Here is a 144,179-nt window from a genome sequence, read left to right as displayed (position 1 = left end):
TTTTCTTAAACTTAAATTTAATATAGTAATTAAAATTTTTTAAAAATTGAGTTAAGTCGATTAAATTAAGTTAAAATTAAAAAAAAATAATAATCCTTAACTACGTCGAAATAGGTTAACCTATTTTTATTCCACGAGAGAGTTTAGCTCACGTTGATAGTTACTACTTCAATTTTAATTTTATATTTTTTGTCTGTTTCCGCCAAGTCTTCAAAACTCATCATATGTTTCGAAGCATGTATATTTTGATGAAGCATCACAATTTCCTTTTATTATATTTCAGGGGATATCATACAAATAATTTCTGTGTTAACAATCACTTGCTTGCTTCCTCTCTGTTTTTTTTCCTTTTAACGTTTAAGTTTTTGTAAAAAAATTAAGAAAACAAATAGTATTTTAATTTTATATAAAATTATTGTTAATTATTTATTATATTTCTCATTTATTATAACATTTTGAAAAGGAAAAATATATTTATTCATTAATCTTATAAAATGACAGTATTTTTAAAATATCAAAGAGAAAATAGGGAATATTAAAAGAACTAAAATTATATATTAACTATTTAGATCCCTAAGCTTTAAAGCTCTCTTTTTTGTTAACTAGTTAGTACAATAATCTTGTCTCTTTTGGAAGCATTATTATCTTCTCTTCCTTTATTTTTAATTTAATTGCAACATGCTGATCTTCACGTGTCCTGCATTTAGATTTGTGCTGATATATGAAAGACAAATCTTTCACTCTTTCTCTTTAAAAAAGACATGAAGAGGGGTCACATGGCGATGGAGAAAGATCATGTGATGCAATATACATTCCCATGTTTACTCTGTATACTTGAACCAGAGAAAGGTGGTGATATTAATTTGGAATAGAATCTTCTGATTATTGAATATTTATTTGGACCCTTCCTATTGCATAGCAGTGATGCAGGTTTTAGAGGTTCCTATAGACTTTGACCAACAAACATAGTGCAACAAAATGAAGAGAGGTTGTTGAATGTGTATCATCATAAATAGAACTATATAATGCATATCACTTTCCACTTAATTTTCAAGATAAAAGTTAAATACCCCAAATAGAGAGAAAGAAAGATAATATAAAGTGATGAATGAGACCCCTCCAACAATGGAATCTAGAGCTAGAAAGGGGTGCATGATATTATTTTCTTTTTTCAGTTCATGTATGTAGGCAACTTTGAGAATTGAAATCTATACCTTATCTATCCTAATGACAGAAGGTTCACTTATAATTATGAACTATAAATGTACATTATTCCATCACTGAAGACTAGAAGGAGATAATTCTTTTATCATCTCTAGGTCACGGGCATGCTTCGAATTGTACAAAAATGAATAAAGGTAAGAATGTTCCATCCTTGTAAGTTGTAAATACTAATTAAATTAAGCATTTATGTTTATATAACCCCCACTATTTTGTGGCTACTTTTATGTGAACACAAGGCATTATTGAACATATAAAAGATTAAAAAAATGTTGATCCTCGCGATCAGAACCCCATAATGATGGATTGACTAAAAATCCCATTTATAGTTGTTCATTAACATAATGAATTTCTATGAATTAAGTGAACTTCTCACAATGATCGCTTGTGAATAAATGATATGTAGTCTTATTTGATGTGATTATATGATAAAATAGTATGTAGCCTTTGAAGATGAAGAAAATATGTAGAGGAGCTTAAATGATTATAATTCAGTATCAAGCAAACAAGGGCTAATTAACAAGTTAAATTTATGTTACAGTGGCCAAAAATCAAGAAATATAAGAATGTAGGCTTTATCTTGGTTCTATTTTCCAGGCAAAGACAGAGTAAAGAGGAGGGACCAACAAATTGAACAATATCTGACATTGATAATATAGTGGGCCAAGGCACATGCATAAAAGCTTAAACTTTCTCATTTCTATGGAGGAAATCACAACCTTCCAAGTTTCAGTTCCACATGAAAGATTAAAAAAATAAAAAAGATAGAAAACAAGTCGCTTGCAGGATAAAACAAATCTGAAACAGTGTCTTTCAATTTGATTATTAGTCTAGGAATTAGAGAGATCTATAAGCCTCTAATTACTCAATTGTGCAGTTACATTTATTTTAAAACTCAAATTGCTTAATAAATTTCCTTTCTTCAGGGATGTCATGATAGAAAAAGCTGCTTTATATAGCCATTTTGCCAAGAACATAAAAAGCATTGAGTAGGGACAAAATGGGGATTACATCCATAGGAGATCAATGGAAAAGAAAGAAAGAAAAAAAAAAAAGTAGCTCCTCTTTCAAGAGGCATCAACTCACCAACACTACTGCCAAGAGAACAATCAACAGTAAATTAATACTTCATTATATCTTATTATAGTAATTCTAGAAAAAACTAATTATTTTTACTGACATGGTCATATGCTTCTTAAAATTAGTAAACTAGTGAGACCAGAGACATTAGATGGAGGCAAATAACAGTTATTTTTACTTATGCAAAAACATAGAAACACATACTCATGGTCTACAATTTTTTCCAATATATAAGAAGGAAATTTTAGTAGATCAGTCTTTGGAGCATTATTTAAAACAAGATTAAACATCTAATAATAATAAATTTTTATTAAAACATTATTATATTTTTAATATAATATTACTACATTTAAATACTTAAACTCAATTGAAGATAACAAAATACACACACACACGTATATATATATATATATATATATATATATATATATATATAAAAGCTATTTTTACGTATTGAACCCTGATTGTTTTACATTTCCTCTTTATATATCTACTTTTATACCCATTAATAAAGATTTTTCTTTACTCTCCTTTCTAAGTCTAATGATTTGACATTTATGGTTATATATTTCTGTTTCATAAAGTTATATAATTATAAATTTATAATATGTGTGAGAGAGAGAGGTGAGTGTGTGTTGGGGGGCTTTAAAAGTTGCAAATGTATTAGTGAAGGAAGAAGAGTGTAACAAGAATCAAATTAGAATTGACACACACTTTGATTTCAGGATAATGTCTTTCACACTAGACAAGTGTGAGGAGAATATGGTGTTCACTTTTGAGTCTCAGAAGTCAGTGCCAGCACCCTTCTTGACAAAGACATACCAACTTGTTGATGACCCCAGAACTGACCACATTGTGTCTTGGGGTGAAGATGAAACTACATTTGTTGTGTGGAGGCCACCAGAGTTTGCCAGAGATCTTCTTCCCAACTATTTCAAACATAACAACTTCTCAAGCTTTGTTAGGCAACTCAACACCTATGTAAGAATCTTAATTATCTTGTTATATAGTACTTCTTTATTCTCTACTACTCATCTTTGCTTCATTTCACTTTATTGAGTTTAATTAGAAGTTAAACATGTTTCCACGTAAACAAATTTACCTAATACTTCTTAGAAGTTAAAGCTGATGGGATTTTAAAGTTTTTAGCATATAACTAGTGGTCTAATATTCTTTCTTTTTTTCCAGTACTTTTAACCATAAGACGAACTCGGTGTGTGTCTGGTGCTACTGCAACACAGCTTTACAAGCTCTAAACGGGATTTGAAGCATTTTAATACATGTTTAAAAACCAACAGTTATGTAACTTTTGTTTTAGGTTGAGAATTTTATGCTAAGTTTCACTATAAATGTGCTTTCAATACAAAACTTTCCAAACATAATCACTTCACATTAAACTCAACTTAATTTGAACAAAAAAACAGTTCTATAAAATTAAGATAATTCAAAATCAAGTCTGCAAAATCGCACCCAAAGCACACAATGATTAGCTAGCAATGTTATTGGATCATAATGTTCTCTAATATTGCTACTTTAGCTTCATGATTAACTTTGAATAGTAAAATAGCAACATAAGTATTTTTCCCCTTCTCTTGCAGGGTTTCAAGAAGGTAGTTGCCGATAGGTGGGAATTTGCAAATGAGTACTTCAGAAAAGGAGCTAAGAACCTATTATGTGAAATCCACAGGAGAAGAACCTCTCAGCAACATAACCAACTCTACCATGATCAACCACCATCACAGATTCCTCATCAAGATGAAAGTTTCTGTTGGCTTGACACTCCATTACCATCTCCAAAACAAAGCACAGATATTCTTACTGCACTTTCTGAAGACAACCAAAGACTAAGGAGAAAGAACTTTATGCTCTTATCTGAACTCAGTCACATGAAGAGTTTGTACAATGACATTATATATTTCATCCAAAACCATGTAAAACCAGCATCCTTTGAACAAAGAAGCATCTGTGCTATTCCAAAACTGGTGGAATTGGATTCATTGCCTGAATCACAAAATGACATTGGGTTACTCAGAACTGTCAAAAGTAGTATTATTGATAAGTCTTTGATAACTTCTGAGGAATCAAACAATTTTGTGAAGCTTTTTGGGGTCCCTCTAAGTGGCAAAAAGAGGTTGCACCCAGATAGCATTAATTGATGAATGAACAACATTACATTGAAAAGGTGTGTCCAATGATGGTTAGCTTGCATTGGGTGGCCCTGAATGTTTTGATTGAGATTGTAGAATTTCTGTAGTCATGTATAGAACTGGCTCATGTTCACAATGTTAGATTTCGGTACTCCCTTGAGAATTTTCCATTGATTGATATCTAAATGAAAGAAAGCATGTTTTTTAATTTTATCGACCCCTTATTGTTAAGTTGGAATCGCACATTATATTAGTTTGTAAATCTTAATAGTTTTACATTTTTGTCTTTTCTTTAATTGTATGTCTCTCTTTCTTTCTAATATACTGTTTTCTAATTATTGACAATGAATTCTAAAATAAGTCATGGAAAGCATGTCTCGTAGGTTATGGCTTTTAGTTTATATATATATAAAGAGACACTTTAGGTGTTCCCTCAGTGATTAACAAAACATTTTCGCTTCATTATTGAACACACCCTTTCATCAAAAACAGGAAACAAATTCCAAAGCAATTTTGGTTGCACCTGCTTACTTAAAAAGTGGTCAACAATCCTTTTTAGTTTGTACAGCATGCATATAATCATAAAACCTCCACTTCAGAGCTTCTCAAAATCTTGGTCTCAGAAAAACTCCCAAGATCCTGTATTTTCTGATATGTAACTATGAAACTCAAATTTTAATGGATTTTTATTTTTTTATTACCATTTAAAATAATAAATAAATAAATAAGATAATTAATATATTAAATAAAGAGTATAATAATAACACTTCATGTAATAACTTTTTAGAAAATCTTAAATACTTTTTTTTTTTAATTTCTCTAGAACATATAAAAGAAAAAAGACTAGAGGTAGTAATAGTTATCATTTATCAATTCAATTAAAATGCATTTAATTCCCCGCCATAACCATCATGTAAGTAAACAAATCATGCAAAGATAAAATGAGAGAATTAAGAGATGAGTGGAATAGGCATAGTAAACACAATATGAGTCATATTAAAGGTGCAGGATGTGATTGAGCAATCATTTCATGCATTTTGTTTGACGAATCCATTATAGATATGGAATCTTATGCATATATTTTACTTTCGGTTTTCTCTAAAAAGAATAAGAAAAGAAAACCATTAAAAAGAAGGCCTAAAAAGGGGAGAGGGATAAAGAATGTTTTTACAAAAGAAAAGTTATCGGGATTGTAAAATCAACATGTCATGCATTTCTCTTTCATATAGCTTTTTCTTTCTCTTTAATATGGTATGTATTATTTAAATATTAAATAATTTATATCATATTTAGTAATGATATAATCATTTTAAATTTGTCTTTAATTCATATCCTTAAAAAATAATAAAATAAAACTTGTCTCATTTTAATTATAAAAAAAAAAAATTAACATATTACTGTTATTCGATATTCCAGCAGACAAGTTGTGAAAGCAACACAAAGTACGAAAAGATCAAATCCAAAATGGAATCCCATATATTAAACTGAACAAATATGTTATATACATTATTTTCTGTACCAAGAACATAGTGAAAGATGAATCTAACAAGATACATGTAAAAAAGTAATGTTAATTATTGCTGAAAGTCTAACATTTTCATACTTACATTATTTTATATTTATTTTTCATCTTACTTTGTTTTCCCTCTCCCATAATCTCTCCATATATTGATATAAAAATCTTGAAAGTGAACAATCTATAAATATCTTTATAAACATTTTTTAAGCGTTAAAGTATGTTCTTATCCTACTGATCTATTGAAACTCCAGTTATTTAAACTTTTTCTATGGCTAAAAGAAGATAAGCAATATTTTCACTTTGTTGCATCAACAGTAGAAAGATTTCAAATAATTTATTTCAACTATGCAACTTTTTTATATGTTTTATTGTTGTAGTTTGAATCTGTCATCTTAGAAACACCCCAACGAATGTGTTGTAATCTTCAGCACTGTGACAGAACCACACAGACCATATAATTACCTCCTTCATCTTTATAAAATCACTTTTCTCTTTGGTTCATTTTCGATGGTACAAATTTACGTACACAAATAAAAATTAGACGCAACCACAAATCTTAAAACAACTTCAAAGTTGCTAGACCCATTTTGCAGTAACAATACACACAGATTCAAGATTGTAAGATTAAGTTAATGATTTATATATTAAAAAGTTTTATTAATTAAGGTTTATAGTTCCCTTAGATATCTTTTAGTTTATTTTTAACTTTGTTATCTAACACACACTCCATAACAATGATTCCACAAGGATATATTTATACTATTTTTTTCTCCAATGATGATAGCATACAATAAGATTCTAGGACAATCATTTTTCAAACCAAAATACGAACACATTAAAGGCCTTAATTGGCGATAACTTTGAAGGCATTGGATGCGCACTTCAAGCGTTTGTGGCTCTCTCACTAAAATTGCATTGATCAAATGGTGCTCCTAGAAAGAGGCTTTGTTTGGAGATATCTTTGCAATTTCTCAATTTGGTGGAGTAAATAGTAAAAATGGTATTATAATTAAGTTTAATCTTAAATTTTACATGTCATTATCAGTGTACATAACTTTTTCTTACGTATAGAAATTGCAACCCTGCTTTGAGCTTGTTTTTAAAGTGTATAATTGTTTTTTAATCTCATTTTGAGCAGGTTTAATTTTTTATAAGTTCATGATTGTTGGAATTATTCAATTAAATAAAACTTTTTGTGGGAAAAATCACAATTGGACCAAAATCAAAAGGAAATTGAAGTGAATTGATGTATAAACTAACTCTAGCCTGTTTGACCAAGGCTTTTTAGTTCTTCTCAACTTTTATAAAATGGGGCTTGTACTCTAATATGGACTTCTTAATTTTAACCCATATAAATTGGTGTTAAATAGTTTGAAGTTATTTTATGTGCACTTTTTAGGATTCCTTAATTTTCTCTCTCTCTCTCTCTCTCTTCAAGTATGGTCATCCTTTTCAATTAGTAGTAGTACTTGAGGGAGCTTTTACAAAATGGGGACTTCCTTTTTTATAGAAGCTTTCTCTTTTCATTTTTTTGAGAGTCCTTTACTTATATTTGGTGGGGTTTTTTTTTCCTCTTTATTGAAAGTTTTTTGTTTCTGCATTTTGTTTATATTGCTACCTTCATTTTCTTTTTATTCGCCTTCGTATCCTCTCAAATCATTTACTTCTCAGAAATTGACGTTATATATAAAAATTGACGTTAACACCATTCTTTTATTTTATTTTTGTCAACAATAATAATACGAGTTTTTTTTTTTCTATCAGAATTGTCTTTTTTTTTCATAGATTCATTGATGAAAAGTCTAAATTTATAATAAAAAAATAAATAATGTTAAATAATAAAAACCACATATAAATTGAAAAGAATCAAGTATGTATTCTTAAAAAAAAAAAAACAATCTTGTGAACTTCAAACACAATAAAATGAAAAACAAATCACTCTTCCCTAACAAAGAACCCAATTGCTAAAAGGCTTTTCCTTTTTCTTTTCTTCTACGTTAGCAAAAATCTATTAGCAAGCTAGTTCAACAAGCATTGAAATAACATTAATCTTCAACATTTTATTAATGCTTGAATAATTTGAGATGATGACGATGGATTGATGCTATAGTGTGGTAGAGTTCCAACCTACATATGACAGCATTAACATTATTTATTTTTTTAATTATAAATTTAGACTTTTCATCAATGAATCTATGAAAAAAAAAAAAAGACAATTCTAATAGAAAAAAAAAACTCGTATTATTATTGTTGACAAAAATAAAATAAAAGAATGGTGTTAACGTCAATTTATATATATATAGTTGAGTTTAAGGTAAACTTTTAGTGAAAAGAATATAAATTTTATATTAAAATTATAGAAGTGCGATAGGTACTTCTTTTTATTATAAAAATTTATTAATTTTGAGTGTTAAAATTTGAACCTAAAAGTTGATATTAATATTTTTAAAAACAAAGTCACCTTGTTATATATTTTTAAATAAGTTGTAAGTTGGGTCAAACTTAAAATCAATAGATTCATTAAATATAGTTTTATTTTTATTTTTATGAGATTTGAAGCCATCTTCGTTGTTTTTATTTGAACCTAAGAGTTGTAGCTGTAGAGGCTAAGAAACAAATGTGGTTAAACTTTCCGAAGTACACAAGAAAAATAGAGTATTGAGTTATTAGCATTGGGAAAAGTCTCTATGATCGAAACATAGAATTAGAGATGAGAAACCAACATAATGAAAATCAAAAGATCAAAGCGAAAAAGTGAGGATTGAAGGTCAGAGATTGAATATTCAAGTAAAATTAAACACATATACAGATAGATATGGGATTCACTGACACAAAGGGCTACTTCAATACCAATTAATTCATAGTTTCATACCAACAACAGGTCTTTTCGTTTAATATTTAAAAAACAAGTAATTTTAAAATTATATAAAATTTCATTCACATTCAAAAAGAAAAAAAAAAATTGAAATGAGACTTTTTCATTTCTTGTCAACAAGTGAAACAAAAATATTCTACCAAAGAAGCCAAGTATTGGGCTTAAGCAATTAGGGAAAATTTTTCTGGATCAATTACTCCGTCCGTTGGGGTCTTCTATATTTGGGCTTGGGCCCAGTGCTTCTTTTGTTACTTTTCCATTATAAAAAACCTATTTCATGAAAATTGTTTAAACTGGTTACAGTACAAATATGTTACGATGAAATTTTATGATTAAAAAAAATACTTAATTATATATTTTTTTGTTCTTATAAGTGTTGACCGTGCAGTTGACTCTTTTCTGTTAGGTGTTGAATTGTTTAAAGTTTTCACGTAATATTATATTATTTGTTTGTTTTATTTTTTATTATTTAAAATTAATATTTATAAATAAATTTTTAAATATATTTTACATAATTATATAATTTATTTTTAAGATTTTATTGTATTTTCTCTTTTCAATCATAACTATTTTTTTAAAACTTGAAAAATTCATCAAATCACAGGCAGTATTAGCTCACGATTTTGTAGTTTAAACATGGTGCACCAGTATGTGTGTGGATACTAAATGTTTTATCCATAATTGAGATGAATAAGTCATTTACAATTATAAAAGAAATAATTTTAATATTTTATTTTAAAAGGGGCAAAGGAAGACGAGATAAAAAAGAAAAAATAAATATAAATAAAAAAAGTGTTAAGAATTGAATGTAACCTTGAAGTGGTCGAAAGGTGAAGGGATATAAATATTTTGGGTGTTCTTCTTAACTCTTCTCAATCATTAATTTTATATATATATATAAGGTTTAGTTAGAATAGTAGCAATTTGAAGTTTAGTTCCAACCAAATTTAGTTATTATATATTTTTTTAATTATTTCTAATAAAATAGTGTTTCATATCAATATATTTCAATCTAGAATGTTCCACAAAGACTATTAGCAAAGAACTAAGATTATTAAATCCTTAGGTACTTAGCAAAACGATCACAGAAATGATTATCGATACAAACAAGTTGAAGGAAAATAAAAGAAGGGGTGAAGATAATCTCAAAATAAACAAACACATGCAAACAAAAGTTCACGTATGGATAGACCTAGGGCGTCTATCTTCACATATGTGACCTCCAAATTCAGCCATTTTGAGGGTCTTTCCATCATCAGATACAGGACTACAAGAATGACATTCTATGGTCATAACATGGTCAATTTAAGCCTTGATTGCATGGGACTAAGGCCAAATTTTTCTAAATGGCCCTATCTATTTAGTGATGCTTAGAAGTCACTTAAGTCCAAAATAGGGTTAAGTTAGGAATTTTTGTGGGGAGGGAAAAGCAAAATTTTATTGTTTTTGCTTTTGCATGCTTCTGTTTCTAGTTTTATTTTCCGTTATTAAAGTCTGCAAAAGGAAAACATTTTATGTATTTTATATTTGAAGTGTATTTTTAGGAAGTAAGTGAGAGATAAAAAATAATAATATTCAGTATCATATATTATGTCAAATTTTATTGATTCAAATAATGAAAGTTTGACATAAAAACTTTGATAAATTCACTAGATTAGTGGATTTCACATAAAGATCTTAACATAATGATTCTGCTTTTCTTTTCTTTTTTTCCTTTTTTTGGTGAATTGTAATTCATAATCTTTGTTACTTATATTTCCTTTGGTCGAACTAACTATATGAATTATGTGAAATTCATGTATCACATGCTACATGACTTCAAGTTTCACACGTTAAAATGCAATTAATATTCTAAGAATTAGTATTTAGGAAGTCTCATTCATTTATTCTCAACCTTGGAAATAGTACATATTAGTCTACATAATGTCTATATATGTGGGTGGTTTGCATAATGGAAGTACTGAGTAGGAAACTGATTTGGTTAATCTTTGATGTATTATTCTGCAAGCTGACGAATAAACCAGTGCTGGTATCTCAAGAACGATGAGATGTACTTGGAAAGGGACTCGTCAAGCTTGGTAATACCAATAGAGAAGTGATATATGAAAGTGTGTGTACCTAGAGGCGTTGGTACAAGAGGGTTAACCTATGTGCTATGATCACCAGTTACACATGTATGGAGTGTACGGTGTTGTGGGTTGAGGCGCTTAATTAGACCTTAGATAGCATGTTAATTAGACCTAGTTAAGGTGTGAATCATTTAGGACTTCAAGGTGATAACCATTATCTGGATTTTCTGATATGATATGTTTGGATGCATAGAAAATAGTAGAAAGAAAACAAGTAGGAAATAGACATGGTGAGAAAAAAATATATGTAAAATGAAATAGTAAAAATGTGTTGTTTAAATGAACAGAAATAAAAGAGAGCGGTTATGAAAAAATGAAAAATAAAAAAAATAGATATTTTATTTTAATAATATTTTTAATAAAATATAAAAAAAAATCCTTTCACTTTTTTCACACAAAACCTTTTGCAAGTAAAGATTTTTGTGGGTTCCATGAAAAATAATCTTTTTCACTCAAAACAAAACATCCAAATACACAAAAACTTTCTTTTCCTGCACCTTTTCATCCCTACATGATCTTTTTCCTTAAAACAAATAAAGGGTGTAATCCAAAATAGAACATATTTTCATTATTTAAAATCTCTCTAAAATATCTCCCTTATTTAATTTAGCAACTTTGTCATAGATCTACCCCAAATTCAACAACAACAATGCTAGGGAGTAAGATCAGAAATGGGAGGCAATTCTTGCTTTGTTAAAAAAGAATGCCAAATTTTACTTTATATTTTTCTTTATGAGTCAACTTCAAAGATCTAAAATACAAGAAATCATATTAATAAAAGAAGCGTAACTCGTTATGCATTTATTAAGAAGAAAGGTCTCTTCAGGGATTGCTTCATGTTGGGTGAAATATAGTATGAAAGTAGAAATTTAAATTCGATAAAGCTCAAGTTTGGATCAAGCCAGAAAATCGTGAACTAAGTAGAAAAAGTATCATATACATGAGATTGATCAAAGAGACAAAAATATATAGAAATTGATAACTCAGTTTAATATAATAATAATTAGAGGCCACATATATATATAATAGAAACACAAGCAATAAAAAGTTTGACACTTTCTTGTATCATTTAGTGATTTGGAAATATTGTGAACAAAGCATCCATTTGGATTCAAAGATGAAAAGAATTAACAAGCTCACAATAACTACTATGCTATGGTAAAAAAACTACACACAGATTTTGGCAATGTGTCAGGAATTTATGGAGCCATAATATACTTTAACAAATGCTTATTAAAAACTTAATACCCACCCTTCAACAAATTCATCTATGTAGAAAAAAGTTAGTAGTGCACAAGGCATGTAACCTACTACAAGTTTCACATATTTCCTTTTTATCCTTGTAACTTATTTTGCCATGGAGTTCTTTTAAAAATTTATTTGCAAAGAGGTCCTCATAACAATCGTAATTTCCTCATTTTCTCCCATGGCTTCCAACTCCAGCAGTCTCTCACTAACCTTGCCTCACCAACTAACATAGATCAAACCTAACAACAACAAACACCAGCTTTGTCTAAGCCAACCTACCATAGCAAAAGTTTCAAATATTTAATATATCCTTACCATTCAATTTTTATGAGTATATAGAATGGTCATTTATAATTGTGCATTGGTGCACAAAATATTTTTTTAACACACCTTAAGTACCGTCCACACTTCAGGGGAGAAGCACCAAAGTTTTATGCCCTAGTTCAAATCTCAAAGTGACAAAAGATAAAATATGCCTAATATGTTTACTATTTATATTTCATAATCAAGATGAGGAAATTAAACAATACAACCTGATTGACAACCTGATTGGTGCCATTTGTGCTCCACAACCCATGGAGAAAAGAACAAAGAAAATAAAAAACAAAAAAGTACTTGCTCAGAAAGATGATGTGCCGGTGCCCAATGACGTTGTGAATAATCAAATTGGCCTTTTGCCCAACAATCCATATGCATTTAGATAAGATTCCCTGTGTTCACTTACAAATGTGAAATGTAATGATGCTCAAATGGCAACATCTCCAACCCAAATTATTATCCTTCTCTATATGAATAGTGATTGACTAGTTCAAGTTCTGATCCAATATCATTACTATACATGTATATGTGACCACCCACCCAACTCCTCTCCTTTTAAAAATGGACACATTATATCCTAAGTGTGGTAAGTGATCCCCCCATTGATGGGGCCTTTCTTCCACAAGGAGCCACGTTTCCCACTAAACAGACCAAAGAAAAAGTGTCTATTTTCATCAAAGTGTCAATCTTGAAAGACTTCCCCTTTTGTGATATAACATATTAGGTGGGCTTATCCAGTATCCACCACTGAAGTTCAACCGATAATAGGCTTTTCCCTTCAACCCCATTATTGACCACTTTCAAAGGACAGCAACTAAATAGATTTTATCACAAACAAAAAGAAAAGAGGGGGAAATAAAGTAACTAGTGTTTTCAAAATGTTCAGAAATTTTCCAATGCAACTTAAGTTATTTTATTTCTCTTTTGTAATTCCTTGCGTCACTTTGTCCCCCTTTAGTTTATGGCTTAGCTTTAGGAAGTTGATTGATCATTTGCTGCCACCATATGTTGAACGTACTATTAATGGCATTGGTCATAAAGCCATGATGGCCCAATAGTGGCATTTAGTTTCATATTAATTTTGAGAAAATAGTGATTTAATATATATATATATATATATATATATATGAGCAGATTAATAATTATCTTTTCTCTAAAATAAGTTATGATTATCTAAATAGCATTAATACTACCTCTTGTAATATTTATAAGAATCAATTAATTCGTCAAAACTGATAAAACATAGTATAAATATTATTGTTATTTTAAAAATGCACAACATATTAAATGATTAAGATAGTGACTCACATGAAAAAGTAGGTGAGTTCTTAATTAACATAACTTTATAATAAATTAAGGATATAAAAGAATTTAAAAATTAATACATTTGAAAATAAGCCTTTATTTCTTATAATCAAGAAAAAATTTGACAATTATTTTTTATAAATATGACCAAAAGTAGTAATATTTCATTTCTCATTTCAATTTAATTGTAGAACAAAGAAATTTTTGTGTTGAAGAGATCTAGTGGTTTTTAGTTTTGAAAAGAAAACATAAGGTACCAAATTTTTTTTCAACATATCAAAAGATTAAAATTCAATAACAGAACACAAAATTGAATACATATTATTCATATCATATATAAATATACCATGCATGTTTAAACACAAAAATATCTGTGTAGGTCCAAGACATTATGGCTTTCAAAAACCATCGTAACTCTAAAATCTAGATTAGTGGTATTTATTTTTTTGGAAAGATATGTATATTATGAATAATAAATTTCTTATAATTTAAATAATATATTCAATATAAATATACATAACCCATTATGAATAAAAATTTTATTATGAATAATTGAAATTCATAATTTTTAGTTTATGTATCTTTACTGTCAAGTTTTTTATTGATGATTAAATTGATAATATTCAATTTTTAAAAAAATATTATTAAGTAGCCTGCAGATAATAATACATATAAAGATTTATTTTTCTTTTAAATTTTGAGTCTTCCTCATGATTAAGAACTATATTTGATGGATTGAGTTGGTTTCGTAGTCAGGTGTGTTAAAAAAAAAATTGATAAATTAACCCATCATCCAACCTAATTTGACAGTTCATTGGGTGATTCAACACAACCCATACTGAAAGATAATGAACTTGCAATAGTGTCATGTCTCCTTTCCCGAAAAAAAAATTACATTTATGATTTATATACATTTCATTAAAAGAACTCTAACAACTCACTTTCTAACATATTTTTAATATTAATTAAATTTTATTAAAACTATAAAATTCATATAAATTTTACTCTTTTTCATCCGTATTTTTTTAATTTTAAATAAATTTTAGTTAATAATTATATAAATATATATATATATGTTAAATGTTTATCACTCCATTTAATACTCACTTGTTATTACCATTTTAAATAAAATACACTTAATTTAACATTTTTTTATCTTTTTAAAATAAAACAAAATATTTTAATAGAAGAAGTACATCAATATCAAACAAATTTTCGGACCAATTGTACATGAGCAGTGTTGTGCCTACATCTTGTCAGATTTGAATTCTCTCCAATTTGCATAAGAATTGAATGTGTAGTTCTTTTTTAATTTAAACAATTTTAGGTTTGCTTAAGTAAATTTTGAAACTTTTACTTAAGTGAAAAATTATTTAGCTTAAGTGCAAGTTAGTGTTGGCGTAAGCAAATTTATATACCACTAAACTTTAAAACAAGCAAAATTTGTTTAAGTACAAAACTACTTAAGCAAAATATGCACTTAGTGAAACTTAAAAACTTAAAAGCAAAAATTCAACAGAGTCTACGGTTTGAGGAATAATGATTTTAACTTAAGCAAGAATATATAGGTTCACTTTGTAACATCTTATTTAAGCGAAATAGTATATGTTTATTGTTTCTTAAATAGGTGCGTATAATTTAATAAAAATATACAATTTGAACTGAATCTGGAAGTGTCTGACTTTTGACATGACTTGTTTAAATGTATGATAAGAAATGAATGGTAGAAAATGTATTATTAGCAAATATGATTATGAAAGGAATTAGTATAGATAATTAGAGATACATTAGGAGTATAGAAAATAGAGATAATTTTAAAAATTTGTGAAAAATATAGAGTGGTGAATATTATTCATGGTTGCACATAATTTAATGAAAGTGAAAGTATCATATGGCCTCACACTTATTTTCCAAGTAAACTCATGACTGTACTTTTACTAAAATTCCCAGATATTATATACGTTGTATTCATGAGCATAATTAACTGACAACTATTCACCTACATGTGTAAGATCTCATGAAATACAAGAGATAATGATTAACTGTGATCAAGAAAGTGATATATATATATATGAGAGAATGACATATTGTATTATATGTTTATAGCACGTGTGTTATGACATTATTGATATATTTATTATTGTGTTTGTTATCATAAAATTCCAAATTGATTATTTTGGTCATCTTTCAATGGTATGGTGAGAAAACTCATCCTTACTTATATTTTTACGAAATAAAATGACCACCCCTTATAGACTAGTTAGGCTGATTGAGTGAAGTTTTGAGAATAGATTAAATATTACATTTAGGAAATGACAGAATTTAACTGTAAATTTGTTATATTTAGTGAAAGTGGATTCTAAAAAAGTTTTTACTATAAAGATCATAAGAGGGTATGATATCTCTTTTGATTATCGTACTAGCAGTGGGATCCATTACACTTCTGCTTATATATATATATATATACTGTTAGGATGCCAGTTGCAATGAATTATGTATAGACCTTCCATGACATCGACTACCTGGGAAGACCGGTTAAATTTACTTGAAAGCAAATAATCAGTATAGAGGTCATAGTAGACAATAGAAACTATTATGATGAAGACCTGACATAAGAAAAAATGGAAAAAATAGAGGGCTAGTTTGATGAAAACTGAACCATACTAGGATCATAGTCTTGGGATTTTTCTTTTTTAGTAGGAATGATCTGCTCATTAAAATTTGATATATTTTAATTTTGTAATTATTTAATTTAAATCTTAATGTATTTTAGTTTTGACCTAAAAATACTAAACTCATGTAATTGTGTAATATTAAATATATTAATAATATTAAATATATTAATAATTACTATTCAAATTTTATTTTATATAGCAAATTATGCTACATTAGGAAATATCTAATTATATGTTGAATTCTGTTATTTCAAGTATTATTAAAAATTTTATGGATCAAATGGCGAGAAATAAAAGTTTTAAAATTTTACTAAGTTTCTTGTATCATGATGGAAAAAGAGTTAATTAATAATTTAATTAGAATTATAAATTCTTTATAAATTATGAAAAATGATTTATTAATTAAGAGCGTTACAAGCTTAAATAAAAATAGATTTGTTTAAATGAAATTTAAATTTATTAAGTAAAAATTAGATAGAGAGCATACCTTCTGAGGCAATTCAACTCACTTAAGTAAAGATTAAATAACTTTAGTGAAGTGTGATCCTTGTTAAATTTTTGCTCTAAATTTTTGTGTGTCACTCTAGGGCTTAGTTGCTTATAAATTTGCTTAAGCTAAACAATCTCTCATTTAAGAGAAAATTTCAAATTTCACTTAAGCGAGCATAAAATCAGTTAAGTAAAAAAAAATAAAAATTAAACATCCTGATCTTATGAAAACTAAAGTATACATTCATATTAATTTAACTTAACAATGGAAATATATATTAATTGTCACTCACTTATTTCTATTATTTTTATTTAAGTAATTTTTGTTTACAATATTTATATTTTCAATATAGTTATAAGAGAAAAATATTTAAAAAAACATTTAATAAAGATAATAATAAACATATGAAAATTACAACATCATTTCGCTTTAATTTCTTATTCAACTCATCTGTGAATTCTTTGGTGGATTTATTTTGAGATAAACGTTAAGGTTTAATATGCAGACGTGCATCCATAAAAATGATTGATAGTCAAACATCAGTAATTTATTCAAAAATATACACAAACCCTAAAATCAATGGTTTAGATTTTTTTTCACTAAAAAAAAAACACTTTAGGTTCTTTTCCTTTTTTAATAATAAATAGAAAAAATAGATAAAAATAGATCAACTTAATAAGTTCAAATAATTAATCTCGCACATAGTGATAGTCAAGCTTTATGTGCTTATGCATTCTTGAAATGTAGGAGAAGTTGATGAGTTGTGTCAAGGTCTTGATATGGTCTAATATAATAAATGACAATTAAGTCATCTATACATCCTTTGGTCTAATAGAAGGGGTACTATCTAACAACGTAAGTTTTAAATTTTAAATTTTGTTCCATTAGTGTGATAGATGTGACATCTTCCTTTTATAATATTGTATAATTATTTTATTTGTTATATTTACTGCATTTCTTTTTAATTGACAATAATTTTAAAATTATGGAAGTTGTAGAGAGTTTCGTTCAAGTGAGACAGAGTTTTCTTTATTAGCCGTTTTAGAGTATTCTCACTCAGGTGAATTGAATCTCACCCAGGCAAGAAGGGACAATGTCATCCTAATTGTCATCTAGCCCAAGTGAGAAGACACAGGGTGAATGATGAGCTCTTTGAACCCTTTATCGCTCAAGTAAGAATACCACTTGCTCAGGCGAGAATATCAGAAAACAAGGAAAAAAACCTTGTTCTAATTTTTTCACTTAGGCAACAAGGTACTCACCCAAGCAAGAATAATTTCGCTCAAGGGAAAGCTTGCTTACTCAAGCAAGAATTCGCGAGTTTTGATGGATATTTAATAGAATTTCATTCTAAAACTTGCATTACAATCCAAGAAAACTCTCACTCACTTTTCTCTTGATTTTTTTATTTCCTTTCTCCGAGAAACCTCTCTTAAACTTCAAGCTTTCTTCGAATCCGGACTTGGACTCTAGTTCCGATCAAATCCAAGTAAGTTCTTCGGAACTCGGTTCTCTAATCTTTATTCTATTCTCTCTATTTTCTATGTTGTCAAAAGTACTCTCACTTGTGATATCTAGAAATAACTTATTCTTTTGAATGATATCCTTCACACTGTTAAAACATTTAACATATTTGTACTCATATAATGTGATATTATGTGTATTTTGACTCATGAATATATGTTGAATGAAAGTTTTGTCGTTTATTATGCTTGGTAATGTATGCTTGGCTGTTCATGTGGGATGATTGAAATATCTATTTTGAAATAAGTCTGGATGTGCTCGACTTTAGGCATGATATATTTAGTTGAGTAATGAGAATGAATAAAGGAAAGTATGCTGTAAATGGTGGTGATGAAAGAGATCAGTGTAACTGATTATAGAAATACACTAAGAGTATGAAAGATGAAATTGGAGATCTTGGGGCAATACAGAGTGGTGAATGTTATTCGTGGCTGCGTGTAATTTAGTGAGAACGAAATGTCCGGTATTGTATACTTTGTATCTGTGTACATGGATTTTCTAGTGACCATTTGCCTACATGTGTATAAGACCTCATGAAATATTGAAAGCAACGGTTAACTGTGATCATAGTACATGAGAGAGTGCATATATGAAAAAGAAATAGAACTTATCATAATTACAGTACATGAGTTGTGATATTCTTTGCATGTGTTGTACTATATTTGCCATTATTAGATTTGTTGTTGTGATGTTTTATGCTTGTAACTTTATTATATATTATTAGTGACGAGAGAACTCATCCTTACAAACAAATTTTCAAGGACCAAGAGTGATCACTCCACTAAGAATCATTAGGATATTAGAGTTTTGTATAGAAAGTAAGTTCAATTATATATTTAGAGAATGACAAAGGTTCTGCCACTGTAAATTTATTGTACTTAATGACAATGAATTTGATGATGTATATATAATAGAATTTGTAACATCCTCTTTTTTACTAAACAATTAATTTATTAATATAGTTTTAAGTTAAAGTATAGTTCTTAATTTTTTTAAAAAAAATTGAGATAGAATTAACATGAAATGCTTTAGATAAAATTGTTAGGTATATTTTTAAGAAATTTTTGATAGTTTTTAATTTTAAAATTTTTAAGTTTCAAAAAGTATCCATTTGTACTGGTTAAATTGTTGTATAAAGCTAAAAATAATATTTTATTTTAAAAATAATAAAAAATATATATAAAAAGTTATATTTTATTTATAAATATTATTTGAAATATAAAAATAATTTTTTTTGTAATTATTGAGCATTTTTTGATTTTCTAGTTAATTTTAAGTAAATTAGTTATATGCTCAAGTAGAAATTGCGTGTAAAAATTTTGGATACCAACTAAAGGATCAATAGTGTCAAAAAATATTTTATAATTATGTTTAATATATTTCATGATTATTTTTAAATTTTAGGACTTTTATCTAATTATTTCAATTAATTAAAAATTAATGAAAATTCTAATATTATATTATTATTTTTACTATTTAAGATAAAAATTTGTCTCTTATGCTTCCAACTTCCTCCCTTCACTTATGTTAAGCCCCAATTTCTTTCTCTCAAGGAACTTTGATAGTCTTTGGTCTTAATATTTCGCCTATTTTTATCATTCTGAACACTTTAAACCGATTAAACTTTTTATTTTCTCCCTCTTTTTGGGTGCTGGAATAGTGGCATGAGGGTGGGATTTTGTCCAAAACTTTTGTTTCTAAATTATGTTTTAGTTAGTTTAATCTTTCTATGTTTTATAATAAATAATTTTAGTGCTTTTTGTTTTGTTAAAAATGCATTTGGGGGTTCAAAACCCTTGGTCTAAAGGTGCTGTCCCAAGAGTTTTATGAGGAAAAAATAATTATTTTTAATCACCTTTAGGCTTATAGTATTTCATTTATATCGTAGAAAACAATTGTAAAACCCGTAAGCCATTTTTACGAAGATTAGAAAATGATAGTTTCAACTCACTAGTAGAGGGTTAGATGATTAATGTCTCTTAACATTAATAATGATTATGTGTGATTATTTGGTTAGAATTGTGATTTGAGAAGTGGTAGAAAGAAGACGTTGGTGAGAAAAATCGGTATACACTTCAAGGTAAATGGGGACATATATATTTTCAAGGGTATAATAGAAAAAAAGTTGGAAGATGGGCTATTTTATTTCTTACTATGTATGTATAAATTATTTGAAGGAATTTATAATTATTTTCATACTTAGTGTACAATTGTTTGATATTCCTTTTTGAGATTGATTTTATTTGTGATGATGCTTCTATGATAATTGTTTTGTTGAATTCAGTATAAATAATTGATTTTCTAAAATACTTGAGGAATGAATTATCATTCATGTGGAGTGAGCATATAGAAGGTATGTTGAAAGTTAAAAAGAATTGGAGACTTGTGAAATAAAGATATTTAAAAAAAAGGGAAGATTTGAGATCAAATTTGATGGGTTTTGAAAAGTATTTTAGAAATTGAGAAATGAAATTGTGGTTAATTTTCTTCTTGAGAAAATGATTTTTTAAATTTTTTTTTTAATTTCAAGTGGTTTGATCAAAATTTATTTAATAGTTTTTATATATTTAAAGTATACCTATATACATATTTAAATAATTTAAAGGATTTTAATTCATTTTAAAGTATTGTTTTAAATGAGTATTTTGAAATATGGTGATAATTGGAAAAGGTATTTGAGAGCCATTGAAATGGTTGAAAAGTTATGAAATATGGTGGTGGTGAGTCTCTGCTTAAAATTAGAAGTGTATTAGAATTTTATGGCTGTTTTGCAGAGAGAAGAAAATTTAGAAATATCTGAATTATAGAAGAAACTTTGCTGGATTGTTGGTGAAATTTTAAAACAGATGTTGTTGTTGATTGAAAAGAAATGTTTAGTACCTAATTAAAAGACTGAAATTAGGTTCATGCATCATAAGCATGTCATGATGATGGTGTTGGATGGGAAGTATACGAAGTCTAAGGGAGACTCCAGATTAGTCTTGGGGATAGTCGGGTGTGATTAAGACGAGCAAAGGCTAGGGTTCGCAACCCAACTAGACTATCATGACATAACCCAATGGATTCTTAGAATCAGTTGAGCTATACCTTTGAAACTATCTGATGAGATGGTTATGACCAAGAATGGTTAGTGGCAGTGAACTCTTGATCCTTCCTAGAAAGAAAGAAAGAAAGAAGGAAAAAAATGGTTTGAGCCCACATGCATATGTTAGTATAGCAATTAACTAGGTGATGCACAGAATCATACATGGCATGTACATTGTGTGTTGAGTTGTTTTCTATTTGCTATGACGATTGCAAATATCTTGACGTGTTTTCTATTGTACTTTGGTTGAAATGTGTTTGTCTCACCCTTTTAGTTGCTATGTGTGTTATATGTGAATATGTTTAGTAGGTGAGGACACAGATGGCTCAACCACTGTACTAGTTCAGCGTCACAGTCAGATATGACCCTGAAGGAATATGGGCGCATGATTGGGAGCAACAATAGTTCATCCATACTGGCACTATTATCTTTTTATTAGATAGAAATGGGTCAAGCCCATGGACATACCCCATCCCCATCAGGGTACCATGAGACTTAGTTTTCCATTTCCTTCTGGAGTACAGTTTATGAGACCCATGTCCCACCCCCTGTCCTGTATTATTGCTCCCAATATTACTCCTGAATTTTCTTAGATCTTTAGGACCTTATGTACCACCTGTTGTACGACCTAATATAGCGAACATACCTCTACCCAGACACATCTCCATCTCATCCACTTCTAATTCGACTTCCTCTAGTTCTTCTGACTCTGTGGATTCCTCTCATTGCTCAAACACCCTTATTGCTAATGGAAGGAAGAAGACTGCTTCTCATGCCAGACTTCCTCCTAGTTTTGACTCATTTGAGTAGGAACCTAGTAGGAAAGGAGAGTAGGCTAGGGCTGAGTAAAGTATAACTTGTACATATATGTAGGTATAATTTCTAATGACTGAGAGAATGGGTAAATGGAAATCCTTAACCGTTGTTAACTTTTGGAGGAAATGGTATTTTTTATGATTATGGGTCTAGGAGAAAAGTCTGTGAAGTCATTTTTTTGTTGTTGTTGTTGTCTCTGATATCGTGACTCCACTTTATTTTGTATGTAATTCAGTTATGTGCATATGTTTATATGATTGGATGACTGTATATTTTGACAGATGATATGTATATATGTATTTGGATAACTGGTGCATATGGTGTATTTAGTTTCTATTTATGTGAACAGACGTAAACTCATACATGTAACTTTCTTACTGCTTGGATTATTTTAATATTATATTTATATTGATGGCATAATAAGTAGTAAGGGTGTCACATAATTCATCATAAGAAATAATGCCTCTTTTGATTCTCATGCTAGCAGCAGAATATACCACACTTCAACTATGTTATCCACTTCAAAATTTTCTTCTACTACTTGTTCTCCACTACCCATCTCCCCAACTTGAACTCTATCAACATTCATGGGATATTCAAGTAATGGAACATCCATACATATCTCAGTTTGTGAAACTGCAGGTACTACATATAACTCCACTTTTGCATAATACTTCGACACTGTAGCCATCTCCATAACTCATTTAGCATCTTTTAGTTCCTTCAATCCAACATCAAGACATTTTCCACCAATCTTGTACCATATTCTATCAACTACATCATATCCCAATTCACATACCCCATCTAAAACTCAAAATAACTCCAGAAATCTTCTTCACAGTCCCAAATACTGGTTTGACCTCCAACATACTTACTCTTTCATGACTTTTCAAACTTTCCACCATGGTGAACTTCTACATAGAATTTATCCATCCATCATGGTGACCCAAAAAAGGTAATAACAACAAAATCTAAATTTTAAAAAGATCAAATCTTTCAAATATTCAACAATGTCCTAACTCTTATAACCTCACAAAACACAAACAAAATAATATACCTAATACATGCAGAGAATAAATTTCATAAATAGAAACATACCTTATAACCTTGATGTTCGATTCCATTTCAAAATTTCAAACTTTTTCTAATAAGAAAGTCTAATAATCCTGGATAGCTTTTCAATATTTTGCTTTGCAAACTGATCTTTCGATTTCAATATCTCAAATTCCCTCTATAACACAGTGATTGTTTTCCTTCTTCCTGAAGTGTATTTCACGTAACTACAATCTCCACATGGAATGACTCTCAATTCAGGCTTCCTCTACAAGTCTAGGTAGGATAACATACATGATGTTAGTATCACATAGGATGCTTCTGTTACGTTCTCTAACGATGTCATGGAAAGGACTAAAGTGAAAAAGAAAAAAAAATCAAAACTTAGAGGACTAAATTGGACACACAAGTAAATTAGGAAACTAAAATAAATTTTATCCTAAAGTTAATTGATGAAAAGTGTAATTTTGTTAAAATGATATATCTCTTGATATGAAAATATTCTTCTTAAAAAGATGATATAATTTGTATCATTTGTGATCTAAAAAATAACTCATAAAAATAACTAATATGATTTTAGAACATGTGTCTTATAAACAATAATATTAATGCATAATACAAACATTCAAAAACCTAAATTGTGAAATAATTTGACTATTTTTTTTATCTAATAAAAAAATGTGATCTATCATACAATAACAGAAAGAGTAATTTATTAATGATATATTTAAAAGTTAAATATTTAACAACATTTAAAAATGTTAGTGTTGTCTCTTAACGATGAAAAGTTAATAGATTTCTTTACTAATTTAGATAATATAAATATTTTAAATAGATAAAAATATATTATTGAAATAATAGTTAATATTATTTTAAAATTCTATGATAACAAATAAATAAAACTAAAATAATTTTTTTAATTTATGGTATATAATAATAATTTATTATAATAACTTTGGTTAAAATTATACTATATAATTTTTAATAAAAATTATTATTTTATTAGTTTTTTATTATATATATTGACAGATTAAAAAAGTGAAAATAAATTTATTTTTGTCTCTAAACAAAAAAAATTTAGAAAGGAGTATTTTATAGTTATGTGAAAAATGAAATTACAAGAAAGTATAACAAAGAGAAGTTAGGTACACATTCAGTTCACGTGTGGGTTGCCGATGAAACCTCTTTGCTTCTGTTCTATTGGTGGATCTTCTGTTTCCACCGCCAATTCTCTGTTCCCGAATCTACTTTACTCCCTCTTCCAACCAATCATGGCACGCGCTTTTAGGCAGCCATTTCGTCGCAGATCTGCCTTCACAACGCGCCATTCCGTTTTTTCCTTTGCACGTTTCCTTTTAACTGGTTCGTGTCGTACACGCTCCCCTTCAGAATAAAAACTCCCCCATTTAGCATCTCCGTAGAAGGTTGCAATCTTCTGCGGTAGGTCATACGAAAATAATATAGGAACGGTTTCGTGATAAGTAATATAGAGTAACCTAACTTATATTTACATGGATATAAGTTATAGCCTTTTACATTAACAAGAAATTTCATTTCTTTATAAAGCTAAATGTGTAAGTCAACAAACTTACCAAAGTCTATACACACATATGATAATTTTTATTAGATATAGGTATTACGGTATTCTGAAAAATGAGAGTATTTTATGTTTTTTTTTATATATGTGAAATAATTATAATTATTAATTTTAATGATAGAATTAATGATATATTTTGAAAAAATATAAATATTTTTTAATATCTTAGTATAATTGAGAAAAAGTATTTAATACACTTTCAAATTTAGGAATACCTTATCAAACACCTATTTTATAACTTATACATTCATTTTAACTATTTTTTTTTTATAAAAAATTTTAGATATTGAAATATTTCTTGTAATTTATGGAAGCATCATAAATTACTATATGAATGCTCACATTAAGATATGTTATGAATTAAAACGGTCTTCGACACTTTAATACATATCAATATTTATACTTACATAATATATTTATAACTAATTTATTATTTTTTAAATATATTTTTAATTAAACTAAATAATTTTAGTTGTAATGCATTTATAATTAAAAAATTGCATTATTTTTATTGTTTTCTATTAATTTACATGTTTTAACATTAATCACTTATATTTTTATTAACTTTTCATAATTAGCATTTACATTATACAATTTGTAAGTGTTCTTGAAAATTCTCCCCTCCATTCTGTTTCAGCATTTTTCTTTTGCTAATATATTTTGGTATTCTTTTATTCTCTAATATTCAGTAATAATATTTTTATCTCTACTTTGGTACTTTTCATCTTTTCGGTACATGATAATTTTATAATTTTAGAAAATTATAAAGAGAAGTAGATATAAAAGATTATGGGCTGAAAATAGGTTGGATATATGAATCAAGCATGTCAAAATAGTTTGAGATATTTTAAAATATAATGAATCACATTAATGTTTAAAATATACACACACAATATACGCTAAAATACTGAAAACAGCCAATTTGCACAAAATGAGCCTCTGTTTATATTATTTTTTAAGGAGTCGATACATAATTAACGTGATGATATCGTGTTATAAAAGAATAAAAAATAATTATGATCAAATTCATAATTATTTAAATAAATTCATTAAATACTCGTTTGTGGGTGATACTCAATTACTAATTATTGTGATTTATAATTAGAATACATGTTACAAATGATTAATAATATTTATATAATTTTTCAAACAATAAAAAAGTAAAAACGTTAAGGTTTTAAAAGTATTTCTTTTTATAATGTTGAAAGATATTTTTTCTAATTTTTAAAAAATATATATTATAAATGTTTTCAAAATTTAAATAGATACACCTTAATTTATATATGTAATATGATATTGTTATATTGATTTATTTTAACTTCTAATTTATCTAGTTAAGTAAGTGCACAATTTTGACCTTATAATTTTTTTAAAACTAATTTAGTCTCCTTAATTTGAAAATATAGCAAAGCTAGTTCTATTGTTAAAAAAAATCTTCAAGATAAAACCCTCTAATTTAAATTTTTTATTTAAATTTTTTTAAATTTAAATTAATTGAATTATTTTAATCTTTGGTTGACTCAAAATTCACCAATTAAAACATCAAATTCAGCAACAATAAGAAAGATCTTAAATTTTTCTCTCTTTAAATCCAAATATCATATCTTATAAAATTGTTCAAATTTATTAAATTTTCACAAATTTCTAGCTTTTATACTTTTAAAATTATTTCATTCATTATAAACTCGCTTGTATTTTGATTTAAAAAAAATACCTTGAGAGTTTAAAGTAAAAAAATGTTGATAAAACTAAATTTGATTAATTTTGAAAGTAGAGATACTTAATTGATTCATAAAAAATTTCAAGAGACCAAAATCACATGCAATCTAAACTAAAATAAGCTAAATGCGTAATTAAATTTATTATATTAATGCATAAAAAATGTTTATGGTTGAGGTAAATTTTATTTTCTACATCTAATATAATTTTTTGCTCTATTATTTAGATAAAAACTATATATTTGATACTTATATAAAAGTATATTTATGAATCTATCCTTGCTATTTGAAGAATTTGTAATATATAATGACATTATATTTCAACCTTATAGGATTATTTTTTGTTCAAAAACAAACAATTTATTTTATATTTTACATTAAAAATTGAGTCTTTTAAAAGAAATAGATGACTTTAAAGGATAAAGTACCTTTATAATAATTGATTATAAAGATAATCAACTGTTATTATTAGATACAAATCCATGTATGACAAACTCTAACGTAATTAAATATCAACTATTGACTTTTTTTTTTAATCAATTGGTATAAATTTATTATATTTTCTAAAACTTATATTTTTTTACAGTCATATTTGATTTTAGAAACTCTATAGATACACATCTTAATCTGTTTAGTTTGGATTGCATGTGATTATCGTTTTTAATTATTTTTTAACCTAATTAATTTTTTATATTATTCGATTTTTTATATTCAAAATTATTAACTTGTTATTTTTATACAAATATTTAAAAGTTTGAAATTTAATAGAAACCCAATAGCATTTGAAGAATTTCAAAAAATATAAGATTAAGATTTGAAGATATTTTTTTGAATATTTTATTTTTAATAAAACTTAACTAAAATGAGTTTTGAATAAAAGATTTAAGAACATAACAGTCTTAAAAAAATTAACAACAAACTAGATTTAATTAATAAATATACAATTTTATACAATAAAAAGATGATTTAAATAGTTAAAGAAAATATTAAAAATCAAAATTACACAATATAAATTAGATTGGTAAAAAACACAGTTAAGGAATGATAAGATGTTCCTACAAGAAAGGTGAGTGGTATGTGATGTATATAGATTGAAATTATAGTAGACATGGTTGCAGTGAAGCAATCCTTGACGGCTAGCCACCATATTCTGATTTAATGTTAACTGTTCCCTACGTTATCCAAAGACGGCTGTCTTTTTTCCTCCAACTTGCAAGAGAGAGAGAGAGAAATTATTATTATTAAAATACAATTTTAATAAATAAACTAACATTATTCTTCCTTAATTCGTTCTATATATGTTTATATTTGGATAATTGATTGGATCACAGAATCTAGAGGTAGAAATGTGTGTTGACATCCACGAAATTCTTGGTTTAACCGTAGCCGCCCATTTGTTTTGTTACATAACATAAATGACTATTTTTTCTTTTCTATTTTTCATTCATTACCCATCAACTGTTTGCTAAATTGCCTCAGACAAAGCTGGGAGTTCTTTGAATAGAGAGCACAATTTTGGTGTGTTGAATGGTGAAGAATTTCTTGGGTAAGGAGGTGGAGAAGAGGACCTACCCACCTACCCACCACCCTTCAACATTCATCACCATCACCGATCCCTTTTAATTTTCTTCTTCTGTTTATGAGCACACCACCCCAAGAATTGCTGTGTTGTCTTTGGCTTTGGTTTGTTTTTCCTTTGCTTTAAGCCCTTCTTGGGGTGTGTGTGGACCTAATAGTAGTGCCTCAATTGCAACTACCACAGATTTGTTATAGGAACAAAATATTCCCATAACAAGATTTATTATTCATTTTACCCAAGAGATTCTTGAGATATGGGTCTTTGCATCTAGACTTATCTTCATCCCCCTCCTTTTTTTTTTATCTTGTTGTCTTGCCAAATCCCATTTTCCATGTGTCACAAAACCTGATACAGATCTTGGTGCCCCCACTTTTATTAGCTTCCTGGGTTCAACTCCTTCATAGGACCCATTACTACAGGTTCAATCTTTCATTGAATGACAGCTGTTGACATTGTCTGTACGGTTCTGCTCCTTTTTGTCGTAGGAAGCCAATAAGAGGGAGAAAGCTGTTTCGAAGGCTTGTTTAATTATCATTTTCTTTGTTACTATTATACATAGTAACATAAGAGTGGTTGTTGAAGCTTTCAAGTCAAGGCAATTTCCACCCCAGTTCGTCGGTGTGGTTGTGTCCTTGTTCAAACTTTGGCGTGAGGAGGCCCACCATTGGGTTTTGGTGGGCTTTCTTTGAACCAATAAAAAACCCATCTTTAAAAGGTGTTTGAAGATTCCAAATTTGCTTCAGTTTGGGTTAAATAGGGAGGTTTCATGATCTAAGTTATTGCCTTTCCACCATTGGTTTCTCCACTGACTTATAGTCTAGTCTAACCTCTCTTTCTCTCTCTTATCACATATGCCAAATTCAATTTTGACCCGTAAAAGAATTCCCTTATTCTAATGCTACTTTACTTCATTACTTGTATCTCCTTCTTCCTGTTTTTAAAGTCCCTCCTTCTCAAACCACTCCCTTCATGGGCAACTGAGATGAGGTTGCTTTCCCTTTTATTTTGTCAAGAGTTGTCTGTGAAAACAGTGTCCCAGTTGTTCAGGAACCGCTTTTGGCTTGGTCTTCTTTGTCAAATTCCTCAGAGGATGTCTTTGGTGAGGAAGAGTCTGAGTTCAAGAGTAGAGAATGTTGAGGACAGCCATGACATGTCAGTGTTAGACTTGCCTGAGCTGGTCTTGGATTGCATTCTTGAAAGGCTTCCTCCCCCTGCACTGTGTCAAATGGCTGGTGTTTGCCGTTCCTTGAGGGAGAGGTGTGTGAGTGATCACCTTTGGGAGACGCACATGAATCAAAAATGGGGTAGAGTTATTGGTCCTGCTGCTTATAGGGAGTGGAAATGGCATGTTGCTTCAAAAAGGAATGTTGGGGGTCTTAAACATGGCAGGCAAAGGGGCTTGATGAGATTCATGTCTCTTCGTTGGCCTTTTTCATTGATGAGATCGAAGGTTGATGCCAATAGTATCACCAAGCAAAGGAGTTCTATGCCTGTTGGTTTTATCATGAACTGGTATCTTGCTCTTGAATCTGGCAAGTTCTGGTTCCCTGCTCAGGTCTACAACCGTGAGGTATATTTTAAGTATTAACCCTTTTGTTCTTTTCCATTGAAAATTTATATCTGCCATGATAGCTACAAATATAAAAATAGTTGCTTGAATTTCAATGGAATTTAGTGGGTTGTGTTTTCTCACAAGTTACATTTTTGCTGTTGGTGGTGTAGAATGGTCATGTTGGATTCATGTTATCTTGCTATGATGCTGAGCTTAGCTATGATCCACGAACAGATACCTTCCAAGCCAGGTATTTGGCATGATTGTTGGTGATCATATATTTACTGTGTCAATTCATTGGGAGTCTATCTATATTTGTGTTTACATTGGTTATAGTCTGATAAATTTGACTAGCAAGTTTGAAGAGCTTTTAAGGAAAGCATAGGAGGAAAATAAAATGAAATTTAGATCTGATGGCCTAATTATTGATTTCTTGTTGTATAATACAGATATCCTCCGCATGGAAGAAGAGCAGATGCTAGAGAGTGTGGCATCCCATGGGAAAGGCTAAGAGCACCTCCTGTTGATACTTCTCCACACGATCTTCATATCTCTGAATGTTTAAATGATTTGCATCCAGGTGATCACATAGAGATTCAGTGGAGGAGAAACAAAGAATTTCCTTATGGTTTGTTCCTTTTTCCAGTATCTTGTTCTATATTTTTTTTTTAATTTGTAGTTTTTTTTCCATTCAAAAGGTCGACCCAAAAGAGCCATTTAAGTTTTTAACAAAAATAACCGACAATGGCTGCATACTGTAGGACCATATCTAAATCTCTTAAAAGAGTAAAAAGAAGGCAGTTGGATCTACTTTAGGTCTTCCACAGAAATTTGATTACCCTTCTCTTAATCTCCATTTCTTTTATACCCTTGTGGAAAGATTTTGATGATTGAAAACCCATTTTTGTATAGTGTTGACATTCTTCTAGGCTCTACCCTTTATGTATTATTCCTTGATTGATAAAAGAGCATTTCTGGAGTTCATATTATAAGTATATGATTGGAATTATATTAAGGTAAAATGAATTGCTGCATGACGAAATGCACCTTTATGGCAGGTTGGTGGTATGGTGTTGTAGGTCACTTGGACTCATGCGATGGGAATGAAAATTATTGCCGTTGTCATAGTAGTGGTGAGTTAATTTTAACTTCCTTTTGGATAATTGTTAATATCAATCATTATTTTTTTCTTGTTCTTTTTCTCCCCTCATAGCAGAATAGAATTATATTCTGGCCCTGGGTATGATTGTCTAGTTAAAGTTTGAAAGGACAACTTCAGAATTTGTTGAAAAATGGTTGTGGGATTAGGATGAATTCTGTTTCTTAGATACAACTTAATATAAAGATACAAAATGGGATGCTAAAGAAATATGATGCTTAGAAATGTCGATGAAAGAAATTAAGTCAAGCTTACAGTTTGCTGTTTTATTGATTGAATATATTAAAGTTATAATAATAATAATAATAATTATTATTATTATTATTATTATTATTATTATTATTGTGGATGTTACGCATGTGTAGTTAGTTTACTTCGACAGACCAGACCAGACCACAAGTTTGGGTAGGTCTCTTTCTGGATTCTAATATATCTAAACGTGGACCACCTGCTATGCTATTTGGCTGGTCCCCAAGGCATATCATGGTCAGTGTGTCATCATTTCCACCAACACATTGATAAGTTGTGTCTCAGTGGATACATTTATGGCCAACTATGCTAAAGTACTTGATTCCTTTTGTAGGCTGTTTCATTTCTAGTAGGAATCTTTTGCTTTGTTGGACTAACATGATTATTTTAATTTTCCAAAACACTTCCATTTTTTCTGATCTTCTTAATTAGACTCAATGACCCATGATATCCTTCTAAGTTATCCCCATCCCCTGTGACATTTTATTTCACATTTCCTTCATCTCAATAAAAATAATAACAAAAGTAGGAATAGTAAATAAAATAGCACCAATTTTAAAACTATGCCTCAGTAAACAAAATCAAGTGCTTATTAAATACTGGATTAATTGCCTTATGTTGAGAAGGCAGTTTTGTTTGCTATGAATTTTGAGGGATGAAATTTGACAAACTTGTGCTCTTGGATAAAATTTTGTTCTTTAGATGTCTTCAAATTATCAATATATCATTCTTATAAGAAAAATTTACATTTATAAAGGCGGAAAACGTAAAAACATACAACATTACTAAACTACTAAAATGATGCTGACCGACTGCTCAGTTTTACTGCAAGATTCATGGCATTGTCATAGTTATTTTATAGCCAATCCCTGAGTTATTTCTTGAGATCCAAACATAGTTTATTTGATGCTAAATTTGTTGGTTGCAGATACTGTGGTGCTAGAGTTCAATCATTACACTCCTGGCTCAAGATGGAGGCAGACCACTGTTAGTAGGAAAGACCATAGGGAAGAGGGAAACGAGGCTGATGGCTTTTATGGTGGAATAAGAAAGATTAAGAGCGAGGCTGAGATTTCCATTTGGAAACGTCTTTGGCCTTCTGAAGTCTTGGATTAGTAGGCACTGGATCTTATCTAATTCTTCTCCACTTAGCATGATTTCAAAATAGAGGCTTTAACTGAAGCATTGACTGGTTCTACAATCTGCATTACACATGGAAATATACAACATTAAGTCGACTTCAGATATTTAGGCCAACCTGATTTCTTTTCTGCCTTTTAATTGTCACATTTTTTCGTAAGAGAATTTATGCATATTCATGTGGCTTCAATCATTGTAAATTACTCCTCATTTACGCACAAATGATGTAGAATATTCATTCCACTATATATAGAATCTAGCTGACGATCACAAATTTGTAGCTTCGAACTCACATAGCATTAAAGCTTTCTTCCCAATGAATGAAGATGTAGTTCAGGCATTATTTATGCGCAAACAGTGTATTGCTATGTGCATTAAGTATTTTCCCTCTCTTTGACAACCGAATTTTCTTCTTGCTCTGAGTTTTGATCCAGTGCCATTTTAGTATTATCCATTTTCTATGTCATTTAATGTTAGCCCTATTAGCTTTTGTTATTTTAAGAAAGTCTTAAACGGACAACAATGGCCTAAAAAGGTGATGTGGCTAACATTAAATGGAAGTTATATGTTTTACAAAGTTGACACGGCTTATTATATAGGCGCTGTTGTTACTGGGAGAGTGCCTGAGAATCTGATGCGGGTATTGTCATACATCTGATAGTTCTCTTCTGGTCCAAGGGAGAATAGAAATTGTTCCCATGCACATCTCAAAACAAAGGTACATACCAGAGAGAATCAATTTCTAAATACATTGGTATAATAATCTTACAATCAGAAAGTGGACAGAGCAATAATGTAAATGAATCTAACTGCTTATTCTAGCATGAAGTGGTGGCTCGATCACTTCATCTTCCTTCCCTCATAGCCCAAGCAGAGAAAGAACCTTGGCTCGTAAAATGCCAAAGTGATTTTGGTCATATCACTGGTTTTTTTCATCTCTATATAAATGAGATGATAGCATCAGTGCCCCGAGTTTCAAAGTCTCCTCAGGAATGCTGGCTTCTTCAATACTGCTAACTTATGCTTAGCACTTGCTTTACCATTGCTTATATTCCTGAAGTGAAACGTCATTATTTGCACTCTCTTCCTTTTCCTGGTGCAAAAATTAACTCTTTCAAACTCATCTTTCTTTCTCTCCATAGCAAGCTAGGTAGATGAGGTTGCTTTGGCTCAAAAGGCTCATTATTGATCGGATTAGGATCCTCTCATGTGGAAACTTTACTGTAGAAGGGTGCAGTGTTAAATCCAGCTGTTCAAATTTATTAAAATATATTATTTAATAAAATCTTATATCATAAGAATATATATTTGATGGTTGAGATTTAACGCAGTGATAGTGTCACTGTAAAGGATCTCTTTCGTGATTGACCACTCTCACCTCTTTTGGAAAAACCAACCATTTGGGTTCAAATAGAGTATGTGGGCATCTTGAATGGATTAAAATAATTGTTCCTCAAACTATGACTTGAAAAGGTTAAGTCTAGATACCAATCCTTGGGACCTTGATGGAGATGCAGTTAAGCTATTTTCATCCTCATATGTGCTTGGAGTTGTTGCTCTGTCTGGAAATCACAGTGCACCATAGAAACACTCCTCAAGGCTGCAGCTGCTTGCACTATGGACGCATCCATGTAGGAAAATTCTTATGAAAAGGAGATGCCCATCTGGTTTGACTGAAAAACCTTGGACGACCAAAGGCTCATTACTGAAGGAATATCAAAGATTTATAGAATATAATGACAGGAAAGCTTAGAAAAGAGTTGGTGTGTTAGGCGCTATTTGGCCTCAGTAAATGTTTTCTATTTGCAAAGATTTGTACGGAAAACCCTCAAAAAAACTTTTTTTGGTTCATGAGTTTTACTTCACGAAAAATTGGCTTCATAAATCACACCATATCATTCAGCGGACGATTAAAGTTAAATTTTTAAAAATCTAATTAATTAAAAGATTTTTTTAATGACTATATTTAAAGTTTTTTTTTTTAGATCTTTATCTACTTCCTTTTTTTTATTTACCTTTGAAATGAAGGGAATTTGGATTTGTATTAGAAAAATATTTCTTCAACAGTTATTAAGAATAGGGGCACGATATACTAATATAAATCTAAAATTTCTTACATTTGATTTGAACTTTTCATTTAATTTACATTTAACGGGTTATGTAACACCTTCAATTTTGTGATCCTTGTACAGAAGAAAATAGGAATTTTAATGTAGGGTATCTTACTGTAGTGAGAAAGAACGTTTAGAATCAAGCTTTTTGATACTCTCTCGCTGTAGTTAGAATTCTGTCATTACAGCAGCGAGCTCTTCACTGTAGCTAGAATGACAGACAGTAAAGAAAAATTTTGTTCGGTTTTTTCGCTGCAGTAAGAGAAGAGCTTGCTGTAACGAGAATATTACGAGTTAAGGAGTATTTAAGGGTCTCCAACCTAGAAAATTGAATCACAATCCAAAAGTCTTGACCTCTCATTTGTTCTCTCTAATTTCTCACCCTTTCTTCTCAGAAATCTTTCTCTAAAACTTAATCTTCCTTTGAATTCAGGCTTGGAAACTCAACCATTCAGACCCAAGGAACCTTCACCCTTAAGCCGATATCCTTTATTGGAACTTTGTGTCTCTCTCTTGGATCTCTAGGAAAACTCGATCTAAGAGACTCATTTTCAAGTAAGGGGACTTGATCCCAAACCCTAACTCATTAATATTTTAGTTTGAAAATACTAAGTTTTCTATTTGGACCCTATAATACTAAGGTTTTCTTAAAAATCTAATGTGTAAAAATAGAGAGTTTGACATGAAAATCCCATGCTTATTTTCAAAATCAATTAAATACAATTTGTAATGAAAGCTCTAGACAAAACTATTTCTTTTACCAGTAAATCTTGTTAAAAGGTAATTTAAGATTTACACATTTGATATTTTTGAAATAATAGATAAACTATAAATATTGGATGATGCCAGACTTTAGGATAGATGACTTTATTGTTACTGAGAAAGTGTGTGTATTGGATTGTACGATTAGGCTAAGTTCAGAGGCGTTCGACCTTCGACACATTGTTTTGGTTTGTGGTATGAAATTATTTGATGGTATTTCTGTGTCAGATGATATAATGAATATGGATATTGTATGATAGTTGGATATGCTAAAATTGATAGATTTATATTATTTATGAAAAATGTGGGAATGTTCTCATATGAAGAAAGAGTTTTATGTATGAAATAGAATGATATGACTTGATAGTGGAATTATGAGAAATATGATTATAATACGTGAGCTAGAATAGATTAATGGATGTGATTATGATACAGGTATTATGATACATCGAAAGGTGTACTCATAATACATGTATTGTAATACATTAAGTTATATGATCAAGACTCATGCATTATGACAAGTTGACCTATGAGAAGGATATGGAAAAGAATGAGAATAGTCAAAAAAATGTTGAGAATAAGTATAGATAATTACAAAGATATATTTGGGGTATAGAGTACAGAGAAGATTTGAGAAATCTTGAGGAAATGAGGGTGGTGAATGCGAATTGTAAATAGGTGCACAATGATTTGCTGAAAGTAAAAGTATTCACAGGCCACACATTTATTTCCTGACAAGACTCATGATTATACTTTTGTTAAAAGGGGTTAGATCAGTACACGTGTATCCGTGTTGCTACAGCTAACCAGCAGCTATCTATGCTATGAAATACTCAAAGGATCCTAAGGGCAATGAATGTGAAAATGTAATGAATATGAAGTAGTATAGAAATTGTACAATCATAATATATGCATTATAACATATCGATTGATGTTGTTATTATATATGTGTTATAATACATCGACAGGTACGATTAGGACACATGTATTATGACATGTTGATTGATATACTATAATACATAAATTACTGTGAAATTATATATCATAAATGATTGTAAAGATGATTGATTTGTTGGGTGTGTGTGCTTCATTATGACAATGATTTATATGCTCTGAATGTTATTGTTGATCAAATACATATATATTAGATAATATTTTCAATATTATGTTTATATTTTCTTCTGTTGAATAAGAGATTTAGTGGAGTGAGAGATACTCACTCCTTACTAATATTTTTCAGGTAATGAAAGTGAATAGATAAAGATGGTTGATCCGTTCTAAGTTCATAATCTAGTGACATTGTGAAAGAAGATTGCTCTGTAGGATTTAGAATAATTTGAAGAAGTGTAATATTTTATTAGATTTATATTTTAAATTGACAAGGTTCTATAAAATACTTTAAATGTTAGTTTTAGAATTTTAAATTACCTTGATAAATTTTTGTTGCAATTAATAATTTTGAAGTTTCATTATATCTTAAAATTATGCGTATACATTGTGAACCAATATTTGCTAGACAAAAATTTATGTTTTATTTATCACTTTAAAGTCTTGAAATTATTCTTTTGAAAGTTTTAAAATTTGCATAAGAAAAATATGAATTTTTCTTTTATTCAATTCTTAAATCTATAAAATAGAACAAAATTCTCCTATTTTTTCCTTTTTGTCATAAAAATTTATTTATTTTTAAATAAAAAAATGAGGATGTTATAATGAGAATAACCTTTCTTCATGATTTGGTAAATAGTCAAGATATTTTTTGAGGTTGGCAACTAGTAGGACATTAGTAATAAGTTTTGTACATTTTTTTTGTCTCTTCCATAACGATGTCTTTGCATGTGATTCAAAGATAATATTGTTCCTCATTCAAACTTTCACTTTGATGGATTGGTCGATATTCTTGAAGGTGCTTACATATTTGGCCTACGATTGCTACAACCGCTATCCAAGTACCAAATTTCACTCTTTTCATTACTAGGATCTTGTGTAGCATAGAAAAAAATGTTGTTTTCAATCATATTCTTCAACAAAATCTATTTGATACTTGTTTTATTACGATGATACTTTTTCACGTGTCCAAATTTCTTGTAATGTTGACATTGTAGTTTTTCATGATACTGACATTCTTCTTCTGCATGATTTATCCTCTTATAACTATTGCATAGATGATATTTATCTTTGATTGTTTTTAGAGAAATTTCTAAAATTCTCTTTATTTTGAGAAGTTTCTCCATTAATTTTTTTTCATTCCCTTTATTTTGAGCCTAGAATTTGAGCTTTGATTAAAAGACATTTTCAACTAAGTCTTCATCATGCATTTTAATCATTTGGATCATATTTATGGGGAATAATGATTAGTATTTTTTTTAACAATTTTCTTATGAAGAAATATTTTCTCACAAACTCTCATTTGATTGAATATTTTTTTATTTTAAAAAAATAATCTTTTACGTTCTTAGACTCTTTCATTTTTAATAATTCAAACTTTTATCGTAGAGTTTGAAGTTTTACATGTACCTTTTCGCTTACTTCAAACTCTTCTTATAACGTAGTCCATGCTTCTTTGACTATTGTAACACTCATTATTCTTAAAAAAATTGTATCAGTAACAACTTGTTGTAGAGTAAATAAGGTCTTCAAATTTATTTTTTTTTGCTTATTTTCTTTTAATTCTTTTCTTTGAGTTGTAGTAAAAATGAGATGTTTGTTAAAGTATTGAATTATTGTTTTACAATATCCTACAAATTTTGGGAAGTGAAATATGTTTTCATTTTTGTACTCCAAAAATCATAATCTTTACCATTGAAAATTGGGACCAAGAGAGATGATGGTTGAATAGTTTTAGCCATGGGTTAGAACAATTTTAGAAATGGTTTATTATTACTTTTTGTTGGGAATAATATGGTTATATTTTTATGCTCAGTACTGAACGTAGCTCCAATGCCATTAATGATTTTTGGTGTAAGTGATGAGTAAAATTGTTGAAATATATTAGTTGAATAGTTAAAAAATTGATAATTGAAGAAGTTTAGGTAAGACATTCAAGGAAAAAAGAATTAATAACTTGCTTGGTTTATACATTTACAATGTCATATCATGTCTATTAATAGACATCCTACACCATTATATTTGGATGATTTAATAATATTCATAATGAAGTATCTACTTCTAGGCCTGACCATCATGAATCCCAAACTACTTGCAGCGATATTTCTTGTAACACCTCAAATTTTGTAATAATATTTATTGATTAGTATATATATATATATATATATATATATATATATGTATATGTATATGTATATGTATATGTATTTAGATGTGAGTGTAAATGTGACAGGATGTTGGAATCTGCATTAAGTGCGTAATGATGATGTTGTGGGTATAATGTATGTGGATGCGTATATATAATTGGATTGGATTGATTGGGCTGAAAACAGGCTAAGTGTAGATGTTGCTGTAGGGCATTCTTGCCGTAGCGAGAGGCTCCTAGGCGTGAGGCATAAAACTGTGCCTTTATCGCTGTAGCGGCAAAGCCACAGTTCAGGTTGCATTTCTGGGTGCAATCTAGCTGTAGCGAGAGGTTCTCCCTGTAGTGACATTCTGCAGAAATCAGGGTGTAATTTTGTCTGAGTTTTTCCCTGTAGCGAGGGAGGGAGTCGCTGCAGCAAGAGTGTCGCTACCAGAGAGGATTTAAAGGGGGTTAGGGTTCAAGAAAGATTATTTCTCACCTTCCCTTTGAAATTTCTTCTATTCTCTCGATCTAAAACTTTATCCCACCGATTAAATTGCCTCCAAATCCGTTCGGGGAGCATGATTGAAGGTTGGATTCGTGTTGGGAACACTTGAAGGACAGAATCCGTGTGGGGGAGCGCTTCTTGGTGAATTTAGCGTGTGGATCTTCGATCCGAGATAACGGAGACTCTACCCTATCTGAATGTGTTGTGATTCTTGTGTATTTTGTTGATTATTGTAATATGGCTGAGATAGGGGATAAGGATTGTGTGTTTGATGAAATTTGATGTGCAATGTGATGTGTGTTGGAATAGTTAGACCTCATGGGGGTGATTGTGTGTGATGGAATGCCATTGATTGGTGAATTAATGTTATTGTGAATAAATGAGGGCTATGTGCCGTGTATGGTGGATAACATGTGGGCTATGTGCTGTGTAATATGAATGAGTATTGTAATGTGTATGAATAAGGCATGATTAACGCTAGTGTAATGTGCTGTGAATGGTTCAGTGATACACTAGGGTGTGGAAGATGAGGACAGTAGGAATACTTTGGAGAAAAAAAGTGGTGGTGACACCGACAGTGAGAGTGGGTGTACTACGGGCTACACACTCTCTTCCTGACTAAACCTATGATCACTACCTTTGCTGAGTGACTCATGACTGCCCACGTTGTATCAGTGAGGTGGGGGTAACTTGCGACCATTTATAGTGAAAATTTGTAATCACAATGTCACCGTGAGCGTGGCAGTGTGGTGTGAGCGCGCGAATGTATATAAATGTTTGGTGCCATGAGTGCATCGATGATAAATTGAAATAAAACGTGTGAAAATGCTGTTTATATTTATATTGTGTGAAGTATATGCAAGGTGAGACTCTATGCTTGTTGTATTTTAAATAGTGTAGAGTACTCACCCTTACATTCTTTTTACAAGTAATTAAGACAATCAGCACCGGATTCAGTGAAGGGACGGATGAACTACTATAGGACTTAAGTTTTATTTTGAAAATGTTGTATTGAATTAGTTTTGTAGCAGTTATTTGATATTAACTTGTAACCCTTCCCTTATTTCAAAATACTTTATGAAACTTTTATTATTACGAATTTGCGAAATTATTATTTATTTGAAATTAAATTTAAGGTGTTATATTTCTACTTTTGGGTCTGACTATCATAAAGCTCAAACTACTTGCAACAATATTTCTACTTCTGGGCCTGACTATCATGAAGTCCAAACTACTTGCAACAATATTTCTATTCATCCTATGACTCCTACCATATGGGATCTTTAGTTAGTGTTTGTTTTGGTTGATGTATTTTCTACAGTTGTTCTTCCCACGCTCTTATTTTTTTCTTTCAATATAAAATCAGATCTCTAGATCTAGTTTAGATATGGATTTATATTTTCTCATCAATAGAAATTTTGTTTTCTCTTAATTTTCAAATACTTTTATGGTATCAGTTGTTTTTTGGTTAGATCCTTAAGCATCTACTTCTGCTGTTCTTCGTTTTTTGTCATGCTTCCACGACTAGCCCCTCAAGTTCGTCCTCCGATTAATCCTGCTGCAGATCAATTGAGTGTTTACTATGTGCATCCTAGAGAGAATCCATGTCAAGCTTTAGTTTCTCTTCTTCTTTTGAGCAAAAATTATCATGCTTGGGCGCATTTGATAACACGTGCTCTCATCTCTAAGAATAAGTTCAAGTTTGTTAATGAAAATCTTCCTAAGCCTAGTGATGATTTTGATCCATCTCGAGGCATGGGAACGATGTAATAACCTTGTTCTTTCATGGATCTTAAATTCTGTTAAACCACTGATTGCTCAAAGCATTGGTTATGTGAATTTAGCTTTTCGGGCTTGGAAAATCTTGAAAGATAGGTTTTCACAAGTTGATCGTGTTTGAATCTTTGAATTATGATGAGTCTATAACTCATCTAGAAAATTAGAGATTTTTGGCATATTTCATTGGATTTAAATCATAAGTTAATTCAATTAATTGGAAAATTCAATGGTATGTTACAAGTACTAGAAAATTTGTATAGATCATTCATATTCTGATGTTGGTAATTGAAATTTTGAAGGAATTTAGACAAAAAGTGGCAATTGGGCTAAAGGACGAAAGTTAAGTGTTGCAGGATACACTTTGTGGGGACACGATGCTGACTGATGCATATAAAAGCAAAAAAATTTTGAAAAGGCGGCATCTTTTATCTTTCTTTTTTTAGAACATTCTGGAGCACGGTTTTCTAAGTTTTCATACAGTTTTACGTAGAATAGGGTAACTAGGGTATTTTCTTGACATCTTGGTAGAAGGATTCTCATGGGAACTTGAATTTCCTTTCCATTTTCTCTGATTTTTGTAATAGAACAGTAACACTTTCATTCTATCCTTTTGCTGTAAGCTTTTCTATAACTATGAATTTCATTTCTGCAATATATCTCAGTTTTAATTCATTTCCTTTCATAATGTCTAGCTAAATCTCTTTGGGGTTGAGTAAAGATGAACTTATACCTTTACCCATTGCAATGAACTAAGCATTGTATGTGACTCAAGATGGAAGTTTTAATCTAACTTTTTAATTCTGAACTTAATGCCTCGCTTTTCTACGTGAATGAGGTTGATGAAAATGAGTTCATTGCTGGAAAGTTGTGAACTTTCTTGGACTGGAGTTAAAATGCTTATTATGAATTGTTTAGGAATTGAAATTTATGATAATGTGGTCATATGGGTTTTATCCTTAATGCTGAACGTTTTTTGTTTACCTAAGGGATTAGGAGATTAAAAGTCGTTTTAAAACCAATTACCAAGGGATTGGAGTTGAATAATTGAGACAACCTAACCATTAGATTGACTATATTTTGAGTTACAAGTATATTTTAAGTAAGGGGAAAGGGATAAGAGATTCTAAACTCAACCCATTTATTAATCTTTGCAAAAACCTATTTTCTTTACTTGAGTTATTTACATTCTGCAATTTTTTTACTTATTTTCTGTATTAAATTTTACTTTTCTCCATTTATTAATTATAATTCCAGCACCTTTACTTTCAGTTTTAAAATTCTGCTGTGTTAAATTTCGTGTTACTATATATACTCTGTTTTGGTGACCCAACTAGTAATATTCTTGTGGTTTGATACTTAACACTTATCCCAGTGGACGATAATCTTTGTAACTTCAGCGATTTGGTGCACTTGTCAAAAAGTTTTATCAAATTACAACAAGAAATTTTGAATTTCAAACAAGGTACTTATACTGTTACTGATTACTTCACTCAGTTGAGTACTCTTTGGGAAGAGGTTAATAGCTTTCATCCTTTTCCTAATTTTTCTTGTTCGGTACGTTGTGTTTGTGTAACAAGTACTTGTGAAAAACTTTATCGTAGTGAAGATTATGTCATGAAATTTCTTGCTGGTTTAAATGATGAACTCGATGTTGTCAAAACTCAAATACTTATGATAGATCCATTTCCTACTTTGGATCGTGTTTTTTCTCTAGTTTTACAACAAGAAAGGCGAATTTCTCCGAATATTATGGATGATTCTCACGCTTTTGTGAATGCTTCAGATTCTAGGAACAAAAATTATGGTAATTCCAAAGAGAAAAATTATCGTTATTGTGATCATTGCAAGCGTCCTAGTCATACCAAGGATTTTTGTTACAAATTACATGGTCCATCTTCTGATCTTCTGAGAAAATATTTTCGTTCTTTGAACAATATTGTTGGAGAATCTTCTGCTGTTAATGATGATGATCAGACTTCTGTTAAGGCAGGTTCAGAAGCTTCATTCTCTTTGTCAGCTGAAGAATACAAAGTTGTTATTTCTTTGTTACAACAAGCAAATTTGACTGGTAATGTTCCTCAATCACAAGTTGCTGCTCTAACCACTAGAGATATTGATCCCATTCACAATTCAGGTAATACATTTGTTTGTACTTTCCAGAGCAACAATGCTAGCACTTGGATCATAGATTCTGGGGCAATAGATCATATCTATTTTGACAAATCTTTATTTTTTATTTTTCGTTCTTTATCTTTTCCTATTTCTGTCAAACTTCCTAATGGTAGTTATGCTATTGCTACTCATTCAGGAAATGTTCCTATTACTTCATATCTCACACTTTTAGATGTTTTATTCTTACTTGAATTTTCTGTCAACCTTATTTCTGCTCCTAAATTAGCCAAACATCAATATTGTGCCATTATCTTACTTTCAGATATTTGTATTATGCAGGATCTGAAAAGGTTGAAGAAGATTGGTTCTGTTGATCTTGTGTGTGGATTATATACTATTCACAGTAGTCCATCAATCATACATTCTCAACCTTCTATCAATAATACTGTTTCTGATTGTTCTAGTCTGAAATGTACTTTACCAGTTTATTTTCCTCCTTCTACCTTGTAGCATTTTAGACTTGGACACGTGTTCTCCTCTAGGATGAAACTTTTGTCTTCCATATATCCATATATTAGTAATAAAAATCAATTTCATGTTTGTGATATCTGTCATTAAGTAAGAAACCAAGGAGTATTTGCTTTATGATCTTCAAAGCAAAGCTCTTCAGGTTAGTAGGAATGTTCATTTTTTTAAAAATATTTTTCCTTATCATTACCTTCAATCTAATTTGCATCTAATCTGTATTACCATTCCTACTTCAGATGTTCCCCATTTATCTAACACTTCTTTACCTACCTTTACTGATCTTATAGATCTTTCTTCTTCTCTCTTACCCACTCAACCCATACCAACCAATGATTCGTTTATTTTACCTCTTCTGATGTTTACAATTCACCTGTTCCAGTTATTGTGTCTGAACTTCCACATGAAATTTCACCTCCCGCTCCTACTGATTCTACATCTCCTCCTGTAGTTTCAGAGGTCACTCTTCAAAAATTCACTCGTGTTTCCTCTTGACCCTCTAACTTGATCAATATGTTTAAAATATAATCACCACGAGCTCTTAGACACAATCTTCTTCAGGAACTTCTTCAAGTACTCCCTATCCTTTTAGCTCTTTTCTTTCTTATTCTTCTCTTTCTTCCTCACCTGCTGCTTTTAGTATCTCTATTGGTCTAGAGTAGGAACCTAGAACTTATACAGAGGCCAACAAATTTGATTGTTGGAAACAGGCTATGGCACTTAAATTGGCAGCTTTGGAAGGGAATGGAACTTGGTCTCTTGTTACTCTTCCTACTGATGTCAAACCCATTGGCTGCAAATGGGTTTACAAGATCAAGAGAAAATTAGAAGGCATTATAGAAAGGTACAAGGCAAGTTTAGTAGCTAAAATCAAATTGAAAGCTTAGATTTCCTCGATACTTTCTTTCCTGTTGCTAAAGTCACTACTATCAGAGTTGTTTTGGCATTGGCTGCTTCTCAGAATTACTTCTCCTAATTAGGTTTGCAAATTGGAGAAATCTTTGTATGGCCTCAAATAGGCTAGCCGACAGTGGTATCAAAAGTTGTCTCAGTTCTTACGTTATCACAGTTTTATTCAAGCTTCATATGATCATTCCTTTTTTCTCAAATATATTTCTTCTTCTTTCTTGGATATCCTTGTGTATGTTGATGAAATCCTCTTGTTTGATACTTTTACCACTGACTTATGTTCTATTAACTCTCATTTACATACTACTTTTGGCATCAAGGACTTAGGAATTTTGAAGTATTTTCTTGGTTTGGAAGTTGCCCACACTATTTCTGCTATTTTAGTGTCCCAAAAAAAGTACTATCTTGATTTACTTAAAGATACTGCTTTAACTAATTGCAAACCTGCTACTACTCCTCTGGATCCAGCTCTTAAACTCTATCAAGATAAGGTAGAGTTATTTCTTGATGTTTCTTCCTATCGAAGACTAGTTGGTCACCTTTTGTACCTCAATTTCGCACGCCTTGATATTACTTTTGCCACTCAGCAAGTCAGCCAGTTTATGGCAACCCCTACTATGACACACTATCGAGCTGCCCTTCGTATTGCTCGTTATCTTAAACAGGCACCAAGTTTGGGTCTTTTCTTTCCCAGAAAATCCTTTACTTAGCTAGTTGGTTTTTCAGATGCAGATTGGGGTCGTTGTCTTGATACTCGACGATCTATTAATAACTATTATTTCTTTCTTGGTAATTCCCTTGTAAGTTGGCATTCCAAGAAGCAAACAATAGTTGCTCGTTCTTCTACAGAAGCTGAATATCGTGCTCTTAGCTTTACTGTTTGTGAGCTTCAATGGCTTGACTATCTTTTTCGGGATCTTCATATTCAATATCACAAGCCTCTTGTTTTGTTTTATGATAACCAGAGTGCCATCTACATCACTCAAAATCCTGTTTTCCATGAGCGCACCAAGCATCTTGAGATTGATTGCCATTTGGTTCGTGAGAAGCTACTTGCTCGTCTGTTCCGTTTACTTCTTGTTTCTACTCATAATCAAATTGCAGAATTTTTCCCAAGCCTCTCTTTGCAACTATGTTTCATTCCTTTTTATCTAAGCTAGGTGTTCTCGACATCTTCGCACCCTCTAACTTGCGGGGGGATAATGAAGTATCTACTTCTGGGCCTGACCATCATGAAGCCCAAACTACTTGCAGCAATATTTTTACTTCTGGGCCTAACTATCATGAAACCCAATCTATTTGCAGCAATATTTCTATTCATCCTACAGCTCCTACCATATAGGATCTTTAGTTAGTGTTTGTTTTAGTTGTTGTATTTTCTACAATCGTTCTTCCCGTGCTCTTATTTTTTTTAAATATAAATTCAGATCTCTGGATCTAGTTTAGATATGGATTTATATTTTCTCATCAATGGAAATTTTGTTTTCTCTTAATTTTCAAATTCTTTTAATTTATAATATTCTTAAACTATCTTATAACTAAATATAAATAGATTTTCTTAAATTATTTCTAATATTTTTCTAAACTATTTTAAAAATTTGTATCATGTTCTAACAGTTCATGATGAAATTTTTGGTTGCATAAGCAAATTAGATTTTTTTTGCCTTTACATTTAACTAAATTCCTTTTTTAATTAAAATTTGCATGTAGCGCATTTATCAATCTAACAATGTGATTAAACTTATTTGTGATAATGAAAGTTTCTCGTGCTAGAATTATGGGTTTGATTAATCTTAACTTCATGGTTGAGGTTAAGCTTGTTTTGTATATGCAATGCGAAGATAGTAGTTGTGAAATGTGAAAATAATCACATCATTAGAGAAACATCTTACAGAAACTAGTATTTGCCATGTGCCACCAATTCTCGTGACATAACCCAATAAATTACTATTTTAGTACAATGCATTTTTCCAACTACTATTATTATGCTCATACTCATACTTGCTCGAAATCACACGGAAGACGTATACATTAAAAAAAGTTGAAATGCAAAGTGGGTGGTTCGGAGGTCACTTTTAATGAAATAATATAATAGTGTTTGTCATTGATTATTGCAAAAAAAAAATTCCCTTTCTCTCAGCCGGGTTCTCTTATAAGAAAGGAAAAAATCCATCCTTTTTTTTCTTTCTTTCCTAACAACTTTTAAATATAACTTTGTTATAAGTTAAATGAAAGAGTTAGATCAAATGTAAAAATTTCTAAATTTATATAGGTGAAAAAAAAATCTTATATATTTATATTTATATATATTAATTATAGAGTTAAAAAAGAAAAAAAAAAACCTCATGACATAAACTATTTATTCTCTTAATTCAAAACAGAAAAGGCAAATTTTAATGGAAGATAAGATCTTACGATCACTGGAGGAAAATTTTAATTACAAGTTGTAAGTATGATACATCACAATCTAAGTTGAATAAACTAGGTACAACGCATTCTTGTGAAAGCAGAGAACCAAAATTTCTTAGCACCATAATCCTAGAATTTCAAGAATTAGATAACATTTGCATTTTTAAAAGTTAAAAAATAAAATTATCCAGAAAAATCATTAGCAAACCGCTGAGAAAAAAAATTAACGAACAACACAAACTCACTTTTGTTTTCACAATTGTGATTTCTAACATTTTCATTATTGTTTGGTGGGTAAATGTAACATAGGTTTCTTAAATTAAGCTCATGAAATTATCGTCTCATAAATATTGCTTATAATTATTAAAAATTTCATAATTTAATTGCTTGAGTTCAAAAGATACAAAATTAAATAAAAAATATAAATTTAATTATAAAATCAATTATTATAAAAGTGAGTAGCATAATACACGTCTTATTTAAACTTATAAAAGAGGAACTTAAGTCATATAAATTTTTTCATTCAATCTTTTATTTTATTTTTTTATTTAACTTTAAATTTGATTTTTCTATAATTATTAATCATTCATATAATTACTGTTAGTACTAATGGTCATGCAATATTAACACTTACAATAATCATACAAAATATTAATTCAAGAAAGTACAAAGTATATATGAAACCAAAATTTTTTTTACTAGAATTCAGCACTATCATACCTTAAATTTTCACCACCACATATGTGTATCTCATTCAACAGTTAGTAAAAGATTTAGAATTGGCCATGGCTTTGGTAGGAGAGGCACTAATATCTGCTTCTGTGGAGATCTTGTTAGATAGAATAACTTCTACAGAGTTTCGAGATTTCTTTGCCAGCAAGAGGTTCAATGTTTCTTTGTTGGGTGGGCAAATATACATGTAAAAAAGTAATATAGAGTTTTTAAATGAAGTTTCTAAAATTATTAAGAATTTTATAATCTAATTGTTTGAGTTTAAAAGATGCAAAATTAAATAAAAATAAAAATTCAATTATAAAATTAATAATGAATAAAAGTAAGTAACAATGTATTAATTGAACTTATAAAAAATGAATTTAGGGTATATGAATTTCCTCAGACAATCATTTATGTTATTTCTCATAAAAAGGGATTCGTGCTTGGATGTCGAGATCAGGGGACTTTATCCAATCCATGCGGCGAAATCGATTTGTGGTGGAACAAACTCAATAAAAAAGATATATGTTTGTTTGCTTCGATACAAGAGATCGGCCCCGAAGCAAGCAAGGTATGGTGGGTGCCAGCAACTTTCACTTGTTAGGAGTAGGGGCTGAAAAGAGCTCTTTGTATAGGTTGGGTTTGCTGGGCTTTGATGCTTACCTTATTTTTATGAAAAGGGGAAGGTTTGATAAAGGAGCTTTTAAGCCCTTTTGCTGGATTGTTGGTCTGCAGCCCCGCCCTATAGTATAGAATGAATCATGTTTAATTTTAAATCTGATTTCATTGTAATTACTAATCATTCATGCAATTAATGTCAATATCCAGTGGTCATGAAATATTAACATTCTTTTCTTTAAATTAACATACACAATGGTCATATAAGATATTAATTCTGAAAGCATAAAGTACCTATGAACTTGTTAATTTAATAATGATTCGGAGAGAAATATTGGTTTGGTCTACCTAATCTTTTGTCTTGTTTTATCCTATAGATCTATTAACAAATCTAAGTACAGTCGCCTGACGATATAATTAATAAAGGTTATACAATTATCTACAATAGGATAAATATTAATCACAAATAGAAATCAAACTTATATTCAAACTTCAAAATCCCATAAATTCATAAATAAGAATTCTAGTAGCCCTAACTAAGGACTTAGTTATTCATGCCAAAGAAAAGAATTAAAACAATCATAAACAAATTCATAATCAAAAGAAATAGAAAAATAGAAATGAGATGAGTTCCTAGTCTTTAAGTATGGCTGCTTTAAGCTCCAAGTTTAGCTAAAAGTGTGCCAAAGGATCGTAGAGAGATGAGAGGTGTATATCAAATCAAGGACAATGTGTCAAATTGGATGTTTGAGGTATCTTTTTAGTAGGGTTTGAAAATCATAAAAGTTCTTCATAATTGTTTGTCACAAATGAGCACGTCGTGCAAGGTCATAAGTACAGCCATATATTGTCTTGAAGCATTTCGTTCTTGCTTCTAAGATCTAAGCTTATTGACTGCTGCAAAGCTCTATTTTGTAATTAATTTGAGCCTAAAATGGGTCTTAAACCCAATTATAGTCTTCTTATACTAAATTGTAAAATTAATATATAAATAAATACAAAATTTAAATAAAATAAATGTCAAACATAAATATATAGCTATAGAAGCAAGTCAAAATATGGACATATCAATTATGAATGTTTGTTTTTCAATAATCACTCTTATTGACATCATATCTCTATTTACTCATTATGTATCAATTGACCATGAGATTATCTAAGGTTTATCTAAGTAGTTTCGTTATTTAAGAAGACTTCTAAAAATTGAGAATATGATATGGATCGTGGAACACCTGAATAGATTACTAAACTGAAGCCTCTAATGACTTAACTTTATCCTGACTGTGATATTTGTTCAATTTAAAATTAATAAATCTATATAAACTGTATAATTAACTTTTATTTATGTAAATTTAAACAGCGTGTCAGAACCTTTTTTTTTTTTTCTGATTTTTGCCTATATTAGTTGAATTTTGATATTGCCGAATGCCACCAATTCTCGTGATATAACCCAGTAAATAGCATTAACATTTTAGTACGATGTATTTTTCCAACTACTGTTATGCTCTATACTCACTGGAATCCATATGGTAGAGGTTGAAATGCAAAGTGGGTGGTTAGGTGGTCACTTTTAACAAAATAACAATGTTTGCTATTGATTATAGCAAAAGAATCCCTTTCTTAAATTGAGTCTTCAACTTCTGTATTTTGCTTAATTAGTTCGTACAACCAAAAGCAAATAAAAATAGTAGCATTATTGAGGCATCTAAAAATATTTAATGTTATATTTAAATGATAGAGTAAAGAAACACAGAAGGAAGGAGGCATTATTTTTGGAATTAGAACAAACAAAAAACTTTTATTAGGCAAAAGCATAACATATATTACCTACGTGATGGGTCGTGTATTAACTAAACCGTAATACTAAAATCAAGACTTAACTACTGTTTGAATTAGCTTACATTATAAAAATTTTAAAATGAAAATATTTAGAAAGTTTTGTTAGAAATATAGTTGTTAAGCAAATAAAAAAATACACATGCACTTAGACTACAAATACAACGGTTACCATAGTTGGTCAGTCAACTTTTATGAAAAAAACAAAGATGTTCAAATGCTTAAAATATTATATGTGAAACCAAAACATTGTTGACTAGACTTCAGCACTGTAATACCTCAAATTTTCACCACCACGTATGTGTATCTCGTTCAGCAGTTAGTAAGAGATTTAGAGTTGTGATACAGTTTGCAAAACAAGAGAAGAAATGGCCTTAGCTCTGGTAGGAGAGGCACTAATCTCTGCTTCTGTGGAGATCTTGTTAGATAGAATAACTTCTACGGAGTTTCGAGATTTCTTTACCGGCAGGAGGCTCAATGTTTCTATGTTGGATGAGTTGAAGATAAAGCTTGGGGCACTTAATGCTGTGCTCAATGATGCTGAGGAGAAGCAGATCACTGATGTTGCTGTGAAGACATGGCTTGATGACTTGAAAGATGCTGTCTTGGATGCAGAAGATGTGTTGGATGAAATCAACACTGAATCTTTGAGATACAAGGTGGAGGGAGAAACTAAAAGCTTTACCCAGGTGAGATCATTATTTTCTTCTCCCTTTAAAACACTGAATTCCAAACTTGAAGCAATATCTGGAAGGCTAGAACATTTTGTGAAACAGAAAGATATTCTTTGTTTGCAAAGTGTTTATAGGAGAGTCTCTTATAGCAAAAGTACGGATTCGTTGGTTGAACCTGTTGTGGTCGCTAGAGAGGCTGACAAAGACAAGTTACTGAAGATGCTTCTATCTGATGTTGATGCCAAGTCTAATAATATAGAAGTGATCTCAATCCTAGGCATGGGAGGTCTGGGCAAAACAACCCTTGCTCAATGCCTTTATAATGATAGTGAAGTGCAGAAACATTTTGATTTGAAAGCTTGGGTGTGGGTATCGGACGTTTATGATGTTTTCAAGATAACAAAACAAATTGTTGAGTCTGTCTCATCCAAAGATTGTAACAGCACCAATCCAGATGTTCTTCGGGTTGAATTAAAAAATAGCTTGAAAGATAAAAAAATTTTGCTTGTGCTTGATGACCTTTGGAACGAAGAGTATAATGAATGGAATCAATTGATAATTCCTTTTACTAGTGGGAAAAAGGGAAGTAGGATCATTGTGACAACCCGACAACGAGAAGTTGCAAAGTTTACCCATACATTTCCCACTTATGAGCTGAAATCTCTGTCAGAGGAAAATTGTTGGAGGATACTCGCAAATCATGCATTTGGAAACGAAGGTCATGACAAATATCCAAGTCTAGAAAAAATTGGTCGGCAAATTGCAAGAAAATGTGATGGTCTACCATTAGCTGCTAAAACATTGGGAGGTCTTTTGCGATCAGATGTTGATGAAAAGGAATGGAAAAGAGTTCTAAACAGCAAGTTGTGGGCACACAATGATGTCGAAGCTGTTGCAGAGGACAAGTTCCGAATGCATGATCTCATCTATGATTTAGCTACACTTGTATCAGGAAAAAGATCTCACTACCTGGAATGCAGTGAAATTCCAAACAATGTACGCCATCTATCTTTTTCTAGAAAACGTTATGATGTCTCAAAAAAATTTGACGGCTTCTATGAGCTCAAGTGTTTGCGGACATTTCTACCATTGGATAGATGGTACTGTAACATAACCAGAAAAGTGCCACAAGATTTGTTGCCAAAACTAAAATGCCTAAGAGTGCTATCATTGTCAAAATATAATAATATCGTTGAGCTACCTGATTCAATAGGCATCTTGGTGCTTCTGCGGTATCTTGACCTTTCCTATACTTCCATCAAAAAGTTGCCTGATGCGACTTTCAAGCTTTACAATTTGCAGACCTTGAAATTATCGAACTGTGCATGTCTTACTGAGCTACCAGAGCAGATAGGAAATTTGGTCAATTTACGCCACCTTGATATCAGTGACACAAATTTGATGGAGATGCCAACACAGATATGTAGACTGCAAGATCTCCGTACATTGACTTCCTTCATTGTAGGCAAAAAAGATGGATTAAGCATAAGGGAATTAAGAAAATTTCCTTATCTGCAGGGTAAGCTTTCCATTTTCAAGCTACAAAAAGTTGTTGATCCTAGCGATGCATTCCAAGCCAACTTAAAGAACAAAGAGCAGATTGAGGAGCTTGTGCTGGGGTGGGGAAGCGACCCACAAGGTTCACAAACTGAGAAAGATGTACTTGACAACCTGCAACCATCTACCATGTTGAAGAAACTAAGCATCAGATACTACAACGGCACGAGTTTCCCAAAATGGCTGGGTGATTCTTCCTATTGCAATGTTAGGGTCATGCGTATCAATGACTGCAATTATTGCCTGTCACTTCCACCATTTGGACAATTACCTTCTCTTAAAGAGCTTGTCATTGTAAGGATGAAAATGGTGAAGACAGTTGGTAAGGAGTTCTATGGCAGCAATGCAAGTGCCCAATCCTTTCAGCCATTTCCATTGTTGGAAAGTCTCGAGTTTGTAGAGATGTTAGAGTGGGAGGAGTGGCTACCATTTGAAGGTGAACGTAGCAATTTTCCTTTTTCTTGTCTGAAGCGTTTGTGTTTATTCAAGTGCCCCATGTTGAGAGGAAACTTGCCCAACCATCTACCTTCGTTGAAAGAGGTTCTTATCAAAGAGTGCAACCAACTGGAGGCAAAATCATGCGATCTGCAGTGGAATGAATCAATTGAAGAAATGAGTGTTAAAGAGGGGGGAGAGGGGTTGTTGTCTTTGCTTGACAACTTGTCTTGTCGTCAACTATCAATTGAAAAATGTGACAGCTTGCAGTGTTTGCCAAGAATGATACTGAATGCCAACTGCCTTCAACTCTTGACTCTTACAAATATCAAGTCTTTAATTTCCCTCCCAACTGATGGTTTGCCCACGTCATTGCAATTACTTCGAATTGATGGCTGTGAGAAGTTAGAATTTGTGTGTGATGAAAGATGGCACAAATACACATCACTTGTGTACCTGGATATCTGGAGGAGTTGTGATTCGCTCGTGTTCTTTCCGATAGATTGCTTCCCAGCACTTCGATGCCTCAGTGTGAAAAATTGTCCCAACTTGGAAGCAATTAGTAATAAAGGTGGAAGGGCCTCTCCTAATTTATTAAATCGTTTTACTGTCCGTGATTGTAAGAAACTTAGGTCACTTCCAGAAGAGATGGATCTTCTTGCTCTTCAATGCTTGTACCTTTGTGAACTTCCAGCTGGTTGCCTTCCAAGCTGGTTGCCTTCCAGCTTACAAACACTTACTGTTGATGCTGGAATACTATCATGTATGTCTAAAGAAGAGTTAGTTTGCCAATTCCAACGCCTCACTTCTCTTTCAACTCTTTATCTTCGTGGTTTGGGGGATGAAGATGTGGTCAACACCTTGCTGAGGGAGCCATCACTGCCCACTTCTCTCGAGTTTCTGAGGCTATACAATTCTGATAGTTTAAAGTGGTTGGAAGGGAAAGGGCTTCAACATCTCACTTCTCTTACAGAGCTTGGCTTCTACGAATGTGGAAAGCTTGAGTCATTGCCAGAGGATCAACTGCCATCGTCCCTTGAATTACTATGGATGGTGAGGTGTCGATTACTGGAAGAAAGGTATGGAAATGAGAAAGGGAACCACTTCTCAAAGATTGCTCACATTCCTGCCATACGCATAAACGATCAATTCATAATATGAGCGCCTCATCCAAAGGGAATATAAATCAGCAATTTCTAACGTAATATAAATAAATCAGCAATGTGACTAAGTCCCAAGAAAATAACATTCAATGCAGTCATGCTATCATATTGTTCTTTCAACACAGAAGCTTTCATTTGAAGCAGCTGAACCCTTTCTATGTTATGAAGTTTAACAAAACTAATGATTTCTTAAGGTTAATATCATGTATTGAATTATTATTTGATGTGTAAGATGCGATAATTTTTTGTTATGAGAGTCAATATCCTTTAATATATTGATATTTATATGCTAAATTCAAGAATATGAAAAATAAATATTAATTTATGTGATCATGATATTGTTAGGGTTAAATTCAATATATTAAGGGAATAACTAGGTAAAATTCTAATTCAAATGCAAAGGAAAGATTATTTCCTTTTAAATTATTTTAATTTTTTTTCCTGGTTGTATTAATACGTTAGATTCTAATTTCTTCTATTTTAAACTAACATAAGAGAGTTTTACACTTTCGTCCAAAGTTTCGTAAGCCCTGAAAAAATCATGACTAATGAAATACTTTTGTAATTTATTCTACCTTTTTTTATCACTTTTTTTTTTCCGAGTATGCTGTGTATTTTGATATTAATTAATATATTTCCTTATATAGGTAGAAACTCAAAATAATAAAGTAAATTTATAATTCGATATTCTAAAATTTAGGATGATATTGCTTTTAATTTTTTGTAAAACAAGTTGTTAAATTTATATTGTTAAAATGTATTTATTATAATTTTTTTAACTTATTTTACTACAATTGTTTTAAAAATACAAAATTGTTAGCAAAATTGGTTTATGCAAAAAATTAAGGTGATGATAAAAAAAATTAGTGATAATTTTTTATCTTTAAAAGATTATTTTGATAAAAACTAACAAGTAATTGACCACTCAATAATTATGACCTAAAGAAAATGCAAATTTTTAATAGATTATTTGGTTTAAGGAAATATAGTCACAAAAAGGAAAATGCAAATTTTGATAAAAACTATTTTAGCCGTAATATTTTGTCTTCTAAAAAGATTATAAGGAATTCATGAACAGCAGAACACATCAACCATCTGTGTATTTAACGCTTGTTTCATGTTGATTTAGCTTCCTTTGTTTTCATGTTGTACCAGATTTGAAACTCTTCTCCTCAAAGGAAAAATTTCTTGTGCCTTTTACATTGAGAATGGAAAAATGATAAGACACACAGAACCCCAAAGCCACAATTCTTTATAAGACATCAACATCATGTTCTACTCTATTTACTCATTGTGTATCTATTGACTATGAGTTTATTGAACGATCTCAGTCATTTTAGTACTTAATAAGAAGACTTCTCAAAACTGAGATGAAATGGATTACGGAGCAACTAATTAAACTAATAAATTAATATTTGTTCAGTTTAACTACGAATTTAATTTTTTCTTGATTATAATATTTGTTCAATTTAAAATTCATAAATCTATATAAATTGATTTGTACAGAAAGGTCAGGTTGGTGACACAAAATTCATAAATCTATATTAAAATTCACTAGGGTGATTCAAATCTCTTCAAAGATTCCAATAAGGCCATAAAATTGTATACTTGGGCAAAGAAATGTTCTCTTTATATAAATATTGGTATATTTATTTAACACATTTGACATTGTAATTGTCAATATACAAAAATACGTTTCGTATATATACAATGAGTCATGTCACAGTATAGAGTGTAGATAAATTTATGCGATGATTAGGTTGTTTCAATTGAAACAAAAATATAGTTAAATATCTTACTCTACATCGTTAATTAGTGTTACTAATTAGAAGTTTTTTTTTTTTTTTTAATATAGCAATTGTATCACAAACAGAAATCTTGTTGTTTTAGGGTAATTTTTTCTTTATATTACTATTAAATAGTTAATTATATATTGTTGTATTCAGTCAATTTCCTTCAAAACATTGATGTGATAATTTGTAAAAATTTTAATTTGATATAAATCAAAATAAAACTTCTATAAATGTAAAATTATTAATTCAATGTTTAAATTTTCAATTGATGCGAATTTGTGATGCTATCTACATGAGTTAGTAGATTATGTGATGTGTACACAGTTAGAGATATTCCAAAAATTATAGGTTTGTGAAGTTTTTAATTTTGCTTTTAAGTCTTCAAAATATTTTGGACTCACAAACTCTTAAAAATTCATATTTACAAATATATCCTTGATTTATAAAATAACATATCACACTATTTAAATCCTTAACTTCAATACTAATGGTAAGATCTCTCTGGACATTTTGCTTTGCCTATAGCAATTCTCTCTTTTTTACTTTTACCAGTGGGTGAGACATTTGTTTTCATTTTTTTTCTTAATTTTATAGCCAATCATTTTTATTATTTGTAAGGAATATTTCAAACAAAACACGTCAACTGTGAGGCTTCAGTTATTTCAATCATCAGATTGGAGACATCTATCTGCACAAAGTTATTGCATGCCTGTGTATAATTTAAGTTCCGACGAAGCATCAACCATCCACTGCTGCCATTTGAAAAATGATCAATTATATACTCCTCAAGTGTACATTGAGTTTTACATGTACTGAGATAGAAATACATCTTATTATATTTACTCATTATGTATCCATTGATCATGGATTTATCTAATATTGATCTCAGTCATTTTAATACTTAAGAAGACTTCTAAAAATTGAGAATATGATATAGATTGTGGAGCACCTAACTAGACTATTAAATTGAAGTCTCTAACAACTTAACTTTGGGGAATTGTGATATCTGTTCAATTTCAAATTCATAAATCTATAAAAACTATCTAATTAACTTTGGAGCACCTGTCTGAGCTTTTTTTCTGATTTTTGCCTATATTAGTTGAATTTTGATATTGCCATGTGCCACCAATTCTCGTGATATAACCCAACAAATAGCTTTACCACGATGCATTTTTCCAACTACTGTTATGCTTTGTACTTACTAGAAATCACACGGTAGATGGATACATTAAAAGGTTGAAATGCAAAGTGGGTGGTCACTTTCAAGGAAATAATAGTGTTTGCTATTGATTATAGCAAAAAAGTCCCTTTCTTAAATTGAGTCTTCAACTTCGGTATTTTGCTTAGTTTGTACAACCAACGCAAATAAAAATAATAGCATTATTGAGGCATCTAAAAATATTTAATGTTATATTTAAATGATAGAATAAAAGGCATTATTTTCGGAATTAGAACAAGGAAAATAAGTTTTTATTAGAGAAAAGGATAACATAGATTACCTACACGATGGATCGTGTATTAACTAAGAACCGTAGTATTAAAATCAAGACTGCTATTTTAATTAGCTTACATTACGTTAAAGAAAAATTTAAAATAAAAATATTCATTGAAGAAAGTTTTGTTAGAAATGTAGTTATTAAGTAAATAGAAAATACACATGCACTTTACTGCAAATACAACGATCACCATAGTTTTTGGTCAGTCAACGTTTAGAAAAACAAATGGAAAAAAACAAAGATGTTCACGCGCTTAAAACAGTGAGTGTGAAACCAGAACATTGTTGACTAGACTTCAGCACTATAATACCTCAAATTTTCACCACCTCGTGTATCTCGTTCAGCATTTAGCAAGAGATCTAGAGTTGTGATACAGTTTGGAAAACAAGAGAAGAAATGGCCTTGGCTTTGGTGGGAGAGGCATTAATCTCTGCTTCTGTGGACATCTTGTTAGATAGAATAACTTCTACAGAGTTTCGAGATTTCTTTGCCAGCAGGAGGCTCAATGTTTCTCTGTTAGATGAGCTGAGGATAAAGCTGCTTGCACTTAATGCTGTGCTCAATGATGCTGAGGAGAAGCAGATCACTGATCTTGCTGTGAAGGCATGGCTTGATGAGTTGAAAGATGCTGTCTTGGATGCAGAAGATGTGTTGGATGAAATCAACACTGAATCTTTGAGATGCAAGGTGGAGGGAGAATCTAAAAGCTTTACTACCCAGGTGAGATCATTACTTTATTCCCCCTTTAATCAATTTTATAGGAGCATGAATTCCAAGCTTGAAGCAATATCGGGAAGGCTAGAACATTTTGTGAAACAGAAAGATATTCTTTGTTTGCAAAGTGTTTCTAGGAGAGTCTCTTATACCAAAATTACAGATTCGTTGGTTGAACCTGTTGTGGTTGCTAGAGAGGATGACAAAGACAAGTTACTGAACATGCTTCTATCTGGTGACGATGATGAGAGCTATAATAATATAGAAGTGATAGCAATATGGGGCATGGGGGGTCTGGGCAAAACAACCCTTGCTCAATACGTTTACAATGACAGCAAAGTGCGTGAATATTTTGATTTGAAAGCTTGGGCGTGGGTGTCTGATGATTTTGATGTTTCAAGGGTAACGAAGAAAATTATTGAGTCTGTCACATCTGAAGATTGTAATATTACTAATCTAGATGTTCTTCGTGTTGAACTAGAGAACAACTTAAAAGATAAGAAGTTTTTGCTTGTGCTTGATGACCTTTGGAATGACAAGTATAATGACTGGCATCACCTAACAGCTCCTTTCAGCAGTGGAAAAAAGGGAAGTAAGATCATTGTGACAACCAGACAACAGAGAGTTGCACAGATCACACATACACTTCACATTCATGAGCTGAAGAATCTAACGGATGAAAATTGTTGGCACATACTGGCAACTCATGCATTCGGAAAAGAAGGTTATGACAAATATCCGTACCTTGAAGAAATTGGTAGAAAAATTGCAAGAAAATGCAATGGCCTACCATTAGCTGCTAAAACTTTGGGAGGTCTTCTGCGGTCTAAAGTTGATGCAGAGGAATGGAACAGAATTGAGAACAGTAACTTATGGGCACATGACGATGTTTTACCAGCTTTACGCATAAGTTATCTTCATCTTCCAGCTCAATTGAAAAGATGTTTTGCCTATTGTTCAATTTTTCCAAAACAGTATTTGTTGGATAGGAAGGAGTTAATCTTGTTATGGATGGGTGAAGGCTTTCTGCAACGATCCAAAGGAGGTCAAGCAATGGAATCTATAGGTGCAGAATGCTTTAATGAATTATTATTGAGATCCTTAATTGAAAAGGTCAAAGCTGAAACAGAGGAAAAGTTTCGAATGCATGACCTCATTTATGATTTAGCTAGACTTGTGTCTGGAACAAGTTCTTGCTACATTGAAGACGGTGAAATCCCAAGAACTGGTCGCCATTTATCATTTCTTAGAGAGTGGTACGATGTCTCTAAAAGATTTCAGGGCTTGAACGAGCTAAAGTGTTTGCGCACCTTTCTACCACAATCTCTATACATTATTAGGACATATTACTTGACCAAGTCAGTGTTGCATGGTTGGTTGCCAAAACTAAGTTGTTTGCGAATTTTATCATTGTCCATGTACAAAAATATCACTGACCTACCTGAGTCAATTGGCATCTTGGTGCTTCTGCGGTATCTTGACCTTTCCTACACTTCCATCAAAAGGCTGCCTGATGCAACCTTCAAGCTTTACAATCTGCAGACTTTGAAATTATCAAACTGTAAATCTCTTGTTGAGCTACCAGCACAGATAGGAAATTTGGTCAATCTGCGCCACCTTGATATCAGTGACACAAATTTGATGGAGATGCCAATAGAGATATGCAGATTACAAGATCTCTGTTCATTGTCTTCCTTCATTGTAGGCAAAGAAGATGGATTAAGGATCAGTGAATTAAGAAAATTTCCTCATCTACAGGGTAAGCTTTCCATTTTGAATCTGTACAATGTTTCTGACCCCAGCGATGCATTTCAAGCAAATTTAAAGAATAAAGAGCAGATCGAGGAGCTTATGCTAGAGTGGAGCAGCGACCCACAAGATTCACAAACTGAGAAATATGTACTTGACAACTTGCAACCTTCAATGATGTTAAAGAAACTGGGCATCAAATACTATAATGGGACAAGTTTCCCAAATTGGCTGAGTGATTCTTCGTATTGTAATGTTCGAGTCCTGTGGATCAGTGACTGCAACTACTGCCTGTCACTTCCGCCATTTGGACAATTACCTTCTCTCAAGGAGCTTGTCATTAAAAGGATGAAAATGGTGAAGACAGTTGGTCAGGAGTTCTATTGCAGCAACGCAAGTTCCCAATCCTTTCAGCCATTCCCATTGTTGGAAAGTCTCGAGTTTGAAGAGATGTCAGAGTGGGAGGAGTGGGTACCATTTGAAGGTAGCAACTTTCCTTTTCCTTGTCTGAAGAGTTTGTGTTTATCCAAATGTCCCTTGTTGAGAGGAAACTTGCCCAACCGCCTACCTTCATTGATACAGGTTCTTATGGAAGAGTGCAACCAATTAGATGGGTTCGTATCAATTGAAAAGTGTGACAGCTTGCAGTGTTTGCCAAGAATGATACTCAATGCCAACTGCCTTCGAGACTTGACTCTCAGAAATATCAAGTCTTCGATTTCCCTCCCAACTGATGGTTTGCCCACGTCATTGCAATCACTTGACATTGGTGGCTGTGAGAGGTTAGAATTTATGTGTGATGAAAGATGGCACAAATACACATCACTTGAATACCTGAGAATCTCTAAGAAGAGTTGTGATTCACTCATGTCCTTTCCATTAGATTGTTTCCCAGCTCTTCTATTCCTTGGTATCCATAACTGTCCCAACTTGGAAGCAATTACTAATAAAAGTGGAAGGGTCTCTCATAATTTTTTAAATTATTTTTTTGTCACTGATTGTAAAAAACTTAGGTCACTTCCAGAAGAGATGAATCTCCCTGCCCTTGAATACTTGAACCTTAAAGACCTTCCAGAGTTAGCGTCATTGTCCCCAGAGTGGTTGCCTTCCAGTTTACGACGTCTTTTTGTTGATGTTGGAATAGTATCATTATCATGTATGTCTAAACAAGAGTTAGTTTGCCGATTCCAACGCCTCACTTCTTTGTCAGAGCTTTTTCTATATGGTTTGGGGGGTGAAGAAGTGGTAAACACCTTGCTGAGGGAGCCATCACTGCCCACTTCTCTCACGTATCTACGGCTATCCTATTTTGATGGTTTAAAGCGGTTGGAAGGGAAAGGGCTTCAACATCTCACTTCTCTGAAAACACTTTACATCTTCGAATGTGGAAGCCTCGAGTCATTGCCAGAGGATCAACTGCCATCGTCTCTTGAATTACTGTGTATAATCTCTTGTCCATTGCTAGAAGAAAGGTATGGAAATGAGAAAGGGAAACACTTCACAAAGATTGCTCACATTCCTGCCATTCAAATAAACGATCAAGTCATAATATGATTACATGAGCGCCTCATCCAAAGGTAAACCCTTCAAATATTTTTATTAAAAACAATTTCTAACGTAATATAAATAAATCAGCAGTGGGGCTAAGTCCCAAAAAATAAACAACTTAACCGTGAAAAATGGTTTGCGGATCGACCTTTTTGTGTTAAATCATATTTTGAGACCTGTAATTAATTTGTTAAAATTAGTTTTTATGGTTAATAGCAAAAAAATTAGTTCTTATGGTTAATATTAAATAACTGAATATCATTTTTTTTATTTAAAAAATACTATATTTATTAACTTATTATCCTCTTGCTTTAAAGAAAAAACAATATTTACAAACAAAATCTAATGATTTATTTACAAACTCATACAATTTGATTCAATTAAATGAATTGTTATTTTTTGCAAAATTCTGAAAAAAAAAATTATGACAAATTGGTGTTTATTGTCTTGTTTTTGGACTAATTTATTGATGATATTTCTTTGTTTCTTGATCAATACAGTTGGTAAATAAGCTGTGGAACGTGTGTTTATTGATATTTTCTAGCTCTGATGGTGCACTTCATAACATTCAGTGCAATCATGCTATCATATTGTTCTTTCAACACAGAAGCTTTCATTTGAAGGAGCTGAACCCTTTCTATGTTATAAAGTTTAACAAAACTAATGATTTCTTAAGGTTAATATCATGTATTGAATTATTTTTTGATGTGTAAGATGCGATAATTTTTTATCATGAGAGTCAATATCCTTTAATATATTGATATTTATATGCTAAATAAAAGAATATAAAAAATGAAAATTAATTTATGTGATCATGATATTATTAGGGTTAAATTCAATATATTAAGGGAATAACTAGGTAGAATGCTAATTCAAATGCAAAGGAAAGATTATTTCGTCTTAAATTACTTTAATTTTTTTCCTGCTTGTATAATATGTTAGGTTCTAAATTTTTTCTGTTTTAAACTAACATAAGAGAGTTTTACACTTCTCGTACAAAGCTTCATGAATAATGAAATACATTTGTAACTTACCTTTTTCATCACTTTTTTAGAGTATGCTGTGTATTTTGATATTATTTGATTATATTGCCTTATATGGGTAGAAACTCAAAATAATAAAGTAAATTTATAATTTGATATTCTAAAATTTAGGATGATATTGCTTTTAACTTTTTTTGTAAAAAAAGTTAAATTTATAATGTGAAAATGTATTTATTATAATTTTTTTAACTTATTTTACTACAATTGTTCTAAAAATACAAAATTGTTGGCAAATTGGTTTTTGCAAATAATTAAGGTGATGATAAAAAAAAATTAGTCATAATTTTTTATCTTTAAAAGATTATTTTGATAAAAAAAGAAAACAAATAATTGACCACTCAATGATTATGACCTAAAGAAAAATGCAAATTTTTAATAGATTATTTGGTTTAAGAAAATATAGTCACAAAAAAGAAGTTAACATGTACTTGTTTGACCACAATCTTAAGTGATGATTGAAAAAAGGGATAAAAAGAATTGTTTCAAGTACAATTGATGATTTTACTGCATGTCTTTGTGTGAAATCCTTATATTCTACTCTATCGAAATATAACTTTTGAAACTTATAAGTTCACTTCTATCAATTTATTTTGTTGTAAATAATCACTAGAATAATACGGGGAAAAAAATAGCTATCAAGACTTCTTTTCATGTTACAGCTTATGCAAAATAAAGTTGATAATTTTAGTCATTCTAATCATCAAAGACACAAATCAAAAAATTACTAACAATACTTGAGAAGTTGTATGTAAAATAGAGGAAAATAATTTGATGTCTCAAAATCATGATCCATTAATGAATATCAGCATTACAATTAGTACCAACTGGGTTAAAAATGTGAAAAATATGGCTTCTCTTTTATCCTTGCTTGACTTCATCTTGAATCTAAGGCTCTCTTATGGCATAAAATTGGAAAAAATAAATTCAAATGAATAGTGGTATTAGAAGTTTGATATCCTTACAAAATTTTTGTTTTATAGAGATAAATCATGATAGACTAGAACTTATTAAAGAGTTAGGAAAGTTGAAATAGTTAAAGTTATTATGGTTGAATCTTCTTAGGAAAGAATATAAAAGTGTTATTTGTGTCTCGGTGGATGATAGACATAACTTGATGACTTAATAAAATAAATTATATCAACTGCTTACTTTGGTGAATAAAACAACACTAATTAAGTCCAATTGCACTTACATAACATGTTTAACTTCAACTTAACCATATCACTTACACAGGAAGCTACTACTAGACGGGATTATAAAGTTATTTGTATACTGTGAGTCTAAATATCTTTCTTACATATAAAAGTGATTACTATTAAAAAAAATAGTACAAGCTAATTTGTTAATTCTTAAAATTAATGCTTTGACAAAAAGTTAATGTGCATTGCAATACAACAATACATGATTTCAACTTTCAACCTGTCTATTTTATAAAAACTTTTTAAAATTATTTGTGGTCCTTTAATATAAGGCCTTTTACAAAAACTTCAAAGCATTTACCATAGAAAAGTTGACTTTATCTAGAAAAAAAACTTGAAATATTATAATTAATTTTTCAAAAATCAATGTATTAACTACTAAGAACTTTTTTAATGTGTAATTTAGTTGAAAGATTCTTATTATAAAAAATATTGGAAATTGTGTAAAATTAATACAAATCATACTTTTTCAAAATAGAAACTTTGAATTTATTTGTAACGTACCTTTTTGGGAAAAACACAAATTAAAAAGTATGAAGTTATAATTATTGGATGTCCCTTACTAATGAATGTTTCTAACAGTTGACTGAACAATTAGTGGAGTAATTATGGAGTAGAATCAAAATTTTGAAGAATAAATATTGGCATGGAATATTGATTACAATAGTATTTGGAACAATCACAATTGGTAGTCAAATTTTTCAGAAGGGAGAGAAAAAATGTAGGGATTGGAGCTAAACAACTTTCAAGTTTTAAATTTGTCAAAGATGGAGTCGCAAGGTTCCAAGCCATTGATTTGGTCTTGGCCATATGCAGCAATTAGTAAAGCTTCTGCCCTTCCTGAAATATGAGAAATTTATGAAAAATCAAAGCACATTCAAAGGTGGATAATAGCAAACAAGAAAAAGAATCACCACGGATACAAAAAGGATTCTTGACTTGGGTAATATAGCATGTGTAGAGAAACTCTCAAGTTCAATGATAAAAAAGGAGTCACTCACATTCCGATACTCCTTTCAACACTCTTTCTATTATTGGATGAAAATATCATGTTGGGTTCACTGAACAACCTGAGCTGATTCAATATTAGTGAGGTCAACATGAAATTTTACCTTATATTATGCATATGGAAAAGATTCTCCATTCATTAACTTAAGCTGCTGGTTAAGCGGGAACTTTCCAAATTTTTAGTAAACTTATAAATTTGTTGACATTAATGGCTAGGAAAGATCAAAGGTCATTGCTTATGGACAGGGAGTGACTATTAACATTAATAGAATATACAACAAGTGAACAAACTATGACTTTTTGGGGTTTCTGGTCAATGCAAATTACCAATAAAATATAAATTTGCATCCACCTCTCCCTGAAAAAAAAGGAAAGGGGGAGAGGAGGAACCAACCAGAAGCTGCAATAAGACCCACATTAACATGGCAGTGGGAGGACCTTCTCAGTGATGTAATATATCAGAAAGTGCTGGAATATAAGGCAATTTAATAAATTGTATCTTTAAAATTTCAGCAGCAGAATTTTGTGATGAATAAAAGCAATGTATGATTTCAAGGACTTGGGTTAGTTCCATTAGCAGTCTCGTTCTATACATTTTGAAAACACTTTATGATCATCCACCAGCTTTGTAGTTAATATAGGACTAAATGAGAGAAGTACCATGATCTTTTTTCCTACTTAACATGGAAGTCACCGAAGGAAATAATGTGGAAGCAACTCTCCTGCTATCATCCTGCAGTATAAAATTTCCAACAGCTATTAGTAACCAATGTCAACAATATTTAGGAAACATTCATGTAGAACACATATTGCAGAATATACAGTGAATGGTGAAATATCAAAATCATGTTACATAAATTTCCTTCAAGGAAGCTAAGACCCACAATAGATTAAAATGAGTTTGTTTCCCATCAAACTAAAGTCAACTAAAGAGAAAATTAAGGAAAATAATTCTGTAGTAGTACCATAGTAGTCAATCCTGAATAGTGACCAAGAGCAGCCAACCTCAAAAACACTATAGCGGAATTGCAAACAGAGGTTCTCAGAAGTCAAACCAAAACAGAGAAGAAAAATACAACAAAACAAAGTAGTCCACTAGAACAAGCCCTCAACACAGGTGATCTTGCTGAAAAATGTGTGGGTATTGTTAGAAACATAGTACTCAATCCTGGATAGCAGTGCAAAGCGGCTAAACCCAAAAGTATTATAGCAAGATAGCAAATAGTGGAATGACTGTTATTCTAAAGTTTTAATATACCTAATATAAATAAAGTTACACTTGTATAAAATAAAAAACAGAGAAGGAAAATAGAGAACAGAGAATGGTCAGTCACCGAAAAATGTTTAGGTTCATCGAAAGTTTCACCAAAGATGAAGTTGACTAGCAAATGTCTAGGTCATGGCGGAAGCTTCGCTGGAGTTGAAGAAAATGATTGGAAATGAAGATGGCCAGAAAATTTTTAGGTCACGTTGGAAGCTTCGCTAGAGATGAAAGACACTAGAAACAGGAGGATGTTGCAAAGAACAAAGATGAACGAAAACGAGAGGAGAACTAAGAGAGCTTAGGGTTAGCTGGATGAGGGAGAAGAAGATATCAGAATGTAAAAAGGAGCAAAATCCCAAGATTGACCTCATTAAAAGTCACCCAACGTTCAAAAAGAGAGGATAAATTAGGGATTTGACCTAGGATGAAATAGCAACCGCAATGGTTGCGATTTTCTCTGTTTTCTGCCCAATCCGCGGTGCAACGATTGCTACAATGAAATGCAACACCAATGGGATAGTGGCATCCTGCTGCTCTTCTCCTCAGTGATAGCAGCCACTATTGACTACTATGGTTGGAAATGAAGAAAATCACTATAACTTAACTGAATATAGTGAACAAAGATAGATTTTAGTTAAGAAGTAACCCCTAACGCAAATGGGTCACGTTAGAAATGAGTAGGTCTCACCGGAGATGAAGATAACCCGAATTTAGCCAGAAAAAGACTTTGGCTACTGTGAAGCTTGTTGGACAAAGCAAAAGTTGCCGAAGATGGTCAATGGGAGCACTTAGGATTCAAGAGTAGAGTTTGAATCATACAACATGTAAAAATTGACAATGACAAGGGGGAGAATAGTAGTACATAATTATATTTATGCATAATAACTATTCTATTATGAATGATTAGTGATCAATTATTCTATAGATGGTTGTTTGGCAGCATGTATTCTCTTTCTCAAGCAAGGTAATTGTTAGGGTCCAATTGCAAGGTACGGGACTTGAGTAACACATTGGAAGTGGAGTTATAAGGCTTTAAGCTCTCCAACTACAACATTATGATGTGATTCTCCCAACGTTCTCATCAATTGGCATTATGTCTTCCAACTGCAAATGAGCAACACAGGTGATGACACCAACATTGCAGTGTTCATAATGGACTAGTCAAAGGAACTAGTGCACAGCCAGCTCGCATGAGAGTCAGGCTACGAAGCATGGTGGGATGCTAGGATTCAATTGCAAGGAATGGGACCTGAATCTCACATTGGAAGTATGGGACTCAGCATGATGGAATGTTAGGATCCAATTGCAGGGTATAAAACTTGACTCTCACATTGCAAGTACGGGATTCCAATGTGGGGGGGTTTATAAAGCCTTGGACTCTCCAATTACAACTAGCTTTTGTGGTGTGGTTCTCTTAAGGTTCATATCAATAGTCAACAATCAACACAAGCATAATTTTACATCAAATGCAAGTATCTTAACCACAACAAGTGAACTCCAAAAGGTCAACATCAAACATCACCTGTGAACATCACATATGCACATTTGTTATTCAAAATCAACTAATTAGGAAGTATTTGAAGAGATTTAGGCAGTTTTAGGAAACAAAACATAACATTTGTTCTCTTAGGCAACTGCAAAATCACAATTATGAAGTTGGAGACAAGACAGGCTACATAAATAAATAGCTAAACTCAAAAAATTCTTAATAGTCTGCCATTTGTTTACCATCTATTACATACTTCAAAATGTGTACCTTCTCCAAAGACACATTAAATTTATTATGATTCATAAGATGCACCAGGGAATCCATTGATCTGCCAAGATACACTTTCAAATTCAATTAAAATTCCAGTGGAAGCAGACACACAAGACAAACTATGTATCACTTATTCTCAGGTCCAACAGCATAGAAGATATGACATTGATATCTACAATGCGAGCCAACAGCTGCATTTATAGTCATTAAAAATAGCCCCTAGTTAAATTACTTTCAATCTGAAAGTTGCACAGAATAAAAGATGTTATGGTAATGTGATGTTAGCTTCATGAATGATATCAGCATAAACATCAAAAGAGAAACCACAAAGGGCTAAAATTTAATGGAGTAGCAGAAGAAACCAATGGATGCTACCTTTTTATGTTTCTAGGGGGAATAAAAATTGCCATGTCTGCATTCTTTTTCTATTTTGAATTTGAATTAAAAGTCATTTCATGAATTATTCACCATCCTTTTGATCAGCAATACCCAGGGGAAATCAGAGTAGGTTTGTTTCCTCTCCATTTTTGCACTCCCCTTTGCCAACGACTCAAGCTCATTTCCCAACCCATTTGTCTCTACATAATCATCTCAGAATATGCAAAATGTTAAGTATTTCCTTAATTATTATTAGTTCCAACTAACATAACATTTTTTTTCTTTCTTTGATAGGAAAACAAACTTCATATTTGCCTGTAGTACTAACTATTGGAAATAATAAAGAAAGAAAGTGTAGTTAGGACCAAGCCAACCTTTGCAGTCCTGCTTCCAGAGAGTTCAAATTTTGCTTTCCAAGTAAAAGATGGCACTGGAATAACAGAAAAACCTGAGGCAACTAAGATGCCAATCCACAGCCCATACCCAAATCCTCCACTCCACCAGCCCTTGAATGCATGAGATGGATAAAAAATGTTAATCTGAAGTAAATAAATAAATAAAATGCATTTTTCAAAATATTAATACAATCAAACTAAGGACACAATCGAATGATTACAATTTACTACTGAAAATAGATTATAGAACAAAGCAAACTACATCCATGTCGTCAAAGACAAATCACCAAAAGTAACAAATTTAAATATTAAACACTCATCATTGCCAATTTCTAGATCTCACTTCCAGTCATTATTATCATATAATACATCGCTTAAACTTGATTGGGACCAATCTTCGCAAGAAGTTCCAAGTCCCCAACAAATATGTTAACTAGGAAAAGGCTGGTCTTGTTAAAAATGAGTTTCTTTCAGAGAAGCAATATTCATCTTAATCAGTACATGGTATTAGCAGTGAATACTTTCAACAGCCAATATCCCAGCCCATCCAACATATATCAACCTCATACATTGCCTTAAAAAGCTCACACTAAACAACACAACCATCACACTCATTTGATTATAGTGAAGATTTGAGCGGTAGAATAAATTTTGTTGCCACTCAAGGAAAATGTTTTACTCAAGCTTGAAAGGAAAAGCAATTTATACACTGAAATTCTTTATACAGAACACTTCAAAATATCTTCTAGTTTGAGTAAGCATACAAACCTGCTTTCCATCTTGTGGATAAGGGAGCGACTGCTCTATATATGCTGTGGTTCCTAATGAAATCAAGAGTCAATTTGCAAATAGCCAACCATAAACAGTGTCAACCTTCAAAAGAAATATTAAAAACCAAAATAATACTTTAAATATTACTGTAGCAAGCTGAATAATTACCATGATAGTATAAATTACACTGCCAAAGAATGAAAAGAATACACCCCATTGATCACAGAAATGCTATCAAACCAGCAGATTGAGAAATGTGATAGGAAAAGCAAAGGAAGTATGAAATACCATCAATTTATACTTCATCCAATTGTATTTTACACAACTACACATGAAAAAGGTTATTAATCTTTCTGCTTAGCAAACATATAACATAAAAGGGTAAAATCAATTTAACTTTTTAAACGTAAGATATAAATTTGTGACTTAGACCTACCAAAACTTATGCACTGTCAAGTGGAGAGTAGTAAATATAACCATTGTTGTTAAAATCAGGAGTTGAATCATAAAATCATGCGATTTTACAATTTTGGAAGGTAGAATGATTCAGATTGCAGCAAAAATCATTCCCAGGCAAAATCAAGATTTAAAATGTAAAATTGGTAAAATCAAGATTTCTCACCAATTTCATGAAATGCCGGGTTTGGATCCAGATATTGGCCCAATTCGTTCATAACTCAATGGATATGGCCCAATTTTGAATGACCCAACAGGCCAACATATATTTTTGCTCAAACCTATGTCCCAACCTCCTAAACTTAATCATGCCTCCTTTTCTTTCTTCCTCGAACCCTAGACAACACAATCGACAATGTGCAACCTGGTTTGCAGCCGACCATTACTGTCTTCTTCACAACTTTTTCAAAGTTTCCTCAGCTCCAATCTTGCTCTGTTTTTCTTATCATGTTTGAGTCTGAAAATGGGTTCAAACACAGGTGCTGGTCAAAGCTCAGGTGGTGGCAGTTCTGGCTCTGTCCCAACTGCGACTAACAGCTCCACTGCTGCTGGCTCTTCAAGTTTATTTAAGTGCTTTTAGTGATTAAATTTTTTTTTTAATTTATGCTATTTTATATGCATGATATGAATTTATATGCTTGTGCATATGATTTTTGTAAAAATTTATGATTCAATTTACAATTTTTAGTCCCATTTGTGATTTGAAGTAAAATACCAATTTTAACTACCTTAAATACAACAATAAGCTTTAGAATACTAAGATAAGATCATACAATGATTCCAAACACTATCTATACCGCTGATTGGGTATATTTACTTAAACTACTTTCTGTCTATTGATCCTATAACTCCAGTCCACATTTTTGCATTCCAGAAAATCATCAATAAAATATTAAGCGTACACAAGTTGACAAAGATTCTCACAAGAAATCAAATTAGTAGGCTTGGCTCTACATCAGTCACAATATCAACATAATAAGATTCTTACAAGATTCTAATATCAGCCTCAACACATGATAGTAATCTTAGATGGTAAAAAAATAGAGAAGACCAAAAGTCAAGACTTTAGCATCACAGGAAGACTAACAACTGTAACAAAATGTCAAAACAGATAATCAAACCAAATTTTTCATATTAGTATAAATAGAAGCAAATAATTAGTTGAAGCACAGCCATAAACAGAAGCCTAGGAAAAGGTCTGCACATTTATGTAGAGATAAAAATAGAGATCATAGTATACCGATTGGAGCTTCAAAACTACGAACCAACTGAACAACAGATTTGGTATCTAAGCGTCTTCGAGTTCTTTTGTTCTTCCCAACAAGTATTTTCACATGAGGAGAGTCAAATACCTGCATTTGTTGCACTAAAATGATATAACATCCTTCACAAAAATGGAGATAAATTTCTGATCAGAATCTACAGCATCTGTTTAAAAATGAATCATGGGACCTAGATCTAGATGATCTAATGCCAAACCAATTTAAAACATTTGACAGGACTATAGCATACTTTTAATAAATGCCTTTTCTTTCTTTACGTATTAAAAAGGTCAACTCCTTTATTATAGCATGTAAACAACTTATGACTAAGAGAAAAGGAAGCAAAACCTATAAACTGAAGCTCCTTAACCTTATTGTAGATGACGAGTTCATGTTTTGTTTCATCCCATCTCAAGAGTTTTGTTTCCTTTTATCTTCTTTGTTTGTTGAGAAAGTTGATTGTATACACCTATGAAGAAATACCGTGAGGTATTTGGGTTTATTTGGGATTCAGGTTTTGAGTGAAGTGTATTGTCCCCTATGTATTTTCCACCATATTCATTTGACTTGCAGAAGAAAATGGAGGACTAAAGTCTAGACCATATAAAATTATAGTTCTGTTTTTTATTTTAAAAATGGTCATGGAGTAGCACAAAAGAGGATAAAATCACAAAAAGTGAAAATTTGTGATAAACTAAGGGAAAAAAATTTTGTCCCATGCAGAACATTACTATGAAGACAAAAATACCCAACCCACTCCCATTCCCATATCAAAACTATCACCACAACTGTCACCACCACCACTATTGTTGTCACCTCTACCATTGTTGTCGCAGCTGCCACCACCACCATTGTATATGTCAAAGGAAATTGTAGGGAATTTTGCATTGTTCTGTCTAATACCTATACTTATGCATATCAAACACCATACATCACAAAATCACGTGAGTTATGCGTCAACCACCAAACAATAAACAAAACAAAGGTTGTGTTATGACTCAATTACTAATTGTACCATATTTTTATGCTTCTGTGTCTTTTAATATGCATCAAACTCACCCTAAAGAGTAACATTGTACATTGCATCAGTCATCCATCCATCGACCTAACTTGAATTGTGGAAAGTCTGTATGATGGCTGTCTTAACACAACAAAATTTGAAAATAACAATTTCTGAAAAGAAGATTGCTACAATGAATGATACTAATTGTGATGAAATTGACACAAAGGATATTTCTACTATTCAAATGTGCATAATTGACAATGTATTATGGGTAGTTGTACCAGGGAAAACAGCGGCAGCTTAGTGAACCAAATTGGAGTCTCTTTATATGAAAAAGACAGTGGTCAACTATCTTAATTTATTGCAAAGTTTGTATACACTTTGTATGGAATCCATACTATGTATTAAAAGAAGTCTATAGAGTTCACTTCACTCAATATGGAATTAAAAAATACGAAAGAGGCATTCTCTAATGAGTAACAAGTAATGATGTTGCTTTCCTCTCTACCTTCCTTTAGGGAGACACTTGCATATGGACATGAAAGTGTAAATATTGATGAGTTAAATCCTCTCTATTGAGTTGAGAAGATAGAGCATGATAATGGTAGTCGTGATAACCCAACAGCTGGCTTGTTTGCTAAAGAAAGATCTAGAAAGGTTGGCTCAAGTAGCTCAAGTAGAAGCATGTCTAAATCAAAATTTAGATATGGTAAAGAAAGTGCAGATACTGCAAGAAAGGGCATTGGAAAGCTAAATGTCCTAGACTTAAATAAAAGAATGAGGTTAGTACAAGTACTCTAGATTCTAGAAGGCATAGTTGAACTTGAAAGTGCCAAAAATATTCTCTTTGTATCAATTCGTTTAGTTGGTGATGCATAAATTATTAATTCTTCTTGCTCTTACCACATGTCTAAGTACTTCCCTATAGGCATAGATTTATATCAAGGCTCTGTCTTCAGTCCTTACTTATTTAACCTAGTTTTAGATGTGCTTACATATTACATAAATAAAATTATCCCTAAGTGTATGTTATTTTGAGGTGACATAGTATTAGTTGGAAAATTAAAAAAAAAGATTAGTATTAAACTTGAGTTATGGAAAGATACTTTGGATCTAAGAATGTTTACTTGAATAGAAGTAAGATAAAGTATATGTATTACATTTTTAACAAAAAACAAGATATCATGCTTTAAAAGTTAAAATTAAAAATCATATTATCCCATAAGTCTTCAAGTTTGGGTACTTGGAATTGATTCTATAGAATGATAGAGAAATTAATAAAAAAGTTACTTATAGAATAAGTTGGATGGTTAAAGTAGAGAATCGCATCAGGAGTTATTTGTGACCATAAAGTATTTATCAAGCTAAAAGATAAGTTTAACTGTATTGCAATATGATCAACTATCCTATATGATAGTGAATGTTAGATCTTAAAAGAACAATACAAAAAAAAAAAGTAAAAGTAACATAAATGAAAATGTTAAAGTGGATGAGTAATCATATGAGAAACAACAAGATAAAATATAATTGTATATGCGAGAATAGTATAGTAGCACCTATAGTTGAAAATATAACTAGAAGTCGTCTACAATGATTTAATCACGTGCAAAGAAAACAACTAGAAGCACCAATAAGAAGAGTAGATAGCATAACTTTTAATTTGGTAAAAAGAGGAAGAAGACCCAAAAGAACTTTAAAAGAAGTTATTAAAACAAATCTATCAATAAATAATATTTTTGAGAATTTGATTTTGAATCGAACTTAATACCATTGTATGACTCAAATGGCTAATTTCATCGAATAGGATAAGGCTAAGTTTTTGTTATTGTTGTTTTGATTCATAAGGGTATAAGTATTCTGCTAAAAATAGAATTATTATAATCTCTAAAGCTGCTCTTATTGTTATAAATGAAAATTAGTCAATGGTCTATGCTTATTCAAAGGTAGCACAATTGTTAGGAATATAGCCTTTCCATGATTTAGATTATAATACTGCTCATTTGTGTCAAGGCTGGAATGTCTACTTTAAGTAGTAAATATGACTTATTAGGTAATAATAAAATTGAGAAGCTTGATTTTCAAGAACATAATGTCTACGGAAAGCAAACCAAACTCAAGTTTAACACCGCCATTCGCAAGACTAAGGGCACAACTGATTACATTCCCACCGATTTGTGGGGCTGTACACCTGTTTCGTCAAAGGGTAGTGTCAAATGCTTGTTAACTTTTATTCATAATTTTTTAAGAAAAGTTTTCAGTATATTTTCATAAGCATAAGAATGATATTTTTTAACTTTTAAAAAATGAAAAGTGCTTATAGAAAATTAAAACAAGAAAATTAAGTGTTTTTGAACAAACAATAGTTTGGAGTTCTATGAAGGACAATTTAAAGTATTTTGCAAGAATAAAGACATAATAAAAGTGCAAATGACACCACAACAAAATAGAGTGGCAGAAGATATGAACACAACACTTTTGGAGATGACACGTTGCATGCTCTCTAATGCTCAGTTATCAAAAGAAGTTTGGGTTGAAAGTAAGCTTGAGCAAAGGGTACAAAAATACATATTTCTTGGTTATGCATATGATGTGAAAGGTTACAGATTGTGGTGTACTGATAAAAAGCCACCAAAAATTCATAATTAGCAAAGATGTTAGGTTCAATAAATCAATCATGCTTCATCTGACAAATGAAATTGAAAATACAGGAAAAGAATATGATATTAGCAAGCAAGTGAAGGGTTTGAACCACCAGAGGAAATATAGAAAATTACTATAGATCAGCTTATTCATGAAGTAGACACTTCTTATCATCCTAGTCAAAAGGAAGAGCAATGAATTGTGGAAGAACATGAAGTTTCATAGCAGTCTCCTCAACAATGGTAGAAAAGGTTTCATAATTTCATGTTAAGTCATAGTTATTTTAGAAGTGACTATGACTGTTGTTTATACCAAAAAAAAGCTCTTAAATGGGTCATTTATTTATTTGTTACTCTATTATGATGAAAAGCAAATTAGAAATCAAGTTGAAAACTTAACTCAATGGTATTTTTTAAATGAAAGAATTGGGTGCAGCTAAAAAAAATCTTCGGCATGGAAATTAATAGAGATCGCCATGCTGGCAAGTTACACTCATCTCAAAAGAAGTACATTGAGAAAGAATTGAAATGCTTTACAATGTCGAATGCAAAACCTGAGAGCACTCCATTGGCTATCCATTTCAGATTGTCAACTACAATGTCACGACTCACCACAGTATGCTAAAAAGGAGAAACAAACATCACATGTTCTTTATGCAAATATAGTTGGAAGCATAATGCATGCTGTAGTTTGCAATCATCGAGATATTTCATGTTAATATTGTTAGCAGAAGGATGGGACATCCTGACAAGATACATTGACATCCTCATAGTAGTCAATCCTAGATAGCGGCGCGGAGCGGCCGACCTAAAAAACGCTATAGCGGCATAGCGGATAGCAGGATGGCCACTATTTTAGGTATTATAAATATACTCATAAATTAAATTACACACATATATATATGCTTAGATGTCAATAACAATTAACAATAAAATATAAGAAGAATCAAAACAAAGAAGAAAAAAAAAGAGAAAAATACAGGAAAAAACAATTGTTCCGTCACCGGAAAGTTTGTTGGAAGTCTGCAGGAGTTGGAGAAGATGACTGGAAAGTATTTCAGTGATGTCGAAAGTTGTGTTGACCTTGAAGAAGATAACAAGAGATGAAGAAAATGACTCAAAATAATTTAGGTCACCTTAGAAGCTCGCTGGAGACGAAGAAGATGACCAGAAAATCAAAGTAGAAGCATCGCCGAAAAAACAGAGGAGAGAAAACAGGGGAGAGCTGTGGAGAGAACAGAGGAGAGCGAGTTAAGAGCTGACTTGAGCAAGGCTAGGATTTTGCGTAAGGAAGAAGAGATTCAGAAATAAAAGGAGGGGTCGAAATTCTAAGATTGTCTCCCCTTAAAAGGCCCCAATGGTAAAAGACAAAGGGCACAAACGGAAATGTGAGAGGATGGAATAGCGGCTGCTCCAGCCGCTATTTTCAAAGTTTTCTGCCGCTATTCACAGCGCTACGGCCGCTACTGTGAAACGAGACGCTACAGGGTCGCGATTGCAGCCACTATTACCGCTATTGACTACTATGGACATCCTATGAAATAGATACTTCAATATCTTCAAAGAGAATGTTGGCTTGATTTACAACAGGAGTCATACCAATGCTAGTAGTATTATTAGTTATGTTGACTTTGATTATCTTAGAAGTGTTAATAAGAGAAGATCCATGACAGATTATGCTTTCATGTTTTCAGGTAGTACAATTAGTTAGAAAACATATTTACAATTTTATGCCATTATCTACTATAAAAGCAAAATATATTATTGCAGAAAAAGTAATGAAGGAAGTTATCTGGATTGGAAGTTTAGTTAACAATTTGAATTTAAAACAAAATAGTACAATAGGTTACTATAGTCAAAGTGTCATACATTTGACTGAAGAAATCAAATGTGAAAGAATTAAACATATAGATGTCAAATATTACTTTATACAGGAAATCGTCTGACAAGGTGCCATTGTTAGTAAAAGGTTAGCACTTCAAACAATCCAACAAATATGAGGATGAATCCAATTACAATTTCTAAGTTCAAGTATTATTTTGACTTAATTAGAGTTTGTTCTGAGTTAGATCCAATGAGCATTTTGGTAAAGGTGGCATGAAAAAAGTTCAAGCCAAGGTGGAGATTTGTTAATAAACGGCATTCTTTTCTTCACATATTTTGGAAAAAATCAAAAGAGCAAATCATTCACTTTTGCATGCAAACAATTTATGGTTGAAAGAAAACTAATATTCTTTGTACACTAATGGATGATAGACACACAGAACAAAAACCTATATATTGGAACTTCTGAACATTGTAGACAACTTCAATTTTTGTTTTATGCCATCACAAGCATCATCTCTCAAGAAATTATGTTTCCTTTTTTCTTCTCTTTACTTTTTGAGAGTTGAGTGTATATACCAATGAGGAAATACTGACAGGTATTGGATATATTTGTGCTTTGGAATTTGAATGAAGTGTGCTTTTCCAATTGTTTTCTCTACCATATTTGCTTAGGGTAGTCATAGATAGTTGCATGTGGACATAAGCTTTAAGATAAGGCAGTTCATAAAGCAAGGATTACCTTAAATTTTATAAGCTCTACATTGGTCATATTTGTAATCAATGTGAGATCTCAACACACACTACTCATGCCTAAAACTAGACATCTAGAGCATAGAAATTATAGGACTTATATATATCACACTAAGAAAGCCGTAGGGCCAGGTTATTTTTTATAGTCAAAGATAGCCTAATATTGAATCTATGATAGACTTTGGATAACATCTTGAATTTGGCTTAAACCTAACTCAACCCCAAAAATTAGTTCATAAGGTGAGGATTGTTTTGGCCTTTTGAAGCTCTACTTTGACCATATATCTAGTCAATATGGATCTCAACAATCATTAAACAATCGTTCCCCATAATTGGTAAGACACTCATTTAAGAAATAGGTAGACAGTAGACGATAATTTCTTTTAGAACAAGTATGGACTTTTTAGTATATCATTACACTAGTATGATATTGTCCACTTTGAGCCTAAGCCCTCATGGTTTTGTTTTTGGAAATCATCCAAAAGGCCTCATACTAATAGAGATCTACCATACTTGTATGCTCTTGATCCTCTCCAATTCTAGTCAATGTGAGACTTTGTTCGCACATCCCAACAATCTCTCCCTCGAACGAAGTCCTCTAACACCGAGCCCCTAACACCAGAGCCCACCTTGGAGGCACTATCTGAGACCATGCATACTCACATCCACATCCATGTGGTACCACTTAGGGATCCGAGCTCTGATACCACTTGTTAAAACAAGTATAGACTTTTTAGTTTATTTCCACACTAGTATAATATTATCCACTTTGGGCTTAAACCTTCATGGTTTTGTTTTTGGACATCATCCAAAAGGCCTCATACTAATGAAAATCTAACATACTTATATGCCCTTGATCCTCCCCGATTCTAGTCAATGTGGAACTTTGTTCGTACATCCCAACAATCTCCTCCTCGAACGAAGTCCTCTAACACTAGAGCCCACTCTGGAGGGACCCTTGCCCTCTCCTGGCTCTCAAGGCACCCTCGCTCTCTCTTGGAGGTCCACCTGCATACCTGAGGTTCACCGTGCACACCCACATCCACGTTCACATGGCACTACCTAGAGATCCGAACTCTGATACCACTTGTTAGAACAAGTATGGACTTTTTAGTATATCTTCACACTAGTATAATATTGTCTACTTTGGGCCTAAGCCCTCATGGTTTTATTTTTGAACATCATCCAAAAGGCCTCATACTAATGGAGATCTACCATACTTATATGCCCTTGATCCTCCCCAATTCTAGTTAACGTGAGACTTTGTTCACACATTCCAACAATTAGTTCATAAGGTGAGGATTGTTTTGGCCTTTTGAAGCTCTACTTTGACCATGTATCTAGTCAATATGGATCTCAACAATCATTAATCAATCGTTCTCCATAATTGGTAAGACACTCATTTAAGAAATAGGTAGGCAGTAGACGATAATTTCATGTTTCTTTTTCATTAGAATCATTGCAAAAGATAACCCATTTTGGCTCCTCCTGTGATTGTGAAAAAATGATTTTCATTCTCAATAGAAAAGATATAAGATTTTATGCACTGTCGCACTTACCACCTTAATACAAAACATCCTCTCATAATTTTAATAGAAAGCAGCAGTTCTTCTACAATTAGTATTCTCCCTTCTTCATAACTACCATTTTCTTTTGCTGTCTCTAGATCATCAGACATGCATATGTGCATGCTCAAAACAGTGCAAGCCTTAAAATACATACTCACAAATCCCTAATCCAGAATTCCAATCCAAGCTTCATACCTACCCCAAGCATCTAGAATCCTACAGAAAACATTTCAGCAAAACTATGCCTATACAAATATCTACAATGGATCTTGCTTATTTCCTTTAAATGAACATGTTCTTCCTCAATGGAACTTGTAGTCATCTACAAGCAGAGTTATTTCATTTAAATGCAACTGTCTACTAGTCAATAATTCAACAAGCTACATACTACCAGCATCAAAAGAGGTACACATCATATAAATTCTAGATGATATCCTCAAACATTGCTACTACTCCACAATATTCCATGCAATGTCATAAAAACAGTACTTATAGTTGACCAAAATCAACTAAACCACAATCCTTCTACTTATATGCCAAAGCAACCAAGTCCATAGCATAACCATATCCATACAACACAGCCCCTTCATGTCCATTAAAACCCATTCACTCAAAACCCTGAAACCCCATCTCAGTACATTCTATACCACACCCCACCCTAACAAATCTTCAGGCAAAAAGCCCTTTAAAGTTTCATTTTTTTTATTTCCCACCTAATTGGAACACACGTAGCACTTCAAACTTTCATTTTTGATAGAGTCACGCATGTAGCACCTCAAAGTTTCATTTTTTTATTTCCAACATAATCTTTCTTACTACTGATAAAGTCACACTATCTAACCACACAGCCACAATTAAAAAGAAAAAAGAACGAACTTTATCCAACAGAGACAAGCCCGTTACCTGAGCTGAACAAACAGAACCATGTGTTTTCAACAGCGCCACGGCACCAGATACATCCGGGTCGATACCAAGTACCCATTTGGACCCGTCATCGATGCGGGTTGGGTCATTGAAAAGATGGGTCTTTTCTGGAAAAGGGTATGAGAGTGAGTCCAACCAATTCTCTTTGAGTTGAGCATCAGAAGCCTTAACCCTACGCCTTCTCTCAGGAACTATGATTTGAGGCTGATTCAGATTCTGGGTTTGGGTTGAAGAAGAAGAAGAACAGAAGGGTCTGATGTCAACGGAGGAAGTGAAGGAAAGGGAGGGTATGAGTTTGGAAGAGAATTTGTTCATGAAATGCAATTGGGTTTGGTGGAAGTGTGGTGGTGTGAATTGTAGGGATTCCATGAAAAAACATGGTACCAAATGACTCAGCTGATTGAATCGGAAGAATGGAGGGAACAAAAAGGACCAAGACAAAATCAAATTCAATATCCTATCTTCTCTTTTTCACTTCTTATCTGGCTTAGTTTAATTTTAGGAAAATATTTTTTGTACCTGTGGAAAATTATGTTTTAGGTTTTTTTTTTTTTATTCAAAACAGGTGTATTTTACTGTGGATAATGTATTAAAAAGTAATTAAAAATTTAAAAAAAAACACAATTGTATATTTTTAATATTACACTTTTAAGAATTTAATTTAAATACATTAACAATATGAAAATTTATTATAAAATTACTTAATCATAAATTTTTATATTTACCATACTCGTTAATTTTTATAATAATTAATTTTAAAATTATATTTAATAAGTAAATAATTTCTATAAATATATTTTCTTTTAAAATTAGTCTTTATAAAAAATTTGTTAGAGTTAATCTTGCAAAACAAATTTAAAAATAAGTATTACCATTTACTGAGAGCTTAGCAATGATTAGGGAAATACTAGGTCACATTATATCTGTCATGTGAAATACTACTTTAGAAATGGCAAAGTTTAAATAAGTAAGTAGTTCCTAAAAAATATATTTATTAATAATTAGTCCTATTAAATTTTTGTTTTGATTTTGATCTTTAAAATTTTAAAATTTTTTTAAATATCATTTTCTAATAGAATTTTTAAGAAGAAAATTATAAGTTGTAATGTGTATGGTAGAAAAACTTGTTTTGATGTGTTACACATATTTCTATTTTAGATAATGCAGAAGTTCTTTATTGTGTGTAAACAAAAAAAAAACTTACTTTAATTATATTCAATTTTATTTTAAACAATAAAAGTATAGATTTTTTTTCTAACAATAATAGTAGAAGAAGTAAGAAACTTTGAAATCTTTGTATATTGAATGTAATAATAGAAAATTATCTTATTTAAAAGTTTGCAAGACTAAAAAAAAATTAAAAGGATTAATTCTAAAAAATTATATTTTTACAAGATTAAAATTAAAACAAAAATTTAACAGAGATTAATTTTAAAAAATATATTTGTTAAGAACTAATTACTCATTCAAACTTTGTCATATTTAAAACTAACATTTCATATGATAAGTATGATATGTAAGGCCATTTGCTTATTCATCACTTGACTTGATAACTCTCGTTTAATACAGACTGTTTTGGAATAAAAATAAAAAATCATAAGAGCTAATTCCATAAAATAGTATATTTTTAAAGACAATTTATTATTTATTTATTTATTATATTTTTTTTCACAACAAATTCTAATTATACTCATTAATTTTTATAATTAAAAAATTATAAAAATATCAAATATAAATAATTAAAATTGTATAAATTAAAATCATGTGAATATTAGAATGTAAAAATGAAAATGTAATTAATATTTTTTAACTAAATGTTGCGCTGATAAAATTGTCAACCATATTAGTTAATTATTGGATTTCTGTGTAAATTATTGGATCTTAAACTTATATGTTAAAATCTAATTCTTAATTTTATTTATAAGAAATGTTTAAATATATTCTTAGTTTTATATTTTTTTTAAGATTTTGATTTTAATCTTTAAAAAATATAAATATAGTTCTTACATTTTGTCAAATTATTATGTTCTTCTCAATTACGTGACTTTAAAAAAATTAATATATGGTAACTTTTAAATTAGTCATATTATCATTTAATAATCATTAAAATTGAAGGTATTAAATTTTAAAATTAACGAACTTGAAAAAAAAAATAAAAACTAAAATTAATATTTGACAAAAATAAGAAAAACATACATTTCATTAATTAGAAAAAAAATATTTTTTATATTCGTGTTAAAAGTAAGAGATACTAATTAGATCATTTACTATATTTCAATTAAATAAAACTCTCTTAATATATATTCATTTTTTACAATTTTTTTGACAAAAATCAACAATTTTATTTTTACACTAAAAGTAATTGTGATAAATTAATAAAAAAAAAATTAAATGTGTGCCAAAATAAACATTAAAATTTTTACGTTTATGTCAATTCAAAAATTATTTTAAGATCTTTGAAATCTTATTTATAAAAATAACAAATGTGTATATACTGAAACAGAATATACAATAAATATGTATATAGTAATGTTACACATGTGATTGTAAGTGTCAAAAGGAATCATGTTGTAAATTCTTATATATAGACTCAAACGCATTCTCACAATTTTTATGTAAATAAGTACCCTAATCTAGATTCATATGCATGTGATGAGTAGAACTTTGTGTAATTTTTATGAATATACATTGAACTTATATTTAATTAATATCCCTTAGTCGACATATGTTAAAGTCTTCTTTTGGTGGTGTATATAGTTATCTTTGAATCAATTAAAAGGGATGAAATGAAGGTAGTAAAATTGAATGATATCAGTTACATTATTTTTAATCTTCACTTTATTTTGGCAGTGTAGGGTTTTAATATTTCAATAGTTTTGAAGTAAATATATAAATTACTTTTTGTTCCCAGAAAATATCATTTTGTACAATTTAAATTTTAAAAATGTTAACTTAGCCATATTTTAATCCTTTATTCACAAAAATATAAGTGAAATGTGAGAAAAATTAACATCAAACCATACATCTTGACCCTTTCAAGGACCAATTAATTCTGAGTAAGTTAATACATTCAAGGATCAAATTTTATAAAGCAAACTTAAGAGAACAAAAGTAAACAAAGTATCACTTTCTCGGACTAATTTATGTATTAACTCTAATTTTATTATTTAAATTTAATCTTATTAATTTTTTTAATTGTTTCAATTTTTTACATGAAATTGTTCTGTCTAAAACTCTCAAAATCATCTCAACAAACTATATAACATGATGTTGAGTCTTAAAAAGCATCTCAATGTTGAATGATCACACTCTTAACGTAATTTTCTTAATTTTACATTTTAAAAAAATAATGAAAATTCTTTATTTAATACACGAGAAATTTATATATTAAAGTTATAACTTAGTAGACAACTTTTTGCCACTAATAATGATCTAACATAATTGAAAGCATATTAGATAATTTCTAATATAATAATATATATAATAGTAGATAAAGAAATAAAGTAGAAACGCGTAAAAAAAAATAACTTTTCAACTGTTAAATTATTTGATTTGTACAATTGGAATTTTGTGTAAGTTTTTTAGACTTACACCTAGTGTCAATGGATCCTATTCCTATATTATATATATAATAGCAGATAAAGAAAAGTAGGTTTAGATTTGTGCACCCGTGAACTTTTGTTAGCTTGTTAAAGGATAAATATTTTAAATTATTAGACTATTAACAACTTTGATTAGAAATTTTGTAGTCCAATACTAATTTCAATATTATGCTATGTTACAACTTTGAATAGATTTTCCATTTTAGCCAAAGCATTTAATAAAAAAAATCTTATTTGTAACAACATTTTCAACAGGGCATGATCTTTTCTTACATAAGTATAAGTCTAAAAATTTTTCTTGTCTTTCATTTAACTTACATCTTACAGTTTATAATTTACTATTTCATTGACCATTAGATGTAAGTTAAATGAAAAGTTTAGATTTGAATGTAAGAGTTTTTAAACTTACATTAATGTGAGAAGATTCTTCCCCTTTTCAACATTTTCAATCTAATAATAAATTTTCTTTTTATGTTGTAAACAAGAGTAATTCTTCATGAGTTGCGGTAATAGTTGTTTACACCATTTAGTTTAATAGCAGATTAGTAATTTAAATAATAATTATAATTAAAGTAACATGTCATGTGATAAACATACTTGAATTATATATATATATATATATTATTTAATTTATATCTTGATATTTTCTTTCTTTCAACTACACAAAGGGTAAGTATTGCTTCACTCTTTACCCAAGACAATGACCATGACTCACTCATATCACTCAATAGTTGTTCTTAATTTTGTTGGGACGCTTCGTTCTTTATTACTAATAATAATAATACTCAACTAACGTAAATAATTTTACATAATTTGAGAAATTACTACAATCTTGAAAATAAAATATTCATTCAAAGAATAGACTTGTTAAAATGCAAATATTTTTTTTATTCTATTTCAAAAAATACAGCACAATTTTTCATTCTAATATATTTGAGAAATTAATGTTGAATGTCAATATTTTTATCATTTTTTGGTAATTTCAATATAAATTACCTTATATCAATTTAAACTTTCTTTCTAGCAACCAACAAAGGTTGGTTCAAGTAATACAAGTTTTATTCCCCTTAAGCAAGATCTCATATTTGAACCTCGTGTATGAAAAATATTCCCACTAAGACAGCAGCTCCACCACCTATGGATGTTTTCTGATCGATAAGATTACCAAAGAATATTTATAGTCAAGACCAAGAAAAAACCTTTTTTCTAGCTCATAGGACAAAAATATTGGTTGCACTGAGACAAATTAATTGTTTCGTTGAAAAAATAAGGCTGAAAATGTGTGATAACATTTTGTTAAAACAACATGAATTCCTCATTCCTCCTCCTAAACTCTCAAAGTTCTCAAGCAGATTGTCTTGAAAATCTTCTGTGATTGGTTATGTATCCCTTCAAATAGAGAATTATGTTTTGGAAGATACAGTCTACAAGATAGGCTTTCTTTCTTGCATGTTCTTTTCTTTATCTTCACCATATCAAGTCCATGGGATTTCTGATAGACCATGCTGGCTGCAGAGGAGAGTAGCTTTGAGTTGGAATAGAAATACCATGCATTGCTAAATCTTCAACATATCAGAGTCACCTGCGATGTTTGTTTCTGAAAATTCAAACTATGTTAGTGCTGCTACTCAAGACTAACTTCAAAGATGACTCCTTCAAGGTTCTGAATAATTCTCCGAGTTCCAGGCACTTCTTTCATCTGCAACTGAAGCTTAGAAGCTTCGGTAATAATCATTGAATCCATGCTGCAGGGAGAGAAAAATTAATTGAGAACAATGCTTATACTTTTGACCAAATCAAATCAAAAGCTACACAGACTGAATAAGCTCTCTCTAACAATCAGATAATGGAACACTTATAGTGAATAAAATAATTAATTGGATTTGAGATATAAGGAAAAGAAGGAGAAAGCAAAGGAAGCTGCAATTCACAATTGAGATCATAAAGGAGACAAGAGAACAACTAAAACCCAAACATTATAAAAGAAATGCCATATTCAGAAAAAGTTCGTCAAACTTGTTTACACAAGGGTATTCTGAAGTCGGAATAGAAACCTAACCTAATAATAGCAAAAGGTCACATGATAGTTTTTACTTTTTAAGAGAAAGGCAGACCAAATCCCATCCTAAGACTGAGTTGGACATGAAGACAAGTTTTAAAGCTCACAAATGCAGCAAAACTGTTTTCAAAATCTGATATGCTTCTTTACATATCAGGTTCTATAAAATTGTAGCACCAAGGCTAATGCTAACCAGTCAAATTTTGAAAAGAACAAATTTTTATTTAACTAGTATCACTACCAAGTCACCAAACGTTACTAAACAGTACATACAATGAAAATAGTACCCATTTTAGACATGTAAAATGTAAAAGGCAAAATTGAATGAAGTCAATCTTAGATTAGCATGTTGCAATCAAACTAAAGAGGCAAAGAATATTCAGTAAAAAAATAATTCACTGAACAACAATTACTCAGCCTTATCCTACTAGTTGAGGTCAACTACATGGATTATACAATGCCATTGAGTTTGGTAAAAAACTAAATTTTCAAAAATATTATTAATCAAAAGGTTTTTTTAATAACTTTCTATAAAGTTCTTTCAAGTCTCCCTCTATCCCCTTTTACCGAACTAAAAGTCATATCAATTCACTCTCCTCGCTAGTGCATCAAAAAGTTTTCTTTAGATGTAACCAAATCATCTTAGACGATTTTCAATCATTTTTTTCATATAAGTGCTACTCTAATATTCTCACATGTAAGTATAACAATCATTTCTTATCATCTCCTTTTTCATGTGACCACTCATCTACCTTTACATTTACATTTTGTTACTCTCACTTTTTCTTGTATTGTTTTTTAAAGCTTAACATTCATTATAATATAGGATGTAGAATTGATTTCCAAGTATCTGAACTTAAAAATTTATGGTATACTATCAACTCAAATTTTAACTACCAAGGCATGGCCACGTTCTTATTTTTCGCTAAAATTGCAATGTATGTATTTTGTCTTACTTATATAACAACAACAATCAAGCCTTATCTCGCTAAATGAGATCGGCTACATAGATCACACAATGTCATTGAATTCGGACAAAAATCAATTTTTCATAACTGGTTAATTAAAAGGTCTCTTAATAACTTCATCTAAGATTTTTTTGGTCCTCCTCGACTCCTTTTTACCAGACTAAAAGTCATGTAATCCACTCTCCTTATTTCTATTCAAGTAAACTAAAAACCCTTAGAATATCAGAAATTTTAGACACATCCTTAATTTGCTAAACACACCCTATCATCTATTCCCAAGGCTATCTGATACTAAACATTTTAGACACAATAAATGTAAACGGAAAAACTGAATCCAATCAATCTCTTAAATGAGCATGTTGTCAATCAAACAATAAAGTAGAAAAGAATATTCACTAAACTAATAAAATAAAGATAAAATAGGATAATAACAAGCTTGGTTACATACGTCTTCGCTCGGGATACATAGGCTAGAATGAATTTGCATTTTCTGCCCTCTCTAACCTGCAGGAGCTGTTTAACAGTATCAAAAAGCATAGGTATGCTTGACTGCTGAAAACTTATGAATTGTCAAGGTTTCTGAAATAAATTTTTCAGTGAAAGTCAAATATTTTTTACATAAAATCTAAATGAAATGCAGGGATTTTAACTTCAAGCATCACAGAAATTCTACAAAGTCTGTCATTTGATTCGCTTATTCATTTCAGTAAATACCTGGAATCAGTCTTCATAAGAGAATATAGTTGTGTCTTTTGACATTTGATACAAGTAAACCATGGAGATTTGAGCAAGAAATCACAATAGTAAAAGATTATTATTATGATGAAGGTGAAGAAGAATGTAAAGAGGTCAAAATAATGCCTTCAAAGGCTTTGAAAGTGATAGTCAAAGTGTGAACAGCTTGAAACAGATGCATGTTCGGTAATGAATACAACATTATGGCCCTTGTATTGTTATAGTTATGAAGAAAAAATTCCATAGGTAGCCCTTCCCAATGCCCAAGGCCTCAACTTCTGTCCTTATTTATAGGCAACATCCCATATTTCTCTAATGATCCCATACCCCAACTAACTAATTACACCTCTAACTAACTATTTATTCTAACCAACTTAGGGCTACCTATAACTGGAACACCTATTAATGTAAGTCCTCACAAGATGACAGATTTTGAAGATAACCTTCTAATCTAATCTCATAGTCATAATGACCATAAGAAACTACAAAGATGGTTCAGTCGTTGTCTTGGGTAAGAAATATGAATATCATCTCAGTAGATATCTGTGTTTATCTTTATCTTGTGCCTCCAGTTCTTCTGGCATTTATGCATGACTAAAGTACGATTACAGTGGGAAAAAATACATAAGGATATAAATATCAGCTCCAAGTATGAAGTCAAAACCTCCAGGATGTTTTTGTAATATTTCATTTATCTGATCAATGTTCCCCCATTCGAGTTTCTCTGCAACTAATCCTGCAGGTATATTAATGTAAAATTCAGTGGATCAGACAAGTGTCTTCCATTCTTCTTTAAGAAGGTTTTTTACTCACCATGAGAAGTAGAACTAATATTTTCAGGACGTGAATGTAGCTCTATATTTTTCTTTAAGATCTGAGAGGACATAGTATAATTAGCCTATATAGCAGATAACCAGGGATATGTTACCACCATGTGTCATAGGAACATATTTTCACAATCCTACCTTGAGAACTTCTTCATTATGGTCTGTCATCACAACTTTATTGCAGAATCTGCTGCAAAGTATTCCTGTAACACCTGTGATTCAAAGTAAGAACCATTCATAGCATCAAGGTCTAACCTTGTACAAAATAAGGATAGGGTATAAATGTAATCAGGATCTGTATCCTATCGAGGATCTGGAGGGGGTATAAACAAATAAAACATGAGATTGCACATAAATTGCAAGATGCTAATTCTTAACTATCTACATGTATGTATGTCTATACCAAAACAACCTTAAAATCTCAACTAAAATTTAATCAAAACAACAATAGAAAATCATGTCAGAATTCAAGTTGCAACTTGTTAAATTAAATTAAATAAAAGACAAATTTTTCTATTTTTGACCATATTAAACTATAAGATGACATTTTCACATAATCACAGTGCGATCACAGAACAAGTCCATAGCAGATGACCAGAGCACCCAAACTGGATGAAGCTGCAAATTATAAGCCAGCAAGACTCTCAACCATAGTCCATAAGCAGAAGCAGATTGGAGGAGAGAGTTGAAGACTCAAAGCACCACAAAAATTCTAGCAATCACCCATAACTGGAACCTCTGACAGATAGGAGATCAAGCAACCCTGGACAGGATGCAAAGGTCATAGGATTGTCATAGGGCATTGGTATCTACAGAATTCAGATGTGCTTGGGTTCTATTTTCAAAAATGGCCAACTTGGCCAGCATAGTGATATTTTCCAATCCAATCCCACCAGTTTCGATCCCATCAAAACCAGTTGGCTATGATGGGGATCAAATATTCAAATTAGGAAGCAAAGTGGTATCAAGTGATCCTACAACTCATCACATGATTTGGTTTGGATTACTTTTTATCCTAGGTACCCAGTAATACTTTGGATTTTAGAAAATAATAAACTAACTACAACGATAAGTAGTTTGTTTCCTAAAACAAGGATGAGCAATGACTAAATAAGCGATTGCTCAACAAAATCCTCCTTCAGTATTGTAAAACTAAGAACAATTTAAGGATGCATTGTTTCTCCAACAAACATCAGAGAATCTAAATATAAGAAATGATATTTTCTTCTAAAGGTGAACACATACCAACACCAGAACCTAATTCAATGACAGTGCAACCCTGAAGCATCTCAATATTTTTTGAAAGATAATCATTCATCAACATGGCTCCAGGCCACACCAGCTGTCCTGTCAAATCAAAATCAGCTGATTCCAAAAATAGTTAGTATTGTGAGTTATGACCAAACTAATATAAGATACAGAAAGCATAAAAAGGGTGCCAATTAAAAAGGACACAGAAAAGTGTGTGTACTCTAGTTCATACAAAGGCTTTTAGGTTTCCAATTAAGTATTGTCACATCATGCTCAACTCCGATTCCTATGTAAACTGTGTTTTAATCTAAATTTTCTAGTTGAAATTGTCTTTGAAGATTTAATCACAAATAAATAATCCATTTACGACACAAAATTTTCCTCCTTTCTAAAATAAGAATGGGAATGGCAATGTGAAGTATCACTTGGCTAGATGGATTTTCAAAATGAAATGTAATCCAATGAGGTAAAATTTCAGAACCATAAAGCAGTCAGATTTGGGCTCTTCCAAGCCCTTTCTAGTATGATTTAAGATTAAGAGAACTTTTCTAGAAGATGAAAAGCATGCCCCAGTTTATTGTCTTCCATTGAAAGACTACGTAGAGAATCAGTTTTTGTTCACAACCTAGGCCTGTCAAGTGAACAACAGCTTTAAATAAAAACTAGGTGGAAAACTATTGAATTGAGTCTACCACATTCAAACTTAGCAACACGTCATATAGTCATATCAAATTTAAAGCACAATAAAGTTCCTATTTGAGGGATTAATATGGCAAATGGATAGCATTGCCAATTTACCAATTAGAAAGTCCAAGTTCAGTATACCACCCAAACAAAGTAAATGCCCATAATGTGAATACTGAATATTAGCATAATTGACCAACATGTGTATCTGTGTGTGTGATAAGAAAAGAAATTCTAGTAACACACACTAACATACTCTTTCCAAAACCTCTTTTGTTGTTGAATGAAATTCATGTGGGGCTTACTAAACGATGTGGGTCTCACACCCCCTCCCCCCCCCCCCCCCCCCCCAACAGTCCTAGACAATGCATTCCATTTCCTATTTATGAGATTCATATGAATTTTATTTTACTTAATAGAGAAGTGTATATTTGAAAGAGTGTGTTTGTGATTACGGATAACACCAATGCAAAACTGAGTAGGATACTATAGTACCCATCTCCACACCTGTGCTTTAAAGGATACAGCGATACCACATGGATAGCAACTTTAGTGGCAATCCTCATATTCTATGGGTACACCTAAATACCCATACCTGGAATCATTAACCCACAATTTTGTTAAACTAAGGTGTTATTTAGCATCCTAATTATAAAACACGAATGGCCAACCAGTGATGTTCCTTTGCTGGTGATCGATTATGATGACAATCCATAACAGATACACACAATTCCTCTCAAACACACCATATCTCAACACTTAGTATGTGAAACAAACAGTAGCACCCTAATTAGGAGCCCAGAAAGAATGAAAACATTGAAATGCAGTCCCTATAACATGATTCCACTCATAATCAAATTTAAAAAATACAACCTTTTAATCAAACTATATCTTTCTCCCAAAAAATAAGCACAACCCATAATCAAGCACGTGTCGTTTTTTAAAACCTTAAAAAATAATAAATATTAAAAAAAAGAAAGAAAAAAAACACTTACTGGAAGCAGAATGCAGACAAAAGAGCTGAATATCTAGAGAACCAAACGTGAATTTCGTTAGTTGGTAACTGCAAATTCCCAAAAGGAAAAAAACTTCATCTTCTTCACAACCGTGAGACTAAGAACGAGGAAGAGAGAGAAAGAGAGAGAGAAGGTGGAAATACTTGTCATTAATGAAGAACGATTCGTCCAAGCAAACAATTTCCTCTTCTTGCTCGTGTTGGTGTTGTTCTTGGTTTCCTCTATCTTCCATATTCAGGGTTAAGGGAACAATGCGACGGCGTTTTGGTTTCTTCTACTAGTCTTTTGTTTCTGTTCCAAGTTCAATTTTATGCAAGGAGAACAAGTAACAGGCAGAGGCCGAAAATGTTTTAGAGAAGTTTTTTTTACGATAAAATAATAGTATAAAAATATTTTTTTTGTAAATTAAAAATAATTTACAATTATCTATTTTTAAGATATAATTATTAAAATTTAAAGAAATAAAGTATGTTTAATTAATAAAAAAAAACTTATTTTTTATACTCATTTTTTCTTTTGTAATTTTTTAAAAAAAGTTTGTGAACTCACTAATGACTTAAAAAAAAGATAATTGATATGATTAAATTAAAATTAGTTATAAAATTAATAAATCTATAGGTTAACATAAGTATTATTATAGTAATAATAAGCGGTACACTAGCGACTTTCTTTCATTTTTACTTTTATTTTCATGAAACAATCCCACTTCACAATTTGTATTTAATATGCTATATTCATATTACTTATATTAAAATGAAATTATAAGTCAATTTGGATAAATATATAGATAGGTATGAATAAAAATTAATATTTTTAAAATTAAAAGATTATACTTTTTAAATTTTAAATAAATTTAAAAATATAAATGAATATAAATGAATTTCAATTTCTAAAAATAATATTCATTATATTGATTAATTATTTATTTTTATGAATACTTATTAAAAAATTAAAAAAAATAAAGATTTAGAGTTAAGGTGTTTTGTTTTATTTTTCTCTTTTTATAACTAAAAAAAGTTTAACTAAAAAAAATTTTAACAACTAAATTATCAAACAATTTTTATTTTTTCTAAAAATTATTTTATAAAATTATTTTAAAATGTAAATTTTAAAATTAAAAATCAAAATTAAATCAAACAAACCCTTAATAACTACTTTTCCTCATTCCCTAATTATTTTACCTAATATGAAACATAATACATCTTAAATATTTTCAGCATCACGAGAATTCTCTATTTTAATTCTCTCCACCTTCATTTCACATACTTCATAAGCTTATATATTAATTTATTTATTTATTTCTTTGTTATCTATAATTTTTCAATTTTCAAAATCCATCCAAAATTAAATACAAATTCCAATTATAAAATACATTATATTTATCCAACAACACCTTGGTTTGCACGCAAGAAATGCAAAGAAAGATATTGCAATGAGAGAAAGCATATGCTTTTAAAACTTTTTTTTTTCATATCTGAAACAGTACAATAATTAGAAGTGACACTTATAAAAAAACAAAACTCGTCTCTTAAAATTTAATAATGAAATAAAGAGGAAAATTAGTAACACTATTAAACATATTCTTTTTAATATTTTTAATTATTAGTTAACATTATTAAAAAACAGAAATATATATAAAAACAATATTAACTCAAGAATAAAAAAAAGGGAGTCAGTTTTGATAGTTAGCTAATTTATGAGTACTAATTATTAAATGAAAGTATTTTTAAGAATATTCTTAATTGGGGGTGTTTTCAGAGATTAATTCTTTATACATTTTGTAATCTGACTTTTTTATATTATTTTTTATTTATTTTAATTAATATTAATTAAAATTTATTTTTTCATAATTTATTTTCAACTTTAATTAATATAATAAAATAATTAATATTAATAATAATATTTACTAATTTTACATGTGTTAAATTTAAAAATAGTCAAATAATATTTTTAATTATTTATTTTAAATAATTCAATTTAATAATACCTATACAATGTATGAGAAAATTATAACAATAGTTTAAATGATTTCAATTTACAAAATACGAGGCCAGGATAAGTTGCTTACTTGATTAAAAAAAATTGCTTTTACACTGTTTTTTTTTTTGGTTTATTGCAATATTTCCTTTTTAGAATATATTACATATACTTTTAAAAATTAAATTTTGAAAAGAAATATTTGAAATTTGATTTTTAAAAGGTAGAAATTGCTTTTAAAAATTAAATTAAAAAATAATTTATAAATAATCTCCCCAATTTAATCTTCAGAATATATTAAATATTTTTTTAGAAATTAAATTTTAGAAGTGAGAAAAAATGTAACTAATAAAAAATGGTGATTTAACAAGTAATAACATTTAATTAATCTAAATCTTGTTGTAAAATCTTGTTAAAATAACCTTTAATTAAACTCACCAAAAAGAATCTCCTTGTAAATAAAAGGATTAATCTAGCTAAAGAAAGAATGAAAGATTATTTAGCCGATGAAACATTGAAGCAAGTGAAAAAGCTTAACATCTTTGTTAGCCTTTAACAACTTCAAGCAATTTTATATGAAATTGAAAGGGGTGTATAGAGGGAAGAGAAGAAGATAGTGAGAGAGAATATTCTTAATTCATTTTGCATACCTTAATATATACTATAAGAGTGTCTTATATGCACTATAATAAAAAAATAATAATGTAAAAGAAGATTCTGGATCATTAAACTTCATACAAAATAACAGAATTGGTCCTATTGTCAGAGGTGGCCTTACATGTGATTAATAGCGAATGTAATCCTTGAAAATGGATAGGAGCTTAAATATTTCTTCTAGATTTCTCTTCACTGATGTCAGCTATTGTGCTTGGGTCAGAACTAATGGGCCTTTGAGTACGTTCTTCTGAGGTAGTGGGTGTGGTACTAAGGGTAGTTATACTATCATCTCTCGCTTGTTCAAGAAACACCTTGTCCTCAAGGTAAAATTGGGACTGTAATTGAGGCCATGGTTCCCAACTTGCTTCTTTGAGGGGTAACCCCTTCCATTGGACAAGAGTCTAAGTGCCTGAGTCATTTGTTTTCTAGTCAACTATGGCGATTGGCTCAAGGATTGGTTCGTTGTCCACAATCTCAAGAGGTAGGGGAAAAGGTTAAGGTGGGGATGGTCCGAGATGAGGTTTTAAGAGGCACACATGGAATACGTTGTGTATTTTTGCAACAAGAGGCAAGTCTAGTTTATAAACAACTTCCCTGATCTTTTGTGTGATTTTGAATGGACCGAAGTAACACTTGTGGAGCTTGCTAAAGTGTCCCCTGGTAGTTGGTATTTGTCTTCTAGGACGAAGTCAAACATAGACCCAATCGTCCACTGTGAATTGTAGGTCACGACGGTTGGAATCAGCCTAGTGTTTCATTGCCAATTGAGCTTTATGCATGTTTGTGTGAAGTTTGCGTAGAATTTCCTCCCTGTTGGATAGCTCGAATTGAACAGCAACATTAGATGTGTTATTGAGCAACAACTGAGGGATGGAGGGTGGTGGACGTTCAAACATTACTTCAAAAGGTGTGAGACTTGTAGAAGTATTTGGTATTGTATTAAAGCACTATTCAGCCCATGCTAGATACTTGCCTCATAACAAAGGACAGTGATGGACAAAGCACTGTAGGTACTGCTATAGTATTTTGTTTGTAACCTTAGTTTGCCCGTCAGTTTAAGGGTGATAGTCAGTAGACATACTTAATTTTGTGCCACTCAATCGGAATAGGTCCTGCCAAAAATAACTGATGAAAATTGGGTCTCTATCAGAAATGAGACTGGATGGTAGGCCATGTAGTTTGCAAACCATGTTGACAAAAAGTTCAACTACCTTAGTGGCGTTGAAAGAAGTTGGTAGTGTACCAAAATGTGCTGCCTTTGAGAAGCGATCAACAACCACAAGGATGACGGTATGCCCTTGATAGGGCAGTAGACTCACTATAAAATCCAAGGACAAATCTTCCCAGCATCTAGTATGTAACACCTTAAATTTGATTTCAATAAATAACGAATTTCGCAAATTTTTGAAATAATAAAACTTTTATTTGTAATACAAGTTTCATCAAACATTTCAAATAAAGAAAAGGGGTTACAAATTACGTCAAACAGTTGTTACAGGACTTATTAAAATACAAGATTTTTCCAAAATAATATCCTAAGTCCTATAGCAGTTCCATCCACCCCTTCACTGAGTCTGGTACTGATCGTCTTGATTACTTGAAAAATGAACGTAAGGGTAAGTACTCTACACTACCAAACCACAATCAAGCATAGAGTCTCGCCTCTAACTAATTTTCAATACATTAAACAAATACAGTCACAGGCAGCATTATCACACATCTCATGTCAATTTAACACCGATGCACTAACGACATTGGTATCATTTCACATCCATAAGTACAATACACAAACCCATGCATATGCATGCTAGCCACACTCACTGTGACACTATGATCACAGATTTACACCATGAATGGTCGCTGGTTACCCCAGCCTCACAGATACCACATGAGCAGTTACGGGTCGCTCAATAAAGATATTGGGCAAAGGTCTAGTCAAGAAGAGAGTGTGTGACCCGTGGTGCACCCGTTCCGCAGTCGGTGTCACCACCACTCTCTCCTCCCCAAGGTATTTTTACTGTCCTCATCTTCCACATCCCCAGTGTATCGATGAACCATTCGCAGCACATTACAACAGCGCTACACTTCTCATTCACATACATTTCATTCACACACGCAATATTCATGCTTACACACGGCACATAGCCTATATTCAATTTACAGTACTCGGCACATAACCCACGTTTTATCCACAATATACGGCACATAGCCTTCATTCATTCACAATATCATTAATTCACCAATTTCCATTCAACACACAATTTCTACTCCCTATCTCAGCCACATTGCATTAATCAACAAAACACACAAGAATTATAACACATTGAGATAGGGTAGAGTCTCCCCTTACATGGATTGAAGACCCACACTCGGATTCAACCACGGACATGCTCCCTACACAGATTTCGGCCTCCAAGCGTTCTCCACGCAGATTCAACCTTCAATCAAGCTCCCGAACAACTTTTGAGGCAATTAATCGGTGGAATACAGCTTTGGGTATGAGAGGATCGAAGGGAATTCGAAGGGAGAGGGAGAAATAACCCTTCTCGAACCCTAACCCCCTTTAAATCCTTTTCTGATTGCGACACTTTCGCCTCGCTGCAGCGACACGCCCTCTCGCTACAGCGAAAATATCAGACGAAATTGTACCTTAATTTTTGCAGAATCTCGCTACAGCGAGACCCTCTCGCTATAGCGAGACTGTACTCAGAAATACACTCCAAACTGTCACTTTCTTGCTACAGCAAGAAGGTGACAGTTCCAGTCCTTCCTCCCAGGGTCTTCTCGCTGCAACGAGAACAACCCAGAATTACACCCTACACTTAGGCACTTTTTAGGTTACGACACTCTGCAGCGACACGCCCTCTCGCTACAGCAAAAAAATCAGAGAAAACTGCACTCTGGTTTCTACAGAATCTCACTACAGCGAGACTGCATCCAGAAATGCACCCCAAACTGTCGTTCTCTCGCTATAGCAAGAATGTGACAGTTTCAGTCCTTCCTCCCAGGGCCCTCTCACTACAATGAGAATCCTCTAGCTGCAGCAAGAATAATCCAGTATCACGCCGTGTACTTAAGCACTTAACCTATTTTAGCCCTATCTAGTAATGCATATACACAATACACGCATCCATAAACTTAATACACATAAACATCATTATCAAGTAAATCAACACATGCACATATATGCATTTAGATTTATATAAATAACAATAATTAATATTACCAAAATTTAGGGCGTTACATAATAGGAGGGGGAATCAGTTGTAGAAGTCCTAGTGTTTTCTAGGTGGGTATTTTTGTCTGTTGACATGTAGGGCATTGTGACATAAAAGTGTGAACATCTTTCCTCATAGTATCCCAGTAAAAATTAGCTTGGAATGAAATTCATTTAGTAATAAAGGAATGTAAGTACAAGATGAGGGAAGCCATAACCTTCCTTTATACAAGATGAACTCCTTGTGGGCTGAGAAGTTGGGAAACTCTGTTGGAAAGGTGGAGAGTTTGTATTTGAGGTCAAGAAATTCTTGATTTGAATTGAGGGCAACTCTAAGGTCATCGAGGAAAGCCAATTGAGTTACTGTGAGGACTAGAAAAGTGTCCTCTGATGGTAAGCGAGAGAGGGCATCTGCTGCGTTATTGGATTTTTTGGGCCTATATTGTATTTCAAAATTAAAACCCAAGAGCTTGGATAAATGAGTTTATTGATCCAGTGTCAAAACTATTTGAGTCATCAGCTCTCGGATTGATTGCTGATCTGTTTGTATGACGAAATGGCGGCCCAATAAGTATTGTCTTCATTTATGGACAATAGAGGTGATGACACATAATTCTCGTATGTATGTAGAGGAATTTTTTAGTTTAGGACAAAATTGTTTGCTGAAGTAAGCTATTGGGTGACCTTGCTGTGAAAGTACTACTCCTATGCCGGAACCTGATGCATCAATTTGGATTTTGAAAACATGGTTGAATTGAGGAATTGCCAAGACCGGTACATTTGTGAGAGCATTTTTTAGTGCATAAAAGGACATGGATGCTTCTTCTGACCACAAGAAATTGTCATTTTTTAGGAGGTTTGTAAGAGGGGATGTAATAGATGCATATCCTTTCACAAAGCGACGGTTCCAGTTAATCCAAGGAATTCGCAGACGGATTTGACTGAAGCGGCAAAGGCCAATCCAATATAGCTTGTATTTTTGAAGGGTCGAGTTGTACGCTCGAACTCGAGACAATGTGCTCGATATAATGAATGGATTGTTGCCCTATTGAACACTTCAAACCTTTCAGCTAGAAACAGTTATCCATCAGCAATTGAAATGTTGTTTCTAAATGGATATGTGAGCATCAAGGGTCAGGCTGTAGACGAGTATATCGTTGAAGAAGACGATGATAAATCGTTGTAAGTGACAGTGTTTAGTGCGCGATAATCTACGCAAAAATGCCATGCGTCGTCCTTTTTCTTCACAAGGAGCACCGTGGATGAGAAGGGACTAGTGCTGGGTTTTATGAAATCAGAATCAAGCATTTTTTAGACCTGATGTTCAATTTCTTGTTTTTGGAAGTGGGGGTATCTATATGTGCGAACGAATATTGAAGGTGTATTGGGTAATAGGGTGATTGGGTGGTCTGTTGGTCGAGAAGGTGGGAGTGAAGTTGGTGGTTCAAAAATGGAGGAGTATTTGGTAAGAAGATCTTGTAACTCAGGAATGGAGGAAGAGGGTATGTCTGAATGTGTGGTGCGCTTTTGTAAGGTTAATGTGTTTAGAGTAGTGGGGGTATCAAGGTGTACTGGGTTTGGCGCTAGGGTCAATTGGAATAAGGCCTTAACTCGGTGAGTGTTATGTAGTCTCTTTAGTTGTTTGACTGAAATAGGTGTGGGATTTGGGCTTGTTTCTCCTTTTAGTTCCATCAAATGGCCGTCCCACATAAATTTCATAAATGGGCCTATCTAGTCCATTACAAACGGGCTGATTTGGGTTAACCATTGCACTCCCAAAACAATATCAGTACCCGAGAGTTCCAAAGGATAGAGATTCACCAAAAAATTTAGAGAAGATAATATTATGGTGGTATTTGAGCAAATGGTGGAGCATGGAAGGAAATCTTCGTTGCCAACCATAACACAAAGAGGTGAGTGAGTGGGCTATTGAGGCAACTGAAGGAACTGAGCAACTCGTTGCTAGATGAAATTATGAGTTGCCCCGCTGTCCACGAAGATCTGGACCGCATAGCCTTTAATAGATCCTGTGAGACAGAATATACGTGGGGTCCATTGGCCCGAGAATACGTGTAGGCTTATGAGCCCAGCCTCTAGGTTTGAGTCGTCTGGTGGATCTGAATCTGTGTCATCACTTGGGTCAGGTGTATCGGGGGGTTCCTGTGAGACGAGCAAGAGAAATTGGGTCTTACACCGGTGGCTGTGGTGGTAACGTTCATCATAGTTACAACAAAGGTTTTTTTCTCTACGAGCTTGCATTTCTGCTTCTGTGAGCTTCTTTATGGGTATTTTGGATGTGGGGGTGGGCAAGAAAGGGGGAATTGGTTTTAATGGTTGCGTAGGGTTGGTGGTGATGGGGTTGACGGCCTTGGAAAGCAGGTGAAGGGAGAGGGAATGTGTTTGTGTTTATTTGTCTAAACTTTGCCAAGAAATGAAGAGAAAAAAAATCAGCAATGAGGCAAACAGAGAGACCATAAATTGTAGCTAGAGTAGCAACTACATCTACAGCTACACCACCTGCTGCATCATAAGCATAACATATAAATTGTTGTACAAATCTCTTTAAGTTGTTTAAATAATTTTACAATGTAATTATTAATTATTGATAATGAAATGAATTATTTTTCTTTTTATTTTGCAGTTCATATATTTTTTGAGGATCATTGACAACAAATGACCATTTTGTATATGTGAGTGTATTTTGGGGGGTCATTGACACGCAAAGACCTTTTTTTTGGATTTTGTTCAGCACTTAGCTTACATTTTTTTGAGTTAGGTTTCTACTATCCTACCTACTTTATTATATTTTAATTGTTTTTTAGTTTGTAATTTAAATGCCTTATGTTTTCTTGTAGCAATTGTGTTATTACTCATTTGTGCTTTATGATAGATTGATAGAAATCTAACATCCAACTCATGTAATTGTTAATTTCAACTAACTACTATCTTTTGTGGGTGGTCTGTTTTCTTTTCCTTTTTATTTATTTTCATTAAAAGTTAATTCATGCTAATGTGTATTAATTTTCTCTACTTGCAAGGATGAAAATTGTAAAGTTTGATATTGATCATACTCCAATGTATTAATGAGAACATAATCATTATTTCTCTTTTGGGTTAGTGAATATTTCTTTCTTGATTTATTTTTAGGTAAGACTATTTTCATTTACTAATTTCAATATTTTTTGTTTACAATGTAATATAAGTGTATGGGATTCTTGTGACTTCAACACTTAGTTTCCTCTCTTGTTTGGTGATTGGTATTTTTTTAATAAATATGAATTTAAATTGTAAAAGCTTACTTTATTCTTATTTCAATCTTTATTTTACTAATATTTCTATTTTTTGTTTGCAGGAGTTTAATTTTTATATGATGTATAATTTTAACTTATTCTACTTCTCACACTTCACACAATGTCACATGCAAATTATAAATTGATCATTGAACACATGAACTTTACAACAATATAATTTTTTATTATATATTTATTGGTTTGTTTGGTTTATATATTCATTTATAAAATAATGGTAAATGACCAAATCGTTTGAAAATTTAGATAGAGTTTATTATGTATTATGGTTAATGATAATGTATAGTTTAGTTATTTGACCATTGCAAAGACAATCGCTTGGGGAAGGTCAGTGGGTTGTGAAGCTAACACCTCACGACGTAGATTGGGTTTGAGACCAGAGGTGAAACAGCTCATGTAAAAACTGGTGGGATAACCAGATATGCGGTTGGAAATTGTTTCAAACTCAGAGAGGTATTCATCCAAGGATTGAGTTTGAGACAACTTACACAAAGTGGCTATCAGGTCATCGAACTTGGAAGGGACAAAACGAAGTTCAAGTGCTCTAAGGAAGGACTCCCACGATGTGAGGAGACCGTTGTTGAATATCCATTGATACCAAGCTAGAGCTGGTCCCTCCAAATAGAACAAAGCAATCTGGGTGCGTTGCTCTAATGGAGTTTGGTGATAATCGAAAAAACGATGATTTTGAAAATCCACCCCAAGGCATCAGATCCATCGAAGTTATGAAGGTCAAAACGAAAGGGTTTTGTGAGAGATGGGGTGTTGGTGATGGGTGTGATGGTTTCTTTGTTTTCAAGGTGGGAGGTGCGTTGGGCTAATTTATGAAGTGTATTGGAGAAATTTGCATGGAAGAGGAGGAGTTGCTCGAGTTGACGTTAGATGTTGAGAAGAGCTGCATAATGGTCAGCCATGGAAGGGGAGAAAGGAGCTTAATGAAAGCACCAATGAAAGGGGTATACAGAGGGAAGAGAAGAAGATAGTGAGAGAGAATATTCTTAATTCATTTTTGCATACCTCCATACATACTATAAGAGTGCCTTATATATACTATAACAAAAAAGCAATAACGTAAAAGAAGATTATGGATCATTAAACTTCATACAAAATAACAGAATTGATCCTATTGTCAGAGGTGGCTCTACACGTGGCTAATAGCGAATGTAATCCTTCAAACGGATAGGAGCTTGAATATTTCTTTTAGATTTCTCTTCACTGATATCAGTTATTGTGCTTGTGCCAAGACTAATGGGCCTTTGAGTACGTTCTTCTAAGGTAGTAGGTGTAGTACTAGGGTAGTTATACTGTCATAAACCATAAAACTCTTTGGATACATAATAAAGAAGCCACAACTACGTCTATGCAATTAAAAAGATTGATACAAGAAATGATCAATTTAACATTTTAAATGCTGTTAATAATTGTTTATTGTTTTGCTATTGTATTCTCAAACCTAAATCGAGAATCAAACACATAAATTCAATTTATTGTTCAACGATTTCAGATGATAACGAAACAAAATGTTCCTTTGGAACGAAGATCAAAATGAAAAGTACTTTTGCCAACATTTAATAGACGACTCAAAGTTGTTGGCCAGTTCAGTTGAATATTTTATACATTTTTGGTCAACACACGGTTCAATAAATTAAGTGTTATATTATTAATATCATTTTTTATAATATTGCTTTGTTTATTTTCTTTATCACACTATATACTTTATATTATACTTTTCCTTCTTTTTTTTTTCTATTTCCCTATTTGAATACTGTTTAAAAACGTCAAATTTCATGCAAGGAGTCTTCGTATTGTATAGTAGAATATTATTAAAAATAAAATACAAATTTATCATAGGAACACAATTTCCCTTCAAGTTACATGACGCTTATTCTTTGTCAATTTCATCGAGCATCGAGGTACGAGATTAGTTACAGCATCAAGATTCATGTACTACAACGTCGTAGTAAAATAAGGTTACCCTTCGATTAAATTGTGTGTTTAAATTCAATTTTTAAACTTAGGTTGAATGCATAGATTTATATCTTTGTAAACGTAATTCTAAACATGTTTAAGAAATTCATGAGATCACGATAAAATGCATAACATCAATTTGAAATGAATTTACATTTGAAAAAATTTGACATAAAACCAAATACGTTATAAATATAGCTTATGCTTTAATGTGATTCTAAAACATGAGATCACGATTAACAGATTTTCTGCTGAACAAATAACCGGTAGCATGTAAAATTGTACACTCTTTTTGCATAAATCCAAATTCCACGTAGAATTGCACGAAAATATTTGAAAAAACAAGGAAATTTTTATTATAGATGTTAAGCAGTCACTTCAACAAGGACACCATTAATGGCTGAGAAATGATTGATACACCATACACGTCTTCAGTTCTATCGCATCTTCCCATTTATTGGATATGACAAAGGAAAAACATTAGTCTAAACAAATTGCTCAAAAGTCAAAATTGTTTTCTTAAATCTTGGGTTGTTACTTGTAACTAAAAGCTACATTCTTATGGACATGTGAGAATCATTGAAAAATACTCATAGGAACATATATGAAGAAGCGGAAAACTCCCGAAAAGAAAATGGAAAAAAAGAAGATAAATATGTACATAAGAGAGCTTGAAACAAAGAAGAAAAGATCAAAAGCTCTAAATAAATGTTCCACTTATCTGTTATGCAAAGGATTAGGACCTGTGTAGATTTTCCTTTTTTCATCACCACCCAGAACTCCTTCGCTACCACCTTCACCTGAATTCTGTCTAAAACCTTGTTTGGCTTGAATAGGACTACGCTTTGACACAGACCCAGTTTCAAAGTTTTGAAATTTTGCATACTCAGTAGCAGTAGTAGTAAAGAAGCTTTGGAACAGCAATAGAAGCAACAGTAGTAGAGAGAAACAAGCGCGACCCGTAAGTCTCATGGTCTCAACTCTCAAGGCTCAAAAGTCCATAAAGAACAAAATCAAAACAAGTTTTTCTTTTTGGATCTGATTCAAAAGGGGTAACCAAACATACCCTGAGAAAAGGAAGCAGAGAGAAAGGTGTTGTTGTTTGTTTGAAGGAGGTGATACAATGAGATCTGATGTAGTTTCCTTTTGCCTCCTTTTGGCACCCTTTTCATTCAGTAGTTGTTTTTGGCCAAGACATGTTTGGGAATTGTCTGTTTTTTAATTGGATGTGGTGTAACCTTGATGTCTGAGCTCTGAAAATGAGGATGGTCAATGAGGGGTGAGTCAATATGCATAGGGGTTGGTGCTTTATTGCAAATAAATATGGTGCAGACTTTGTTTGGATGCAGATTTCAGAGCCACTTTTTTTACTTGGGAAACAACAATGAACCAGAGAGAGAGAAAGCAGGGAGTGGAAGAGGATCTTTCTTGCATCTATTGGCAAGGTGAGGGTGATGCTGCTATGAATTCACCCATGATGCATACATATACTTACTGCTTGAGAGAAAAAAAAGAGACCCTTTGAATAACTCTGTTTATCTAACTTACCTATTGTATCTTAACCGCTTTTAATGACGTTATATAATTAAAATTAACATTTTATCTTAAAAATTAATGTCGACCTTTAATCCTGACCTTATTATATTAATTATCAAAGTAAAGCTTAAATTTTAATTAAAGAACACTTTAAAAATCAAGTAAGGTATTGTATCTAAGTTTTATTCATTTTCAATCTGTAATTTCCTTGACGTTTTACAATGAAATTTATTTATTCAATCTAGTTAAAGGTAATTAATTCATCTTCGTTGAGATTAAAAAACTCGCAAAGATGTATTCCTTAGAACATGACAGCAAATAGTTCATTTGAATATGAATAGTCTTCATCTGTCTTAGCTCCAAAGGTTTTGATCTATAGAATAAATTTTGTGAGGTGGAATCTCCAAGATGAAAAGGGAATTAGTGTTTTAGTATCAATATACAAGAAAACAGAGGTAATTGGGTTGGTCATATACAAACGTAAGGTGCAAGTTTCAAAGAGATTATGCAAACCAGAAGGTTGGTCAACTGCTAAACAGGGTTTTAGGCTTCATAGTAATTGGGTGCTTGGATGACATCAAATAATGCTAATGTTAATGTCAGCTGTTATAATTTCATGTGAGTAATCATTGATGACAATTCTCTTTAATTAGGTGCATGTATCATAAGGATTTGTTCATCTAAAATAGATGTAAAAGTGAAAAAAAAAGAATTTGTCATTATTTTGAATAGTTTTTTTGTAAACATAAGTCAATTTAAATTTATCACAGTTACACTTTTATTTTCTTACTTGATATATCTCTTCAATTTAGGAATGTTGAATCCACATTAATTAGACTCATTCTAGCATAGAAGTATAGCGTTTGCTCCCAAGAAAACAAAATATGCTGCTTTTCTGTAGGGTATAAAGTTTAACTAGAGGGGGAAAAAATGAATTTGATCAAACAGGTGGGGATTTGACAAATGGGCCATGCAAATGTGGACAACGAATACATGGATCTTTTCCTAACAAAGAATGATGTTGTCTTCATTCACTTTACACAAATGAAAAAGCTCATTGCTTTAGGTTCTGGAAAGTTTTTAATTTATTTTCTCCCCATCCCATTGAAGGGCCCTCTTAGATTTATAACCTTTAAACTTGGTATAATATATTGAAAAAATCTACTTTTGTAGATTACATGCTTTTCATTCATTAATGCCTTTATTTATTTATTTATTTATTTATTTTTGCAATGTGGTGACATGTTTTTATAACAAGTATCTTCATTTACCTGTAGTTGCATGAATGTCTATAATCATTAAATGGGAAAATAGGAAGTGATTATCTAACTACTCTACCAAGATTGACATTTTATCACTAATTTTGTTAGCATATTAAACAAATGCAGCTTAAGTAACAATGTATTCCCCTGCATTGGTACACTAACAGCTATTGCACGACTATGTACACCTGGCACAACTGCACAAGTGACTTTGTTTGAGTGTAAAAGAAACCAAAATAAATACATAAATAAATAAAAGTAGGTGAAGCAACTTTAACATCAATACAAATTGAGATGTATTATGTGTGTGCATATAAAGAAGATGCAGTGTTATATTATAAGTACTTTTATTCTTTTTGGAAAGTGAATTCCAAGTTTGTGTCATTGGGTGATTATGTCCTAGATAGCTTCCTGCAACACTGCATGTATCCTGTTAAATATAATGCATATCTTAAGATGGAAACAAAATATCTATAACATGTGAAACACCCTTAAATGTCATCATGCACTTCTGTTTTCATCAATGCTTACTGTGCCTGTTATACAGATGTATGACACTCACAAAACTTAAATTTTTGGCATTATAAAAGGGAAATCATCATCATGATGAGGGGCACCCACCCCATCAAAGTTGAGGTTGTGAAGGGAGCTAAGTGATCATTTTCTTAAGGAGTTAATCCACTTTGAACCTTTGACTGTGAGCAAGCTGATTGAAAAAAGAATCAAACTACAAGGAGTACTGAGAATAAACTTAATTATTGACTGAAATTTATTGAAAACTATAAAAATATGATGAGAAATATTAAATTGAGTAAAATCTAAGTGATTTTTATAATTTTTAATAAATTTTAACTAAATGATTTGAGAGTGTTTTAACATTTCTCATCAGATTATTTGGCGAGTCCACAAGGGCTATCATTAGTGCCAGAAAATAAATTGTTGCACAAGCAAAATAAATTAATCCATGTCTTTTTCTGACTTTGCTGATTGCTTTTGGTTCCCTTTTTTTACTGGTCAAAGTCGTGGCTCATGCTTCAACTTGAAAGTTGTCAAGGCTTGTGATTCTAGACTTATTCTCATTCCCACGCTTCCCTTTCTTTTGATTCTATATGTGTAACTTTATGGCAATAAAAAGAAAGAAAGAGAGAAAGAAAATGGATGGCCTGGTTTTCGTCTTAGCCATGGATCTCTTAAAATAAACATTACCTCAAGCTTTAGATAGATTTCTTAAATAAATAGGCATACGTGAGGGGTCTAATTTTAGAAAGCAATCCTGATGCTGATTCCCAAATGACAATAACAATGATGATTAAAGACTCATTACTAGTATCTGATAGCATGTGGGAATAAGAATTTTACATTGAAATGTATTACAATTTTCTTTAGAAATTTTTTTTCTAAACAAATTATTCCCCTACAAATTCAGTTTTAACCGGTGGGTAGTTGGTTCAAATAAGATATAATTACCCTTAAACAAGATCCAAGTATAAGTCTTGTATGTATATAAAACAATTCCCACAAAAAAGTTAGTCCCATACTAGAAATATTTTCTCATGTTAAAGAATCCCATAATTTAGAATAAAAATCTGTTTTAACTAAAATCAATTTTACAAAATCAAAATTATTCAAAAATTTTGCTTACTAACCCAAGCACTATTGAATATATGTCTCAATTTGATCCTAATTTACTTAATTTGTAAATTTGATTTTACTTAGAGTTACTTTTGCGGCAATGCGACAGCAATTGTCTAGCTTGTGTTGGTGAAATTTGCGTACAAGTATTACAAAAAAGAGCATTCAGATTAAGAATTTTTCTACAGTGTATACCATAACTTAATTTTCCAGCAACAATATACCACTTATCTAGTTAAAATATAACAAGCACATTGAGCGGCCAAAAGTAAATTCACACTTACGAAAACGCATTTGGCAATTCAAACGTGAATCCTTTTGCTCCAAACCATACATAGCAGCCAACAAACTACTTTAAGTCAATGAAAGTTAGCTGGACAATCACTTTTCCACGACAAGTAACCGTCCACCAACATACAAATAAATGAAAAGCAGAGACGGTCAAAATTAGGTTAACACATAACAGGGTTAAAATAATTTTGGTTATCTTGTTTTCTTTGATCTTTTCAGAATTCTAATAGGGTCATACATAGTATAACTAAACACCATACACAATGAACGCATGATGTGAGACAGGAAAATAAACAATTTTAGATAAAAATTGCAAGCTTACACTCAAATGAAAAGCTTGCACTTACTATTGGCAGATTACATGCGTTACTTCTTCCTTCCCAACTATCACGTGAGTGGGCATTTTATTCCTCTTTTATAATTATAGGGGGATAAAAAGATGAAACATATAATTTCCTGGCATTGCATGAAGCATCTAAATATAATTTTGTATGGTACAATGTTATCATATCTTGGAAGCATCAGCTGTGACTCGGGTAAATGCAATGGCAGTCTTCGAGCCAGATGGGCGCCCCAAATGCTTGCTGATGAAGTCCCCAGTTAACATGAGCTTTCCAAGATCAACATTGGTTTTCACACCAAGTCCATTCAGCATGTACACAACATCTTCAGTAGCTACATTTCCTGAAGCTCCCTTAGCATATGGACAGCCACCTAGACCGGCAACTGAAGAATCCACTGCACTAATTCCCATCTGTTTAGACACAAATCAACAAGGCCCATTACAACAAAGATAAAATACAGGCCATGTTTAAACATGTTTATACAAATCTAAATTCTAAGGCTTTGTTTGGGAGTTAATTTCTTATTTTTTTGGAGTGGAGGGGGAAGGAAGAGAAGGGGAAGACTTATTTGATAGAAACCCTTGTTTGAAAGTTTTAAATGAGAGAGGATTTTTATAAACCCTCCCAAAACCTTGCTAAACTCATGTTTTTAAGTTCTCCAAATTAGAGGATGTTTTGTTAACCCTCCTTTCTTCCTTCCCCTCTCCTCTCTTACACCTCAAACCTTTCCCTTGGCCCTCCATTAAAACTCTCAAACAAAGCCTAAGGAAGAAAATAAACTGTTCATATATGGTAAAGAGTGTTAATTATATTTGTTCAATGGTTAGTTAGTAAACCAGTTTAGAACTTTTATCACGTGTATAAAAGCTCAACAAACTGAATCAATAAACAAGCAAATCAGAAGTTCAAGCAATAGTTTGTTGACGTACTTGGAGGGACACAAGAATATTTGAAAGTGATTGCCCATAAGTGTCATGGAAGTGGACAGCAAGTTTCTCTACTGGTACAACAGCCATTACAGCCAGAAGCATGGGAACTACAGTTCCTGATCACAACAGAATGAACAGAAAACAAAATAAGTACAAAGAGCATATGTGAGTAACCAATAGAAAACGTTTAAAGAATATTTATATTACAGAGACAAAGCACATAGTGCAATTTTCATCCCTCAAGAACTGACATTATTTACTTTACTGTTAAGCACAACAAACATTGGAAAACAGTCTCCCTTTAGTTAAAGAAAAGAATTTGATTAGCAGTGAGGACTGAGGTTCAAGAATCAATAAATAAGCATAAAGAAAACAGGATGCAGAAAGTAATCAGGAAATAGAATCGATATGTTAGATGCCTCCAAAACGTGAAGAGTTTAAAACTCATAACAAAACAACACAGATAGAGGTATAAATTACAAACAAATGTTTTTGATACTAAAGATTAGACAATTATATAGAAAGTTCAAAAATAAAGGATATGTTCTGCGTGCAACAGGCATGAGTAATTGTGCTTGACAACTTACTGCATGGCCAGATTTTCTTTTGGACAAGGAGGGAGAGTAGGAAAGTAGGAAAGGCAACATGTTTGTTGTCTTAGAATGGAAAAAGAAGAAAATGTAGAAGATATGGATGAATAACCGATGAAATGTCTCAATGAAGTTCTAGTTTACAGTTATAATTAGTTTTCCAAAAAGGATGGAATTATATACTCCACAGAATAAATTTATGGGGCTTGGGTAATTGAACAAATTAACATAAGGGACAAAAGCACACTTCTCAGAATCAAAGATACAATGAGCTTTTACATCATTATGGAAGAAAGTCTGAAATTGAACATACAGAAGTAAAAATAATTTTTGAAAAATCAGCAGTTAAATGTGAGATCCAATGAAAAATGTGGTGATGTAAGTTAAGCAATATGCCAAAGCACCACAGGATATTATCAAACTCTATTCCTATAACTAAGGACAAATAACTTAGCAAATTGTAGCAGAATATCCATAAAGATTTGAAATCTTCATCATGATTGATGGTGGCTGTTCTGAGTCTTCAGACCAAAATGAAAAACAGAGCACTAAAGACACCCCTACCTTATCATGTTCATACTCAGAAGAACCTTTACAAGAATAAAGAACCTTATCATCACAAAATAAGAGTAAGTAACCAGAAATACTGGACCAGGATAGCTTAAATTTTTTCAGAAAGAGAGGCATCCAACTCATTACCTGGTGTCCCAACTCCAATTGTGTCCCCGAGGGAGATTTCAAAGCAACCCATATCATATAGTTCTTTAGCTACATATGCCACTTTTGATGGAGGAATTGGCCCCTCCTCTGGGCATCCAACAACACATGATACATACCTATGAAATTTGAATACAGAGAAACTGACAGGAATAAGCAGAACAGAAACATAAATTCTGTGTTAATAAAATTTTACGCTATCAACAACACAAATGGGATTTTCATGTCTAAATTTTAGACCTTGACCTGGTTGCCTTTTTAATGTACACCAAGAAGGGTCTTCACTGATACCAAAAATTAACTTACTTAAACAAAATAATATCAAAATATCAATACAAATACAAATGTTAAAAGTCAGAGATTGAGAGATATTTCATAAAATTTAGGATCTTATGGGACAGCAATAAGAATAATGATCGGGGAAGAAAAATGATGTTAAAATGACAACAATGCCACCAATCAATGGTGAAGGGAGGGAATCTACCATTTAAACAATTCCTAATACAGCATCCCTACTACTATTATTCAGTTCAACAATGCATGTGGATGTGTGCATACAAACTTTCCATTCCCTTGTACATAAATTTTATGGAATCTTCTAATATTTTGCTGATTTCTATATTTATTTTTTAACAAACATTATTTAATCTTGAACAACTTTTTAGATTTTCTTTTTCTTTTTTGCATACAATTAATTGTCAAGACAGACAGAGAAACAAGATTAAAATAAACATAATTAAATAGGTGAGTGAAATATAGTGTACAAAAAAAACTTATAATATTATGTTCACCTTATTTGACTAAACTATTTGCTTTTAATTCAACATCATTTTAATTGACTTATTAACTAAATACTTTGTTCACATATAAAGTTATTTAATGTTTGGTATGTATAAAGTTAATATCATTAAAAAATTTTGTTTGCTTCATAAGTATTGGTACTAGTTTAGTCTATAAATAAATTTATAAATATTTGGGTTAAAATTTGCATAGATAAATTTCTGTCTTTCAAAACTTACCTCTGCTTGAACATCAATATTGGTTGTATTGTATCACAGGTTTAAAAAGTAATATATAGAAAGCAATGGAGAAGAAAATATAGAAAACTGATTACATAGATGCCCTGGAACAGAACATGTAGCATATCAATCAATGTAAGACAAATTGTTCAATTAATTATCCAGTACTACCCCCCACCCCCAGAATAAAAACGAAATTGAAGGAAAATAAATGCAAATCCTTCAGAAAATATCAAAATGAAAAACAGAATAAAATGCTTTCTCTCATGCATAAATGCACATTTAAAAAGATATTGAAGTGGAGTATGGATGGATGATTAGAATAATGAAGGAAAAACAAAAAGCATACCCTCGAACAGGAATTGAGAGCTCTTTAGCAGCACGGGTAACAGCACGATAGCGAGCAAGGCTCTCTTCAATACTACAATTAATGTTTGATTTTGAGAATGATTCAGAAGCTGATGCAAAAACAGCTACTTCTCGAGCCCCAGCTGCAATAGCAGCTTCAAAACCCTATAAATGTAACAGATCAGACATCTGAATGAAAATCTGCCCATTTATAGTTGTTCCAGTTATTTGCACCTTTAAATTAGGAGTCAGAACTGGCAATCTGATGCCTCCCAGGTTATGAACTGCTTGCATTACATCCTTTGCATCTGCCAACTGGAAGATACAGAAACAGAATGACATTCAAGTGGGTAAAACTCAAATCACACCAAAAATAAGTTAGTTCAGAAAGGATATTCAGCTAGAACTCATTTCACATAAATGCACCTCAGAGGAAGTTTACCACAACAATCATTCTTCTCAATATCAAGTTAAATAAATATGCTAAAGCCATTATACCTGTGGGACCCATTTGGGAGATACAAAACTAGTGGCCTCAATGACACATAACCCTGACGATGCTAATCTATGAATCAATTCAATCTTTACAGCTGTTGGCACAATGTTCTTCTCATTTTGTAATCCATCCCTTGGACCAACTTCAACTATCTTTACAAATTTTGGTATACCTTTCATAAACTGCATTAAAAATTGTATGTATATTACTTACCAGCCAAAGAAATATGATAAAACCAACCAACTACTGAAAGCATAAAATGAACAACATAAATTTAAAATGAAAACACAAAAAGAGACAGAGATGACAAATTTAGTAGCTGGAAAGAAATCCTAAGACAAAAAGTACTTCAGCCATTGCATTACCTTATATGCCACATCCTGTATGTTTTTGTTATTGCTCTTTGCACTATAATGGTGATCTGATGTGCCAAATGAATTATCAATCATTCCAAATTTCATCGAGTTCCTCCCAAAGGTCGCAGCCTTTTGACTGAAAGAGCCACCTCGAGACATGTCCCTCGTTTGCCTTTTCCACGGGAATGTCTCTGCTGTATACTCTTCATCATCTTCACTGCAACCAAGATAAACTTAAGGTAATGTTATGGATATGGAGCAGAAATAGGTTAAATAATTATGCCAAATGCGGAAGAAATCTAAAAGAGGACTAAAAAGAGCTTAAATGATAAATAAATAAATAAATGCAGAAGTGTTGACTTATAGTATTTTGCAATATTTGACTCACTCGCAGCTGTTTGATGTACTGCAACTTCTTCCATCAATCCAGCAGCATCCCATGCCCAAATTATCTACTGTAGGACGGCAAGCACCAGACGAGAACCTCTGGATTCTATCTATGGTACTCATGCTAGGCAACTTGTCAAGGCCAAGTGGCTCCTCCAAACTTGACATGATGAACTGGATGGATAAGAGGGAACTGGCAAAAGATATTGATGTAAGAACTGTGCATCAAGAACTTATTTAACATTCTTGTTATTTTCATCAGGTTGGAAGGAGGAGATACATATTCTCATCTGCATATTATGTATTTAGTTTATTCATCTTAAGTCTTAACACAGTGAAATCTAATGACATGTATTCACTGGTTTAATTCACAACACACAACAGACGCCATTAGTAAATTATAGTCTTCATAAGATCCATTTACTACAGATGATGCTATATCATATAAACGATAATAAAATAATGGGTGATGTAAAGTAAAATTCAATAAATGATGAAAGGAAACAACATAGTCAGATGAACTTGATTTAGACAATGCTTATTCAAATATGCAGAAAACGAGGAGGGGAGTAAAAATGGAGTTAAATGGAAAGGGTTTTGACTTTCATTCTCTGGTGCTTGGTAGAGAATGGGAATTGGGAAATCACTTTTAATTCACTTTCTTTCTATAGGAGAGGCCAGAATTTGTCGTAAGTTGCACTCCATTTTTCAGCTTTCCCTTATTTTTTTTGAACAGGCAAGCAAGAAGTGATTTTCATTTCAAAATTTCCACCTCCTTATTCTCATCTTACTCAAACAATGATAGCCTCAATGAAAAAAGGTATTAGCAAATGAAACAAATACCCATCTATTTTAGGCCACTAGACTTAAGCGACATATCCCCCTTCCAACCACGACCATGGATTCAAAGAGTAATGTTTCAACAAATGCAATGGTGCCACAGTCAAACACGTGAACTCCTAACTTTCCAAATTCATTATAAAAGTCTAAAGTTCTCCATGATCATTGCATGCTTTACAATTGAATTATACTCGGTGAAAGATGCATAAAAATAAGTTCCTCAAGAAAAATGGTAACCTGTTCACAATGCAAACTCTTTTTAATAATAATAAAAAATAAAATCCTATTAAGAAAATTTACTTAACCACCAAGCATTTAAAAGTTAACCGCCAAATGTTACCGTAACCCCAAAGACCAAAAAAAAGAATGTTTATATCTCGATCTATATATATATTCAAATTCAGAAACAGCTGAAACTGTGGCCTAGGAACTCCTTTGAAGCTAAGTGAGAGAATGCTTAACCGCTGTAACAATCCTGTCACATGCAAATGTTTTATTGTACCTCAGAGTCAAATAAGAAAATCTTTAATAAAACACAGGCATTGTCTGCTTTGACACCATGAAATCACACTATTCTGTTAATTTCTTAATTGAAATAAATTCTTCTGGTTTAAGATGTCAAACAAAGAACTCAGTTCCATTCCTCACCCAGCTCATCACAATTGAAGCCCAAATTTGATAATAGCAGTACGTAACCAACCAGCAACAGAAATGCAAAACTCAAGTGTTGAAAATTGAACACTGGAACTTTAAACCGAGTTCCCCCCAAAAAATTAAATAAACAAGAAGTAAATTGAATGAACAAGCCAAGAATCAAGAACCGTTAAAATCAAACAAGCATATTCAATCACTAATTTTTTTTCTTGGATAATTTTGTTCACCAAATTCCCTTCAGTTTACAGAGAAAAAGAAAAAAGAAAATTGGAAGAAGCATGCAGACCTTAAACCAAGCGAAATTAGGAGGAAGAATTGGAGGGAAGGCAACAAAATAGGGTTTCTGGAAGTGAAACCCTAGAAATTGGGGAAATTCAAACTTCGTGATATTTACGAAAATACCAACTGAAACGATATAACGAAGAAGAAGAAGGAAAAGAGGAAGGTGAAGGGAACGTGACGGAGTGTTTATTATATTAACGTAGTTCGGTTTGGTTGGTAATGGAATGAATGGCTCAAGAATTATAATGATGTCATTATTTAATTTCGATTTTCTTAAATTTAATTAATTCGTTTTTGAAAAAGAAAATTTAGTGGTTGCTTGAGATGAAGGCAGCAAAAGCAATTGAAGCGTTGAATGGAATTGAGACGCACCCAACACAGTGACTGAGAGAGAAAGGCCCTTTGGCGGGTAATTCACGAGATGGAGTCATTTTCTCCCTTCTAACTTACTCCTATTTTGTACACTTCGAATACGATATTTTATGATATCAAAATTAATATTACTTTTCATTTAAATATTTTTATTTTATATTATATTTGTTTTTTATTTATAGCACAGGTTGTAGGAATAATATTTATCGGTAATAAAAATTTTCTTTAGAATATTTAACAGAGATTTTAAAACAGAACAGTCGTATGTAAATTCATATACACGTTGTAAGCATTAGGTGAGTTTATTTTAACTCATTCTTATTTTTAAACGAATTAAAAATACTAATTTAGTGCATGTTATTGTAAATTTGAAAAGAGATTATATATTTTTTTAAAAATTAACATTTATATTTTTTAATATTTTAAAGATTAAAGATATTTATATTTTTTAAATAAATTACTAATTTTATTATCTATTAATATAAAATTAATAAAAATAATTATTTCTTACTTAAGAGAACATATAACTGATTTATAAGGAACACAGTGAAAATTACTTATTAATGGTTTAGCTTATTTAAAATTTTAAAATATAAAAATATTTAAGAATATATGCAATTAAATTATAATTCATATAAATAATTGATTTTATTAATATTATTTTTAATATTTATTATATATATATAATATTTTTTAGAAATAAAATCTTTTCATACTAATATAAAATTAAAAAATTTTCTACTTAATTTGAGTTTTTCATTTAACTTATATTTAATAAATTATAATTTATTATTTTATTAGCTATTAAATATAAATCAAATAAAAAATTTAAATAAATATAAAGATTTTTAAATTTATATTAATTTAATTAATTTTTTTTTAATTTTCAACTGCCTGTTTTAGCATTCATGCGTGTGTCTGTGTGTATATTTTGTGTGTGTGCCGACCATTTATTTTCTTTTTGGAAATATATCAATGCCATTTATAATTCGTGGTCGGTAAGGTGTTACTTCAGAAAATATCAGTCATTTAATAATTTTGCCTTTGAAGTATAAAGAGATATTAAATATGAATAATACATATACTTAATCTCTCAAATTATAAATATCAATTGATATAATCCTTTATTTTTATAATTTTCAGTTAATTTAGTACTTAATATTAGCACTATTAATTTATATACTTTCTACCATTGTAAAATTAGTCAATTTATCAATTTGAAATGATCAAACAAGCCACCTAAGGATTGAAATGACCATAATTTTTTGGTCAAAATTCAAGATCAAATCGATGGATTCTTAACATTATAAATATATAATGAGTAATAATTGGTGGCATTAATGGGTTTTAAAAATAATTTGAAAGACTAAAATAATTCATAACGATTAATGTATTGACAAAAGAAGTTTGTTATCAACATTTCTTACTTAAATTTAATAAAATAATTATGAGAATTTTTTATAATTATTATTCCTAACATCCTAAAAATTGAAAATGAAGATAATTTTTAAAAATAAATTAAAGAAAATATGGCACAATCAAACGCGCCTTATAATATTAAAGAAAGGTAGAGCAAAATAATGCTTGAAACAAATTAAAAAGGAATATAATATAATACAGAGCTTAATTTTCACACTTTCCATTTGAACAAATTCAGTCTTCAAATTCAAACAAAAATGGAAAATTTTAAAAAGCAGCGGATCCCAGCACCAATTAATGCACACAAATTACGGTTTATTTGTTTATGTTTTGATTTTTAATTTTTATAATTATATTTTAAAATAATTTAAAATTTATTTTAAAAAAAATAAAAATAAAATTTATATTAACAAATAAGTTTTTTTTTTAAATTATTTTTAAAAAAACCAAGCCCTTAGTATCTTGCTTCAATCTTGTTTGACTTCCACAGCAAAAGTTAAAGAGAGACTGTACTAATAAAGGATATAATAAAAAATATTAAATAATTTTAAAAAATGATAAAATTTATAGTATATATAATAATTTTTAGATAAATAAATAAAATAAAATTGATATTATATATTTATATTTGTTTGAGCTATTGTTGCACCGACCAATAGTCGTAAAATCAAGGTTTAGACCTTGATTCAACCTTGTGAATTTTAGCCGCAAGATATTGGTCAAGATGTTATATTTATTTTATTATGAAATTTATATTTTTTATTTTATGTTTATAAAATTATTTTTTTATAAACTTTGAATTTCATGAAATTATTTTTTCATGAACTTTGAATTTCATGATTCTCACATAATATATAAATTTTCACACACTTAATGATTTATAAAGCATTAACGTAATGTCTTTGACATATCTCTTTTTAGTGTTTTTGACCTGTTGTTTAATTTATTTAGAAAAAAAGTATTTTTTTTATAATTGTATTATAATTATATACTCCATATTTTATATTTAACAATTATCATATTAAATTTTTAATTAGAATTACATTATAAGTTATATAAACTACTGTATAAATTATTAAAAAATGTAATTACATCAAACAGATTAAACTTGTATGTGTTTAAAATTATATTTTCTAAATTTTTATTCTTTTAAATCATTTTCTCACAGTAAATTCATGTATATTTTAACTAAAACTAACTAAAACAACCTTAATTTTACCTTAAATATTTGCCGACCAAGTTGGATACGAACGCAATGTACATTAGTATGGCCATCAACATCTGTGACTTGCAGTTCACCAACTTTGGTCATTAAGAAGCATCGTTCAATATGGTATCACGTCCATTTTGTATTTGGTGCAAGCATCCCATGAAAATGATGTAAGCAAATTTAGGAATACCTTATATGATTTTTATGTATATAACATTCCATCAGTTTAACAGTAATAAATTGGATAATTTTATTGCATATCATTTGAATGATCAATCTGTTTGATCTTTTTTAGCAGATAATTAATCTTTAAACGATGATGTTTAAAATATAATCATTTTTTATCATATACTTTTATTTAGTGTAAATTTAATTACACAAGAGAATCGAGTTATAAATATACAATGTATCTAATTTATTATTTTAAGATAAAAACATTATCATATTTTTATTCTATCATAATGAATCCCTAATCATTATCACAAGTTCAAGAGGATATATTTTCTCCCAACATAAGTCATATACTTTGGTCAACCCCATCTTGTTCTCCAAGGCATTATTGTACCTTATGCTTGTTAATTAGCTCATTCGTTATGTATATATACAAACTTGACAATATTAAATACTAGTAGTACTAATCCCTAGTGGACTTAATCTTTTCTCCTTCAAGTTCAAAGACTTTGTTAAAATAATAACGTGCTTAGGATGTTTTTTTGGCTTGTTCTCTTGCAATGCCATCAAGTTTAGCCATTTTTAAAAGAAAATCATTGTCTTTATTTCATCTCTTTATGTTTGACTCATTTTACTCCTCAACAACGACAATGTCATTTAAAAAGAGAAAAAAAATGGTGCAATATTAGTTATTACATGTTTGGCAACAGTAGCTAGCGTTGGAAGCATACCTAACTTAAATAGTGACGTGACCGATGCTAATAGTAAGTTGTAAATCAAATGGAATTTAAGTTAGGATATGTATTAAAATAAAATATGAAATTAATAATAAAAAGGTACGAATTATAATTTTACATATGTTTTCTACTTTAACATAATTGGAGAATCGTGCTTCATAATTGGAGAAAATGATATAGTAATTGTTGCGATTTGTTTGAAATTTAATCAATCTATCATTGAGCTTTTGAATATCCATATCTTGGTATTCATGTTTACTTAGGAAATATATATAATATTTTATATTTTTCATGTAATAATTATAAAAAAAATTAAAATTTCATGCAATGAATAGATGAAAATTATAAAATATAATTATATTTCAATAAATTTGTGGAGTCTATCTCAGCATTTGTCGAAGATGCATACAAATCGCAGCTTGTCCCATCCATCGAAAGCGAGGGCCACTGTAACGGTGAGAATTCGTAGATTTTATTTGGTACATTCAATTTGGTGGCCAAAATTGTGGACACGTGTCAACTTAATATTGATTCCTGGGGTTTGAAACAAAACAAAAATAAAAATCGAATAAAGTAATGGCCGTCCATTTGGCCAATTTTGGTGCACAAATTTGGATTTTCTTTATCACTGTCACCTCTCACCTTTGTTCCCCTTGATTTGGCGTTTAAGCACGATGAAATCGTTACAAAATCCTGCTATGCTACAAATATTGCATTCTATTTATATAATCTTCATTGTGTTGTGGTATTTAATTTTTATATTTTGTTAATTTTAATCATTAAAATCGAGTTTAAATATTTATAAATAATTTTTTTTATAAAAAAATACATAATTATTATATTAAAATTATAAAAATATAATAAATATTTTTTTCTAATAAAATTTTACTATTATTAGTTATTTATCCTCAACTTTAAAGGTTGACATTAATAAATTTTTTTTTTTTATGTTTTATTAGTTTTATATCCTAATTTTAATTTTTAATTTTTTTTAAAAAAAATTTCCTCTTTACATGAACCAACTATTCCTTTAAACTTATATTAAAGCATAAAAATATTTAAGGCCTCTTATCTTGTGTTTAAATTGATTTTTTTTTTGTTAGATGAATGCATGCAGATGTCATCTAACAAAAAAATATACTATTCACCATTGAATCAAACTTTAATATTATTTCATTAACTATTTATTTTAAACATTTAAATTATTAAATAAAAAATGATTTCATATCATAAATCTAATACTTAGAATGCCAATAAAATAAGGAGCGTAGACCAAAAAAAGTTTTTTTAGTCTAATTCCAGAAGAATCTCCCAAATCTTTAGAAGGAGAAGCTTCCAAAAAAGAATTTGTTTTCTCTGATATTAAACCATCAAACTCTAACAAATGTGTGGCTATTTATGTGCTTTTTCTTCTCCCCTTCTCCTCCTTTAAATCTTTTGAAAAATAAGTACATGCATGCGGTTTCAAATTTGACCTAATTATATTTTTGCTGTCCATTATATTTATTCAAATAAATTCTTTTTTACTTCTTTTACGTAAATAATTTGAATAATTGATATCAAGTATTAAAAATATGTTTATATTTATTCAAATAAATTCTTTTTTACTTCTTTTACGTAAATAATTTGAATAATTGATATCAAGTATTAAAAATATGTTTGAACATGTTATCCTGATTAGTCTGTGTTCGTGTACAAAATTTGCATGGTAGTCACAATAATACGAATAACACCTCCTTGTCATGATCCTTTTTATTTAGAAGTATTTATCAAATTCAATTTCATGCAATATAAAAATTAGTGAAGATATAAAGTAAAATACAGTGTAGCTAGACAGAACTATGTTGGTTTTTAGTTGTTTATAAATTAAAAATTGAATAATTGGAAGTGATTGACTGATAATAGACTGAGAAGTTTGCAAACCAAGCTTGTTAGGAAGCTGATAATTTATTTATGCCTAAACTAGCTTTTAGTCAAGCCAAGTAGTAAATGTCACACGAGGTACTAGTTGAGTATAATGTTAGCAAAGGAACATGATGCATATAGGTACAAGTGGAGAGCTGAAAGCATATATTTCTAGAAAGATAAAGGTTAGCAACACAATTTTTTAATATATTTAGTTTTTTACTAAAATTTATTAAAAATTAAAAAATTATATAGATGTCATTCCTAATTTAATGGGTTTTTTTTTTAAATATATTTTTATATTTTTTAATAAATTTTTTAAAGATAATTAAGATTGTGTTAAAAAAAAGTATATATATATATTTTAATGTGTTTGTGAAGATGAGCTAGATTGAGTCTGAGGGTTTTTTTTTTTTTTTTTTTTTAAGATAGATTGAGATTGAATCTTGGAGTTATTGTTTTATGCACAAAATATTTAGTTGTTGCAAAAATGTTTTTTTTCTTTAAATTATATATGTTTTTTTATTAGAGACAAAACTATTTGAATTGAATATAACTTTTGTAGACAACAAAATTCTTGTTCCAAATACATCTACTAGAACTCAAACGCTTGAAACTATAATTTAAACCATTGAAACAACTTTATAGCAATCCAATTCGTATTATACAAGAATTTTAACTAGGTGAAAGATGGGAGGTAGCTGTCTAACAAACTACTAGATATATATATATATATATATATATTAGGGATTGAGGTGGTCACAATTAAAACAGTGTTGCATAACTTGTTCACTAAGGATGGTTAAAGATAAGAACAAAAGTACATTTCCTAGGAAATAAAAAAGGACATGCTTAAGCTAATCATATGATGAATTTTTATCATAGCTTAAGTAATGTGACAATTATCTACACTATTATTGTTAATGTGATTAATTTTGAATATATAGAAATGTAGGTCTAATAGATTTATGATGTACGTGGCAAATGGATTTAATGTGGTTCATGACTTGAATAAAGAAATACGAAGTGTACAATAACTTACGAACTCTCAATCATACACAAATCTATTTTTCACATATCATTTGGTTTTTTCTACCTTTTCTTAGTGAGGAGGGGCAAATCCCCATTTTACAAAGCACTTTTGCTGCATTCTCAACCATTTACAACATTTATTAATGACAACTCTTTGCAACTTTCACTCATGAACTTCTTGATAAATTCAATCAAATCTTATATTAAATGCATTTTGGAATAGTTTACAATGCAATTTACAATGGAGGGGCATCATCTCTTTCTTGTAAAATTGGCTAATAAATAAAGAAATAATTTACAATGCAATTTTCAATCATTTTCAGCATTTATTAATTTATAGATCTTTTTACACTTCATCTATAGCACTTTGTTAACAATCTTTCCTTTCAATTTTATGCCTTATTTTCCTCTTGGTCAGCTTCTTGATAGATTCAATCAAAATTTATATTATATGCATTTTAGAGTTGCTTAAAAGCCTAGATTAATTGGAAGAGGATTGTCTCTTTCATTGGAATGGGTGTGTTCACAGACAAAGTATACTTGATTAATCAATCCAATCCAATATATTGAGTATTTAGATTTAAATATTTTGATGTGTTATTTCTAAACGTTGTTTTTTTAACGAATAATTTATTATTTGAGTATAAATCAAGATTTTCTATATAAACGATAGATTTTTTAATTTAATTTGATAATTATTTAACTTTTATAGATCACACTTTTAATTTTTTTTTAAGTATATACTCAATTTGAACGAATTTGTTTATAATTGGATTAAGATACTTTGAGTCACATATAAAAAAAGAAAATTGAACCCAGCCCAAACTAATGTGTTTTAATAGAGTCGGATAATTATCTTCACTACCCGTCAATATATTTGCATGTGAAATCACTTGACAAACATCATTATATGTTTTACTTATTTAAGTATTGCTTATGATATTAACTATATATGTTAGAGTATAAAGAGGGCAACATGACAAGAAATTATTAAAATTAAGGCTTTCTTTTAAGAGTACTACTTGAAGGATAAAATAAAATTTCTAAGAACTAGTTAATATTTGTTTTATAATAAGTATATATATATATATATATATATATATATATATATATATATGAGAAATGATCTTCTCACACACTAGAATAAATTTAAAAATTTTTACACTTTATTTGAGTATTTTATTTAATTTACATCAATTAATAAAATAATAAATTATAATTTGTTAAATATAAGTTAAATATATATATATATATATATATATGAGAAATGATCTTCTCACACACTAGAATAAATTTAAAAATTTTTACACTTTATTTGAGTATTTTATTTAATTTACATCAATTAATAAAGTAATAAATTATAATTTGTTAAATATAAGTTAAATAAAAAATTTAAATTAAATATAAAAAATTTTAAATTTATATTAATGTAAGATAATTTTGTTTTATATATATTATTTTATTTCTTATTGCAGTTAAAAGTTATCACAATTAGATTGCTTTCAAGTTGTAGGTGGCCGTTAGTCCTAAGTGACAATGACAGCAACTAATGAACACAGATTGTGAAAGTGGATCATCAAAACTTTCACGTAACTTACTCAAGAATTTATGTCAAAATGATGAAAATTCCCATAAAAAGTAAAATAAAAAAGAAATTGTTCAATTATAGTGTTTTGAACTAAATTAATTAATTTTTGTGCATTCTTACGTGTAGATATTGTATGTGAATTAAATTGAGAGTAATTATAATACAAATAAAATAAGAAACTAATTTGAAATAAAGAGAAAAATAACAAGTTGAGACATTTTAAAACTTATGATTGAATATTTTTTTAAGAAGTCTTAAGACAGAATGTGAGTCAAGACATTCAATTGAATTTGTTAATTGATCAAATTAATTATAGTCCAAAAAATTTTCTATTGCTTAATCAAGTTTATCAATAAATAACTTAATCAATATTAATTAAATAAATTATTAAATAATGATTTATTTATAAATAAAAAGGACTCTAAAAAGTATTAAAATAAATTAAAAAATTATAAAAAAGTTATAAATTAATATAATAAGTTCGAATATATTATTCTAAATTATCTCTTAAAAATAATAAATTACTGATTTTTTAAATATATTAACCCATATAAGAAGAATGAAGATATTTAAATATTTGTAAGTAAGAAAGATATGTAGTAAATGTTATTGGAATAATGAAATAAAATAACCAACTAAATTAGCAAAGATTGGCCTGACAACACAAGTGTTTAGAGACTGATATGTTAAAAATATAAAAAATAATATCTATGCTAAGTGTAACTATATTAATGCATTATATTATAATAGTGAAGTGTTTTTCTGATTAAAGAATTTTAAGATTGGTATTTTCAGTATTATTTAAGAAAATTTTTGAATTTAAATTTTTGTATATACAAATCTGAATTAAACTGAATGAAAAAAAAATTTAACTAAATATTAATTTATGAAATGATGTTACCTATTACATATTATATCTCTACAAATTATGAGTAAAATAAGTTATTAATTTTACAAATACAGTCTCGTATCATTACGTTTTGTGAAAAAAATTATTAATTTTCATTTTTTAATTTTTATTATTTTTTAAAAAATTAACTGGCATAGCTGTCAAATAGTGCCTTAATTAGAGATGGCAATGGGTAGGGTATGGGTAGGGTACTACAGTACCCATCCCCATACCCGCGTTTTAAAAAAATACCCATACCCAGCCCCATACCCGCGTGGGTATGAACATTAATCCCCGTACCCGTACCCTCTGGGTACCCGCATACCCGTCTTGTACCCATTACCCGCGCTTGTTTGAGAAAAAAATATTTATAAAGAAAAATATGTTTATATAATTTCACATAAGTAGCATAATAATACAAAAATTCAATATGTAGTTGTCAAACAAGGTACAAATATAGATAAAAAACAAATATTCAAAGATCATAAATGTTAAATGTATCTTAATATAATAATTTTCTAAACTAAAATTCTTAGAAACAATAAGCAAAACTAAACACACAAGTTATTTGTCAGTGATAATCTTATCTTGTGTGAGATTTGATTGATTGGTAATGTCAGAACGACAACGAAATAGATCTGTACAATGGTTGTCCCTTCGTGTGGGATCACTTAGTAACCTCTTGTGACGACATTAACAACTAACTCTAATGAATAACATTTCATAGTTATTAAGTTTTAGTGAGACAGACATTAAGAATGAGAATAGAGTTAGAGTAGAGAAGTTCAATACTAACAATAGAAAGTTGATACATAAAATATTTTTTTTAACTTTTGAATTTGAAATTGTAAGAAAAATAATAGATTTAATTAAAATAATATCATATAATTAATATATATATATATATTAATACTAGTATTTTTTAACTCATATATTATACGAAAGTATTTTATCAAAAATATAAATTTCTAAAAAATTATTTTACTGAATTAAATATTTATAATGTATATAAATTTAAAAAAAAAGAATTTGAATAAAAGATAAATAGTTACAATAAAATTTTATAATAAAGAAATATACGTGTATATTAAAAAAATTATACTTTTTTATCTTAAAAAAATTAACATAAAAATTAACAATAATTTTTTATATTTATATCTTTTCAAAAACTTCTTTGAATGTGAATAAATAGTAAGAATAATATTATTTAAATTCAATAGATTATAGTTGTGCTTGTAATACATATGTTGCATAGAAAAATATTATTTTAAATTAAAATATTAAAAAAAAATTTAAATATTATTAATAAATAATAAGTTTACAGTAATAGTAAGTGATTGTAAAATTTATAAAATATTTATAATATATTTATTATTTATCATTCATTTTATGATTTAAACATCAATATGATTTTATTAACAAAAATATTTGTGTAAAAAATATTTTATGTGTGTCATATATAAATAATATTTTAAAAAAAAGTCAATCTCATATTAACTATGTAATAATTAAATTGTGTTAGCCTAATTAAATGATATAAAATAGTAAATAAATTTTTCTATTAAAAATATAAACCAAAATAAATTTTTTGGTTTACTTTATTATTAAATATATTTTTATATTAATCTTATATAACTTCACATAAGTAATATAATAATACAAAAATTCAATTCATAATTGTATAATAAAGTTCAAGCATATATATATATATATATATATATATATATATGCGGGTATGGGGCGGGGTGGGTACTTAGATACCCATACCCGCACCTATCCCCATTAAAATTTGCGGGTTTTTACCCACACCCATACCTGTACCCGTATAGCGGGTAAATACCCTACCCATTGTGGATAAATTTTGCGGGTACCCATCGGGTACTTTACCCATTACCATCCCTAGCCTTAATATGAAAATAGTCAAGTTAGGTCAACTACTATTATAAGATAAATAGGATGACATGATTACTTCCCACATCACCATATAACGGTTACATTAACTATTTTCTAAAATGTTAAAAGTTACAAAAACGAAAATAAAAAATATACATTAGTTTAGATATATACACTTACAAATGAGTTATAATTCATTGACATTATAAATCAAATATAAATATCTAATTATTTAAATTTTTTAAAAACTCTAAAATTTATTAAGTCAATCGTGACATGATCTTATATTATTTTATTGATTAATGTGTATTAAATTTTTTACAATTTAAACATTTATAAATATATTAAAATTTATATTTTTAAAATATATTATTGATTAAAATAAAATAATATGATAAAATATTTATTAAATATTTTTATAAAAATGATAAATAAAAGTTTTAAATTAATAATTAAACTTTTAAATTTTGTATTCAATAAAAAATTTATTAAATAGTATAAAATCTAAATTTATACTTAGTATCAACAAATTTTCAATATATGAGTTTTATAAGAACCAAAAGAATAAGGAATAATCAAGGATATATTTATATGCATTATATATTTCACACTTGATACATATTTTACCAAATCATCATTTACAACTTTTATTTATATAATAAACACAAAATGAACATTAGTTTATAAAATGTATTTACCAAGAACAATGTACCAAATCTGTCATTATTTGAAATTGCAAACTAAACTGTGGGAGAAATACTATGTAAAATGGTTGCTAAAGGACAAGACCTCAGCTAATTACTCTGGAATTCTTAATCAAATCCCATAATGTGAAGATTTTAGTTTAAATATATTAACACTGTTATCTAATAATAAATTATTATATCAATAATTTTTTAACTTTTATAAGAATTAATATAATAATCATATCTACAATGTCTTCTAATTGGTTTTCAGTATAAAAATATGTACACTAAAAGCACACTAAAATTAAACTAGTAATATTGAATTATTCATAATAATTCATGAATTATATTTTAATAAATTCAATTTCCTTTATAATAATCAAACTTTATCTGATTAGATTAGATCGACTAAAATTTAAAATATTTTTGTCCAAAATTTCATTTTATCAAATGTTTAATAATTTATATATGAACTAAAAATACAATATACTAACAACTATAAAATTAATATATCTTAATTAATAATAATAAAATGACACATGAAAAAATGAATTAAAATCCATTGACACTGAATGTAAAATTTAGATATTTACATCACTAAAACTTTTTATACAATGCAAGATTAATTAATCTAATTACTAATTTAAAAGTCTTTATCAAATAAACAAAGTTTATAAAATTTCATATATGAAACTGATTAATAAACTTTTGAAGAAGTGTTTACAAGAAAAAAATTCATATAAAAAATAAACAAATATTTTCTTATAAGCTAAAAACAATTTATTCTGTCAAATTTTAAAAAGTTAAATGATTTTTTTAAAAAAATAAAGAAATATAAATTCCTTTAAATTTATAAGAAATTTCATTTATTTGTTATACTAATTTTTTTTCTATAAAAACTTGTTTATAAATTTGTCCAAACTAGACCAAAAACAAAACCAATAAATAGATCATTTTATTGTTCTTTTTTAATGAATAATATTTTTTAAATTATAAGTAAATATCAAACTATTAATAATATATTTACAAATATCTAAATTATATTAAATTTCATAAAATAAAAAACATAAGTTTTTTTTTAACTTGTAAGAAGTTTTATTTATTTATTATATTATATTTTTTATACAAACGTTTTTTTATAAATTTATCTAAATTAGACTAAAAACAAAATTAATACACACTTCATGTTGTTATTCTATTTTAATGTGCAACCTTTTTTAAAATATAAATAAATATTATATTTTTTATAACAAGCTTACAAATGTCTAAATTATATTAAATTTAATTATGTAATCATAAAAATAATACAAAATAATTTAATGATTAAATTATTTAATCCTGTATTTTATGAAAAATTATTAAATAAGCAAAATATCCAAATTTAACACTTAGTGTCAAGTATCTTAACTCTGAAAATATTATTTTATTCTCTTTATTTTTTTAATTCTCAACGGCACTTACATGTGTAGTCAAAGATGTCTTGATAGGATTATTTAGAACAAAATGCAAAACAATACACGATCTTAGTCTGTTCTATAATTTACCAAACAAAACGGGCAATTGATCAGTGTCCTGTTACATTCTTTTTTATACTTCATTTTACTGTGTCAAAATCTTACATATGGATCATACTCGATTAAGAAAGGTCATACACAATAAAATATGACTCTACTTAATTTTCCTAAAACACTTGATTCACAAGAATGTACTCAATGGTGCTTCTTACTGGCACCCTTTTTACCATGTTTCTTCTTACCTCCTTTCCTTTTCCCTGCATTGGACATATTCGTTCCATTATCATGATCTCTTGATGGTGCTGAATTTAACAAATGCTTCACATCAAGTATGCCATTCCTAAAGCGACCTTCACTTGACTTAAGACCCCTGTTCTCAGGTTTGTGTTTCCCAAATGATCTTTTACTGCTACCACCAGTCTTTGCCCCGAATTGTCCAAGAATCAAACGCTAAATGCCACAAGGAGTACAGAAATGAATAATAAGGCCAGTACCAGTCAAACAAACAAATTAAAAAAAAAAAAAACAGATGAAAGAAATTAATTACCTCTTGAAGCATTTTTTGCTCCCTCTCATTTTGTTTCTTCAGCATTGGTCGTGCCACACTTAAAGGTAATCTTTGATTCTTTGGGGGCTGCATATGGAGAAATGATAAACATTAAGAAATTTGTTTCATGAGCATCCATGTAATAGTATTTGCATTCGTACATGATGTAGAAATTAGAACATTAACAATACCCCTCACCTTCCCACCAAGAGAAACGACCTTCCTATTTTCAATCTTTTTGCGTTCTTTCCATGTCATGTGCGAGTAGCCTGGAAAATATGATAATTAGCAGCCATTACAAGTAACAACTACACTTCAATATATGAAATAGTGGAAAGGTAAACAAGACCGGGGAAACTGGGTAGGGTCATAAATTCTTCAGCTCCATTAAAATAAAGGAACAAATATTTTCTCATCATTTTAACATCCAATATGCAAAATTTCCAATTTTAGCCCATGGGTTATTCCAAAATTTCTATGTAGTGATCTTAAATTTTCAACAACTAATCAAATCCTCAAGATCATCACTGATATTACAGACAATCAACTAAATGATTCACTCTTCTACATCATCCTAGTTAAGCTATAGTCATAGATTAGTGTTGTGACCCAAAATATTAATCAAGAACATGAAAGGAAAGTGGTAAATTGCAGCCATTGCCACTTATCCTAATCTAGAAGTTTAGGTTGGGAAAGTTTCAAGTAAGAATAAGTTGTTTTTCGCACATAAAAGAAGAGACTTTATAAGGAAAGGAGGCCAACAATGAAGAGGATAATAGACCCATGAAAACGTTTTTCCTTTGACGTACACAATTATGAATTTTAACAGTTACTAATTCCCTCCACAAACAAAAATTAACTGAAACATACAATCATAATTCATAACTTCATCTGCTCACATGACACTATGCTTTTAAACTAAGAAATCGATATTAGCATTGCTGTCACATCTATCAGGCCATATAAATCAACACAATCCATAAAACATCATCATCCACTTTTCAGAATGCAATCTACCAGAGAATGTATATTCAAAGCACACTAACAATAAAAAGCTGATTAAACAAGAAGATGACAACAGTCAAGAAAAGGGAAAAGAAAGTCAAAGTGAGAAAAGGAAAACGAAAATTACTAAAATTCTCAACATCTTTCATAATCTCCCTTATGTCCATTTCTTGTTCCTCTATATCAGTATGTTCTCCTGGAGGTCCATGCCTAGCAGCTTGTTTCTTGTTCTTGTACATCTTTCCCATCTCTACATCAAAAGTTGAAAAAGATATTTAAGAAAAAAATAAAAGTCACAAACTATATCAAACTACGGCTACAAACACAAATCAAATAAATACAAATGGTTCAAATGGATGCGTCAAAAAGGGCTTGGGTTTGTTTATACAAGCACTATTACAAAATTATATTCATCCTTAACAAGAATAGCCAAGTTATAGTAAATGTAAGGCTAATATTACACATAGACAGATTCAAGTCTTACAAAAGTATTAAGTGTACAAATTACATTAATGAAAGAATTCATCATTGCAGTGCCACTTTGCAATTAAACTAAGCATGAAAACAATGACCTTTGAGGATTCACTTATGTATTCAAAGTTGTCAAAAAACAAATTTGACAAACTAACTAGGAACTAGAGCAGTCAAAAAGTCCAATTGGCTCAGCTCTAGCCCTAGCCCATGCCCATGTCGGTTAGGGTCAAAAAGTCCTGTGGGCCAAAAAGCCTACTGGGTCAGGGTTAGGGTTCGGGTTTCAAGGGCCAAAAAATTTTAACAATTGCAAGTTTCCAACTCAAATTTAATTTCATAATTAACTATTAATCGTTAGTGCAATAACAGCAAAATAGAACATCAGTCCATCTCTAAACAATGGTAGAATAAGTTAACAGTAAAATTCAAGCAAATTCAATTTTCAACATTAGTGTCATAACATAATTTCTATAAACAATCTAGATTTATATAAATCCATCTATAACAAAAGAACATCAGTCCAACTATAAACAAAACTAATTTCAAAGACTCCTTTGTATTTTCAGCATAAGTAAGAAGCAGATAACAGCAAAATACATAAAGTCAATGTGCATGATTCATCATTATCCATTGTAGAGCAATGTTGAACACATTAAAATTGTCAAATGATTAGGAAACACAGCAAAATGATTAAGAAATAATGTCGGTATGTCTATAATTATCAATAAATACATATCTTGTAAAGTATGGAGCCAAAAGAATTCCAGCAATACTTCACTGATTATATGTATCCTGAAATTCAAATTGACTGTCACAGTTCTCATTTGTGAGGGAAATCATACATAATTGAGGTTCAAAATCTTTACAGAGCAGCAAATCCTTTAAATTTAGAATCAACTCTATCTTGAACATCATTCTAAGAGGGAGAGGGAAGGAGCAATGTTCTTGCAATGAGATTCGTGCTCCCTTGTATAAATTTAATCAATAATCATGACAGTATAATTATACTTCAATGAATAGGGGAAAAACCATGATGAGAAAAAACTGATACTAGAAATTGAAGGGCAGTTACATTGTAGGAGCAAAAGTATTACAGGATAGTTACTGCTAACTCCAAACAAAAGTATTACAGAGAACCTGAAAATCCAAGCAAACAGCATATGGCTAAAAAAAGAACTTGCATGGGCAAGCTACAACAAATTATTGTGTAAGAAATCAAACATGTATGGTTCAAATCAACAGGTGATAACGTGTATTTTATCTTAAAAAATTTAAATAGGAGTGGCTATAGACACTTAAGAGTGATAATAATCACTCCCCAAATCAACAACACATTTGGTTCAGGACAATTAAGGGTTCGGTTTGAGAAAACATTATTTTTTTATTTCCATTTCATATTTTCAGAAATAATTACAAAGATTAAAACAGTTCCAGTGCTAAAACATTACTGACAGTCCGAGAAATTTTTCTACCTCTCCTTAATTTTGTGCAAAACCTAAAACTCCCAGCTTTCCTTTTCATGCATTGCTATTTGCTAATGTCATAAAGAGAACTTTAACATTCTTCAAAACAGAATAAGAACACGCTTTGAACTAAAAAAATGTTTAAGCAAACAGAAAAGCAACGAATTCAAAGCCAAATTCAAGAGAGTAAAATTGAAGAAACCAACTCCAACGAGAGAAGTAACGTACAGAGGCAAAGAAAGTGTCACGGCTGTAATTTCGTAAATAATTGAGAATGTTGAAAAAATTGGGATCAGAATTTCATAACTCTATCTCATAATATATAAATAGATTATTGGCAATTGCACTGATTGAGAGAAAAATAACATATGTACAAAGAAGGAACATATCGTATATAAACGAAGCATAACTATGACACCACACGACACATGTAAAGCAAATTAAAAATAAAAGTATCCAAAAAGATTCAGAAGCATTCGACGATCCCAAAACAATACAGCGGGATTTTAAGGAATAAATTAGCAGAACATGCAGTCAAAACTGAACAAGAAAGAATGAATAAATCAAAAAGAAGAGCAAGCACACAAAGATGCATCGACGTCGAGCATGAATGGAGGAAGAACTGGGTGAGGATAACATACCACAGAACAGAGGAGTGAGGTACAGAGCAGTGACAGTGAGCAGAGAAGAGAAAACTCGTTTTCGACGTTGAAACGGAGGACACAGGTATGAGTGAGGCACCAAGGGAGGAGGACACGAGACTGATTCCGATTCAAATTGGGATTTAGGGTACTTGCTTTTGTTCTTATGTTTAATTTTGATAAAATTGATATTTCCGTCATATGAGAATCTTTAATATATGGTTATTATTATTTAAAAATAAGATTAAATTTTAAAATTTATTATGATTATATTTTTTACTAGAGAATTTTAGTTATTTTTTATTTTAAATTTATTATTATATTATTGTTATTAATTTATTTATTATATGTTAATTATTATTTTATTAGTTTGTTGTAATATAATTTTTTATTTATCATAGTATTTTATTATATTATAATATTTTATAAGAGATTTTTAAAAGTTTTAACTAGAATTTTTAATAAATCGATCAGACTAATCTTGATTTTCAGTTAATATTAATAAGTTAATTTTCTATTAATTATAAGATAATTTAATAAAAAAATAAAGAAACAAATTAAAAATTGAAATTAAAAGATTAAATTTATTTTATTATCTTTTAAACCAAACTATAATTGAAATTAAAAATTATATTAAAAAATTATTTTTTTATTAATAGTTCTTAATGACAATAGTTTATTGAATTCGATAATATTATTTAAAGAGATAAAAGTTATAAGATAATAAAAAGAATTATAATTTATTTTTAAGTTTTGGTTTTAGTGTATCAGTTTTAAAATTATAATTTTTTTCAGACAGCAATTTTTTTTAAAAATAATTATATTCGAATGAGATAAATTTATTACAGGCAGTGGAACTTTTTTTTTTCTAAATATTTAACAAAGTGAAATTTATTTGAAATTGAATTCAATATCACAAGTTAAGTAATTATTTTTTAAAAAGGTTTAAATTAAATTCTTATTGTTAATTCTACTATGTAAAATTTTTTATAAAGTTCTTTTAAGGTTAACAATAATAAATATTTGTTAGTTTATTTATTATATTATTTTTTATTTATTTAATTAGCTCAATCTTTTGGCTTTTTTATTTAAATATTATTTTTAAAAAACAAATTATCAAAATATACATTTTTTAAAACTAATTTTTTGTATGAAATTTTTTTTGTGTATGTCATAAGTTTCACGAATATAATTGATGAAACTTTAATCTATCTATTTTTTAAAATTTCATCAATGAAACTGTGAAACTCATATAAGTTTTTTTTTTTTTTTAATTTTGTCACAGAAGTTGGCAAAACTTACATAGTCAAATTTTTTAGACTATATTTTATTTTTGTCTAATAAATGAATTGTGAGATATATGTTTCTCCAAAACTAAAATAGAAAAATATAAGGAGGGTCCAAATCATTTTGAAAACTATAACAAAAAGTGTTTCATTTTATAACTATTATTTATTTACGAAGAGCTTTCGTCGAGCAACCCAATATCATAAGCAAATTCTATCTTGTTAAATGCATCTCGAAAAATAACTGGCACAATAATTTTATTAATAGGCAAAATTAATTTTTTTTCTTAATTTTAAAGTAAAATTTGCATTCGTCCTCTAACTTTTGTTTAATTTACTTTAGTCTTCTAATTTTTAAAAAAATTTAAATAAGTTTTTATTCTTTAAAAATTTTAATGTTATTAAAAATATTTTTTATTTTGTACAACAGATGTAACATCCTAATTCTCAGTACTCTGATTTGTTAAATTTTGATAAAATTTTTGTCAAAATTTTTTAGAAAATTAAATTATTAGGAATTAGTTAAAGTGATTTTAGAGTTTTATATTCATTAGATAATTTGTGATTTTCTGAAATTTTTAATAAATACTCAAAATTGACCTATTTTGCAGGTATCTTAGAAAAAAAATAATTTTAAACTGAATTTGATTATATAGTAAATAAAGCCGTAAAATTTTGAAAATTTTATAAGAGCCTAATAATATTAGAAACATCTTGGAAAGTAAATTTTTACGATGAAATGTGATAAATTTCAAATTCTATTTTGCAGTACGTCTAATTAGCAAACAATAAATGAACTGATCCGAAAGTAATTTGAGTGAATTAAAATTTTAGTGACCATCTTAGTATTATTCTAAATATTCTACTAAATTTCCCTACATGTTAAACTAAAAATTATTTACATTTGTGAAAGTGTAATTTTTAAGTTAAAAAAATGATAAAGTAATTAAATTTTAACTTTTAAAAGTGATTAAGAGAGAGAAGATGCATAAAAAATAATTTTCTTCTCCAAAAAGCTTATCATAAGTTCTTTCTTCTATTTTTCTCTTAAATACTCTCACTTTTAAGCTTGATTCTGAGGGCCAAACTTTGATTTTCTTGAGAAGTTTTAAGAGATTTCGTCAGAAATCAACTTCAAGCGTTGGAGAGAACAAACGTGGATGTAACAAGTAAGGGGTGAGTTATGTAGTAAGGATTACATCATAAACTTGTTTAACCTTATTTGTTGAAATTATCTAAATTTTGTTATGATTGATGATTGTGATTTTCTTATATGCTTAATTTTGATAATGGTTTGCTTATGTGTTTGGTGGTGAAAATATATGTTTGATACTTCACTAAGACATAAATTGTGTTATATGATATGAATTGTCCTTGAGTGATCATTTATGTGCATGGTGGTTTTTCATGAAAAAGTTTAATGAAAATAAATTGAAATGATTGAATGATAGATTGAGAACCCTTATAAATTGTATTAGGAAGTTTTCTGATTGTAACAGGTATTTGAAAAATTTTGGGAAGTCTGTATTACAGAGGAAACTCTGTCAAAATTTTGAAAAATATTTAGACTTAGAAATTTTTTTAATTATTCTTGAACAAATTTAGGAATTTGGGAATATAGGACTTTTCTAAGAAAAACTAGTTAGGAACTCATACATTACTCATCTGAAAATGGTATTTTATGCAAAATGGGGAATCAGAGACTATGGACTCTGGGAATATGATAGGGAGGCCCTGAGGGAGGACTTGGGGATAGGAAGGGTAGTGGTTGGAAGCCCTAAAAGACTTAGGCTCGCTACCTATCGTCGGGGATCCCACTGTACAAACTCTCCTGTACTTGACTGTGCTCTTGCTGTATATCATGGTTAGTGAGCTACTAGGTTCATATTTGAGCATGGGTCTCAACAATCCTGTGGATAGATTTCCATACCTAGTAGTGTCAACTCCTAGCTATTCCAGCACTGATTTAAGAAATAATTCGAGCCTGCATGCATGGACATTTTAGAAAAATAAACTAGGATCATGCACCATCATTATCATTCATTTGGAATGTGATTGATTTGTGAATGTTTATGATGTTTGATTTTAACGTGATGTATAAATTGTGGCTCACCCTATCGTTTTTCTATTTTATTTATTTTCTCTGTACTTGCAGTACTCATTGGACATGATCGGTTACCACCTGTAGCAGAGGGAGATGACCCATATTCCACACCAAATGAATATGACGATTGGGCTCATTAGCCCGAAGCCACATCGATGATAGCACAATTGGGATAGACATACCCATACTTTTGCAGACATACTTACTATATTTTTTAGGAGAGTGGCACCAGGACCCAGAGGTGGTGTCCCTATTACCATAAGGAATAGACTAACCCTCAATTTAGATAATAATAATCCTTTTCAGAGCATACTACCACCAATTTCCCCTCTAGCTGAGGAGAAGAAAATGTATATTGATATTCTGAAGGATTATGATCCTTTAAACACCGATGAGTCTAGTGACTCAGAGATGGACTCAAATGAGTAAAATTCATCTCCTAAGTATGAAGATATAGATTCGGAGTAGGACTGATACTGCTTTATTTTTATTTTTTTTGTATAGTGACAAAGGTTAGTCGTAGGCATTCTTTTGTTGCACATAGGCCTTTATGGTACCGGGTAGAAGCCACTCTTTTTGTTTAGTTGTGCTGTTCTGTAGGAAGTCATCCCCAGTATTGTCCTTATTATTTTGAAGAACTGTAACTAATATTTTATCTGTATATAATTATATTGCTAGGTGAAATAATAATTGAGTTCTCCAGTATACAGTACTGTGTAATACGGGAAATTTATTGACCATTTTGCCCTTTGTATTACTGAAAAAGGATACTAAACACTTATGAAAGTTTACTTTAAATACTTCATGCAATGACGAAATTTCTGAAATGTGTTATTGAAAATTTGCTTATTAAAGTTTATTTTTGCGATTAATGGTTTAATACATCAATATTATGTATGAGGGGAAGATTATTAGTATATAAAAAAAAATCACTAATTCTCTAATTGAGGGTTTATAAAGTAGGATGTTACAACGGATACTGTGTATTACTGTTCATTGTCTTTTTCCTCAAATATCGGACCTTATCTCTGGTACATTTTCTTCTTTCTTTTTCCTTTCATCTTCATTTTCTTGTACTCAAAATTCTATCTTCTTGTCACCAACACTAAGCACTCAATCCCAACTCTCAAATCATAAATAACATAATTTTTTAATACATATTTTCCATCTCCAACAAATCTGAAGATACAAATATTCATGTTTTCATTTTTCATTTTATTGATTTTTCATGCTACTGTAACCTTCAAAGTCTTCACTAACAAGAATACCATGTTTTGGAAGCTTAAAACACAATATGAAAATAAACACAAATTTGACGGAGATGAAAAATAGATATTTAGAAAGTTGATTAGTTTATAGTTAAGAAATACACATGGCACAAAACAAGTTTTTTTTAACAAAGTTAAAGTTTTTAATGAAAAATGACTTATTTGAAACTTTTTAAAAGTTAAAGAATTAAAATGAAAAAAAAAAAGTTTGCAAACAAAAGTAAATTTTACCTTAAAGTTTGAAAAAAAAAGAAGGATTTTGCTTATTATACAAATTTGGCCAATTTTGGTGATGAAATTTAATAATATTAAATTTCACCATCATAATTACGAAACATAAAGAAAAATCGCCACTTGCAAAAATTTTATGAGTTTTGTAGATTTAATGGTGAATTTTTTTAAAAAAAATAAGTTTTACCAATTATATTGTGAAATTTATGACACATGACAAAGAAACCCTACACATAAAATTAATTTTAAAAAAATACATATTTTGATAATTTATTTTTTTAAATATTTAAATAAAAATCCCAATCTTTTAGATATAAAATATTTCTTTAAATTACTTGAAACTTAATAAAATTAACAAAAAAAAATTGAAATAAATTAAAAAAAATATTTAACATACAAATTGTCAACTCGTAAATTACTCTAGCATAGCACGAACAATTATAATTTGATTGTATTAATAATAATAATATTATTAATATTTTAATAAAAAATTATACATAAAAAATAAAATAAAGTATTTATAAATATAATAAATACTCTATTTCATTAGATAAAAATAAATTAAAAATGTAAATAAAAGTCTTAAACTAGTGGTAATCACTTGTATATGCAAGAAAGATATTTAGACTCATGGTAAATAAATAACTCTATGATCCCCTTTGGCAGCTTTTTGTGTAGGTTACACGTCTAAGTTGTAGTTAAACATGTTATGTAAACCTAGCTAGTGTTGCCTCATTCACCAAAGTAGGCGGTGAATATATATTTTTTTATCAAGTTATCAAGTTAAGTATATCATTTATTGAGACACAAATAACACACTTAAAAAGATTCAACTATAACAACTTTTACTGTTTCAGCTTTCCTAACTCTTTAATAAATTCCAATCCACTATGATTTGCCTCTACAAAACAGAGAGTTTGTAAGGATGTCAAACTTCCAATTCAACCATTCATTTGAATCCTTTTTTCCCAATGCATGCCATAAGAAAATCTTATATCCAAGATGAAGTAAAGTAAAGATGAAAGGGAAGCCATTTTTTTTTCATATTTTTAACTTAGTTCGTACTTATTGTAGTGCTGATATTCATTAATTCGAACATGGTTTTTGAGGCATCAACTTCTTTTCCTCTATTTCATATAAAAGTTCTCAAGCATTGTTAGTAATTTTTTTGTTAGTGTCTTAGATGATAAGAATAGCTAAAAGAAGTTCTGGTAGCTATTTTTTTTCCCTCCTTTTCTAGTGATTATTTACAACAAAATAACTTGATAGAAGTGAACTTATAAGTTTCAATTTGAGTAAGTTATATTTTGGTAGAGTAGAATGCAAGGGTTTCACACATAAACACATGCAAATCATCAATTGTACTTAAAACAATTTTTTTATATCCTTTATTCCAATCATCACCTAAGATTGTGGTCAAACAAGTACATGGTAACTTCTTTTTGGTGACAATATTTTCTTAAACCAAAAAATCTTTTAAGAATTTACATTTTTCTTTAGGTCATAATCATTGAGTGGCCAATTATTTATTAGTTTTTATCAAAATAATCTTTTAAAGATACAAAATTATCACTAATTTTTTTTATCATCACCTTAATTCTTTGCATAGACCAATTTGCTAACAAATTTGTATTTTTTAAACACAATTGTAGTAAAATAAGTTAAAAAGAATTATAATAATTACATTTTAACATTATAAATTTAACAACCTTTTTTACAAAAAATTAAAAGCAATATCATCATAAATTTTAGAATATCAAATTATGAATTTACTTTGTTATTTTGAGTTTCTACCAATTTGAGTCAATATAATTAAATATATCAAAATATCAACACGAGAAGTGTACAATTCTCCTATGTTAGTTTAAAATAAAAGAAATCAGGACCCTTATATCAGTACAAGCAAGAAGAAAAATAAAATAATTTAAGACAAAATAATTTTTCCTTTGCATTTGAATTGGTATTCTACGTTATTATTCCCTTAATACATGGAATTTAACCTTAATAATACATGATCACATAAAATAATATTTATTTTTTATATTTTTGTATTTAGCATATAAATATCAATATATTAAAGAATATTGACTGTCATAATAAAAAAATTATCGCGTCTTACACATCAAATTATAATCCAATATATGATATTAATCTTAAGAAATCCTTAGTTGTGTTAAACGTTATAACATAGAAACTGTTAAGTTCCTTCAAATAAAAGCTTGTGTTGAAAGAATAATATAATAGCATAATTGCATTGAGTGTTATGAAGTGCACCATCACAGCTAGAAAATATTCAAAAACACACGTCTCCCAACTAATTTAGCAACTGCATTGATCAAAATTCCTTTATGTATGTTACTTAAGAAATTGTTCTTAATAAAAATATTTGAAGGCTTTACCTTTGGATGAGGAGTTCATATTATGACTTGATGGTCTATCTTGATGGCAGGGATGTGAGCAATCTTGGAGAAGTGCTTCCCTTTCTCATTTCCATACCTTACTTCTAGTAATGGACACCTCCATATGCTCAGTATTTCAAGAGGCGAAGGTAGTTGATCCTCTGGCAATGACTCAAGCCCTCCACATCGGTAGAAGCCAAGCTCTCTAAGAGAAATGAGATGTTGAAGCCCTTTCCCTTCCAACCACCTCAAACCATCAAAATAGAGTAGCCACAGAGACGTGAGAGAAGTGGGCAGTGATGGCTCCCTCAGCAAGGTGTTTACCACTTCTTCATCCCTCAACCCATGGAGATAAAGATGTGACAGAGAAGTGAGGCGTTGGAATTGGAGAGCTGAATCTTGTTTAAGTATTCCAACATCAACACCAAGAAATCCTAAACTGGAAGGCAACCACCTTGGGGACAACGACGCTAGCTCTGGAAGATCCGTAAGTTGCAAGTGTTGAAGGGCAGGGAGATCCATCTCTTCTGGAAGTGACCGAAGTTTCTTACATTTAAGGACAGTAAAACGGTTTAATAAATTAGGAGAGGCCCTTCCACCTTTATTAGTAATTGCTTTCAAGTTGGGACAGTCATCCATCCAAAGCTCTCGAAGAGCTGGGAAGCAATCTAATGGAAAGGACACGAGCGAATCACAACTCTCCGAGATTTTAAGGTCTTCAAGTGATGTGTATTTGTGCCATCTTTCATCACACACAAATTCTAACTTCTCACAGCCACCAATGTGAAGTGATTGCAATGACGTGGGCAAACCATCAGTTGGGAGTGAAATCAAAGACTTGATATTTGTAAGATCCAAGCGTTGAAGACAATTGGCATTGAGAATCATTCTTGGCAAACACTGTAGGGTGTCGCACTTTTCAATTGATAGTTTACGATAGGAAAAGTTGTCAAGCAAAGATAACAACCCCTCTCCCCCTTCTGTAACATTCATTTCTTCAACTGATGTATTCCACTGCAGATCGCATGATTTTGCCTCCAGTTGGTTGCACTCTTTGATAAGAACCTCTTTCAACGAAGGTAGATGGTTGGGCAAGTTTCCTCTCAACATGGGGCACTTGAATAAACACAAATGCTTTAGATAAGAAAAAGGAAAATTGCTACCTTCACCTTCAAATGTTAGCCACTCCTCCCATTCTGACATCTCTTCAAACTGGAGACTTTCCAGCGATGGAAATGGCTGAAAGGATTGGGAACTTGCATTGCTGCAATAGAACTCCTGACCAACTGTCTTCACCATTTTCATCCTTACAATGACAAGCTCTTTAAGAGAAGGTAATTGTCCAAATGGTGGAAGTGACAGGCAATAGTTGCAGTCACTGATGCACACGACTTGAACATTAGAGTATGAAGAATCACCCAACCAATTTGGGAAACCTGTGCCATTGTAGTATCTGATGCCCAGTTTCTTTAACATAGTGGATGGTTGCAGGTAGTCAAGTACATCCTTCTCAACTTGTGAATCTTGTGGGTCGCTGCCCCATTCCAGCTTAAGCTCCTCAATCTGGTCTTTGTTCTTTAAGTTCGCTTGAAATGCATAGCTAGGATCAACAACGTTGTGCAGCTTCAGAATGGAAAGTTTACCCTGCAAATAGGGAAATTTTCTTAATTCGCTGATCCTTAATCCATCTTCTTTGCCTACAAGAAAAGAAGTCAATGTACGGAGATCTTGTAGCCTGCATATCTGTGTTGGCATCTCTATCAAATTTGTGTCACTGATATCAAGGTGTCGTAAGTTGACCAAATTTCCTATCTGTGCTGGTATCTCAGTAAGAGATTTACAATTTGATAATTTCAAAGTCTGCAAATTGTAAAGCTTGAAGGTTGCAACAGGCAACCTTTGGATGGGAGTACAGGAAAGGTCAAGATACCGCAGAAGCACCAAGATGTCTATTGAATCAGGCAGCTCAACGATATTTTTGTATCCACAAAGTGACAATGTTCTCAGGCAACTTAGTTTTGGCAACCAACCATGCAGCACTGATTTGGTCAAGTAACCTTCGGGACAATATAGAGGTAATTGTGGCAGAAAGGTGCGCAAACACTTTAGGTCATACAAGCCCTGAAATCTTCTAGAAATGTCATAATACTCTCCAAGAAATGATAAATGGCGAGCTGTTCCTGGCATTTCACCGTCTTCAATGTAGCAAGAACTTCTTCCAGATACAAGTCTAGCTAAATCATAAATGAGGTCATGCATTCGAAACTTTTCCTCTGTTTCAGCTTTGTCTTTTTCAATTAAGGATCTCAATAATAATTCATTAAAGCATTCCGCACCTACAGATTCCATTGCTTGACCTCCTCTGGATTGTTGCAGAAAGCCTTCACCCATCCATAACAAGATTAACTCCTTCCTATCCAACAAATGCTGTTTTGGAAAAATTGAACAATAGGCAAAACATCTTTTCAATTGGGCTGGAAGATGAAGATAACTTATGCGTAAAGCTGGTAAAACATCATCATGTGCCCATAAGTTGCTGTTCTCAATTCTGTTCCATTCCTCTGCGTCAACTTTTGATCGCAGAAGACCTCCCAAAGTTTTGGCAGCTAATGGTAGGCCATTGCATTTTCTTGCAATTTTTTTACCAATTTCTTCAAGGTGCGGATATTTGTCATGACCTTCGTTTCCGAATGCATGAGTTGCCAGTATTTGCCAACAATTTTCATCTGTTAGATTCTTCAGCTCGTGAATGTGAAGTGTATTTGTGATCTGTGCAACTCTCTGTTGTCTGGTTGTCACAATGATCTTACTTCCCCTTTTTCCACTACTGAAAGGAGCTGTTAGATGATGCCAGTCGTTATACTTGTCATTCCAAAGGTCATCAAGCACAAGCAAAAACTTCTTATCTTTTAAGTTATTCTTTAGTTCAACGCGAAGAACATCTAGATTAGTAATATTACAATCTTTAGATGTGATAGACTCAATAATTTTCTTCGTTACCCTTGAAACATCAAAATCATCAGACACCCACGCCCAAGCTTTCAAATCAAAATATTCATGCACTTTGCTGTCATTGTAAAGGTATTGAGCAAGGGTTGTTTTGCCCAGGCCCCCCATGCCCCATATTGCCATCACTTCTATATTATTATTGCTTTCATCATCATCAGACAGAAGCATGTTCAGTAACTTGTTTTTGTCATCCTCTCTAGCAACCACAACAGGTTCAACCAACGAATCTGTAATTTTGGTATAAGAGACTCTCCTAGAAACACTTTGCAAACAAAGAATATCTTTCTGTTTCACAAAATGTTCTAGCCTTCCAGATATTGCTTCAAGCTTGGAATTTATGCTCCTATAGAATTGATTAAAGGGGGAAGAAAGTAATGATCTCACCTGGTTAGTAAAGCTTTTAGATTCTCCCTCCACCTTGCATCTCAAAGATTCAGTGTTGATTTCATCCAACACATCTTCTGCATCCAAGACAGCATCTTTCAACTCATCCAGCCATGCCTTCACAGCAAGATCAGTGATCTGCTTCTCCTCAGCATCATTGAGCACAGCATTAAGTGCCAGCAGCTTAATCCTCAGCTCATCTAACCGAGAAACATTGAGCCTCCTACTGGCAAAGAAATCTCGAAACTCTGGAGAAGTTATTCTATCTAACAAGATCTCCACAGAAGCAGAGATTAGTGCCTCTCCCACTAAAGCCAAGGCCATTTCTTCTCTTGTTTTAGAAACTCTATCACAACTCTAAATCTCTTGCTAAATGCTGAACGATGTAAAAATTGGAGGGATTATAGTGCTGAAGTCTAGTCAATAATGTTTGTTTTATAAACGCGAGCAAATGCAATGGTCATCGTTGTATTTGTTGTCAAGTGCATTTGTAGTTTTTTATTGGTGTGTGCTGTGTATCTTATGGGCACTTGTTCAACAAATTTCTATATTAAAAAAAATGTGTTAAAGTTATAAAAAATTATATGTTATTATATATTTTATTTAAAATTATATTATTTACTGCATATTCTTATTATATATATATATATTGTATATTAATTTATTTTATTTTATTTTTTTATAAATTTTTAGTTTCAAATAAAACATAATTTTTATTTATTATAAATAAAAATAATTATAATATATAATATTAAATATTAATAATAATATAAATTAAGAATATAAAAAATATATTAATATAATATTATTATTTTATTTTTAAATTTTAATTTATTTAATTTTAATTGTATCTTTTTCTTATTTGAATATTTAATCGGTCTTCATCTTATTTAAAGATAATAAATATAATAATTTATTATTAGATAAATTTATTATCTAACCATATGTTTAAATATTATTAGTTAAATTTTTTTTCTAACTATATTTCGAACAAAATTTTCTTGAATGAGTATTTTCATTTAAAATTTTTCTTTACCATAATGTAAGCTCATTCAAATAGCAGTTAAAGTATTGATTTTAATACTACAGTTTTTAGCTAATACACTATCCATCGTGTAGGTAATCTATGTTATCCTTCTCCTTAATGAAATATTCTGAAAATAATGCCTCCTTCCTTCAGTATTTCTTTACTCTATCATTTAAATATGTTTAACGTTAAATATTTTTAGATGCCTCAATAATGTTACTTTTTAATTTATTTCGGTTGTACGACTTAAGCAAAATTCAGAAGTTGATGACTGTTATTTAAGAAAGGGCCTTTTTTGCTATAATGTAAACATTGTTACTCCCTTGAAAGTGACCATCAAAACCACCCACTATGCATTTCAACTTTTTAATTATACATCTAACATATGATGTCTAGTGAGTATACATTAGTTGGAAAAATGCATCATACTATATAGTAATGCTATTTATTGGGTTATACCACGAGAATTGGAACGTATGGCAATATCAAAATTCAACTAATATAGGCAAAAATCAGAAAAAAAGTTAAGATAGGCTGTTTAAATTTACATTAGGAAAAGTTGGTTATATAGTTTATACAAATTTATGAATTTTAAATTGAACAAATATCACAACTAGGGCAAAGTTAAATGGTTAGAGGCTTCAATTTAGTAGTCTAGTTAGGTGCTCCACAATCCATAACATATTCTCAATTTTTAGCAGTCTTCTCAGGTACCAAAATGATCGAGATCAACATTAGATAAACCCATGGTCAATGGATACATGATGAGTAAGTAGAGATGATGTTAATAAGGGTGATTATAGGAAAATAAGCATTCAAAATGCAAATGTTAAAAATCACAACTGTGAAAATAAAAAGAGCGTTTGTGTTGTTCGTTAATTTTTTTTCTCAGCGGGGTCTGCTAATGATATTTTGAGTAATTTTACTGTTTAACCTTAAAAATGCAAATGTTATCTAATTCCTGATATTCTAGGGTTTTACTACTAATAAATTCTGGTGGTTCTTTGCATTCTATAAGGCTTTCACAACAATACCTTATACCTCCCGCCCCAGTTTATTCAACTTAGATTGTGATGTATCATTCATGCAACTTGTAATTAAAATATCCCTTTTAGTAATCGTAAATTGAAATTTGCCTCTTCTATTTTGGATTAAGAAAACAAGTAAGTTTATGTCATGAGGTTTTTCTTGCTTATTTAACTCTATAATATAAATAATTTAATGAGTTATAATTTATTATGAATTTAAATTTTAGGAATATAGCTGAGATAGAAAATTGACATCAGATTTCTAATATTTTAGACATAAATTGTAATTGTTCTTATGATTTAGTTTATTTTGATTATGTAATTAATTATTCTAAGTTCTATAACTTTTTGATTAAATATTTATAAATTATTATATTGTTTGTATATAAATAACATTAATGTATGTATAATTCTCAAACTTCTTAGTATAATATAATTATTTAGTTATAACTTAATTTTTATTATATCAATTAATTTATGAATGGAAATATTCATGAAAAAAATTTAATTTCCTCTCACGTGTATATTATATGTGCAGGAATAAAAGAAGATTTTATTTCATTTTATCAGTTTTAATTT

At 30.4% G+C, this 144,179-nt stretch overlaps 10 protein-coding genes across 21 annotated transcripts; 5 read left to right on the top strand and 5 right to left on the bottom strand.

The window, feature by feature from the left end:
* The first annotated feature begins 3,030 nt into the window (after positions 1–3,030).
* LOC113856429 (heat stress transcription factor B-4-like) lies at positions 3,031–4,457 on the top strand. Its single transcript, XM_027488239.1, has 2 exons — positions 3,031–3,282; positions 3,900–4,457. Exons 1-2 carry the CDS (start codon positions 3,031–3,033, stop codon positions 4,455–4,457), a joined length of 810 nt encoding a protein of 269 aa, XP_027344040.1.
* Positions 4,458–28,127: 23,670 nt separating this feature from the next.
* On the top strand, positions 28,128–32,826 carry LOC113856416 (F-box protein At2g32560-like). Of its 2 annotated transcripts, XM_027488224.1 has the most exons (6): positions 28,206–29,420; positions 29,490–29,949; positions 30,102–30,181; positions 30,381–30,559; positions 30,990–31,064; positions 32,268–32,826. In XM_027488224.1, the coding sequence occupies exons 1-6, from the start codon at positions 29,275–29,277 to the stop codon at positions 32,453–32,455; spliced, it is 1,128 nt and encodes a 375-aa protein (XP_027344025.1). In that variant the 5' UTR covers positions 28,206–29,274; the 3' UTR covers positions 32,456–32,826. The 2 variants fall into 2 exon arrangements, with proteins under 2 accessions (XP_027344018.1, XP_027344025.1); XM_027488217.1 differs by having other exon boundaries at positions 28,128–29,949.
* Positions 32,827–40,604: 7,778 nt separating this feature from the next.
* Positions 40,605–45,577, top strand: LOC113857424. The gene is made up of 6 exons (XM_027489296.1): positions 40,605–40,845; positions 42,244–43,455; positions 43,891–43,967; positions 44,219–44,359; positions 44,738–45,089; positions 45,150–45,577. Exons 1-6 carry the CDS (start codon positions 40,605–40,607, stop codon positions 45,575–45,577), a joined length of 2,451 nt encoding a protein of 816 aa, XP_027345097.1.
* A 2,052-nt stretch (positions 45,578–47,629) lies between these two features.
* On the top strand, positions 47,630–53,821 carry LOC113857418 (putative disease resistance RPP13-like protein 1). The gene is made up of 2 exons (XM_027489283.1): positions 47,630–47,709; positions 50,467–53,821. The coding sequence occupies exon 2, from the start codon at positions 50,480–50,482 to the stop codon at positions 53,819–53,821; it is 3,342 nt and encodes a 1,113-aa protein (XP_027345084.1). The 5' UTR covers positions 47,630–47,709; positions 50,467–50,479.
* A 3,426-nt stretch (positions 53,822–57,247) lies between these two features.
* On the top strand, positions 57,248–61,893 carry LOC113856405 (putative disease resistance protein At3g14460). The gene is made up of 2 exons (XM_027488209.1): positions 57,248–61,152; positions 61,624–61,893. The coding sequence occupies exon 1, from the start codon at positions 57,509–57,511 to the stop codon at positions 61,127–61,129; it is 3,621 nt and encodes a 1,206-aa protein (XP_027344010.1). The 5' UTR covers positions 57,248–57,508; the 3' UTR covers positions 61,130–61,152; positions 61,624–61,893.
* Positions 61,894–64,029: 2,136 nt separating this feature from the next.
* On the bottom strand, positions 64,030–79,808 carry LOC113856058 (Holliday junction resolvase MOC1, chloroplastic). Of its 2 annotated transcripts, none has more exons than XM_027487687.1 (6): positions 79,349–79,808; positions 70,637–70,748; positions 68,938–68,990; positions 68,149–68,280; positions 65,034–65,106; positions 64,030–64,205 (listed from the first exon to the last, which is right to left on the bottom strand). In XM_027487687.1, exons 1-6 carry the CDS (start codon positions 79,736–79,738, stop codon positions 64,111–64,113), a joined length of 855 nt encoding a protein of 284 aa, XP_027343488.1. In that variant the 5' UTR covers positions 79,739–79,808; the 3' UTR covers positions 64,030–64,110. The 2 variants fall into 2 exon arrangements, with proteins under 2 accessions (XP_027343488.1, XP_027343497.1); XM_027487696.1 differs by having other exon boundaries at positions 70,637–70,762; positions 79,349–79,582.
* Positions 79,809–84,204: 4,396 nt separating this feature from the next.
* LOC113856070 (protein N-lysine methyltransferase METTL21A) lies at positions 84,205–90,829 on the bottom strand. 3 transcript variants are annotated; one of them, XM_027487708.1, is made up of 8 exons: positions 90,655–90,829; positions 90,491–90,558; positions 88,806–88,925; positions 87,699–87,772; positions 87,547–87,607; positions 87,368–87,469; positions 86,447–86,558; positions 84,205–84,716 (listed from the first exon to the last, which is right to left on the bottom strand). In XM_027487708.1, exons 1-8 carry the CDS (start codon positions 90,741–90,743, stop codon positions 84,596–84,598), a joined length of 747 nt encoding a protein of 248 aa, XP_027343509.1. In that variant the 5' UTR covers positions 90,744–90,829; the 3' UTR covers positions 84,205–84,595. The 3 variants fall into 3 exon arrangements, with proteins under 3 accessions (XP_027343509.1, XP_027343518.1, XP_027343526.1); XM_027487717.1 differs by having other exon boundaries at positions 88,806–88,907; XM_027487725.1 differs by having other exon boundaries at positions 90,491–90,589; positions 90,655–90,684.
* Positions 90,830–106,367: 15,538 nt separating this feature from the next.
* On the bottom strand, positions 106,368–113,609 carry LOC113855609 (hydroxymethylglutaryl-CoA lyase, mitochondrial-like). 6 transcript variants are annotated; one of them, XM_027487243.1, is made up of 10 exons: positions 113,326–113,609; positions 112,204–112,257; positions 111,547–111,738; positions 111,168–111,375; positions 110,805–110,984; positions 110,541–110,621; positions 110,308–110,471; positions 108,922–109,082; positions 107,633–107,748; positions 106,550–107,113 (listed from the first exon to the last, which is right to left on the bottom strand). In XM_027487243.1, the coding sequence occupies exons 2-10, from the start codon at positions 112,248–112,250 to the stop codon at positions 106,865–106,867; spliced, it is 1,398 nt and encodes a 465-aa protein (XP_027343044.1). In that variant the 5' UTR covers positions 112,251–112,257; positions 113,326–113,609; the 3' UTR covers positions 106,550–106,864. The 6 variants fall into 6 exon arrangements, with proteins under 6 accessions (XP_027343060.1, XP_027343050.1, XP_027343064.1 ...); XM_027487259.1 differs by lacking the exon at positions 112,204–112,257 and having other exon boundaries at positions 106,368–107,113; positions 108,922–109,058; positions 113,326–113,486; XM_027487249.1 differs by lacking the exon at positions 113,326–113,609 and having other exon boundaries at positions 106,542–107,113; positions 108,922–109,058; positions 112,204–112,735.
* A 13,120-nt stretch (positions 113,610–126,729) lies between these two features.
* On the bottom strand, positions 126,730–131,051 carry LOC113857981. 3 transcript variants are annotated; one of them, XM_027490351.1, is made up of 6 exons: positions 130,865–131,014; positions 129,855–129,897; positions 128,417–129,552; positions 127,483–127,553; positions 127,285–127,371; positions 126,730–127,187 (listed from the first exon to the last, which is right to left on the bottom strand). In XM_027490351.1, exons 3-6 carry the CDS (start codon positions 128,535–128,537, stop codon positions 126,933–126,935), a joined length of 534 nt encoding a protein of 177 aa, XP_027346152.1. In that variant the 5' UTR covers positions 128,538–129,552; positions 129,855–129,897; positions 130,865–131,014; the 3' UTR covers positions 126,730–126,932. The 3 variants fall into 3 exon arrangements, with proteins under 3 accessions (XP_027346152.1, XP_027346162.1, XP_027346171.1); XM_027490361.1 differs by lacking the exon at positions 129,855–129,897 and having other exon boundaries at positions 130,865–131,051; XM_027490370.1 differs by lacking the exon at positions 129,855–129,897 and having other exon boundaries at positions 126,757–127,187; positions 128,417–128,539; positions 130,865–131,045.
* A 7,116-nt stretch (positions 131,052–138,167) lies between these two features.
* LOC113857411 (putative disease resistance RPP13-like protein 1) lies at positions 138,168–141,869 on the bottom strand. The gene has a single exon (XM_027489270.1). The coding sequence runs from the start codon at positions 141,867–141,869 to the stop codon at positions 138,168–138,170; it is 3,702 nt and encodes a 1,233-aa protein (XP_027345071.1).
* Between the last annotated feature and the right edge of the window lie 2,310 nt (positions 141,870–144,179).

This window comes from Abrus precatorius, unplaced genomic scaffold (genome assembly GCF_003935025.1).
Source record: "Abrus precatorius isolate BTA unplaced genomic scaffold, Abrus_2018 Scaffold1, whole genome shotgun sequence".
Classification (NCBI taxonomy): Eukaryota; Viridiplantae; Streptophyta; class Magnoliopsida; order Fabales; family Fabaceae; genus Abrus; species Abrus precatorius.
The sequence above is the reverse complement of the archived record's forward strand: the minus strand, read 5'-3'. Positions and strand labels throughout refer to the sequence as shown.

Coding starts and splice junctions, on each gene's coding strand:
- LOC113856429 (XM_027488239.1), top strand. CDS start 3,031: ATGTCTTTCACACTAGACAAGTGTGAGGAGAATATGGTGTTCACTTTT. Junction 3,283..3,899: donor TTAGGCAACTCAACACCTAT/GTAAGAATCTTA, acceptor CTTCTCTTGCAG/GGTTTCAAGAAGGTAGTTGC.
- LOC113856416 (XM_027488217.1), top strand. CDS start 29,275: ATGCTACTTTACTTCATTACTTGTATCTCCTTCTTCCTGTTTTTAAAG. Junction 30,182..30,380: donor ACAGATACCTTCCAAGCCAG/GTATTTGGCATG, acceptor TGTATAATACAG/ATATCCTCCGCATGGAAGAA. Junction 31,065..32,267: donor TTGCCGTTGTCATAGTAGTG/GTGAGTTAATTT, acceptor TGTTGGTTGCAG/ATACTGTGGTGCTAGAGTTC.
- LOC113857424 (XM_027489296.1), top strand. CDS start 40,605: ATGCTTCCACGACTAGCCCCTCAAGTTCGTCCTCCGATTAATCCTGCT. Junction 43,968..44,218: donor CTCCTCCTGTAGTTTCAGAG/GTCACTCTTCAA, acceptor TGTTGGAAACAG/GCTATGGCACTTAAATTGGC. Junction 45,090..45,149: donor TTATCTTAAACAGGCACCAA/GTTTGGGTCTTT, acceptor TTTCAGATGCAG/ATTGGGGTCGTTGTCTTGAT.
- LOC113857418 (XM_027489283.1), top strand. CDS start 50,480: ATGTTGGATGAGTTGAAGATAAAGCTTGGGGCACTTAATGCTGTGCTC.
- LOC113856405 (XM_027488209.1), top strand. CDS start 57,509: ATGGCCTTGGCTTTGGTGGGAGAGGCATTAATCTCTGCTTCTGTGGAC.
- LOC113856058 (XM_027487687.1), bottom strand. CDS start 79,738: ATGGAATCCCTACAATTCACACCACCACACTTCCACCAAACCCAATTG. Junction 68,991..70,636: donor TAGTTTTGAAGCTCCAATCG/GTATACTATGAT, acceptor TGATTTCATTAG/GAACCACAGCATATATAGAG. Junction 64,206..65,033: donor AAGTAGGAAAAAAGATCATG/GTACTTCTCTCA, acceptor CTCATATTTCAG/GAAGGGCAGAAGCTTTACTA.
- LOC113856070 (XM_027487708.1), bottom strand. CDS start 90,743: ATGGAAGATAGAGGAAACCAAGAACAACACCAACACGAGCAAGAAGAG. Junction 90,559..90,654: donor TCGTTCTTCATTAATGACAA/GTATTTCCACCT, acceptor GGGAATTTGCAG/TTACCAACTAACGAAATTCA. Junction 86,559..87,367: donor CATACTTGGAGCTGATATTT/ATATCCTTATGT, acceptor GACAATTCATAA/GTTTTCAGCAGTCAAGCATA.
- LOC113855609 (XM_027487243.1), bottom strand. CDS start 112,250: ATGGAGTGCAACTTACGACAAATTCTGGCCTCTCCTATAGAAAGAAA. Junction 111,739..112,203: donor GCCTCTCCTATAGAAAGAAA/GTGAATTAAAAG, acceptor ATCTTTTGCCAG/TTCCCTCTTATCCATCCAGT. Junction 109,083..110,307: donor CTCTCAATTCCTGTTCGAGG/GTATGCTTTTTG, acceptor TATTCCTGTCAG/TTTCTCTGTATTCAAATTTC.
- LOC113857981 (XM_027490361.1), bottom strand. CDS start 128,537: ATGGGAAAGATGTACAAGAACAAGAAACAAGCTGCTAGGCATGGACCT. Junction 127,554..128,416: donor GAAAGATGTTGAGAATTTTA/GTAATTTTCGTT, acceptor CATATTTTCCAG/GCTACTCGCACATGACATGG. Junction 127,372..127,482: donor TCGTTTCTCTTGGTGGGAAG/GTGAGGGGTATT, acceptor CTCCATATGCAG/CCCCCAAAGAATCAAAGATT.
- LOC113857411 (XM_027489270.1), bottom strand. CDS start 141,869: ATGGCCTTGGCTTTAGTGGGAGAGGCACTAATCTCTGCTTCTGTGGAG.